At 43.0% G+C, this 144,179-nt stretch overlaps 1 long non-coding RNA gene across 1 annotated transcript; it reads right to left on the reverse strand.

Annotated features, from left to right (window-relative positions):
• Window positions 1-4,748: 4,748 nt before the first annotated feature.
• LOC141575127 (uncharacterized) lies at window positions 4,749-110,954 on the reverse strand. The gene is made up of 5 exons (XR_012502482.1): window positions 110,713-110,954; window positions 101,740-101,827; window positions 56,945-57,136; window positions 5,828-5,952; window positions 4,749-4,863 (listed from the first exon to the last, which is right to left on the reverse strand). It is a non-coding gene; the product is annotated as an uncharacterized LOC141575127 (long non-coding RNA).
• Between the last annotated feature and the right edge of the window lie 33,225 nt (window positions 110,955-144,179).

Below are 144,179 nucleotides of genomic sequence, written 5' to 3' on the forward strand. Positions count from 1 at the left end.
CACAAAAGCAGCTGCCAAAATTTACATTTTTCCATTTGCCCATTCACAGGGTATATAAATCCACATAATGTAGCCATAGATACCCTGTCTGCTGGCCATGCGCTGGGATAGAGGTGGGGGAGGGCACATGACCCTGAGCTGCTAAACATGCCTGACAAATGCAGGCTCTGCTTTAGAACAACCTGACTGCTTCTGGCATCTTTTCTAGATTTCTGGAATCTTCTGAAAAAGTCAGTCCCTTATTAGAAAATAATTTGTACTTAATGCCCAAATTCTACTGAGGATAAAAATATTTAAATCTATAAAGATATATTTTTAATTATAAAAATCAGACATACATATGTATGTTGCAAAATTTTCAAGAGTACTTAAGTGCAGACAAAATAAATTGAAAGCCCTTCCCTCATTGTTTCCTTATTGAGTGAAGGGCTTAATGCTTCCTTTTTCTTATTTCCCCAGCAGAGTTGTGGAAACACAGGGCTGACACCATTCTCTGAGAAGAGGAGAAAGATTTGACTTCAGTCATGTGGGGGATGGATGTGTGGCTCATTCACACACCAACTTTTGTCCATGACCTTTGGCAATCCTTTCTTGTGTTGGAATAGAATTTTCCAGTTGACAAAGCACTTTCAAATGCATTCCACTTGACCAATACCCTGTACAGTAGGAGGTTAGGGTAAGTATCACCAGTGTTGAATTAGCGCTGGTTTCCAGAGTAGTTGGCCAAGGTCACCTAGCATAAGGCAGAGCCAGAGCTGGCACTCTGTGCTGTGACAAGCCTATCCCTCCAGTTCCCTGAGAAGGCCAGGTGGAGGCCTGCCTGCAGTGTAAACAGTGGCTCAGGCTACACAGATAAGGGCTGGGGCCCGGGTCTGACTCAGAGAAGTCCCTCAACAGATAGGTCGCCATTAGTATCAGAGCATCTTTAGGTATCATCCCTTCTACCTTTACCACCTTGACTGTATCACAGTCTGGATTTGCTGAATGATTATGAAGGCCAGGACAAGGAAATTTTGGGGTGGGGAAAATGTGGGTCTTCTCCTATGTCCCTTTCATATACTGCGAGTCAGGAATGCTTTTGCTTGAGAAACACAATTTCATCTCTAACTGCATTGGAAGGAAGAGGATAATGGAAATTTTAATGAAAACGCCGACGCAGTGAGAATAGGAATTCGTTCTTTTGCAATAGGAAGCAGAGATTTTGCTCAACGGGCAACAAAACCTTTAGTTTGTGTTCATGAAAATTATGATCCTCTCTGGCTCCACTGAAATTTAAACCAAGGGGAAAAAAAGAATTTAAAAAGTTCAGATGCAGTTCACTGGGAAGTCTGTCTCCAGACTTCAAGAATATTTCAATTTTTCACAAGGGCACACGAAAAAAGAGGCTGGAGTTTCATACGAAAGAACACAGATTCCCTAGGTCACAAGGATGCTAGCTGTCTGTGCTTTGTAGCTCATGACAATGAAACAGCAGGATTAACAGTGACAGGCGGGACTCACCATAACCAGCCTGGAGGGCTGTGCCATTAGCAGGACTGCACTGCAGTGGTGGCGCTACTGTTCCATCAAGGTCTAATGCATGCGTGTGTTTGGTGGGTCCCAGGTGGGGACGGGGGAAGTAAAAGTGAGAGGTGTGTTGTATGTGTCTATGGGACAGAGAGACCAAGCTTGATCAACTGTGACGCCTGAGCCAGACTGGTGAACCTACTACAGGAGGCTCCAAGTGGGTGCAACTCCAAGTCACAAAGCTGTAGCCGCGGAGTGGTAGGAGGAGACTGCAGTGTCCGTCTGCCACCTAGTCTTCCATGGAAAAGAGAATGAAAATGCAGTTTCACAGAAGCATCTCCTCGTATTTGTAATGGCAGACACTGCTGATATCCAACTGTCTGGAGGAAACCCACCATGTCCTTTACCCACAAAGAAGAATACTCTGCGACCAGATGTGTGGGTTTTCCACACCAAGCAATTCCGACACCAACTGCCTGGAGTTAGTGCAGATCCCACAAGTTAAAGTCCCACAAGACTGTCCCCACTTCAGACACCAATTGTAAGTAGTGGGTCTCCAGGTCACTCACAACTTCTGCCTGACTTGGCTACAAATGGGAGGTTCCCATGACCCCCTCTGGGGTTCAGTCATTTGCTATAACAGTTCACAGAACTCAGAGAAACCCCTGGTTATGTTCACTGGTTTATCTTATAAGAAGGGATCAGATGAACAGCTAGAGGAAGACATGCATAGGGCAAGGTCTGGAAGGGCCCTGAGTGCAGGAGCCTCTGCCGTCGTAGAGTTGGGGGGCACCATCCTCCCAACACACAGATCTGTTCACCTACCCAGAAATTCTCCAAGCCCCATCCTTTGGGGATTTTTATGGAGGCTTCATCATGTCAGCATGATGGATTATTAATTCATTTTCCAGCCCCTCTCCCCTCTCTGGAGGATGGGGGTGTGGGATGGAAAGTTCCAAGCTTCTAATTGTGGCTTGATCTTTCTAGTGACCAGTCCTGATCCAGAAGCCCACCAAAAGTCACCTCATTAGAACAAAAGACATTTCTACCACTCAGGAAATTACAAGGTTTTAGGAACTCTGTGTCAGGGTCAAAGACCAAATATTAACAGGAACCAGAGGCAGAGACCAACATTTATACATTTCTTATTATTTCACAACAAGTGAAATCACATTTCCTTACCTTTTATTACTCAGAGAATGACACACTTTTTTCCAGGAGGAGGAAACTACATTCACAACTTCCCTTGCTGGTAGAGATGATCATATGACAAATCATAGTTCTGACCAATAAGAAATAGAAGTCTACTGGGTATTTCTGGAAAAGCTCTGGTCTCCTGGTTTCATGCCTCCCTCTCTGTCATAGTTTACAAGAATGGCCACAAATCTTCCCATTTCTATACTTTTGGAATGGACTTTGCAACTCCTTCCAACAAGAGACAAAGACAATTTCTGCACCCCTTGGCTCTGGGTTGTGACTTGCTTTGGCCAGTGCACAATAGCAAACAGGACAAAGCAAAACAGAAATGCGATGGCCAAATGGAGTTTTCCCTCTCTGGGAAACCTGAGACCACCATGGGAAGACACCAGGGCTAGCCCGCAGCATGATGAGGAACGTGTGTCCCAGGGACTCCCATTACACCCATTGCTTTGGCCAACAGCACACCAACAACCAGTGTCATGAACGAGCCACGCTAGATCATCCAGCCTCCAGCACACCCACCAGGTGACTGCAGCTGCATGAGTGAGCCCAATAGAGATGGGATAAGCTAGCCTAGACCTGAAGGACTACTCCGCTGACTGACATAATAGTGGTTGTTTCAAGCCATTAGGTTTGGGGCTTTGTTTGTTACCCAGCAAAAGCAAATGGGTCTATACTTCTCCCCAGGTCGCTTTCTTCTTTCTACCTGGAATGTGGACGTGACTCTAAAGATGGAGCAACTACCTTTGCAACCACAGAGATGAACACATTTCAGAAAGAGAGAAGTGACCGGCCAACTGATGAGGCTTTAGAACTAATGGCTGTACCATCCCAGGACTACCTGCCTCCGGACTTTTTGCTTTTTGAGAAAAATACAATCCTATGTGGCTAAGCCACTTACTTTCATCCAGTTCTTAGTTGCAGACATTAGAATCTACATCAGGTAATTTACGTAGGAAGCGGTTTATTAAAAGACATTAGTTAGCTTAGAGAACCTTTAGAAATGTAGAGAAGAACCAACCTAAGATTCTGCTTAACCAGGAAGAGGGCAGCCAGATACACCAGAGCCAGGAAGAAAGACTAACCACCATGCAGGACTGTCCAGTGGAAAAGCAAGTGTCACCACCTCCCACTTCCCTGTACCTATGTTATCATGGAATGGACGCCAAAACTTCCTCCAGGCTCTCCCTGGAAAACGGAGGCCCCTGTCCATACTCTGTCTGTCTGTACCCTCCACATGCAGCCACTCCCACTCTACTCACACGTGCTTCAAAAATCTCATGCAAGAGCATCTGCTTAGTAGAACCATGTGTTTTATCCACCTCATCTTCACCAGTTGGTGAAGAACGGGTTCCTGCTGGAGGATTATGAGGATGGCTGAACTCGTGACACCAACACTGGATAGGAGAGATGGACAGCATTTTCTTCATTACACGTACTCACAGTCTGGGAGAGGGGGCCCTGCACACCATGTGGGAGCACATGTGTTCAGAAACAGGGTTAACAAGTAGGGCTGTGCAAGGCAGGCTTTGAAGTAGCAAGAGGCTGAGGTGACCCCTGGTTCCCATGGAAGGATATGATTGGCTTACTTGAGTAATTCACAGGCTTCGGGAAGCTGAGACCTGATACTGAAGGATAAGCAGGCACTGGGCACGGTGGTCCCCATGATAGGAAGGACTGTTTGGCCAAGGGACCTTGGCTACTGAGGCAAAATGGGCCGAGACTTGAGATTAGGCCTTTAAGGCCCCTGGAATTGTACCAGATGTCAAGACAGCACCTAATAGTTAGTCTAATTTCAGGCTTACACCATATCATGTCTCAAGCAAGCACCCTCACTGGAGGGGATTTCAGAAGTGTGATCTTAGCTTCCTACTCTCAGGAAGGTAAGCTCGAGGGGGTCAAAATAAGTGATAAGTGAGCAATAGTCCACCTCTTTGTCATCCAACATCCATATACACCCTTCTTTCCATAATTAAACTTTCAGATCACAACATCAGCCACAATAGCATGCACTGACCTGCTGTCATGTAACTCTTCCTTATATAAGTGAAAATGCACTTACCTTCTCCCCAAAAGGGAAGTCTCAGTGCTTCTACTTCTGCATGAAATTTATTTCTTCTCTCGTGTAGTCACAATCCTGTCTACTTATCCAGTAGCCTGAGGAAAAAACAGTGGGGGGAAGGGAGGGGAGAACTGTAAATACACACTCATATGTACTTTCTCACACATCCACCAGAGACAGGGAGACAATTTAGGTAGCTACTATACTATCCTCTGCAACTAGTGGGGAGCAGTGACTGGAGGGAACAGCAGTGCCCAGTAGGAGTGCCAGTGGGGCCAGGCAGATGCCCTGGGGCCAAATGGACATGGTCCTATGTGGGGAGGCCTGGAGCAAAGAAAGGAGAAAAGAGGAGCTGAACAGATTGTACAGAAGCACATATGAGACCAGCCAGGGCTTCTGGAAATACCAGAGGGAGAATTTTTGCAGGGGTCTGGGTTCCTGCATTATAAGTAAAACTTAGAAACTTAGAAAGGAAGAAAAGCAAAATGCATGTTAAAGATAAAAAAGACACAGTCATGCCCCCCAAAATGAATGTCCAGTTGGGAAAACAATTGTTCAACGTGCAAAATACCTACACAAAAAATACACGTAATGTAAGATTAAGGATGTCCCAGTTCTATAAGAAGTACAGGGACAAGGAAGGAAGGAATTGGGTGATCTAGGAAACACAACAGATCACCATGGTGTCCAAGAGCCTGCACAGTGCCTCTGCTGTGTTCTCAGAGAGGACAAGAGCTACCAAGGCTCAGAGAAGTTAAGTGACTTGCTCTAGGTCACACAAGAACAAGTAGCAGGGCAAGATTGAATCCCCCAGGATAGCACAACATGGCAAGCCATAATGGACTGACTTGTAGGAAATAAGTCCTATGCTGGTTTCCCCTTGTACTTTGCACTCTCCTCTCAAAGAAAAGAGCTACTGTGTATTTTCAATTAAGTCATCTGATTTCCTCATGTCTTCAGGAGGCAAACTTCCCCAACCAGTCATCTGTTTCTCAGCTGAACTTTTCTGTCTAATAATAGGGGAAAAAGTAGTTTTTGTTATAATAGTATGTTATGTACCGTGTGATGGAAAGGACGCATAACCGGAAGTCAGGAAACCTGAATTCTTCTCCTGGCTTCATCAGCAATGACTCGGGGGGATTTCAAGTAAGTCACTTCATCTCTGTGGGCCTCTGTTGCTGCATCTGCAAAATGAAGGGTTTGGCTTAGGTCAGTGGTTTTCCAGTGGTTCCTTAGAACCCTAAGATCCCATGGTAGCACCCAAAGAACAGATAAGAGGGAGCCCAAATGGGCAAGACTTCAGGTCCCCCATTCTACTTTAATTTTATATATTGCAGCTCCCAGGCTAAAAAAAAAAAATCATCTAGAGGATTGCCCAGGCTCTAATAATCTGTGATTCCAAGGCATTTGGTTGATGGTTCTAAAGATAGCTCCATGCCCACATGCCTCAAATGAGTAAAATTTTGGATGGACTAAAAATAACGGATGCTGGTTTGATTTCTGGATTTTTTCAGAATGGCTCAGAGAGAGTGGACTGAGAAAAATGTTTTGTGAGTAGGGAATAATTTTGCTTTCCTGCCAAGATTTATTGCATAAGCACGTTTTGTCCTTAGCAGCACCAGCCCCCGTGTGACCACTATTCCACTGTATGCACATAAACTGGAAGATTCGTACAGGTTGGGGCCACACAGTGTCCAGCGTGGAAATTAACTGTCAGAACCTTCTAAAAAAAGTCAGTGGGAAAGATGAGAAAGTTCCCTGTTTCTTCCTCTAGAATTATAGCCATATTAGGAATTTATTTAGTTATATTATAAATAACCTATTACTATGACAACGAAGACAATTACACTACAGATACATTTAAAGAGAATTTCTAGGCAAGTGAATATACCCTGCTTCAGTCCAGAACAGCTGTTAAATGGTCTGCTAATAGAAGGGCCATAAGAAAACAGAGATTCTCAATTTATGTTGCTTGCTATTAAAGAAAAGTTGTTCCAGATGCTCAGACTTTCAACTAATGAAATAGAAACAATGATACATGGAACACAAAGTAAAATTTAGGAAAATTCGGGAATCAAGATAATTGGAATTTTTGTTTGTTTGTTTACAGATAAAGGGACCATTAGGACTGCCTTTAAGTGAATGAAGACATTTTGTGAATTAAATCCTTCCTGATCATTTCCTATATTCCTAAAAGAACAAGGAGGAAATGGTCTTATATTTAAGAGAAAAGATCTTGATTTGTTAACCAAAATGATTTGAGATTTTTTTGGTAGTAAAACACTGGGGTGGCCCCAGATCGCTTGCCATCTGGCCATCTGTCTTGGATAGTTGCCCATTTAAAGGCAAATGGTTGGAGAAGAGGATCTTTATGATTTTTTATAACTGTATATGGAGCATATTTAGAAAGTGAGCTGGTAAAATTATTAGTAGTGTATCGCATCTTTTAAACATCCTTTTCTTACACCTGATATCATTTGGGCTGTGGGAAAGGGTTAGAGGCAGCGTTTCCCGTGGTGCAGGGAAAAGAACTGAAACAGGCCCGTAGGAGATGAAAAGCCTTAACCATGGGCCCACAGGAGGGAGAGACAAAGTCAGGATCAGCCCACTTCTCTGGGACATCCGTGTGGCCCCAGGTATTGCCCCGAGAGAGAGACCAGCCAGCAGGAGTAGCTTTAGGGAGAATGCTGGACTTGAAAAAGCACTGAGGGAGGTGGAGGAGGGTCACTAGCTGGTGAAGAATGGCTGGCTGCCAAGATATGTCTGCGATGGGGCTTGTTACCTCAGAGAATTAACAGGCTGTGGGGCCTTGGGGCCTGGTCTTCACCTGTGAGGGCCACAGCCTCCCAAAGGCTCTCTCTCAATAACTCACACCGCCTGGGTGGACAAAGAGGCACACCAGCCACTGATTTATTTATAAGAAGAGTAATTGCTTTCCCCAGGGATTGGAATGCTTCTGTCCATTCAGGGCTGACAACTGTGTGTGACAGGGTAGAAGCTGGGGACAAATTATTGGAGCCACCAGGCTGGGAAGGGGACCTGGGTCTGACCATGTTGCAAATCAGTAGAAAACTTCTGTGAAGGTTTTTAACCATCTGCCCTTGCTGGGGCCCTCAAATCTTTCTTCTTCACTGAGGCTCCAACCAGTTCTCCGCAGTCCTGTGTACATGTTCATACTCTGTTCCTAGAATCTAGGTGTCTGGTCACTGAAGTATTTATAAGAAGGTTATTTGGTGATTGTAGAATCAGATTGAGCTTGGAGAAATCATTGGCAGAAAACTCTATAAATACAGCTACATCCCAGCCCTACATCTCTGGCGATTACCTCTACTAGCATTACTCAGATATCCACCCCCGCCCCCACAGGGCTGAAGGTAGCAGACAATTCTGCCCTTTGAACTTGTATTTTAATGCTTACTTATTACCCTCACTCCCCTACTCAATGGCTCATTCTTTCTTTAAGCACATTAATATTGTCCTGATTCCTCCTCCGTCCAGGATATTGGATGACCTCACTGGAGCCACCCTCAGTTTTAAAAGGACCATAAAAGACAGAAATGAGTCTGAGGGCTGGGGGGGTCCCAAGTACAAGAGAAGGGGACCCACCTGACCAGATCAACAACAGCAACAAATAACTCTCTGTTCCTCAACATCGGATATTCTCCTTCGCATGTTAATTTTCCTTTGAACAAAGCAAAGAGCCATGTTGCCAGAGAGCTGCCCTCCCACCCCACCTCCGATCTTCCTCACCACCGGCAAATTTCTAGCCATGGCTTGAGGGCCCACGAGGGCTGCTACTCTACCACACAGTTATATTTTCTCTTCTTTCCTTTCCCACTCATGGCTTACTTGGTTTGACTTTGCTTTGACCTTGACATGACTACTTTGAGCCTCACCGTCCCATGTGCAGAAGGGGGTTTTAGACATGACTGTCTCAAAAATCTTTGCCAAATCTAGGTTCTCATAAGGACTTCCTCAGGAAAAAAGAATCCAAAAGTAAGTAAATTTGCCTTCGCTTTTGTTTCTGTCCTTTCTCCTTATTCTGTAGCTGCCAAATCATTTTCTAAGTATTTGAAACTGAGTTTGAGTGAAAAGGTTTCCCCATGGGTTTAATTTCAGTTGCTCTCTGTGTGTTTTTTATTATGCACTTACCCAGGGATCAGTCTCTGTAACTGTCCTCCAGGCACAAGTGTCCTTTTAATTCTTAGAAGAAGCTTGGCAACCCACGTAAAGTACTCTAATTAAAAATGTGCATTCTGAGAAAAATTTGTAGTCACACCCTCTTACAGTGGAAGAAAGGATCTCTGTTAAACTCCTCTCAGACATGAGAATGAATCTCATTGTTGGAAAGAGATTTTCTACTCTTCCAATCCTGACTCCAGACTGCAGAATCCATCCCAGGCATTGGAACTTCAGCGGCTTAGTCTCCCGGGCCCCAAGTCTGACCTCCATCTACCATCTGTTGGATCCTTCACACAGCGGCTCAAGTCAGTTTACATACCCAGAGCTTGGGGCCGGCTGTGCAGACCTCAGGATCCACCTGCTGGAGCCCCATCTTACACTCTACCCCACAGTGGGCTCACTCCCACGTGTGCTCTCCAACCCCAAGTCTGAAGGGGTTCTCACCACAAAGGACAGGTACCAGCTGTCATCGACACCCAGACATGAGACAGAAGTGGGTAAGATTTCTGCCACCATAAGTGACGTGGGTGCCCCTGATGGAAATAGTATGGGCCTGGATGGCTCTACCTTTGAATTCTACCTCTGCCACTTATTAGTCTTATAACTTTGAGCAAGTAACTTAATCTCTGAGAAACTCAGTTTCTGTAAGTGTAAAACAAGAGTTTGGACCTCACTTCAGGGACTGTCATGAGGCAATTAAATAAGCACCTAGGATGGTATATGGCACATGGGACTCAATAAATATGCATTCCCTTTATTTGTTCAATAATATTTAAGTACATGGCACTTATGATATAATAGGCAATTTTCTAAGAACTTTACCAATATTAACTCAGTCCCCTTCTACCTCCCTGATGAGGCAGAGTGTGGGAGAGGTCGTGGGAGGGGTTCCCCATGGCAATGGGCTGTATCAGAAGGCCTTTGGAGGAGAGAAGGAAACCCTCCTACACTGTGGTGGGAATGTAATTTGGTGCAGCCACTGCAGAAAACAGTATGGAGATTCCTTACAAAACTAAAAATAGACTTACCATGTGACCCAGCAATCCCACTTCTGGGCAGAGAGAACTCTAATTTGAAAAGATACATGCACCCCAATGTTCACAGCAGCACTATTTACAATAGCCAAGAAGCAAGGTATATGTCCATTGGCAGATGATTGGGTAAAGAAGTTGTGGTATATATAAACACAATGGAACACTACTCAGCCATAAAAAACAATGAAATAATGCTATTTTTGCAACATGGACTGACCTAGAGATTAATACACTAAGTGAAGTAAGACAGAGAAAGACAAATATCATGATATCACTTATATGTGGAATCTTTAAAAAGTGACATAAATGAACTTATTTACAAAACAGAAACAGACTCACAGACATGGAAAACAAACTTACGGTTACCAAAGGGGAAAGGTGCGGAGAGATATATTAGGAGTTTGGGATTAGCAGATACAAACTACTATATACAAAATAGATAAACAAAGTCCTACTGTATAACACCGAGAACTATATTCAATAGCTTGTAATAACCTATAATGAAAAAGAATATATATATAAAAAAAGAATCACTATGCTGTATACCAGAAATTAACACAATACTGTAAATCAACTATACTTCAATTAAAAAAAAAAAAGATCTTTGGAAATAGGAATAGCTTATCTTGGCTGAAAATTGTCCACCTAGTCTCCCATGCAGGAACCTGGGAGGTTTTCTAGACTCCTAGATGGTAGCTGCCGTCCTTATTGTGGGATTAATAATGTTGATAATTTCATGGTGTTCATCAATTGGCTGCTGACTTTCTGGCATCATCTCTTGCTGTACTTTCTTGATCCATTTTCTTTACAGCATGTATACATTTGGCTCATGTCAGTCACACTAAGTTACTTGCAGTTCCCAAAGACCCCACCTGGAAACAGTCTTTTCAACCTCATCTCAGTCCTCACTTACCTCCTTCTGGCCTTCCTTGACCTACTGAGTAGTAACAACAACTCCCTCCTGTGGGTGCCTCTATACCCTGTGTATGGCCAGATCATAGAGTTTTGTAAGGATAGGGGCTGTGCCTTATTCAACTTTGTACGTCCAGCATCTAGTCCAGTGGCCCATACTAAGGAAGGAAGGGTGTGAGGGAAGGAAGAAAGGGAAGGGGGAAGGAAGAAAGGGAAGGAGGAAGGAAAGAAGAAGGGAAGGGAGGAAGGAAGGAAGAGGACATCACCAATTAATTAGCCAACGATACTATGAAAGCACCACTCCTCACCGCTGGTCACTGTGGCCGGCTCTCACTGCCCCCAGCAGGGAGAAATGGGAGCTGTGGGAGGGGCCAATGCTTGACTCAAATTGGTTGCCATGTCTTGACAATAAATGGCCATTTTTCAGGTGTTAGAAGACAGTTGCTCTCCTCTAACACGAAACTTTGTCCTCTCTTATTCTCTTAAAAATAAACAAAACAAAACATTCCCAGAGCTGGAGGCAGGACTGATGAGCTTGGGAGATCAGGACTCCTGACTCATCCTGCCTCTTCCCTTCCCCATCTGGGACCCTTGGAAGTCAAATAACAAATGAAGAGTGGGGACAAGACTAGAGTGAGGCAAGTGAGGCTCGGGCATAAAATTTCAGGAGATACTCATTCTTAGTGCTGACCTTGAACTTGCATGGCCCAGAGAGGGAGTTCCTTCTTAAATTTTGCATACTTAGCACCTCTCTTCCCACAGTCTAGTCCCAATCCTGGTGAGAAAACCTCCAAAACCCAGAATAGACTTAAAGCATTCTCTAGACTAGAGGTTGTTTAATTTTCTGTTTTTAATTTCTGGAAGGGACCACACGATTATATTATAATTCTACTGCCAAGAGGGAAAATTCATGGGGAAGAGGAAAGTACTTTATATCAGGTTCAGCAGGTTTTGTGGCTGGTGATTAATCCCTTTGTGAAAAATGGCAATTTTAACACTGACATGAATAATCACCTTTTCTTTCCGTCGCAGTTTAGCATTTCCTGCTGTAATAATTCAGACCTAATATCTCATTCAAGGAAGCAGAAGTGTCAGCATGCTATTAGTTTTCTCTGCATTGACCCATTTGCTTTTTCATAAACTCGGTCTGAAGCTGCCACGTTGCTGGCATGCATTCGTGATTCATGCTGGACGTCCACTGAGATTCTGAAAGGGCATCGCCAAGAAGGACCTCCACACAAAGGGTGATTCATCAACTTGGTGACAACTCAAGGACCCAGCAACTTGGTGGTGATCTCTTGAGCTGTGAGGTCTCCTGATCTTAGATTTTCAAGCTCACTGTCTATGGAAAGGCAGGAAGAAAGAAGTCCGGGGCCATGGGTCAGGTTTCTTGGATCCTAATCCCAGCTTGGCTGTCTAACTTTGCTAAACTTTTTGACTCCTCTGGGCTTTCATTTCCTCATCTGTGCAAAGAGAAAGCCTGGCTGAGGGCTGGGTCAGTCAGGACAGTTTCAGTTTGAAAATGTTACGGTGCTACTTGGTGTGACTCTTGGGGTTTTAAGGTATTTTTGAGAGTTCCTTGAACTCTTTCCCATCTTTGTTCTCTGAAAGACTTCGGCAGTAGCAGTCGGCACCTCAGTGCATGTCCACAGTACCATTCTGGTTTGCCATGGTGGTTGAGGGATGTGGAGAGAAAAGTTCAGCTGTAATTTCATCTCTTGACCTGTATTCTAGGCCTTTCCTTGGCTCCCTCAGGGAATCTTCAGGTTACCCTCCGCCAGGCTGCTAACTCATGCCTCCCTAAGGGAGGCCTCTCAACCAACTCACTAGCACCAACTCCTTCCCACTAAGGTGTCTGACTCACAGCTGCCGAGTAACGCATGGCACCCTCAGATGAGGATACCTCTTGCAAACCGCACTAGGGGGCTACTTCTCCAGATGCCAGAACCAAGAATGACAACCAGAATTGAATTCTTCACAGGTTAGAGAGCATCTAATTCTCCTTGGAAGAGCTTTTTATCTCAGACTTCATTTTCTTTTAATATGTGTATATTTTTATGTATGTACATGAATATGTATTTCATATATATGTTACATAATAGTCAAATATGACTAATACTTGGAGTATTGTTTCGATTCTGTCAGTATAATTGGTTCACTCATATCTGGGTGTCTAAATGTCATTAAGATTCTGACTTCTACTCTGAAGAATATATTCAGAATAAATTCTGATGCTTTTCTCTGAACATGATTTTTCTAACTACTTTTGGAGAACAACAAAGTAAGATAGGACTGGGTAGCAAATATGTTTTCTCTCATCTACCAACATCAATTAATTTGCAGTGGCTTCCTGTGGCTATGTTGAAAAAAATCGTGAGACAGTGACTTGGCAGGAAGACGTGTCTAATGGATGAGCAACGTCTGCTCTGAGTAAGGAGGAGCCCAGAGGCATGCGTGCCCCTGATGTGCCGTCCTTGGATAACGTCTTTCCAGCCACTGCCCACCTTGTCTTCCTGACTGACACCAGAGGGCAAGGCGAGTTGCTCAATGAACATGAGCATTGCTCAGGATGGAGGAATGTCACACAAAGTAGGCTCATTTCAGGGATAAACATCAAATTAGAAAATAAGTTTTTATGGCCTGAATTCTGGGGCTTTGCTTCCACATCAACATACCCGGTAAATCCAGTTGAAACTGAAGTCATTTTAGTGGAGGGTTAAAAGATCTAACTGGGACATCCTAAAGGTGACAAGAAAGTTAATAGAGAAGAAAACTGAGATCCCATACAATTTACTATGCAGTTATGATGCAAATAACCATATATACAGTAAGTAACAGATGAACCCTAATACTAACCTCCATTTACTCCTTACTAAGAAAGTAGCAAATTCTCAGCCAGACAGGGCTACAGTGAACCTCCCTGGCTACTTTTGTGTGTGTCCTATTTAGATATCTTTATTCTGGTTTTCAAAACCCTCTCCCTCTTTACCCCCCAGTCCTTTCCCCACGTCTCTTTATGCTAGAACGGGCTCATGCATAAGGGCCGGGAGCACACCAGATGCTGGGAACTCTGTTTCTCCATCTGCTCTTGTTTTAGACTTTAAGAAGAGAGTCATCAGTTTGGATTCCTATAGCTCTAGATATCTGCTTTTTCTGACTGATAATTGCTTGAAATTTAAAGAGACATTTCCTTTGCTTGGCATACAGAGAAATGCTCCCCCCCTCCACCTCTGGCTCCCCCACATCCTGAGCATCCATCCACCTTGTACATCGTGGTACTTTGCCTTCTGTTTTTCTCTGCTTTGATCACTGTGTGACCTGACTTATCCTGTGGCTCTAGGAGAGATTCACTGGGTGAGAGAGAACATATCTGAAGTTAAATAGGAAACAGAAAAGACTCTAAAATGTATTGATTTGATGATATTTTCTAGCAGTCAATGTCAAATGCTCAGCTCTTTCTGGTACAGCAGGAATATGTTCAACTGTAGGGAGAATGAAAATCCTCATTGTCCTCAAGGTCTTGCTTTTATGGAAAAAGAGGGCTGGACACCTTAGCCCAGGTGACAGGTTGCCCTGCCCGGGGAGCAGGGGGAGAGGGGAACAATCCCAATTTTAACCTGTCTCTTACTTGGGCTTGTTTCAAGAAGCAAGGAATAGATACAGGCTCATATGGGGAGGTCAAGGAGAATTGGAATGGATTTCACCAAGCTTCATGGAACACGGGATGCTCACTGAATATTCATGCTTTGCTAGCAACCTGGAACTCTGGTGCCCACTCAGACTCGGCTGGTCGTGATGTTACTAAGAAAGCACTGCAGTGACTGCGCCCGTGCGTCTCTGCTGTCATCCGTGGCAGTGGCACTGCCTACTCGTGTAATTCCTCACAGCTCTGCTCCTTTTGTTTTCCTGTCTCCCGGTGTTTTCTCTGGAATGAGTCCTCTTTTGCACTTCACCACCTCACTCAGTGGCATCACACAAAAGCAGCGGCCGAGACTTCCTCTTTGGGAGTGTTCAGGGAATGATGCTGTGCAGACTCCAAAGCCTAGCATTTTCCAGCTTTAGCCTCCCTAGGAATGTTTCCCTTTGCTATCTTCTGTTCTCCTCGTCGATGTATCCTGCTTTGGTTTATTTCATAAAAGTTCCCTTTCAGTTTGGATTAGGTCAGTCCTCTCTGCCATATGCTCAACTGCTTAGCCGTGAAACAAGGGTAACATCACCTATTACCTTTATTGCTGCACACCATTCTCAGTGTTGTGGGGGTTCAACTGCCTAAAACATGGCCCTCACTCCTACCCTCATCCCCACTACAGAATTTGTACCTGTGAAATCATAGGGAACCATGTATTTCAAAATATCTGCAAATGCTCACTCAGCACAGTGCTTGGCACATGTTAGATGCTGTACAACACAGATTTGTTGGACAGATGGATGAATGCCTGATGGTGCCATTAAGCATGGAGGGGTTATGAGAGTTCAGCTAAGGTATGATGCTGTAGGCTGGAGATGTCAGGAAAGGTTCCAGTAAAAGGCAGGACAGGAAGGTGCTGGAGGTATGTTAGGATCCACCTGGGCGATCTGAGCAGGGTAGGTGTAGCAGGCTAAATGGCAACCCTCAGTTCTCTGGATGAAAGGTGCTTCTTTGAGTTGGCTATTATGGAGATGACTGCTGCTGTCATTAGGGCTAAATTTACTCTAAATAGAAATCTATAACTATCTCAATGAGCCCTAGAGAGCAGCTTAGTCATCGTGGCCACTAAATGTTGTCACATACATTAAGTGCACCTATGTGTCCAGAAACATCCCAGCCACCCTGTTAAGTGCACAGCCTCTGATTAGCTTTGTCCTTTGGGCTTTTGGATTTGAAAACAGACATACAAAGGAAACAATCTGACCTTAGAATAAAAGGAAAATGAATCCTCTGCATCTCTCTGAATTGGATTTTTGCTATTACATATTATAGAGATTTTTAGATGTGAAATAGTTCATTCACTTGACAATTATGTAATATTAAGGCAATAGGCATAAAGCAGTGAGAAGAGGGAGGCAAAATTACAATTTTTAACTAATTACAATGACATCTAATTATAACTGTGCTAAGTGCACAAAGGAGCAGGATAGGGTGCTAGGGAGCTCAAAGTGGGGGAACCAGACCTAGTCTGGGGCAGAAATGAGGGTTTCCTTAAGTACTTGACTATTTAGAAGAATAAGGAGGAGCCAGGCGAACAGCTGGGTGAGGGTGATCTAAGATTAAACCAGGAAAAGACTCACTTTCCCCCTGCTTTGAAGTGCATATTTTATTAAGTTACTATTCCCTGCAGGAAACTCCTTTGGCTGTTTGACCCTTGAGAGGTTGGCTAAGCAGCTAATATTGTGACCACAGCGGTCGCTCCTGACGTGAGAGGCAGAACATCAGCTTTTACAGTCATCCCTCGGTAGCTGCAGGGGGTTGGTTCCAGGACCCCCCGCAGACACTCAGATCCCGGGATGCTCTTATCTCTTATGTAAAATGGCTTAGTACTGTCAGCCCTGCATATCCTTGGGTGGTTGAATCTGTGGAAGTGCAACCGCGGACACAGAGTGAAAACTGTTCTATTCTTTCACTCTAAGTATCCAGGGTGGGACTCAGCATCACAGTTTTGATGTTTTTGCTTTGACTCTCAGTTAGGTTGAGTAGAACACAGGCACACACGGACACACACACACAGCATGTGCAGGGGTATTCAAATCTCCAGTACTGTTATTTTCTAAACATTTGCATGCTTAAGGTTCTGAGTGTGACTGACCACTGCCTGCACTAAGGTATCTCACAGAAACTTCACTTCTTGCCTCTTCAGTGCCCCTCCCAAGCCCTGTTCTCTCCTTCCGAGCAGTTTCACACCAAGTTTCCTCCCCTTGCCCCAAAGTTCTGACTTCTCCACACATGGACATTAAGATCACTGGCGCTTGTGATTCATTCTGTAATATGTGATGAAGCTAGAGGAGCCAACATTGACAGTATTTTTATTTTCCTAAAGCTGGCCACCTTACCATGCATGGAGAAGCTCTGAGAGTCACAATCTTGAACACGAACTTGAAATTCAGAACTGAGAGAAACCAAGAGGTCTGAGATATGTTCATAAGTGGCTTTCTGAGAACAAAGGGAAGAGGGTTCTTTCAGTTGTTTCTTAACTGGCTCCAACCAGCCTTCATGGGCTCCACTTGGAGTGCGTTGGGGCTTTGGCTGTAGCAGCCTGGAACTGGGCAGGAAGGAATGGGAGGGGGGGTCACGGAAATTTTGTCCCAGCCTTCCAATATTCATGGCTATAAAAGTAATATGACCACATGATTCTCTCTCATTTAGGGGTAAAGCACCCATAAAAAAGTAAATTGTGGAAGTAAAACTGGTAAACAGAGGCTGGCTGTCTCTGCCCGGGAGCAATCTCAGTGCTACTTTCCTCTGATAAATGAGCCTGTAGAAATGTTTCCTGCTTATATGCCCCTAGCCTGACACAATATCCAGATCAAGTGGAGAAGAATCTCATAGATGTCATGTGTGGAAGACAGAGATAAGAAATGAGACCAGAATTTGCCTTCTGGAATTTTACACAAAATGCTAATATTCTCTAGGCCTCTGTTCTTCTATTTGTGAAATAGGAACATTGATTTCTGACTCCTGAAAAGAGAGATGAAGTACTTTGTGACCCAGAAGACAAAGCCTGCAAGGCTGCGTGCTTACAGCAACACATTTGAGAAGCTGTTGGTTGACAAAGAGAAGGGGGACTGGGTGAGGGCAAAGATGGTTTATTTATCACTTCAGTCTCTCTGGAAGCGGAACAAATTTCTCTGTGGTAGGCAGAATAATGCCCCCCAAACACATCCACGTTGTAATACTAACAATAAAAGGGCAGCATCCTTAAGAAGCAACAAGTCCAGCAAGGAGACTAGGGCTCTAGAGCACGTCTCCAAAGAAAAAGATGAAACTGATAGTGGATCTGTATGGACGTCTTGAAAGGAGATTTATACCCCTGGCAGAGATTGGGGGATAAATTTGTGATAGAGACATAAGAAACTGGGTAAGAGAAGAGTAATATGAACAATGATTAACTCTAGGAACAATGCAGTTGAACAAGAAAACACATGTAATCATAATGCATTCAATGGCTCAGCTGAGAAGGCTCATAGAGTAATAATAATGCAATCCCTGGATACTGATGTCACCATAATTCAAAATCATTTTGGGAAAATGACAGCATGTGTATGTGTGTGTGCACATGTATGTCTGTGCAAGGGCACTAGGCAGGTGTAAAAGGAAGTGAAGTTCTCAGTTTCCACAGTGTCAAGTCAATAGATACTAAGACTGAAACATCAAGAACAGCATTGTGAGCACGAGAGTTAGAAACATGGAGGCAAACACTAGAAGGGGAGAGCTGAAGGGGTGGTCTCCGGAGAATGGATATGGGCAGGGTAGGAGGGCGGAGAAAGCACCTCCTCAAACTATGAACATGTATTCCTTGCATAGAAAGTTAAAATGGCCTAAAACAGAATGAAATAAAACTCACTTAAGGCTATAGGCTACCTCACCTCATTTCACGTGATACCCAACTTCTTGCTCTTCGACACCTTGTAAGAGCTTTTCCCAACAAGATCTTCTTCAAACACACACATGTGCCTCCTGCAATATCCTATTCCCTCTGTCCAGGGTTGTCTCTTAGGCTTGGGTCTCATACCACCTCCTCCAGGAAGCCTTCCCTGGTTCTCTCAGGGCAGAGTCAGTTGCTCCCCTCTGTCCTTACAGCATTTCTGTTATTGTTCTGCATCCTGTAGCTGGTGTACCTGCTCTTACACTCATGAAAGGTCATGTCCAATCCCTTCCCTTCTCTCCACAGCCCAGCACAGGGTCTGGCACACAGTGACTCCTTAATAAACACTAGCTGAATGCACAAGGAACTCCTTACAATGAGCAAAAAATGAAAACAGATGAAAGCCTTTTGGAGTGGTCATCCAATGGTAAAGTGACTTTGGAGCCAATCAATAGAGCCAGCAAAGATGGGCATCCTGGGTGGACCCAGGAGGCAGAGTGTCACCAGGATGAGGCAGCTGTAGCTGGGCCTGGAGGCGAGGGGTCCAGGCAAGTGACAGCCTTCCCAGGACCCAGTGAGCAGGGCCAAGGGCAAGAGAAATTTCCAGAGTCTGTGTCACAGCACCTCAGAGACCTCCCTTGGAGCCTTCTTCCCTTACAGGGACAAGGTCACTCCTTTAGATTTGCCCTGCTCTCCATTTTTTTGTATGGAGAAGGTCAACATCATGGACATTTGTAACTACTGACTTCTCCTATCCCCTACCCTCCAGGCTTTTTCATTTGGCTCACCCCCTGCCAGCTCAGTCTCCCAGGAGCTCTCCCCTCCTCCAGACAGTTGCATTAACTTCTCTCCTTTCCATGCCCACAGCACCCTGGGGAATCCCTAGCTGTGCCCTCTCCACGCGGCCATGTGTGGATTTGGCTCCTCTGCTAGGCTGTGAGCTCCTGGGGACAGGATGCTTGCCTCATCCGGAGTCTTTCTTTGTGCCTTGCCCCTCTGGGCTCCAACCATCCATGGAGGAGGGTCTCACATGCCCAGTAGATGGTTGCTGAAAGAACAGATGGGTGGTTTGTGAATTCCTTCTTCCCCATGTCAGACCCCAGCATGTGGGGTGGGTACCATCCAGCCCAGGCCAGGATGCGGGAGACCTTCACTCCATCACCTTGCCCCTTTGGGCTCCATTCTATATCCATCCACAGAGGAGGGTCATTAGAGCTTGGGAAACCTCTGATGGCCGGGAAGAGAGGCAGGGAGCATCAGAAAGGAGAGAATTTCATATTCCCTTTTCCAACTCCAGGAAACAGGAATAAATATAAACATCCTAGATGTCTTCTCAGGGAAAGAACAGAAAGGGCTACATTTCTATTTAAGATTTCAAGATGTCTCCCTGCCCTAAAATTCTGTGCTGCTAAGACACTTATCTTGTCACACCATCCTTTTCACCCCAAAGCTTCCTTCAGCCTGAGAGTTTTGAGTATTATGTTTTTTTCAGGTACCTCTGGGGACAGAGATGCTAGGGAGAAATCGGTGGGTGCCCCAGCCACTGACCCCTGGTTCTGTGGGCTTATTGATCCCTGACCATCATTTCTGCCGGGCGAGAGGGGGCAGAGGTCCAAGAATAAGTCATGGTGGCAGTGGGCAGGGCCGGGATGGGAGCTGAAAAGGCTGCTCGGAATTCAGCTTCAGCCCAGCCCTCACCGAGAGGAAGCCCTCTCCCTCTGCCCTTGCTTCCCCTAGTCCAGTGGAGATTAACAAGGTTCGAGATGACTCATCCTGTGAGTCAGATGGGGAGAAAAACAAGCACGTCAAAGTCTAAGTTTCAACGTGTAAAAGTTCAGCAGCCTGATCTGTGACCAAAATTGTTGATTTGCAGAGCTGGAGAGAAAACTGCGAAGTTGTCTCTCCTTTCACTGTCGAAGGGCTGTGCCTTCCACGGACTAGCTGGGTAAACGCCCGGCTGGGAGGAAGGAGACGTGGGAGAACCTCCGGCATCCCTGAACAGGCGGTACCGGGGAAGAAGACCACCTGCTCAGGCCTGGAGCCAAAATGTCAAGGCAGTGCTGGTTTTCTGGGATCCACTTCACAAACACCCCCTTTTCAGGTAGTAATGTCCCTACCCATTTCCAAGTGTCACTTGTTTTCTTGATTTCTACCTTCCTCATTTCGTCCTCAAACTCGTCTGTACCATGGAATCATCTGGAGAAATTAAGGCATCCTGATGGCGGGTTCTACCCGCAGGGCCCGGGCATCTAGACTTTTGCAAGCTCCCCAGGAGATTTTAATGTACAACCAAGCTTGTGGGTCACGACCCTCATCCAATGCATAAACTCTCCATAGGAATTTGCATTTTGGCCTTTTATCTATAACAGTCTAATGACATGTTCTGTCCTAAATTAAAGAATTTCATGCTTTGGAGAGAATTTTTTTTAAAAGACTTCTTTTAAGTTCTACTGCATTAGTTATTGGTGCTAAAAATAAACTGGTTATGGTTGATTTAAGATATTTCAGGTCTAAAAGCTAAGTGAAGGGCACAGGGTAGCCTACTCTTCTCTTTCTGGTTTTCTTCTCTTAATTCTCTTTTCTTCCTCCCATTTGTTCTTCCCCAAGACCCCCAGTCACTGGGGAACCGGAGCCCATTCTAGTTGGTCCCTCTCCCTTTCCCAGGACATTCCCTTGACATTCTTCTACCTGCTCTCCCTGTAGCCCAGAAGGAAGTCAGAGTAGCAGTTCTCCTGCTTTTTAGAGGAGTTTCAGGACTCCTTCACTGGCTTCAAAATTACTGTTTACGTAGGGGCTACATCTATTGGTATTGACATTATTAGAAGTGGAAACTGAGACATTTTAAATATACTTATGTAATAATTAAAAAAAAAACTAGCAAATCCAGTCCAAGTAAATAACATACACTATCATTTCAAGTTAATATATTTTATGAAAAATAGTGATCTCTTATAAAAAAAAAAGGGTAAGAAGAGGAGCATTGTTCTACTTTCTGTAAATCTTATAAAAGATTTGGCTTAGTAGATGACAGCTGGGTTCTCATACGATCTCCTGCATTCAGCCTGTTCACACATTATGCAGCAGCCCCTGTCAAACACTGGAAACTGATGAGAGACTAACTGCAAAAGCAAACAATGCCTTCATATTATGAAAATCATTCTGACCTTATGGATCTCCTAAAAGCATCTCAGGGACCCCCATGGGTATTTAGACTACACCTAGCGAACTCCTGCTGTAGACAGTCATCTATGGTCAAGAAAGCTACTGCTGGGGTGATGATTAAGCAGTGCCTAGGGCCAGGAACAGGAAATAACCTGGCACCTGAGGGTAGATCCCAGAGGACTTACAACATGAGAAAAAAATGAAATAAAACTTGAGTTGACAGACTGCAAGTGACAGTTGTCAATGTCATAGATACGTCTTTCATACCAATTTTTAAATCTCTGAGCAGCACACTCATCTAGTTCACATTAACCTGGGTATAAAGCCAGAATTTGTTGCTCCTTCTCCATGTTGAATAGCATGACACTGAGCATGAAGACTGGGCAGCATTCTGGGAATCCTGCTGTCCTAGTCCTGCCACTGGCCACGTGAACAGACATGAACAGTTTCCGTTTCAGTTTCCGTCTCTGCTGCAGGTTAAACAGTTCATTTTCAAAAGCCTCTTCTAGCTTTAATATCCTACGGTTATCTGTTTACAACTTTTAAAAAACCTGGGGGAAGCACATGGCATTCTTGAAAATTTTTCAGCTGATTTAAACAAGTAAATACTTAATTAGATGGTAGAAAAATAAGAAGGAAATGAAACTGATCATTGACCACATTCTGGGTAGAAGGTAACTTCTAAAACATTGTAAAACATTTAGAAAATGCAAAAACTATAAAGAAGAAAGTAAAATTGGTGTATTTCCTTCTGAGCATCCCTTTCCAGATCGTACTACACACGGAATTTAATATTCTGATTCTTTTAGGTAAATAGTTTTGCTAAATATTTAGGTAAAATTTATTATAATGTCCACTTAAATGCATAGAATTCAACTATATGGATATACTATATTTAACTTAGTGATTCCCTTATTTTTTGATATCTGAGAAGTTGTATTAGAGTATGGAATTATGGGTGGTTTTGTTTCTATTTCATTTTCATTTTTATCTGCTCTAGTGTGGTTCAATGTTATTCTTATTATCAAAAATAATTTCAAGGCAAGGATTTTTTTAATGGGAGAAATACTGATTGTATCTATATCACATTCTTTGAAGAATCCCTGTGTAGATTTTTCTCGACTCTCATCAGACCCTCAGACTTCACAGGCCTGCAATCCCAAAGGTGTGGCTAGAATTCCAAATACGACCATCAGCTGTCTTACCTACCTGTGGTGACTCATGCTGCCTTCACCAGCGAGCCCATCCCCACTCAGATAACAGTCTGTCATTTCACCCCAGCCCAGCCCCTGACATGCAGTAACTTCACTGGAATTCACTTTTCCTGTTTTTTTGATGCCCCTCCCAGCACCAGGAAGGTAATGGGAAGTCATCACTCTTTGCCTTTTCCCACAGCACTGTTAAACAGGGCCCTGTAAGACAAGGCCAGGGCCGGAGAAGGACAGAGATCGGGTCCCTCTTTCCCACCTGTCCCCAAAAGCGTGCCCAGTGTCCCAAGAACATCACGTCTGCCTCTCTCAAGACAGGAGGCTAAGCAGAGCTGCTGAAAAGTGAAAACATTATGGAACAAAATGTCCTGTACAATTGAGATTTCTCTGTTAAAATGGACCATGGATGTGCAGAAGAGGCCAGAGAAAGCATTCAGGCCGCGGAACGGTGTCCACTGCTGCATTCAGTCCAAGAGCTCCAACTGCCAACGTGCAGTTGTTTCTCTGGCTCCTTTTCCCTTTCTGGGATTCTTGCAAACCCACAATTGCCTTGGTGGAACTTAGATGTCCTGATGGAAATGAGTCTTTCCAATTACTCTAGTCCCTTTGAATGAGAGAACGTTCTACTATACATGTACTTGTGTCTCTGAGCTGCTGTCATGAAGTACCACGAACTGGGTGGCTTAGAACGATAGAAATCCATTGTCTCAGTCCTGGAGGCCAGAAGTCCAAAATCAAGGTGTCTGCAGTGCCACTTTCCCTCCGAAGGCACGTGGAAGGATCTGTTCTGGACCTTTCCTGGCTCTGGCAACCGCAGTGCTTCTGGTGTCTCTTCACATCTTCTTCCCTCTGCGCATGTCTGTCTGAATCCAAATTTCTCCTTTTTATAAGGACACCAGTCACACTGGATCAGGGCCACCCTAATGACCTCAGCCCTTACGCCTCTGGCAAGTGACTGGCTGGTAACACAGCATCGTGTTTCCGGCACCTACTTCAGTCTAAGTGGGTCTAACTAAGCAACTGAAGGGCACTTAACAGGAGTTAAAACAACATTCCTGTGCGACTGGAAAGCGCTCATTGGAGATTCTGCCGTGACGTGGCCTCCACAGAGCCAGTACTTCCTTCAGACTGGGATTAGCTAAATAAAACACTACTGCTTTATATCCTTGCCCCCTTATGTTATTTCTCACAAACTAAATCTTTATATAACGTGTTTATATATATTTATTTATATAATGTATAAATATGTGTATATATGTTATATGCATATGTACCTATAATGGATGTATATTATATGTGTAAATACAGAAATTTATTGTATGTTAAGTCTTTCTATAATGTGCCTATTAGCATAGGTTTATGTGCATTTTCTTTTAAATCTGTAATTTTTTACTGTATTTTTCTGTTGTTGTTAAAAGTACCTCATGTTCCCTACAGAAAATGTGAGAAGTGCACTATTCTTTATTTCCGTAGCACTTCTATTATTAAATAGTAACCAATGTGGGTGGCATAAAATAAAACAATGAATCTGATATTCATTGATGCCTCCTATAGGCCTGGGCACCCTCCCAGGAAATGGAGAAATATTATCGAATTTCATCCTTTGACAACTCCTGTGAGCACGACATCCATTCTCTGGATGGGAAAATGGAATCTCAGGGGAGTTCAGCTACAGGCCCGCCTCCACACACTCTGTGGTCTTTTAAAACCCACTTCTAACCACAGCTCTTCTCAGAAATCCTCCCTGGTAAACTCTTTCCATCTGTTTACCTTTCCCGGGACTTCTTTGCCCTCATACACACCGTTTCTCCATGTCTGGTGTACAATTTCAATGGGCTTTTTTAAACACTATTTTCATACATTTATTCATGTCCCCACCACATCTGAAAGTTTTCAAGTGCAGGGATATAGCGTTTGCTTCACCATGTTATGAATATAGCAAGATTATTAAATAAATGTTGAAAAACTGACTGGCTGCCTACTCAAGAGATGTTTATCTTGGAACATGTGTGTTAGATTTCCCCACATTGGACTTGAGGGTCCAGAGGCACTAAATGGATGCTCTTCTGGACCCTTCCGATCTTACATCCCTGTTAATAGGCTTGATTTGCCAAACGTTGGGAAAGAAAGCTCTATTTCATAAGGAAGTTCAGGGGCATGTGAATCCTTCTTAAATAAATATGTTACTGCAGCCTACCCTGGAATTTTCACTCTGCTCAAGAGGGACAGGGAAGTAGAGTGGAACTCCTCTTGGCAGAAATCTGGGCATTCTGGAATGCGAGGAGCTGGCTCCCAGCCCTGCAGGGGGCAGTAACACAGCATGTTCCTTAGTTGACAGGGATCTCCTTGAAGGCAGGAGTTGCACCCTATTCACTTCAGCATCCCCATTGCCGGGAAGTGCCTGGCACCCAGCAGGAACTCAACAGATGCTTGGTGAATAAATGAAAAATGGATGAGTGAGTTGGGTTTTAAAAAATTTCATGTGAAGTACGGCGCATCAGTCTTGTAAGATTGCCGGTCTGTTGTGTGAGCCTGCACCTGTCTGCTCCTTTGATTTGATGCTATGGGCCTGTGTTAAGTTGCTTGACTAGTCTAATCCTCAGACATGCCAGCTACGGGGGATGTAGACCTAAGAATAGGCACAGAGTGCTTCTCTACTGGGATTTCATTTTCTCAGTTATTTTGGCATGAAATTCCATTCGAGCCTAATTTAATAGATATTAATATGCATTTGTTGAATGAATTGATGTCTAACAACAGACTTATCCATTAGGGGCCTCTGATTACACTTTTAAATTTCAGAGTGTGCAGCAACTTAGAAAAAGGTCAGAGGGCAACACAAAAGATGAATGCCTCCAACCCACATCCTTCCTTTAGTCCATATCCAAAGAAGAATGTGAAAAATTGCAAACCTTTCCCCAACCATAACCCTATTATTTTCTATATTTCTCTGTCCCACCCACTCCTAGACAGACAAAAATCAAAGAACAGGAATTTGCCAACCCTTCAATGCTTCATTTGTTTCCCATCTGTTTCCTCCATGTGTCTGAGCCCTTAGATTCTCACAAATGTCTGCCTCTCAACCCAGAGGTGAATGACAGCCTCAGATAAAGCAACTGCAACTTGCTTTTTTCATGTGGCATCTGTCCCATGACTGGATACAGTTGATTTACCTGTACTAAAAGGGACAGTAACCAGAAAAGAGGATTACAGTACATTCAGAGGCAATCAAGGGAGGAAAATAAACCTGTGCCAAGAGGGTATGAAACAGCAGAACTATCCGCAGGAGTAGAATGAGCTTAGAGAGAAAAAAAGAAAAAACAAATTTTCTGGAACAATCCCTGTACTTCATAAATCTGGAAGTTTGTTGGAAGCTTGATAATTGATTTTCTATTTTAGATAATTTAACAAGTAGACACAATTTAGTGGGTGTTGTTTATAATCTTTTTCAGGGAGTCCCTGAAAGACTATTTTTTACCGACAAAGTCACTCATCCTTGAAGCAACCTAAGCTATAGAAAATGCATATTCTTAACTCCATACACACACACACACAGACATACAGGGTGTGGGGCGGTGTGTGTGGGAGTTGTATAAAGCCAAAGGAAATGGGGAATTTCTTTGAATATAAGTTGTACTTGAAAATCTGGGGAAGATATTATCTCTTTATATTGAGCAAATGTGCATTTGTCAGGTAACATAATGGCATCTTTTTGCATGATTTTTAAAGATTAACATGAGATGTCAAATAATTGTCACACTGGAAGATCAGCAGATTTCTCCTTTCACCCAAATCCTCGGAGGGGGGCTGTCCCTCTGTTACTGAGGCAAAGAGATTGACAAGAATCCTCTGCTGTATGTATTGCTACATAGTCAAGAATTTACTTTGAAATCCTCATCCTCTGTAGTTATCATTTCTACTGAGGAATTTCAAAGGGATTCTTACTTAAGTCCTGCCTTACTTTTTTCCCCCACTATTTCTCTCTTCTGGCCAACTCTGCAGGCCTATGACTCTGCTGGTCATCAAGGAAAGTTAATCAAACACAGCAATAAAATCAAGTGTGTGGTACATGACTCATTCCTCTTTCCATGCTCCCAATTTTCAAACCACTCCCCAAAGGACCACATTCTCTGTAGTGAGTCACGGGTGGTGGGTCTGAGAAATGACTCTGGCCCACTCCTAGATGAGGCCGGAGAAATCAGAAGAACGGATCATAAGTGGGTGGTGGTGGGAGTTAGAAAAAGATCAAAATTCAATTTGTAGTATCTTTGTGAAAGAATCATAAAAAGAGTGAACTAAAACTACCTAGAAAAATTGAGTATGACTCATACCATATGAATGTGAAGAACTCAGAAATTTTCTTTCCCCTCTTCTGCTTTGGTAAACACTAAGTAAAATAAAAAATTCTGTCTTAAGCGTGGAGGCAGAATGACTTGCTGAAAATTGCTCACCTTTGGAGCTGGACAGATAATGAGTTTAAATCCCACCTGTGCCACGTACTAGCTACAACCAGGACAAGTTACTTAGTCTCTCTAATCATCCACACCTTCATTTCTATAGCAGGGATAACATGTTACATTTAGGAGAAGGGTTAAAGCAAGTATATGTGAACTGTCTGACACCTAATACTCATTAGTTTACTTTGTATTAGTCTCTATTTCTCTGTAACAAAGTATCCAAAACATAATGGCTTCAAACAACAAATATTTATTATTTCATAGTTTCTATGGGTCAGGAATCTTGGGTCCACTTTAGCTGGGTGCCTCTGGCTCAAGGTCTCTTCAAAGTTGCCATGAAGATGTTGGCCAGGGCTGAAGTCTCGTCTGAAGGGTCAGATGAAGGAGGATCTGCTTTTAAGCTTGTTCACATATTGTTAGTGGTCTCAGTTTCCCACTGGCTATTGGCCAGAGACATGAGCTCCTGGCCATGTGGGCCTCTCTATAGGGCCGCTTATTACATAGCAGCTTATACCTTGTCATCCTTTAGAATGACAGGCAGGGGAGAGAGAGAAGGTGTGAAAAACAATGATACCTCTTCTTTCTTTTCCCCTTCCCTTCCATTTCTTCCTCTGCTCTTCTCTTCCTTCCTTGTGTTTTCTCCTATTCCATCTTCCCCTTCCCTTCCCCAGGGGTGGGGGTGGGGGTGAGTGTTGAGTGTCGGGGGTGGTGTCAGGAGAGCATCTATGTGGGAAGGTAGCTGGTACAAAGTAATAGATTCTGAGTGGGACCAGGAGAGCCTCCTAGTGCTGTTGAGGGTAGGGTGGATCAGGGCATCAGAGCCTGAGAAGTGTGAGGAGGGCATCCATGTACAGTGGAGGCAGGAGGTGGTCCCAACTACAGGAAATTAGCTACATAGATGGAGATTGAGAAAATAAATAAATATATTAAAGACAGTAGGAACCAGGTACTCACTGTTGGAGAAGGGAGTTACCAAAATGGAAAGCAAAAAAATTAGAACGGACCCCATGGCATTGGATTAGAGTTGTTTATAGATAGATTAGAAACAACTATAGGTGTGTGTGTGTGTGTGCGCGCGCACACGTTCCCTAGTTCTGTCCTAGTTAAGAGGTCCCAGGATCAGCAATACCTCAATAGCAGTGAGAGCACTTAGCACCCAATCTTGGTTTCCAAATACCATGTTTCCCTAAAGGCTCCTTGAAGAAACTGCTGATACCAAAGCTGGGACAGGGAGAGTGTGAGATGCGTCTTAACATGAGAAATAAGTGAGTGTTCTAATAATGATGGGGATGTTAACACCAGCTTGAAGGAGTTCCCACTGGCCATGTGTAAGACAACTGAACTTCAAATAAGCAATGATAGTAACAAAATATAACCTAATAAATAAAATAGGAAACCATGAGACTAGAAAGATATGAAGAAATGAATAAAGTAAAGGTTTGATGAGACATGGGATATTTACATTGTCTCAAATTACCACTCCACAAAATATTTATGAATTATAAAGAGAAAAAATTAACTTTACAGAGGAGGAGCCTGGAAGACACCGCCTTAATCAAGTGGTAATAACAAGTATCACCAGTAACATTGAAATGACGCACCACCCAATAGTAATACCATGAGAAGACCTCAGCATCACTTCTGGGACGTTCCAGCCAAAGATACATGACCGGAATATAACTGTGAAGGACCAACTCTCTTCACCAACAGTGAGAACCCACCCAAGGACATCCTACAAAATAACTGGCCAAAAATCTCCAAAGCGTCAAGGTCATGAAAGATGAGGAAAACCCATGGAACTGCTCCAGACTGAAGGAGACTCGAGACATGATAACAAAATGCAAGTATGATTCTCAACGTGTATCCTTTTTGCCCTAAATGACATGATGGGAAAATTGGAAAAATCTAAATGAGGTCTGAAGGTTAGATTGTGGTAATGCACCAATGTTAATTTCCTGACTCTGGTGGTTATACTGTGGTTTTGTAGGAAAATATCTGAGTGTAGGAAATACACTAGAGTTCAGGGTTGATGGAACACCATGTTGACAACTTACTCAAGTAGTGTAGGGAGGAAAGTTCTTTGTTCTGCATTGGCAACTTTTCTGTAAGTTTGAGATTGTTTCAAAAAGCAAATGGACAACAACCAAAAGAATCCAAGACAAAACAATAACGCATATCAATGTATGCTGAGAGACACAAGCAGTTTGCAAAAGGCAGGTGGGATGACATCATCCTCTGCTCCTCCATCTGCTGTTTGCTCCATGAAAAGCCATCATCACGTTCTTCCATTTCTACTTGCAGACTGTTTCTGTGCTCTGTCCCCTGCATCACTTTCAATAATACTACTAATAGGTTAGGTGCTCACCGATACGTAGCAGAACCAAAGCAATAGCCTCCAAGCTGTTCTTTCTGCTCCCATGCGCCAACTTCTTTTGTCTCAGCTCCACCCTGCCCACAACTGCCCAACCTCTTCCCATGCTGCTGACTGAGAGGTTTTTCTAAAACCCAGGGCTGCTCGTGTCACTGTCCTGCTTAAAATCCTTAAGTCCTTTCCTCCCCACTGCCAGTACATGAAGTCCCAGCTCCTTACACATCCCTTATTCTGGTTATAGACTATCCATCAGCTTCTTCTACTCTGCTCTCTCCTTTCTTCATGATTTGAACAACACTGAACAATTCACCTTCCTGGGAACCCACTGGTACCTTCCTGCCTCCACGCCTCAGTAATGCCATTCCCTCAGTTTTCTTCTCTCTGAAAGACTCTTCATCATTCCTCAAGATCCAGCTCATTCTTCTATGAAGCCTGCCTTGATCTCTACCACCCTTTGTGCTCCAACAACTCTGTACAATCACTCTCATCATAACTACCATGGTTAGGCAATTGTTTGCTTTGTTATAATGTGTCCCTCGCTAGACTGTGAGCTCCTTGAGGGCAGAGACTGTGTCTTAACGTGGTTGTCACCAGCCTGGCTCCTAGTTGGTATTCAGTAAATGCCTGCTGACCCAGAGAGCTGATGCCCTGGTGGTGGTGGGATGGGGAAGCCCATGCTGTTTGGATGCTCATCAGGCACTTGGTGGCACTGGTGTGGAAGCTCCTCCCTCTTCTGCAATGGAAGAGCCTGCAACAGCTGGAGGAGATCTGACGGATCTCGGCCATGTCTTCTGGAGAAATTTTGCTCCCCAACACTAAGGTTTACTTTCTTTTCTTCTCTGGGCAGTTCTGCAACACCAAGAAACAGCATTCTCTTTTTGTATCTTTCATCACATTAAGAATGACTCTGGTAAAGTCTCTTCCAGTTTTCTAGCCTCCGCAGAGTGGAGGGAGCCTGTCCAGCCAGGGCCCCAGCTAGGTGGCCAGAGTGTGCAGGAGTCGTCCAGAGGGGACCAGCTGCAGGGAGGGGGGCACTACTTATGCTTGTCTGTGGGAGATGCCAGTATATAGAATGAGCAAAGCCAGAAGCTGCATAGGAAGCCAAGATCCAAGATGCTGACTGGAGAGCCAAGTGCTACATCAAACCTGGTAGGAGAGTCAGTGCAGGGGCCCAGGGTGTGGCAGGAGGGATGCGAGGCTGAGCATCAGCAGAGCGGAGGGAGGGGGCTCCAGGAAGGGTTGGCCTCAGATGCAGCCGGCGTAGGCCCAGCATTTGAGGGCTAGCAGGGGTGCAGGGATACAGGAGTCGGGGTGTGGATTTGCATAAAGGATCTGGAGTGAGTCAGATGACAATGAACTGTAACTGATCAGAAAGGCTTCTCTTATTATCACGAATATTTATTTTTCCCTTGTGTCAAAGCCTTGTTGCTTTTCATGGCATTTTGTGGAGAGATGACTCTCTGGGGGAGAAACCTGATGTCCTTCTTGGGCTGGGCTAATCGTGTGTCTTGGGAACTGGATGAGAAAGCCTGGCTAAGCCCTGCAAATCAAGGCTGGAACAGAGCACCCAAGGCATCAAGTCACCCCAGCTGAGGACCACTGAGAGTCACTGTCGAAGTCAAACTGATTTCAAAGTTTTCCTAATACAAATTTATGCAATTCAGGTATATCTGTCTTTAAGCTAGCCCAGAAGAAATTAGGGAATGAGTCATTCCATTTACTGAAAAAAAAAAAAAAATAAAAAAGAGAGAGAGAGATTCACAATAGAAAATTTTTTTATAGAGCAAGCTGCCCACATGTGTTTAAAAAGAGCTGGGAGTTAGGAAAACCATAATAAGCACACAGCTGATGAGGAGCATACCCATAGAAGTTGATTATATCCATTCCACACGTCAGGGAAAGAGAGGGGAGCCACTCACGAAATCAAACAAGTTAGTGATTGAAACTCACAGTTAGAGAAGCATTGATTCCAAGCTTGTGATTCAGGAATACAATTTGACAATTTTTAAAAAAGTCCTCATTGTTTTCATTAATTCATTATTTACTGAGCACCAACTACCTTGCTTGGCACTGAAAATGTAACGGTGAAGGAGGCAGAAATAATCCTTACTCTTATCACATATTATTCTAATAAGATATTCTAATAAGAAAGACTGACAAACTACAAAATAGACAAGTGAATTAAAAGGTTGCCAACTGTGATAAGTGTTGTGCAGAAAACAGCCAAATAGGGGAGATGGTGTGTTGGGGAGTGCTTTGCAGGAAGAGTTTACTTTAGATGGAGTGGTCAAGATGGCGTCTCTGGAGGCAACATTTGAATTGAAACAAGGCTGCTGGAAGGAGCCAGCCATGTGACTCACGAGAGAGTTCTAGGCAGCAGGAACAGCATGTGCAAAGGCCTGAGGTCAAAAAAAGGCCTGGTGAACTTGAAGAACAGAAAGGAAGACAGAAGACGGTATGCCTGGAGCTTAGTGAGGAAGAGGTGTCATGAGATGTGGGTGAATCTATAGACTGGAGACAAATCATGCAGGACCTTGGGGTTCACTCTAAGAATAATAAGGAGCCACCGAAGAATTTTAAGCAGGTGAATGTTATGTTTCAGTTTACTTTTGAGAAGATTCCTCTAGACAGCAGCAGAGTGCTGGGAGATCATTCGCATGCTGTACCAGTTGTCCAGGCAAGCCATATTGATGGCCTGGATCAAGACAGTGGTAGGCAAGATGGAGACACATGGATGAACTCAGGTATGTTTAGGAAATAGAAATGACAAAGTCCTCTTTGGGTTAGATGTGGGCTTCAGGTAAAGGAAAGACCAAAAACAACTTCTAGGCTCCCAGATGAACATCTGGCTGGTGCCATTTCCGGAGATGGGGAAGTTGGGCAGGAACAACAGCTTTGGGATTTATAAGTACAGGGAAAACCAACAACTCATATGAGGTGTCAGATGTCCTTGAGACATGCAGGTTGAGATGTCAAGTAGACAGTTGGATAAACAGAGGCGAAAGCAGCTCTGAAGAAATAAAAAAAATCATGTATATAACAAAGCAGATGGTGACTGGCCTACCTCGGGGCCAATTCACTTACTCTTTAAGTGTTTGCACGTCTTTCTCAAGACAGACTCTTAGAGGAGGCATATCTCTACTGTACTGTGAAGTACCGTGTTCAGTGCTCGCAAGGGGTCTTATCTTAGAAACCGTCAGTTGGTTAGCAATTACTGAGTGTGTTAGAAGTGGCGAGCACTCTACTTAATGTTATCTCATTTATTCCCCACAATTTTATAGAGGGCAGAGTACCCTTAGAGGGTGGATTTGAGAATGGAAGCTGAGAGAGGAAGTAGCCTCCCTGACAGGCACACAGCTGGTACGTGGCAAAGCAGGGGGAGGAGCCCAGGCCTGCTGGCTGCAGGGCCATGCTCCTGCCCACATGGACTGCCCATCTACTCCTCAATGGAGAGCAATTTCTATAGTACTGTAACCATGCTGGGTCCAAGGGCAGGCAGCCCCAAAATATGCCACATGACATATTATTTTGAGTTAAAGTTACAAGAAATGGCAAATGCAGGAAGGATACTCTAACCCCCCTTTCTGTCTCTCTGAAAGCAGGAAATAAATCTCATGTGAAAGGTGCCTTCCCTGCACCTGGAGGTAGAAAAACACCCTTATCACCAGAGATAGGGAATTTGGGCAGAAAAGCCTGCATAAACAAACCTTGTGACTTCTTTAATTGACTACCCCAAGCTCAAACTCTGTTTAGATTCTTCACAATTGAGCACCCCAAACCTAAGTTTCTTTGTCCTGTCAATTCCTCAAAAATTTATTGTTTATTTGTTTAAAAAGTATAAAGGTGCCTGCTTTGGCCACTTCTTAGGTCCCATTTCTATAAGACCTCCATGTGCATGAGTTATACTTTGTTTCTTTTTCTCTTGTTAATCTGTCCTGTGTCAATTTTATTGTTAGTCCAGCAATAAGAACCCAAGAAGTGTAGAAGGGGAAATCGCCCCCTCCCTGACAATAATAGTATAGTGGCTGTGGGAGCTGGAACTTGAGGCAAATCACTAAATCCCCCCACGCTTCCCTTTCTTCAACTATTATGATGGTTAATTTTATGTGTCAAATTGACTGAGCCATGTGGCCCAGATATTTGGTCAAATACTATTCTAGATGCTTCAGTGAGTGTCTTCGGATGAGATTAACATTAAATAGGTGGACTCTGACTGTAGTAGATTGCCCTCCATAATGTGGATGGGCCTCACCTGATCATTTAAAGGCCTGAATAGAACAAAACACAGACCTCTCCCAAGTAAGAAACAATTATTTAGCAGACAACTTAAATTACAACATAAAATAAAAAAAATTTAAATACAAACAAAAAACTTAGATACATCATAGTAAAAGGGCAGAAGGGGAAAGGCAAAAATGGAGATAGATCTATGTCTATCTATGTACCTATGTATCTATCTATCCACAAAAGGCACTCAGAGGAAAAAGCGATTACTCTCAAAGGAGCAACAATTAGACTGACAGCTAACTTCTCAACAATAATCGAAGCCTGTGAACAGTGGACTAATATCTTCAGTGAGCTGAAAGACAATTACTGCTAATCTAGAATTTTACTCAGGATGAAAATATCTTTCACGAATGAGGGCAAATACAAAGGCATTTCCAGAAACAAAATGGAAAGAGTTTGCCACCAGCAGTACCTCTCTAAAGAAAACACTTAAGGAGGAACTTCAGGATGAAAGAAAGTAATCTTAGTGGGAAGGCTCAGGATGCAAGAAGGATTTAGATGTCGAAAAGACACATAAACAGATATTTTTCAGAAGAAACATGGCCAGTAAATCTATGAGAAGACATTCATCATCATTAGAGATCAGGGAAATGAAAATTAAGACAATGACCCACCCAATTATCAAAAATTAGAAAGTGTTAGACACCAAGTGTCAGAGGAGATGCGAGTCCATGGGCTTTCTTTTACACTGCTGGTGGGCTATCAGCTGGAAACTGGCATTATCTCCTAAGTTGATACTGCCAACTGATTTATAATGCAACAATTCATCCTCAGCTTGTATTGAGAAATTCTTGCACACATGCAGGAGACATGTATAAACAATGCTTACAGCAGCATGACTTAGCAAAAACATGAAAACAATCCCAAATGCCAACAATAGGGGAACTGATGAATAAACTATAATACAGTCAGACAAATAGATACTACATAGCAGTCAAAACAAATGAACTGCAGTACTACACAGCTAATTGGAAAGTGGAGTTTCAAAAGACTGCACGCAGAATGACGTTCTTTTATCAATACAATTATGGCTGGTGCGTCACTCTCCTGGCAGATGGATGTCTGATTTATAATGTATGATGACCAATCGGGAAGCTCCACTGAGCTTCAGTCCAGAGTTTTTAGGGAGTTTCATTACATGGGTGTGATAGACTAAATCAATGGGCATATGGTTAAACTAATTCTCCAGCCCCTCTTCCCACCTGGAGCTCTGGCAAGCTCAAAGCCCCAGCCCTCTCTAATCAGGTAGTTGGTCTTTCTGGTACCCAGTGATCATCCGGAAGTTATCTAGGGGCCTATCATGAGTCACCTCATTAGCATAACAAAGACACGCCTATCACTTCGGAAATTCCAAGGGTTTTTGAAGCTCTGTGCCAGGAATCAGGGACAAAGACCAGGCAAATTTATTTAACAACTCCCTAAAAACACTCTTGCACACAAATCTGTTTTAAGAGTCTGTTTCAGATGTTTCCCTTTTTAGCCAAAGTCTTTCTAATAACTGAATTCTTGTAAATTTAGTAAGTGAAACTTACAGTGAATTTCAAGTTGTCTTAAACATTATACCCTATAAACATACAAAGGTTATTTCAATTTTCTTAAACGTAACATGAAGGTAATGCTACTACAGATTTTGCTTACTTTATCCCCTCTAAACTCAACTTTATACTTTCCTGGAGTTAAAAGATTCTTGACTTTATGAACAAGAGTCCCAGGCAAATTGTAGTAACTGTCCCAAGAGAACTGAGGTTACCATCTAGAGCAAGTCAAGGGGGCTTAATGACTAGAGACCCCAAACCTGGGGGCTTCATACATCCAGGAAGATTCTCCTATCCATTGACAGACACGTAGATTAATTTCTATGGTTGCAATAATAAAGGATTCAAAGTCCTTAGCTTTCAAGTAGAGTTAGTTTTACCAAGGTCTTCTAGGGGAAGGTATACCATGATCTAATTATTTCATCTACATTTATCTATACTGTTTGGGTCTAACTTCTTTCAATAATCTCTTAACTGTCTACCTGAATTCTGCTTTCTTATAAATTTTTTTTAAATTTTATTTTAGCCATCTTGTCTGACTGGGCACAAGTCCTTTGATTGGATGCTACATATTTCCTACACTTTTGTCTTATTCTTTAGTCATGAAGCCAAAGTCCTGCTAATAACTGTATAACTGTAGGATTCCATTTATATAACATCCTAAATGGCAAAACTGTAGGGAGAGAAAAAGGTTCAGTGGTTGCCAGAAACTCAGGGTAGAGAGAGGGCATTGCCTGCAAATGTCTGTAAGGGAACTTTTTGAGAGTGTTGGGTATATTCTATATCTTGATTATGGTGGTGGTTGCACAGCTCCATGCATTTATCAAAACTCACCTAGTACACATTTTAAAAGGGTGACTGTTACTGTATGTACATTTTAATAAACTTGCAGGAAATTTTGCTAAAGACAGTGCATTGAATCATTGGATTATCTTTGCTTATTCCTGAAATCCTGTGGAGATGACTGCAGATGAGAGATGGAACACATGTTGGGAGACTGAAAGTGGATGGACCATTGGTAACTGACTTTGCAGACAGAGGAAGTTAATATCTAGTTGCCTGCCCCATTAAGATGACAATATAAAGCAGGATAGTATTCTCACTAGAACTCAAGAGAGTTTAAGAGCTAGAGGAGCTGACTGGTAGGTTCTGAAAGGCAGGGTGAGAAGTGGGGTAGATATGAATATAACTGGCTTAAAGTTAGGTCTCCAGATCCCTTCACTTACCCTGTGTATTCAGTTAGCTTCCCCTCTCCCAACACATCTACTGGTGATAGGTTTATCCTTCATAGTAACTGATCCATAGAGACTCTAAACTTTGAGTCATCAAAGCTGAGGGGACGAGTAAGGAAAGGGGTATAACAGAGAATTGGCCAAAAGTCTCCATACTGAATAGTGAGACACTTCACCCCAGGCCCCTCCACCACCCACTTTCCTTGATCAGTCCCCAGATGCGGGCAGCCAAGTCTAGATCCACACCAGACACCACACCAGAGAGGTTCCTCTCTGGACCAACACACCTGAGAGTAAATATGTAGAAATACGGTCAAGTCCATGTTTTTCTAAGAAAAGGATAGGAACGCCCACGAGTCAGCGAGCCACACCCACACGATGCTTTTATGCCTTATTCTAATTATGAGCAACAGCTAAGAACAAACCAGACATTTGAGGAAATCTCTTCTCTGAAATAAAGGGACCAAAATATTTAAACCAGAAAGATAGATCTTGGAATAAAAAGAGGCAAATTTAAAAGACCAAAAAAGCAGAGTTAAACTTCCAAGGCATAAAAAAAGATCCTAAAATATCCTTAGAGAACTAAAAGAAGATAGCCAAGTAACAAGGAGAAGCTACTGTTAAAAATACAACTTATTTTTATATTAAAAATAACAGCAAAATTAAAAAGAGAGAGAAAGGAAGAGAAAGTTTGGGAAATAAAGTTGATGAAATCTCCTAGGAAATAGATCAGAAAGACCAAGAAAGGAATCAAAAAGAAAAAAGCTGGTCCAATAACCAATAGCAAGTATTAGAGAAGGTAAATCAGAAAAAATTAAGAGGAAAGTATGAAGAAAAGAATAAAAGAAAAATCCAAGACTGAAGTATATGGGTTTCCAGGTTAAAATTGCCCATGAAAAAGGTTCATCAAGGCATTTCATCATGAAACTTCAGACATTTACAGATAGAGAGGATCCTAAAAAAGCTTCAAAAGAGGAAAAAGGAAAAGCAGTTCTTGGCATGGAATGGGGCTTTTCCACAGCAATATTTCTAGCAGTGCTAGAAAGCAAAGGAGAAATTTCTTCATAATGCAGAGGGATAACAATTTCTAAATTAGAATTCTGCAGTCAGCCAAGCTATCAACCAACCACATCTTCAAATATATGAGAACTTAATTTTTTTTTTTACCTCCCACGCTCTGTTTGTCAGGCAGCTACTGTGTCTGTCCAGCACAAAAACAAGAGAATGTACCAAGAAAAAAGAAGACAAAGAATTGAGTCAACAAAAGACTCAGTGTGGGAAGAGATGAACTAAAGTCCCAGGTTGTCAGCTGTGCACTGGGAATAGCACAACCATTCCAGAATAGAACAGTGCAGGGGGTCCCGGAGGAAAGGCTCCAGGAGAAAATGGAATCAACAGGATTCTTGAAGTGTTTGAGCATGTAGAAAATAACAAGATTTAGTAAGTTTTTGCAATTCTGGTAAAGAGACTGTATGAGAATCTGGGCTCTTGTTTTTCATTTAGTGAATTTTCTATATTCCTATTGCTAATCATTAAGCCCAGGAGAAATCATTAAGTCCATTAAAAGGAAAGGATTGTGGTTCAGTAATGAACAATAGCTACATAGTTAAAATGATGTGAGAAAAAAATATTGATTCAACCAAAAAATTCTGATAGACCTATGTAGGAAAGATAGAAGGAGGTGTGTGTGTTAAAAGCAGCGAGGATTGCAAGGGCAGGGAAATAAAAGAACTCGGTTTCCTCCTTCCATAATAAAAATTCAAGTTTTGACTTCTGGTTAGGATGTGGAAAGTTGTAAGAGATCACTGTATCAATCTAGCAATGAAGCAAGTTGGGTAAACCACAAAATCATAGTTTCTGAACACATTATACAGCTGAGAATATGAGGAAACCTGAATGAACTAAAATCCAGAAGGAAATAAAGCCCTTTACAGGAGTGAAGAGACTTATGCCTGCTTTCGTTCCTGACAGAGCATTAGAAGAGGTAGCCTACCAGAAAAGGAGGAGGAAGAAGCCCACTGAACTGCTGACAGTGGTTATGAGTGGGCTGCCAGAGTGGATTAGATTAGGATTCTGCAGATCCCAGTTGAAAGCAAGGTAGGAGAACAGAGAGAAATTGCCTGTGAGACATGCAAACCTTCCCCAAGGATAGGGCAGCAGCTGCTGAAGTCTGGAGATGGGGAATGAGCATCCCATTTAAAATATACTCACGCAGGCTAAAGGCAAAGATACCATGCTAACTGATCAAAAGAGAGCTGGAGTGGTAATATAAATATCACATAAAGTAGATTTCAGAGCAAAGAATTACTACCCAGGGATGAAGCAGTTCACTCTATAATGATTAAGGTGTGAATTCATCAGAAGGGCATATCATTCCTAAATGTTTATGTGCTTAATCACACAGCTTCAGCACACATGATGAAAAAACGGATATAACTGCAAAGAGGAATAAACAAATCGGTAACTATAGTTGGAGATTTCAAGACTCATCTCTCAAAAAGTGATAGAACAAGTACACAGAAAATCAGTAAGGACTGAGAAGACATCAACAACAGTATCAACAAACTTGACCTAACCACCATTTACAAAACACTTCCCCCAACAGTAGAATACACATTATCTTCAAATACACATAGAACTCTTACCAAGATAGACGATATTTGGATTCATGAAACAAAGCTTGGCAAAAGTAAAAGATTCAAGTCAAACAAGTGTGGTCTCTAATCACAATGGAATTAAATTAGAAAGCAATAATGAGAAATACCTGGAAAAATCCACAATTATTTGAGAACAAAGTAACACACTTCTAAATAACCTCTGGGTCAAAGATAGAATTAAAAAGAAAATGAGAAAGTATTTTGTAATATAATAGAAACACAATATAATAAAAATTGGGGGGGGGATGCACCTAAAGAAGTATTTAAAAGAAAATTTATAGCTTTTGATGCTTATATTAGAAAAGTGTAAACTAAGTGTTCTGAGCTTCCATCATAAGAAACTAGAATGAGAAGAACAAATTAAGTCCAAAGTAAAAAGGAGAAATAATAAGCAGAAATCAATGTGATATAAAATAAATAGAGAAAAATCAACAAATAATGGATTTTTAAAGGGAAAACAAATTAACCTATATCAGGAATGAAAAAGATGAAACACTACAGTTCCTACAGATATTTAAAAGCTAATAAGGGGATATTTGGAATAATTTTATACCAACAATTTTAATAATTAGATGAAAAATTAAAATTTCTTGAAAACCACAGCTTACCAAAAGAGACACTAGAAGAAATAAAAACTATAAATAACCCTATACCTAGCAAAGAAATTGGATTTATAATAAAATACCTCCTATGGAAAACCTCTGGACTCAAATTGAAATCTATCAAACATTTTAAAAAGAACTAGCAGCAATCTTACACAGATTTTTTCAGTAATTAGAAAAGACAGAAATAATCCCCCAACATACTTTATGAGGCCAGTATTATCCTAATCCAAAATCTGGTAAAGATATTACATGAAAAGAAAACTAAAAACAGATATTTTGTGAACATAGACACAAAAACTCTTCCAAAATGTTAACAACTCAAACCCAGAATTCTTAAAAAGAATTATACACCATGGCCCAATGGTTAGTTTAACATTTTAAAATTAATCACTGTAACTCAACATATCAGCAGACTAAAATAGAAAAGTCATATGACCATCTCAAGAGATGCAGAAAAAAACTGATAAAATTCAATATCCATTGATTGAAGATTGAGATTAGAGGGGAACTTCCTCAATTTGACAAAGGGAATCTGTAAAACCCTACAATTAACGTACTTCATAATGAAAGAATGAATGTAATTTTACCCCTAAGATCAAGAACAAGACAAAGTCCTTTCAACATCACACAGGAAATCCTAACTAGTGAAATAAGCCAGAAATGAGAGATAAAAGGAATAAAAATTGTAAAGGAAGAAGTAAATCTATCTTTATTTTGAATTCAGTAGATTAATTCCTAAAATTGGGGAAAAAATTTAGACACTGTAAGTATATTACTGAAAAATACAGATATAAATTCAAGAAAAAAAATTAAGACATTAAATAATTTGGGAGTGGGGAGCGTTGAGGTAATGTACTGCTTTTTGCTTTATAAGATTTGTAATGTTTTTGATTTTTTAAAACCTCTATTTTACTTTGATAAAAACATAAATTAAAAAGAAAAAGAAAAAGGCCTCAGCAGGCATTAGGAACATTTATTCAACTCCAACTACTTCTTAAAAGACAATTTCTTTATTTAATAAAGCCTTTTCCCTTGACTGTTCCCTTAGTAAATTAAAGTGTTGACTGAGTTTTGCCCTTTTTGGAAACAAAGCTTGTGAAATCCAGAAGTACTTAAAAATGCAAGCACATTTTCATTTATTAATAGACTGTAATCAAAGCTTGGAATAAAAATAAAAATGTAAATTTTAGGCATAATTAATGAGCTTTAAAATTGTTTTTCCCACAGAAAGAATTAATAGTTTTTGGCTGTTAGCCCCAAGGGCAAGCATCTATGCTAACATAAATGGATATGTATGCGTATGAACGTATATTTTCATGGTTATTTGCATAAATATCTATCTATGTGTATACATTTATGTCCATCAGCTAGATATTCAGCAAAAAGACAATTTTGTGATATTTATAGATTGCAATTTGTTTTAAAAACTTCCATCTAACCAGAAAAATTTTACAATTGCTTTACACTTATGCTACCCAACTCCACTTTTAGTATCAATTTTCTCTCTTTGTTAATGCATGCTAAATGGGCAGAGACAGTTTAAGGAACTTTCTCAGCCCAGGTATTCAGTTCACTCAGCCTCAGGCCAAAGGCAAAATCAAGAATGGGGAAGAAATAACACATTTTCACTAGGGACTGAATACTTCTTGGGTTTACTTCCTCAGTTCCGACTTGCCCTGCCGCTTACATTGTGAAAAAATATATTGCTGCATTCAGTGGACGTAGCCTATGGTCTTTCTGTTTTCCTTTCTATCTGCGTATATTGAAAAGTTGCTCCCAAATGAACTTACAATTAACCTTTTATACAAGATGTCAAGAGGTAGCAGTTACTCAATAACTATCAAGATTCCAAAAGAAGCTTTCCATTAATGAGAAGCAGCACTATCCCTCCAGGAAGTGCATGTAAAACTCAAGGACTGTTTCTCAAGAGCAAAGGGCAGAAATACAAAAAAGCAGAGTAGACATGTTTTGGAAGGCCAGCGCCCTCTGCAGAGTGTTGACTGGTACCCAGTGGACCACTGTGAGAGGAAGATATGTAATGTTAAGTCTAGCAAGTGCCATTGAGGTGGAAATCTAAAAAATTAAACACGATGTCTCCCATGACGCATTTGAAAATGGAGATTTTCAGCTTGAACGTCTCCTCCTCAGAGACCACTCAATCTAAAGACTGTCTCTAGGACTTATTTATCTACTCTTTGTAAGTTACATAACATTCTTGAAATGACAAAATTTTAGGGATGGAGAACAGTGGCTGCCAGGGATTAAGGAAGGGGCAGGAGCAGAAGGGAAGTGAATGTGGCTATAAAAGGGCAAGAGGAAGGACCCTTATAGGGATGGAAATGTCCTGTATATTGATGGTAACAATGTTTATGTCCTGGAGTGAAACTCATATTTTGGCAAGATGTTACCACTAGGGGAACTGGGTAGAGGTACAAAGATCTCTCTGTTATTTCTTATAATAGAATATAAACCTACAATTATCTCAAAATAAAATATTTAATAACAGCAAAGCAAAAAACAGCAAAGCTAAATAAAAATAACATTTTCAGATAATTAGGGAACTTCAGAGTTCCTATAAATATTTTTCAAGGAAATCAGCTCTAAATTCAATTCATCACTTCCCTCAAATTCTAGAGCAGTGCAGATGTGAAAGCTTTGGTTTCAAACTGAAATGAGTTGTGACTTAGAATTAGTGGGTCTGTATGTCCAAGGTAGAGCACTGGGCACCATACCTGCCCCAGGCACCACCCCTGTCCTCAGGTGGGCTACAGTCTAGGTGGACAGGCAGGTTCAAGATCTGCGATTAGAGAAGCAGGAGGAGCCCCCTTTGTCCTCAAGCCCAAACCACTTCTTCCATCCCAGCTTCCTCAGAGAGCCATAGACTTCGGGGGTTAGTTAGCACCCACCCACCCATTAATAAAGCTGACAGCTGATGTCCACGTGGCTCTCCACTTTTTGTGAGTATGAACTATCATTAAGGAGAAGGGTGAAGTCCAGCGCTGCCAGTCTCACCCGTCACCTCCATTAAGACACACTGAAGTTGACACTGGCCTCTTTCTTGGCATGCCAGCGTGTCCTTGTCATTCAGTCAAAAGTTCCAGCTGTTTGAGTACCAACATGGCCTCTGTGGAGAGGAGGCAATCCCTGTCCTTAACCAGTAGCTCTGCTGGTCACTCCCTAAGACCACAGCCTGCCTTGCTTCCTTCCTTAAATCTAATTCTAGTTCTAATTCTAATTCATTCTTCCCAAATTGCACATGATTGGACACACTAGCACTGCTCTCTCTAATCCAGTTGTCTGCAAACTTTTTTAGAACAATATCCTACCAGCAAAGCAATTTTGATCATGTATCCCCAATAAATAAGCTGCTGTACTAACTTGTACATTATAACAGTATTAAAAATGAAAAATTTAAAAGGACAAGACAAGGTAGAGAGCAGAAATCCAAATACGTTTCTCTTTCATGCAAGGGGACACTTGAGAGGCAGTGGCTCTAGCCTGCAAAGCCTGGTGGCCAAGCACATAAGTCTTGTCACAAGAGCAGCAGACAGATATGGATACGTGGATATGGCCCTCATCTCAAAGAAAAACGCTTACAAAAAGGGCCTGCTCCCCACCGTTGGGATGTGTAAGCCTTTCTCTCTTCTATTGTAAAAATCACCACCTGGATTGGATGCTTTTAAGGACATTCTATGTCTAATACTCATTATGTTTCTGCATATTTATGAGTGAAGACAAAAGGGGCGGGGGCAAAGAAAAACAGTCCCGTGGGAGAATTATGGAATTAAAAAATCTGAATATGTGTTTTTAACCAAAGAGGAGCTTAAAAAATAAAGAGCAGGGTGGATTTGCAGTCTTCACAGCCAAGGCTAGGATCATGCCTCCTGAACCATTTCACAGATGGTAATATTGAGGGAGGGTGGGGGAAACCAGAGAACCATGAACAGAGATGGAGAGAGAACCCTCAGGAAGGTTCTGTTCTTAGAGAGTGCAATACAGTGAACTCTCAGCTGATAGTAGCCCCTGATAACACAGGAGCCTATTGTTAGGCTTGTATATATTTAGATTTCATATGTATTTTTCCTGGAACCCATTATCCAAAAGCAAAGACTGCATTTAATTTTTAAAAACTCTGCTAATTCGATGAGTGGCCACCCTATCTCATTGTCATTTTAGTCCAGATTTCTTTCATTTATGCGTGTTGAATATTTTTCATATGATTTTTTTGCCACTTGCATTTCCTGCTTTATGAATCATCTGTTTCTATGCTCAATTGTCTAGTGGAGTCTTGGAACTTTTCTTTCGTGTCAATTTTCGATGATTGAGATTTTATATAATGAGGACATTAAGATGTGTGTGCGTGTGTGTGTGTTGTTAACCACTTGACATGAGTTCCTATGAATTTTCAAGCTAAGTAGCTGTTCTATTTTGGTTTGAGGGGGGAAAAAAGTCAAACCAAGATAAGCTTTGAAACTCTGCTTCAATTCCAGCAGAAAAGGAAAGCAGGAATTGTAAAGCTGCTGAACAAGAGCAATTTTCATTCTCTCTTGGTTTGAATGAGTGTTTTTTCTCTCTCTCTCTTTCTCATGGAATAGGAGCTTCTTTTCTGTTTATTCATACAGTTGTTGTTATCAGCAATAATAAGGAGCGACTGTGGAGAAGCAGCTGCAGACCAGAACGTGGAGCACTTCAGACCAGGAAGGTAAGGCCAATACAGTGATTTTATTTAGGGGGCCCCTCAATTCTGTTTAGAAATGCATTTTCAATCATTTGGATGAAAAGGGTGATGGCATCAGTGGGGATTTTCAGAGACTCAACATGACACTGCCCGTCAGCTCCATAGTCATTACTTGACTCTGAATTCTATCCCCGCACACCTGGTTCCGCCGTGGTGAACACAGGCAGTAAGCAAGTCTTGCTAAATTCCTGAGCAAACCGCAGCCCCAGAAAGAAGATGCTATGGTTTCTCCTCTGCTTGGCCAGCTCCCCTGTGTGAACCAGAGCTCCAGTAGGGTGGAGGCAGCTGGGCGGAGCTTCATCAGTAAGGAAACTGAGGGCCCTGAGGAAGGAACAAGATAATCCAAAACTCAGACCGAAAAAATTCAGGGTGGGCGTCTGAGAAGTGGAGATCTTACAGTAGCAGTCAGAGCGAGGAGGAGGAGGAAATTCGATTTCAGGCCTCACCGCCAGAGAAAGCAGCGTGTGAGGACCAGAGGCTGGAGTTCATCTCAACCCCCTCATTTTTCAGTTGAGGAAATGCCCCCAGGAGAGGTGAAGTGAACTGCTTAAAATCACACCCCGTGTGTGGGAGAGAAGGGCCGGGAACATACGTCCCCCGATAACACCACACAGCCTGTCAAACACTGTATCATTTTTCTTAAACCATTTCCTTTCCACAGTCTCTCTGGGGTTTGAGATGAGAATGTCAGGTTTTAGAACCAGCAAGACCTGCTGAGTGCCTAGAAGATTCTCCATGCATATTTACAGACTGAAGGCCTCATCCTATGCTTAAGAGGAAAGGTTTCAAAACAAACAAACAAAAGATATAGGTCCACTTTCTAGGTCAGATACGTACCACTGTAGGATCTTGAGAAATGACTTGGGCTCTCTGAGTCTCAGTTTCCTTTTCTGTAAAATGGGGATGATAATATCTCACAGGGCTATTTTGAGACATGAGATAATACACACAAAATCTCTGGCTCACTAAATGCTGCTATGCCACTAGCTAGAACTTACAGAAAGGAAATAAAGGCCAGAAGAGGATCAAGCAGTTTTGCCCAAAGTAATTCATTCTTGAAGGTGTTGCTTGGAGGAAAACCTGAATCTCTGGATCCAAGGACAGTCCCTTTCATTCTCCCACATTAGCTCCTATTCATCATGGCTCATTGTTCAAGGGCCCAAGAAAGTCATTGATTCAATATCCTGGACTATTAAAGAAAAATTGGCAATAACCCCAGGTATGTATAAGCTACTGGAATCCAGTGTCTGTGGTAGAATATTACAAAGTGAGTTACATTAAACCCTGTCAGGTCAGAAAAGACTTTTTAAAAATCCCATTGACAAAAGACATCATTGGAAGTTGGAAGAGGGTATGTGTAAGAAAGACATAGGTGTGTGAGACCTGAAAAAACTGGAGACACGTTATCAGGGGCTATTCATGTCACCCCTACTGAGCCCTGTGCAGTTCTATCTCTCTACACCTGTGTCTTTGTCATGTGGGGTTAGTACTAGCTAGTGGCTGAGATCTTATCCCGCTTAAAACAAATTAAAACAAGCTTGAGATTAATCCTATAAAGATAATAGGCTCAGACAGGACTCTGTGAAGTTATTGAGAAGGATCCCTCGGCTCCAGGCTGAATTTAGGGAAAGAACTTTGCCAGCTGACAAGTGGAATAGGAAAGATCTCGTGAAAGCTGCTACATGAGGAATGTCACAGCTTCCACCAACTCCACTGTGGGCTGACGTTACGTCTATGATATTGGGTGAATTTGCTCCTAAAACCAAGTGTTTTCTTTGCAACTGGCTTCATATCTTTAATGTTCTCCTCCCCAAAGCTGTGTTCGATAGCACCTATTTCCAAAAGGAAACCAACATTTCTATTGTTCCTACTGCCATAAAAGTTTTGACATATAAAGGGAACAGTGCCCCCTAGTGGAAGTACAATCCAATCAGGCAGCCAGGCCCACCATTAAAAGCTGTTGGATAGTGTTCACGTTTGGAGAAGAGTCCTTGTAACTCTCTTCCAAAACTCATTTGTGCTGCCAAAAAATGTACATCAGGTTTAAGCCTCTATCAAGGAAATGTTCCTTGTTGTGATTTTTTTTAAAAAGACAGAGACCAGATTCATAATTTTGGATTCAGATAAAGAGAATACAGAACAAGAAAATGATCAAGAGAACATACAAGAGACCCAGCATGAAAAACAAAAAGGGCAGAGGTCAGAACACTGACAAAGAAAGGAGACATGAAAATACATATTACATGAAAATACCTTTTTTCCTTAATTTTACTGAACTTTATTCTTGACATGAAATGCTTTAGATGGAGAGAAATGCCTTATTCTAGAACAATCCCTATCAGAGACCCTATTTTAAAAAGGGCACCTTGCATGACATTAGACAGGCAATGACTTCATTTCTAGTAATGAAACAAACCACCAGCACCCGGCACCTGATCTAACAGAACAGACGTTGTATGTCTTGTTCATGTTGGGCTCGAGGACCGAAGGGGAAAAAATAAGTATGTCTGATGCCAAATGAGAGCTCTGACAAATGTGACCTCTGACAAGTGTGTGAGTTGGGCGGCTGAGCGGGAGGCATTAATGAATGCCAGAAATCCAAAGCCAGGTGCCTCTTGTGGCTTCATTCTCAGCGATGGCTGAGTTCAGGGAGACTGCTATTCCCATTAAGGTGCACATGGTGACCTCCCAATGGCTTCAGGGGTAAATAGAGGAAGAGGTTTTGTTTGTTTGCTTTGCGGGGGGGGGGGCAGGTAATTAGGTTTGTTTATTTATTTATTTAATGGAGGTACTGAGGATTGAACCCAGGGCCTCAAGCGTGCTAAGCACACACCCTACTACTGAGCTATACCCTCCCCACACTCCAGTCATGTGTTTCTAATAGTGTGTATTAGAAAAAAATTAAACTGGCATATCAGAGGCAATTTATTTAAGGATACCATTTTTAACAAGAACCTGAGGGTTTTTTTAAAAGTGAGTTATCTTAAAGACAAATACTAAATAAATCATGAAACAAGTGGAAACGAGAGGAGGTGAAAATCACGAGCAAGTGCTCAGAATCACTGAGGTTGGGAAAACACTGCTGTAAGTGAGCAGATACTATTCAAATACCTTCCTCCCCTTCCTCTGGAGAGACAGTAGACTGATTCCCTCTCGTATTTATTTTCTCTGTCTTGCTTCTTTAGTTTGCCTGGCTCCTGTCTCTACCTGACACATTCCCGCTGCTCAGAATCAGTTACAATGTTTATGGGCAGGGGAGTCCTCCTTCTTCAGGCCAAGATTGAGGTCCAACTAAGGAGGCATCACTAGACTTACCCCAGCAGCTTGTCTCCAAATCAGGTATCCTCCCTGGACCTTCCTGCCCCGTCTACCAGCCTCCCCCAGCTCCCTCCTCACCCCAAGAGATGGGCCCAGTGCCAATGACCTGTTCAATAGCCAGCAGTGGGAAAGATGGATTCCTGCCCTGAGGACATGAAGAAAGCAGCTGCTGCAGTCTGGAAGCCTCCTTTCTGCACATGAGATCCCTGAGAAGACTCTGCCTGGACCCCATGGTTGGGCAGAGGGGAAAGGGCTACCCAGAGGAACTCCTCTAAGCTGCAATGAGAACCTGCCATCTGAGCCCCTTGGGGCATTTCCCCTGCCAGCACTCTGCCAGCGTGCACCCCAGCCTGTCCTCCAGGGCTCCTCTCAATTCAGTTAAAGAATTGTCCATGGGTAGGATGACCTATAAAAGGGTTCTTAGGTCATTTTCCCTTAGAAAAAGTCACTGCAGGAATGTAATTCGCTACCTATATTACAGCATCTCATAACCAATAAAGGTCCTTTTTTGTGTGCAGCTGACCTTTCCTACCATCTATGTTTTGACTGGCGCCCTTCTTCTACTCTAAAGCCAGGGTGAGCCTCTGCCGAGTGAGCCAATCAAAGCGGGTCCCTGGAACCCTGAAGCAGTCAGCAACCCACCAGCCATGAAGAGCTTCCCAGTCCTGCCTCTCCATCAGAATGGACAAGACTCAAAATTGAGGATGGATTAGCCCCCTTGGGGTCATATATAGACTGGCACTTAATATTTTTATTCCTCTTTGCACCCAGAGTTTGGGGGCACATATTCAGTGATGCAATAGGAAATGTCTGATAGTCGGTTCTGGGTTGGAGAGTGGGGGGGGCGTGGCAGGGGTGGAGTCCCGGTTTGTAGCCTTTGCCAATTTCTGTGGTATCAATACTCCTGTCACAGCCCATTTCAAGTTACCGACATGATGTCAACTGACTGGCAAAATTCCTGAAAATTTAACCATCAGCTCTTGCAAGTCTGTTCAAGCCTGCTGTGGCATCAGACTGCGGCTACTTCTGACGTGTGTGTGCACAGAGTTCTTGAACAGCCCGCAGCCCTGTGGGCTTGGGAATGCTTCTACTTCTTTAGGATCTCAAATATATTCCCTCATCTTCCCCTACACCCTTCCTTTCCTTTTTCCACTTTCTCAATTTTTTAAAAAAACTTCTTACATTCTCTTGTCTTCCTCTACGGGTTCTCATCCTGTACAGAACTTCAGGCCATGGGGAGCTGAAATGATATGTTCCTATTACCCATGTCACTCTGTGATAGCTGAAATTTAGGCAGAGCTGAGAACAAGCTAGTTGGGGATTAAAGATTCCACAATTGATACAGGCACAGTTCAACTACAAAAAATTATTCAAGGCTGATAATTAGAGATCCAAAGCTGAATAAGGCAGTCTCTGCCTTCTAAAAACTCATGCACAAATGAGAAGATGGCTAATAATTTCCCCATGGCAGATGTTAAAAATCACAGAGTTCACACGCAGGTGTTTTTTAAATCTATCTCAATAGAGTGGTCCAGGCAGTACCTACTAATCAGTCAGAGCTGGCACTCAAAATGAAATGTATTTGCCATCCTTGACCTAGTAGAATAAATGCAGTAAGTGCAGGAGAGAAAAGACAGGAAAAATATAAAAGAAGCAAAGGTGCAAAAGGCGGGGGGGAGGGGTTGCCATAGACAAGCTTAAATACTATTTATGCCAAAAGCTAGCCCTGTCTATGGACTTAGCTCTAAGTGAATGCATTTGGGGTCACCACAAGACACTGTTCTTTTGTCCCTGGGGACTGTCCATGGCAGGAACCAGTGAGAGGGCACTGTGATTAAAAAAGGTCACAAATATAATGAAAGCCAAGCTGTGCGTTTAGAAACACCTCCAAGCACAGGGTTCCAGCCATGATCCACCTCCTTAAAGGTGGCTGGCTGCCTCCTCTGGGGGCCCCTTAAGAAGGAGACTCACACTCAGCCTATACAGAATCTCGTTACTACCTCCTACATATCTGGGGACCCGAGTGTCGAATGTGGTCTGGGGGTCTACAGTTGGCCAGAGAGATGAGTATTTTTTCAATAGAAGAGAAGGGAATTGAGTTTTAATACACACACAGTCTGAGAACCCATTCTGATTCCAAATACCAACACTCCATGAAGGAAAACACTGCCGTGGGACAAATGAGCAGGATGAGCAAGATTTCAGGCACTTTGGGGACTGCACGACCTGGGAGTGGTGTTTTGCAGTCACACACAGATTTCCTAGATTCTGGATCTTTCTTGTCACAGACTCTAGGACCTAATGGCTCCCTGTGCTTCCTGACCCCCAGATCTCTGACCTGGAGTCACATAGCCTTGCCACACCCTAGTTTGAATCTGTGTGATCCTTCCTAAAACTTTACGTTCTTTGAAAAGAACCTTTAGGGAGGATCTCAGTGATAGATATCCAGTTGAATGGATCTTTTCTGGTGAAATCCAGGCACTGCAGTTCCATGCCCATCCCTTCCACCATAACACAGCCTTAACCACCCCATCTTGTCCACAGGACTGATGTGTAGAAGAAAAGGTCCAAGAGATAGCAAACAAAGCTCAACGTGAAATGACTGAGCTGAAAACACTGGATCAAACAGATTCTCCTGAGCTCTTAACCTCGTGGGAGGAATGCAGCCAAGTTCAGAGATTGAGCAGTAACGTTTACTCTTGCTCCACGTGGAAGTATTGCCTTTTCAAGATTCTGATAAAAGGGAACAGGCTGCCTCTGCTAGATCAGGTGCTGGGTGGTGGTGGTCTGCTTTATTATCAGGAATGGAGTCACTGCCTGTCTAATGTCATGCCAGGTACCCATCTTAAAACAGGGTCTCTGGGGAGGATTATTCTAGAATAAGGCATTTCCCTCCATTTAAAGTATGTTGTGTCAAGAATAAAGTTCAATAAGATTAAGGAAGAAAAATACCCCGAAGTAACGTATTTTTACGTCATCCTTCTTCCTCTGCCTCTTTTTTAATGTCAGCTCTCTTGAGCCGTCACTCAATCACAGCATCCCTAAAGAATAGGAGAGAAGCATGGATCTAACCCTTGCTATTTTTATTTTTGGAGACACGAATGAGGCAGTCGCTTCTGGAGGAAGTCACAGAAGAACTTCTGAATCAGACGGTATTTCACCCCCTGCCACAGGCCAGATGTCTTGAGCTCTCTCGTCTCCCAAGTCAGAGAGCTCTCCAGGCTCACTAAATGGGACACGAAATGGCCTTGTGCAGCTCAGGCACAGAAAATGCGAGGACTATGGCATGAGCCCAGCTGCAGACGGGGGCTCTCCTTGCCCAGGGTCTCAGCTTTCTCTAAGGGAGGGCGGGTGTGCAGGAGGAGGGTTAATACCCCATGGCAAACACTGCACCAGAGAGGCAAGGCCTGAGTGCCAGTGGGAGAGAGGATGGATGTGATGTGTTTTCCTCTCAAGTCCGAATCGAGTCTGGTAGGCAGGGTGGAGGGCATCTCTGTCCATGAACCAGAGCAGTGGATGTCAGCAGGCCCCTGGCCTACCCCCTTGTTCCATGTGAATCTCCATTTCCTGTCTCATCAAGGCCAATTCCAGACTCTTCCCCCTGTCTTCCTCTAACTCTGCCATCTCACAGTTTCTCAATATTACCATCCTAGAAGCAAGAAGGGTGGGCTTGCCCTCTTAATTCCCCGTGTCACCACTAGGCATCAGCTCCTTTCCAGGTGCTAGCTAGACCTTACCACTTAATTTCCCTCAGCACCTGGCCCTACACTTGGAACCTACTATGTGTGCTTGATAAAGATCTTTTGACTTGATCTCCTCACAGATGACTAATTCCAAAGCTAAAACCAACCCTTCCCTCTTTTAAGGAATCTCAGAGATTATTGCCATGAACTAGATGTTTGGGGAAGCTTGACAATTTTATGGTAGATGTTTTTTTTCCAGCTTTAGTGAAGTGTAATTGACAAATAAAAACTGAAATATATTTAAAGTGTATATTGTGTTGATTTGATATACACATACACTGTGAAAGGATTCCCCCGTCTAGTTAATTAACACAGCCATCACCTCACATATTTATCTTTGTGTGTGTGTATCAGAACATGTAAGTTCTACTCTCTTCACAAATTTCAGTTATACAGTAAGTATTATCAACTATAGTCACCATGATTAGATCATCAGACCTTATTAATCTTACAGCTGAAAGTTTGTACCCTTTTACCAGAGTCTCCCAATCCCCCCCAACCCCAGCCCCTGGCAACCATTTTCTACTCTCTTTTTCCTATGAGTTTGACTTTTTTTAGATTCCACACATAAGTGATCCCATGCAGTATTTGTCTTTCACTGATTTATTTCACTTAGCATAATGCTCTCAGGGTCTATCCATGTTGTTTCAAGTGATAAGACTTCCTTCTTTTTCATGACTGAATGATAATATATAAGTAACCACATCTTCTTTATCCATTCATCCATTGACAGACACTTAAGTTGTTTCCATACCTGGGCTACTATGAGTAATGCTTCAATGAACATTAGGACAGATATCTCCTAGATATCCTGTTTTTGTTTCCTTTGGATATACACACAGAAGTGGGATTGCCAGGTCATATGGTAGTTCTATATTCAATTTTTGAGAAAACCCCATACCTTTTTCCATACTTGCTGCATCAATTTACATTCCCATCAACAGTGCACAAGGGTTCTCTTTTCTCTACATCCTCATATGGCAGATATTTTGACTGAAGACACCACAGAGAGAATGCTCACTATTTTGAAAGAAGCCTCTTCCATTATTGCAAAATTCTTTTTTTTAATTCTTAGATGTCCCTTAAAATTGAATCTCCGATATGGGAAGTGGTTACCCGGCATTGGTGAAGCTCCTCTAGGGACTGGGAACTTACTCCCTCAAGAGGCAGCTCACTTTTTCTTTTGACTTTCATGTCACCAGAAATTTCTACTTTATCAAGTGCTGCAATGTTCCTTTAGCTTTTGTCCATCAGTATTACTCCACTCCTTTGGAACATTTCAGACATGCTGATTCTTCTCATACATCATAACCCTTCAAAGGTCATAATATGAGATGTGGGAGGAATCCCTTCTCCTCTTCTCATTTTTTCTCAGAAAAGGAGCTTCTGTCCCTCTCTCATTGATAATCTTATTGGTAGGATCCTTATTGAGTATAACTTACTTGTGGGCTTGATTACTGTCTCAAGGCAGAAATTGGGCTGGCAGGCTCCTCTTTCTCTGTTCAGGAGCCAGGGGACTCTTGCTTGCTCTTGGCACCTTCTGCGAGCTGAGTGCCCTGTGGTACCTGCCTTTGCCACAGGCCTCCTGAGAAACAGCCCTAGTCCAGTTGACTGTGAACTTGGGGACTAAGGGCAAAGGACCACCTGGACACAGGCAAGTGTTGTAAGGACTCCAAGTTTGAGGGGACTTTTCAGGGAAAGCAAATTGGAATCTTCAGATGTGGGCCTTTAGCTAAAAAGACCTGCTGTATTTCAAGGAGTAGGACAGGATCTCTGAACACGAGAAACCCACCGTGCACTGGGTAGTCGCCACAGGCTGACAATGAGATGAGCTAGGTCAGGGAAGGTTCTGGATTCTACCACCCTCAGAGTTATGGATATATAGGCTTACTTCAGAAATATTACAGATTTGGTTCAGGATCACCACAAAAAAGCAAATATCACAATAAAGTGAGTCACATAAATTTTTTGGTTCCCTAGTGCATATAAAAGTTATGTTTACACTATACTGTAGCCTATTAAGTGCACAATAGTGTTATGTCTAAAAAAAAAAGTAAAAGTATATACCCTAACTAAAAGTACTCTATTACTAAAAAGATGCTAGCCATCATCTGAGCCTTCAGCGAGTCCCAGTAGTAACATCAAAGATCACTGATCACAGGTCACCATAACAAAAATAGAATAATGAAAAAGTTTGAGAATTACCAAATATGAGAATTACCAAAATATGACAGAGACACGAAGAGAGCAGCAAATATTGCTGGAAAAATGGCTCGAATAGACTTTGATGCAAGGCTGCTACAAACCTTCAATTAATTAATTAAAAAAAAAAAGGAAATATATGTGAAGGGCAAAAAAACAAGGTCTGCCTGTACAAGGGAACTCAGGATAAGCTGATAATTTTTCACTCCAAATTTTTCATTGATAAAAAGAAATAACAACAACCTCTTACCTGGTGGTCTCTGAAATGTCTAAGGAAATTGATGTCAGGCTCTCAAGTTACTCCGAGAAGGAAGGTTGAATTACAATCAGAATTACCCACCCTCAAAGAGCCAATGTGGAGACGTGAGAGACTGTGAGCTAATCGCCTATAAATAATAAGAACCGATTAACAGTTCAGATTTTAAGTTTTTACAGTGTGCCAGGCACTGCTCTGAGCACGTTACATGAATTAGGGCATTTTGTCCTCAAAGTAACCCTATGGAGCAGGTACTAGGATCGCCCCTATTCTACAGCCAGGAAAGAGAGGCACAGAGAGGCTATGACATCACCACGACACACAGCTAAAGGGTGTCAGAGCCGGACCGTAAGCCCTGCCGTCTGGCTCTACAATTCATGTTCCCCAGTCCTCTACCACCCTGGCAAAGTGGTCATGCGGGATACTCTAGTGGAATCACAGCGAATCAGGTGCACCAACTTGCATATAAATGGGTACGTTTGTATTGACATTGATTGTTTTATCTTTTTAATCTGGTTTATCTTCCACTACGGATCATTCACAAGCTTAAGGATTAAAATAGCAAGGACAGATTGGGGACACTGACTAATGGTGAACTGCTGTCCCTCATGGGAGATGCAGGCTGAAAAGATACTGAAGAGCATCCCTAAAAGCAAGCTTGCTGGGCAGAAAGTGGTACTGGCTTAAAAATAATTCCCCCAAAAAGCAATCTGGTGGAAACCCTAACATCCTCTCCTTATGTCCCCACCTCCTCATGTTCTTGGAAACATAGAGGCAAAATCATCTTCTACAGCCAACTCTCTAACTATATCTGCCAGAGAAAAGTGGCATCTCTTACCCAAGACCTCTGGCTAGAGGCTCACACATCCTCGACCTAGTTCGAGCCCAGGCGAAGGCTCTAATGTTCTCCTATAACAGAACAGGAGGACTCAGAGACCCAGGCACAGAATCCTAGCATGTGTGAAATGTAAGGATCTAGTTAGTTACAGAATGGGGCCCCTTCTTTTTAAAGGGGATAAAACTGAAGCCAGGTTGGTGAAGTCACTTACTTTAGATCACACAGCTAGCTAGTGCCTTATTCCTCTTTGTTTCCCTGGAAGTTGAGCATAGCAGATGCCCAGTAAGTGTGTAATTAATAATCTGTGTGCGTTTAGGAAGGTCTCAGTTTTATCAACTATAAAATATGGAAAATGCTACCTGTTCTACATGCTCCACAGAATGACTATGAGATGAGGAGCAAATAAAGTCGATCTTCCTCCTCTCCTACATACTCCCACACGACCTTTCCTCCAGATAAAGTCGTGAGCAGGAAAGGAAAGAGGCACACTGTCATTCCACTCCCCTCTCCCTCCTCTGTCTTAAAGATTTCCAAACAAAGCAGCATGGTGATTTGGGTAAGACCAGACACCGACTTAAGCTGGGCTAGGAAACCAGAGAGGAAAACCAGTTGACTTGGTGGGGTTTGGGGGTTTTGATTTTTTTTTTAATTAATTGAATTTTGTTCCTACAATAGAGAGAAAATTAAGTGTAAAACAGTCATATTCTATTCAGGTAGCATAGAGGTAACCTAGATCAATTCTTTCACTTTAGAGATGAGGGCCTGAAAGTAAAAACAAAATTTGCCCCATGACATACAACCGGTCAGGAACAAGACTCCTGACTCATTTTTCCTCTCATTAAACAAAACAATCACCTTTACACATGGCTTCAAGGAGGGACAGTATTGTCCTTGGCAAGACGCAGGCCCACTTTAAAGTTGTTGGTACCTATAGCCATTGTATGTTTACTCACATCCATGCAAGTGACAAACTTCTGGACACAGGCCTCCCCCCACCGCCTCGATTTCCATTCTTGCATTTCTTCAGAGGATGTCACAAAGTTCCCAAGGGCCTCCTCATTACATATCCAGCAGTCTCGGCCCCGTCCTCCCCCCTGACTTGCAGCATGAGACTGCTTGGCCAATCCATCATTGCCTACATGCTCCACCGTTTGGCAGCTGTTAATACTCCACCCCTGCCCCCCACCTCATTCCTTGTGCCCCTCCGACCATTCTTTTCCTGGAGCTCCTCCTCCCTCCCACCCTGGGTACAAGCAGAGAATCCCATGGCTTCAGCAGAAATCCTGAGACAGAGAATTCCTCTACTTTCGTTGCTCTGCCCTCTCTCCTGAGCTCTAAAGAAGCATTTCCACATTAATATCCCCCAACCGACCCCACCCTTCAAACCCAATGGTCCAAATGAACGCACAGTTTTCCATTCTCATCTCCTTCCATCCTTGACTTCTCATTTCCACACCAGCATCACCTGCTCACAGCACCTGACCTAGAAACCTGACACTCATCGTCACTCCTTCTATTTCGGCCGTGGCTCCAATTAGCTTCAGAATCCTTCCTGTCGCTCCCACCTTTGTCAAGCTTTTCAAAGTATCCCACTCTCTCTCCTCTTGCTGCCACAATTCTATTTCTGGCATCACAGCCATAATCCTTCTGCACCAGACATCCTCCCACTCAATCTATTCTGTAGACTGTTCTAGAATTGTCTTCCTAAAGCCCAGATATGATCAGGAACCCTACTGCTCAGTAATTGTCAATGGCTTCACAAGTCATTCCAATTTCAATCCAGAGTCAATCCAAATTCCTGAGCATGGTTGTATTAGTCAGAGTTCTCCAGAGAAACAGAACCAATAGGATTTACATAGATTTAGAGAGAATTGACTCACATGATTATGGACAGAGGTGGGCAAGTCCCAAGATCTGCAGGGCGAATTGGCAAGTCGGAGGCCCTGAAGAGCAGGTGGTTTACTTTCAGTCTGAGTCTGAAGGCCTGAGAATCAGGAGAGCCCGATCATGTAGTTACCATCTGAAGGCCACTGGGCTCAAGGTCCAGGAGGAGTCGATGTTTCCATTCAAGTCTACAGGCAGGAAAAAAGCCAATGTCCCAGTTTAAAGGCAGTCAGGAAGGAGAAGATTCCCTCTTACTCAAAGAAGGGGCAGGGCAGCCTTTTTGTTCTATTCAGGCCTTCAATTGACTGGATGAGGCCCACCCACATCAGGGAGGTCAATCTGCTTTATACTGTCTCCCAATTTAAATGTTCATCTCATCCCAAAACACCCTCACAGAAACACTCTGAATGTTGGACCACATATCTGGGCACCCCATGGTCCCATCAAGTTAACACATAAAATTAACCATCACATTGGCATTACAGACATTTTACAACATGTCCTCATTAAACTATAACGGGCTTCTAGAACACTCACTGTGTGCTAGGCACTGTGCTACGTGCTTTCACATTATTAAAAGTGCACTAAGTACCAGAACTTCAAAGTCATAAATAGAAATGGTAATATGTGTGAGTGTGCATGTTCTAATATTTTCGACCTACAGCAAAATGAAACCAGAACTAAGTGGATTTCTTAAGATTCCATATTTTAGTATATGTGCTGTTGAAGCGAGCACATTAAGAGCCATATTTAAAAGAAGCACTCATTGATTAGGAAACAAAACGATTATGGGAATTATTCATAACTAACATTTTGAGCACTTGCTATGTGCCAGTCAGTGGGCTAAGTGTTTATATGCATTGGCTTACTTGAATGTCACAAGAAACCCATGAGTCGTTATTATGGCTCATTTACAAAAGACAAAACTGAAGACTAAAGAGGTTAAGTGACTTGCCTAATATCAGAGACTAGGAAGTTGCAAAGCTGAATAGGAACTCAAGTGCGTCTGATTTTCAAGCCCCAACCCCTAATCTTTACACTCTCCTGCCTTGTTAGTAACAGCTTACAAGAGATGCCAGGGAGTGTATTACTCCATCTGGCCATACAAATTCATCTTCCTGTTTGCACAAACACCACAGGACTAGAAATCATATACTGTAAGTATGAAGCATGGGATTTTTATTTAAAATTCCAAATTTTTTTTGATAGTGTTTATGGAAGACATTGTAAGTCTCATGACAAGATAGCCCCAGGGTGTAGTGTTTGGATGTCCTTGTCCTGGCAGGGATCCAGATCTAGTCTAAAGTAACAGAGGATCACACTTCAGATCACAAAGCACTTTCCCACACTCCCTCCCTGAACTCTCACAGTGACCCAGAAAGGTATTATCAGCCTTATTATTAAAAATAAATAAAGTTCATAGAGTTAGAGACTTGCCCAAGGTCACACACCTTGTAAGTGGTCAAATTTTTGACTGCTCCATGTTGCCTCTTAATAACACCCCTTACTGTTGGATACGAGTCACCCTCTGACAAATCTCATTGTACAGAGCTATTGCTAATGGTTACTGAACCAGAACCGCATAAAGTGGTCACTACACAAGATCATTAATTGCAGAAGATTCGCTAAATCCAGAGGTCTTCCCAGGATATAGAATAGCTTTGCTGAGGCATTTCTGCGTGAAAGGATTTGCTGTAATGTGATTCCACCTGAACATTTAGACATTACCATGAATTCTGCTTCAAAGAGAAGGTCTCTCTTAACAAGCTACTGTTGGAGCTGCTTCTCTGCAGCTGGCATTTCAGAGGAAACCAGACATTAGGGGAGTTTCTCTTTGGATTTAGAGACAGAGAAGGAGGGCTAGGGACCCAGATATCCATCCACCCACCCTTCCCCAGTGGGAGATGCTGTGATGAGACAGGCAGCATCTGAGAATCTGATCAAATGTGTTCACCTGGCTGTCATATCACAGGGCCAAAGCCACAGCCTGGGAGGACCAGCTAGACCTTTCTAGAACCAAAACCACCCTGGGCCGCTGCAGTGGCCTCATTTGATGGGACACCTCCTATCTCCACCAGGAGAGCTGGGGAGAGGATTGAGGAGGGCTCAGAGAGCCTCTAATCACACACTAGATGCCCTTGGGCAAGCTCACAGATGTTCCATCCATCAAAACTGCTCACCCAGAGGACATGATCCATGACAAGCAGCTCACGGTCAGGCCACATGACAACAGAATGATTCCAGTGCAAAAGTGTGACAGCCATGCATACAGGGTCAGCTCTCAGCACCCCAGGATGAGGCACGGGATGGAGGTGCCAAAGGATTCCCCACAATCCCACACACGCATGCACCTACACACACGCTCTTCTTATGACATGGTTACCGAGGCAACCCAACATGAGTCATCAAATCTCCAGGTGGATTAGCAGAGCAGGAGAAAGGCTTTTGTTTGTTTAAAGCTTTTCCTTTCTTTTCTCTTAATAGCTTGGTCTGATGTTGATAATATCCAAGTACCTCTCTCGCTCTCGGAAATCCTAAAATCAGTGTGTTGAGCTTGTTTAATCTTACAAAGCAATCTACATTTTTTTCATAATGGGTCCAGGTGGAGAAGCCAGGGTTTAGCAATAATGCTGCAACTGGCAGATTTGAAATGATTCCTAGAACTATGAGGGTGGTGACTTAGAAACTGTATCCCCTCTGCTCTGAGGGTCAGCACTGGTCCCCCAGGGGCCCACGAGGCATCTGGTCTTCTCACAGAAGACTGCCCTCCTAGCATCTGAGCAAGCAGGCTCTTCTGGGGCACAAAACGGTCCCTCGGGGCACAGCGTGCCTGCAGACTTTCTATTTTGGGCCCTGAAATTCTGCACAGCTCATTGGCTGTGCTTGCTGAACAGGAAGGTTCTTCTCAGGGCCACATACTGGAGGATTTTACCAAGAGCAGAAATACGTCAGTGGAGAAAATGAGATGACAAGTCACGAGGGTGATGCATGCACTATGTAAGAGACTCGGTCTTCTCTCCTGGCCTGAGCTTAGAACATTCTCCTCTCAAGAGAGTCTGCCTGGATCTACTCAGAACACCCCAGAGAGGCATCCGATGACTGATCTGGAGATGGGACCTTTGCCAACTGGGAAGGACAGGCACCAGTACTGAACTTGTCCTGTATAGTAAGTCTTTTCCCCAATACGCACGGCCAAGGTTCACATCACCAGTGGCTAACTCCCAGGCAAAATCAAGTGCTTTGAGCCCACTGAGGGAAGAAACTGGGTGACCTAGAGGTCAGCAAACCCACTACTTTGCCCTCCCTTCTGCCTTAGCCAAAGTTTCCTGGCCCTTCTTTCCACATGGGTCTTAATTTAGGACCTCAGTTAGGTTTTGTTAAAGTAGAGGTTCTTGACCTGGTAAAGTCAAGCTGCAGGTAACTGCTAATTGTCAGCAGGACAAAAACAGAACAAACAATTCCACTTCAGCTCACCTCTCCCCACCTACAGTGTCAACAGCAAGTGTCAAGACTTTCCATCACTGACTGTTACAAAAAGCCTAACAGGGACCACAAGAAGTACTTCTGGAGCAGGGATTCCGGGTGTGGAATCTGCAGTCACTGGAGCAGCAAAGAATTATTTCCATAGGGCTGGGGAGCGGCATGGGCTTTGCTTTACAGAGCGTTTGAGATAGTATTCACTTTCATAACCTTTTATCTCTAGCTTCCCAATGTATCATAGGCCAGCAAATATTCCACTGGGCCCACAGTGAGCAGAGCTGCCCCCCAGGGTATGCGATGAGAGAAGGTGAAAACCCTGCTTACATAACGTCCGTGGTATCTACACCCACACTCCCACCCAATCTGGGCCGGAGTGGTGGGCTCTGTAGCGTTTCTCATTGGCTTCCCCTGCCCCATTCTCACCAGCCCTGCCCTAGATCTCCTTCTGACCCGATAGCAAAGTAACTGCTCAACCCTTGGGCTGTTCTGTGGAGTTGGATCAAAGTTATGCTAACTGGCCTAGCTTTACTCACAGGTAGCATTTGGAAGATATTTAAAAGGGATTTTTAGAGGTCAACCCATCCCTTCAATTCAGAGGAGGAAAACAAGAGAGGTGAGATATGAAGTGACTTGTGTAAGGTCACACAGCATCCTGGTGGCACAGACTAGAAGATGAGCCTCTTGGCTTCAAATCTGGAGTTCACAGTTCTCTAACTCAGTAAGGTTTGAAGGGAGGGAGAAGACTTCCTCAAACCTCCTCCTGTGATCTTCTCTACCTGATTATTATTTTTTCCCTTTTTAAAATTTTTTCCCATTTTTTAATTGAAGTATAGTTAATGTACAATATTATATGGAGGTATACAACATACTGATTCACAATTTTTAAAAGTTATAGTCCATTTATAATTATTATAAAATATTGGCCACATTCCTTGTGTTGTACAGTAGGTCCCTGTAGCTTATTTTATACCTAATAGTTTGTCCCTCTTAATCCCCTACTCCTGTATTCCCCCTCCCCCTTCTGATTTAATAATATTTATTAGTTTAATCATCTACCTGATTATTATTAACAACAACAACAAAGATATATCTGGGGATAGGAAAGCAATATTTTAAACCACCAGAACTTAAGCATAAATTAACAGATTTTATCAGTCAACTCTGTGAATGGAGGCCCCTGTATAGTGGGAGAGCTCAGGGTCCAGAGACAGCAGTGGGTCCCATTAGGAGCCTATAAAAAAAGGGCAAAGAACCCTGAAGACAAATGTCCCTTATATCACAGCTAGCTTCCCAACTGTGAATGAAGGGGGTGGTGGGAAACATCTAGAACTCATAGCTAGATTACGTCCAGGGGATCCAGCTACTCGTCAGCAAGGATCTTTAGTGATCAGTCTTTGTTTTGTCCCCAACTGGCCAGTATGACCTTGGACTGACCCTCAGGAAATGTGAGCTGCAGAGCCTCTGGTCTGCTGAAAAGCTCTGTCACAACCCCACGGCAGGAAATTAGACGACCTTAGCCATTTGCAATTACCTGCTGCCGCTCTTGGCTTAATTCTGTTTCATTCACACTGGTTCCCAGCATCCTGACATTTCCCATCCACTGCTGCTCTCACCAGCCTCATATCCTACCTCTTTGAAAAGGTCTCTATAACCACCTTTGAATCAAAAATAACGCTAACTCATACTTATCCTAACGTGGTGCAAAATCTCGATTAACCTGAGCCCAATATCTGAAGGCTGGAATAGGTGGATTTGGGGGTTATTATCACATTCAGTGTTCAGAAAAGGGATCATTCCCTCTTGTGGAATTACTTGAAACTATTTTGATCTGCAAATACCCCACTGAGTCACAAAACAGCATCAACAATACCTTCTCATTCCTCCAACCCCCTTCCCAGTTTTCAGAATCCTAGCTGAGGTGCTACCAGTCCACTGAAACAGAACGCTAGTTTTCTAAGGCCAAGTTGCTTTGGCTACTAAATTTCTGAATGCACTGACAATGCCCTTGATATTGGTATAACTGGAATAATTCCAACAGGCAGTTTCCTTGGTTGGGAAACTTGCTTCCCATTGCAGTGGCTGTGACTTCCTCTCCCTGCCTTTCTCCCTAGCCTGCTGCTCCAAATCTCTAAGTGTGGCACTCAGAATCAGTACCTGGCACAGATATTCTTAGCTTTGACCCAGGCCCTAAGCCCAACTTGTTCATACCATCTTACGGACTTATTTCACTTCGGTGGATTCCTGTAACTTCCAACTGTTCTTCTCTTCTGTACCTTAAAGTGCCTTTTCTCTTGCTGGAACTGCCTTTGGGTTGTTTCTGGAAGTATTCATTTCTTTTTCAACTCTATCCATCAGCAGGCTGCTAAGTGATTCCTCCTCAAACTGCAGCTTGGCCGGCGTGAATGGGGGGGGGGGTCCTTTTTGAATGCCTGCCTCCCAAAGCCAAGGTAGAAGGATGTTTAAACCTTCCTAGGGTGTTTGGGGAGCAGACAGGATCCTCCAAGGCTTGGCAGAGCCTATGCGGAAAGGTAGAATGAAGCTCAGTTGGTTCTGGAAGGAAGAAAGTTGCGGCACCAGGTTCTGAGTTGAGAAATAACTGTGTCACTCTCTCAGTGTGCACATGCTTGCTAATGACCTGGCAGTCCAGGCTCCACTCTGCTACTCAGCTCCTGCTTCTCTAGAAAGTTGTCTAGCAGCCAGGATTTGTATCCACCTGCAGCCTGCTCTCCAGAAAAGAAAACCTCCATACTGATATCAGACCATGAAGATGTAACTTTATGAGTTAGCTATGATTTTTTTAAAAGATAACATAAATTCAACTTCTGAGCAAATAGAAGGCCGTGGAGCATATAATAAAATGGGCAGGCCTCAGAATCAGGCTAAACTGGATTCAAATTCTGGCACAGACACTGAACAAATACATGGGTGGCTTTGGACCAATTATTTTAATTCTCTGAAATCTTGATTTCCCTACAGTAAATTGTGAATTAAAAAAAAAAAAAACCAAGAGATTTACACAGTTGTGTGGATGACTTAACAGTTAACAACAACAACAAGGAGAAAGTGAACATCTGAAGAGCACTTATTTTGAGCCAGGCTTTACTTTTGGGTACTTTATACATATTAAATCATTTTTCCTTCTACTAACCCTAAGATAAGGTTATTAATTGCTATTAAAATCAGTGCTATTATTATCCTCATTTTATGATGAGGAAATGGAGACACAGAGAAATTAAGTAACTTGCCCAATGTCCAGCAACACCCTTAGGTGCTGGTGAGCTGGAGGGTAGGGGGAGCACAGGAGAAATCTGCTCTACTCCAGGCCTCAGTCCTCCCAAACCTGAGGGGCAGTGGGACCAGCAGGGGTCTTAGTCCTCAATTCTCTCCAACCCTTTATTTAACCCACTCCTTGGAGGGAGACAAGATGCCCAAGGAGCTCATAGACCTGTTGTCCCAGGACCCCTGGACAGGCCCAGATTCAAGAGGATGAGTGTCCCACTAAGCAGATCATGCCTGCTGGCTGGAAGAGTATCTCTTTGACGGGCACTAGAATAATATTGACAGAATGATTCTAGGTGATTCAATTTTTTCTACAGAGATGGGGTGCTATAAAAATTTGGCAGGGGCCACACACCTAGGGTAGCCCTGCAAGTTCCCACTGCTAAGAAGCATGGTTCTGGGACTGGAACCAGGCAGCCTAACTCTAGCACTCAGCTCTCCGTGTGCAGGACTGGCTCACAGCAAACACACAATCTAGTGAAGCTATTATGGATGTTACATGCCTTGGAGAGTTTGACTAAAAAGAATCCCACGGTAAAGCAAATTTATAAAATAAATGTGATTTTTTGCCTCTGCTCTTAAGTCTTAATTCAGGCTCTGTGAAAAGAAGCCCACTAATAAATAATAAGGGGTGAGAGCCAATGACTGAGGCTAGAGAATTGTATTCCAGGCTGTCAGGCTTTTCCATGAGAGAAGAAAGGCAATAAAGAGTTTGTGGATCTTTGCCTGGGTTTCAGAGTTGGGGCGGAAGCTTCTAAATCCTTGGAATTTCCCAAGTGATGGGACTATCTCTGTTATCCATGGTGGGTCCTTGGGACCACACCTGAGTTTATGCTAATGAGATGACACATGGTGAGCTCCTAGATAATTTCAGGATAGGGGCTGGCCAGTGCAAAAAAGACCACCCATGTGATTACAGGGGTGGAGGGGACCTGGAGATGGAGTTCAATTACATGGCCAATGATTTGATCATGCCAACATTATGAAACCCCCATAAAAATTCTGGATATCGAGGCTCAGTTGAGCTCTCTTTGTTGATAATCATACACTGATGTGTTGGGAGGATGATGCATCCTGAAGGCCAGGAAGCTTCATGTTTGGGACTCTTCCAGACTTCAGCCTATGCATCACTTTATTTAATTGGTCTTAATTCTCATCCTTTATAATAAAGCTACAATCCTAAATATAACATTTTCCTGAGTTCTGAGTCATTCTCATGTATTTTCAAACCTGAGAGGGGAGTGGGAAACCCCAGGATTTGTAGCCAGTTGGTCAGAAGAGAGGGTGGCCTGGGAAACCCGGAGCTTGTGACTGGGGTCTGAAATAAGGGGAGTCTGGTGGGGGACTGTGCCCCCAACCTATGAGTTCTGTATTAGCTCTGGTAGTTAAGGGTCAGAATTGCATTGTAGCAGGAAAAAGGAAGGCCCTGCCCCATGAAGCTATGCCAGGCAGGGAAGGGGCGAAAGGGCAACAGGGCATGACCTGTTTTATTTTTTTTAGGATCCTCTCCCCCTATCTTGGCCTTTCCAAGCATTGTCTATCATCCTCTACTTAACAGTCTCTGCTGCCACAGCTGAGAGGCCATGTCTGAAACACAGCAACATCCTCTCAAAAACTTCTAAGCCTTTTCTCATTTATAAACCTCAGTTATCTGCTGACAAAAAGAAAAAAACTGAGCAGATTAAATTGTTCACCATGATACATTCCCCAGCTGCATTTATACTCTCTTCCAAGGATCTCAATATTTGATACAGGTGCATCAAGGCTTTTATAAAACAGGACGAAATCTTTTCTCCTGAGTTTAGATAAGGTGTGGTTCTGTCCAGTGGTCTTTAATGGTCCTTAGATCTTCATGATAAAGCAGAAAGGGCATCAAATTGGAGTCAAGGGCCTTGAGTCTGGGTTATCTCAGGGGCCATGCATCGCTGGAGGGTGGGGCAGGCAGGCAGGGCCAGGGGCTTGCCAGGTCCTATCCTAATCATCTGGGGTTCAAAACAGGGCTTCCAGCCCAATGAGGAATGAATGAAGCATAAAAATGGAATTGGAGGAGAAATCCAATCAAACAAGCTGGAGGAAGACTCAGATCTGATGGGTACACCATTGCGAAGGCTCATTTAAGTGACCAGGAGAGCAAATGTTGACAGATCCTACTGCTCTGGGCCTCTCACAACACCCCAGAGGATCCATCTGGGATGGACTGGGAAGAGGGGAGAAGCAAGCACATCCACCTGGGAAAGCCTGTGGCAGATAAGTTCTGACAGGAGGTCCTCACATTGGAGTCTCTCTTACAAGTCACTTCTGTCAATTACTGCAACTTAGGGGGTGCTAGCATCCTGACACTCCAAAATTATCTGTTGACTTTAAACAACAGAAGGTGTTTGAATGAACCGGCAATGTAGGAGAGCACACAGGAGCGTAGCTAAGGAAGCCCTAACAATGCCTCCTAGTTCTGGGCTGATGAGGGGAGAAGTAATAAAGAGAGGGAAATCGAGTGTCTTTTCACCCTCCTCTCCTTACCTCAACACCCTACTGTCCTGTCTAGTTGCTATTATAGCTCTTTTTTTAAACTGTTCTTTTCTCCACATTGTTTTCTAACAAACCCAACACATTAGAGAGCTGCAGTTTTCCAATGTTCCTTCAAAGCCCTCTATGTATCTATATTTCCCATAATTCATGAAGTCAGTTAAATGTTAACCCATCTGAAGCAAGTTTTGGTGAGTCCTATAAACAAAGACTTATAGTGAGCAAATCTCATTAAGGTGGTACCACGGCACCAAATTTAAGCCAAATGGACACAATCCCTATGCCCCTGTCCTGTAAATCTAAGCCTTCCATGGAAACAAACATCTATTTCAGCAGAAATCATGGAAGAAAGAGAGAGATGGATGGGAGCTGCTGGAAATCATAGCAGAGCCATTTCCAAGCATCCATGATTGCCACTGGCTGTATCGATTGGATAATGACAAGGAGATCTGGTTTGAGTCCAAAAAGAGAAGCCACTCAGAGAAGACAGAAGGAAGGAGTACTTAATTTTTATGAACCTGTTGGCTGGTGCTTGATATTAATATTTTATGTTGTCAATTTTGTCTTCTTTTTTTACTTTAAACTCAAAATGAAGAGCTATAACTGGCTATCATCCCAATTAGAGCATGCAGCACTTCCCTGTACTGTCCTCTCCTCCATACTGGTCTAGCTCCTGACAGCCCAGCATGGGAACAGGCTTCTCATCGCGTCAAGCCATTGCAAGTTCAATTTTGGAAAACATGCACTAATTTCAAGGACTAAAACAAGTCACCCCACTGCTAAATCTCAGCGCTCTCTTTCTTAGGTGACAGTATGTGGGGGTCTATCTTAGGGGTCATGAATAGAAATGGACGATGACCCTGCATAATGCCATCCTGTTCTTTCCCCCTCTCTTTCCTCACCACCCCCGGTTTCTCGGTTGAGTTTAGATTTTGGTTGCTAAGTCAGCAGAAGGTGAATGGTTTCCTGCGTGGGTGAGACAGAGTGATTGCAAAACCCGTATCTTGCCTCAACTCAGCAAATGGTGCCCCAGCTGTCAGGGGTACGCAGCGTCTTGGAGGCTGTGATTCAGGAAGGAGCACAGGTGAACTGCATTGTCAATCACAGGCTGCACAGCAGCTCCCTCACCACCCTGTTTTTCTCTGAAAGTGAATCTATTCCATTGGCAGCCATTAGACTGAGGGTTTCCAAATGGAATCATGGAATCGTAAATAGGAGGGGGTCATCTGGAATAGCCCCTACTCTTCAGAGATGAAGTATCTGATATCCAGAGTATTCAGGGCACTGTGTTTTTATTTGGGGGGGGGTAGTAGGGGAATGGCATAAAAAGGATCTAATCTGGCCAGTGAAATAGTGCTGACATTTCCCAAGAAAATGGCTAATGGAATTGTGAACATTAAATAAGAGTTTTCATGGTACGTGAGGGGAAGAGATTCAAAGCTCACAGTCCTAATATTTAGAGAAATGCACAGTATTGAAATAACTTGGATTAGTTACCTAACAATGCCAATGACCTTACTCCAGTCATAAAGCAATGTATCAGGACTACAGACAATATTGATGGCTCCCAATCTATGTGGAAGCTTATAGTTTAAGGTCAGCTTGAACCATATACAATCATTAATTCATTTGATAAAAACATATTAACTACCTACTGTGTGACAGTCTAGGGGGAAAAGAGTGAGTAAAACATTTTATCTACCTTCAAGACCTTCCAGACATGAAAACAATTTTTTTCAATATGAGAAATCCAAACCAATTTATTAAAATAAGGCAGTTTCATCTACAAGGCATTTGGTGGCTTCCACACATAGCCCAGTTTCTCCTTCCATGTTTGGTAAGAGCCAATAGCCATCAAAGTCATACAAAATGATTATAAATGGTATACATTTATTTCCAGACATTAAATGATGGTAAGGAGTAGTAAGTATCAGTCATGTAGCATTTTATGTGTGCAAAGTGCTTTACTGTCATATTTTATGGCTTGTTCTACATAATAGCCATGTGTGAGATGGGCTGGAATAGCCTCTGTTTTAGTTAGGAAAAGGCAGCAATCATCATATAAATATATCAGTGACCTCTTTGAATGCTATTTGCCTTGGGGTTTGAAAAAAGGTCACTGCATTTTTTAATTTCTTGGAATTTGCATTCCGCATGTTTAGATTTGGTTTACCCAGTCTTCTTATAACAGTTCAGATTCAAAACTCAAATCCTGAACCTCACAGGTCACATTGCACGCAGCTGCCAAGATGAGCCATAGCAGGCTTGACTCAACCCTCTTAAGCCTTCATCCTGATCAATAGCTCTGACCATAGGTCCACTGGAATTCCATTTCATTCTTCCTATCACTTACCCTCCAAGGTCAGGAAAACTATCCCTCTTGTCTCCATCCCTCTTTCCTCCCAAGTATGATCCTTGGGGTGGTCCTTGTTTGCCTCTCAACTCCCAGCCTTTTGGTGCAGCTTCCTTGGGCATTGTAGTCACAATGGAGCCACCACGGACCAGCTCCAGTAAAGAGTGATCAATTCCAAACTTAACCCCTACGACTAGAGTAGAACTTTGGGGAGGTGGGTGCAAAGGTCTTGTAAACTCTCACTAACTCTTTTGTTTCCTCTTTCCAGTCCTTCTGTAAGTATTCCTAAGCTTGTGATGACCTTGGGCAGGGAGGGATCTGGTGATCAAAAGGACTGGCCCCTGCCTATGAGAAGCACACAGTCTAGCAGGAATTTCTGAAAGGTAAATGGGTAAATGCCAATCAAGGCTGTTGGTGTCATGAGAGTGTTGGAAGCTATGGAGCAGAAGGACACTTGTCCCAGGTCTGGGGAGTCAAGGAAGGCTTCCGAGAGGAAGCAGTCCCAGGGCTCTGTGCTTTGGAGTCAGACTGGAAAAAGTGTCTTTTCCTTGAGTGACTTTGAGTCTAGGAAGCTAAGAAAGGCCAAGGGGCAGGAGAGTGGAGATGATCTTTACTCTCTAGGCATTAGGGAAAGAAGAGGGGCTAGGCTTCCCTTGCTTTGCCATAACCCAGGTACAAATCATGTTCAGGGATAAGAGGCACCTTTGGTTCACCCTCGGCAACATATCTCGACAGGCAAAGTTCAGACGCAGCAAAAACACATTTCCCGACAAAGCCTAACATGACAGAAGGGGCTCCTTTTCAAATTACTGCTGGCAAATATCGCAGCAAGTCTCAGTGCTAAAGGGTTAAGAGCTTGGGAAAGGGAATCAGGAAGCAGCTCTCTATTTAATTAGGTGTGTGGCCTCAGCCAGTCACTTGCCCACTCTGGACCTCACAGATTCACTTGACTTATTGGATCAACAGTATCTGCCCTACTCACTCAACAAGTTTGTTGGGAAGATTAAGTCATAACAAATGTGAGAAATTTAAGATAAATAAAAGTAAAGCCCATGACTGTGTCCAGTGTTGCTTCACTGTGTTCATTTGCTTCTGCTTCTAGGTTAGTAACCCCCTCGTCCACCGCTGAGTGTCTCAGGTGCCCCCTCTTCAGCCCTCCCACTGTCGGACACCGCCCTCCACTCGCATCCCGCATCACTCGACCAACAGCTGCTAATCATCTGGCCATGGCTGAGTCATTCCAGGCCCTGAGCCACATCATCACTAACAACATCAAAGTATTCAAATGGCCCCTCTTCACTTTAGGGCCCATAAACCCGCATTCCCCAAGCCTCCTCTGAGCCAAAGGCCAGCAGAGTGCACCCAAAGAGGCAAGCCCTCATCTCTGACACCACAGTCCTGGGTATCCCACTGTGCCCAGCAACTTTCTTTGAGCTGGAGCTGACCTTATTCCAGAAGATGGTCTTCTGGTGCACCTACTGCAGGTGCTTAGGGCTGTTTTGGCAATACTGATGGAAGTACTACCCCATTTCTTCTACACTCTGTCTTTTCTTGGTCAGGGATGTGCATGAAGTCTAAACCAACTGACCCATTAACATGACAACACGACCTTGACTGTGCCCTGGCCAGCTGAGCTAACTGCCTAACACACAGTAAGGGCTCAGTAAATACTTGTCAAATGAATGATTAGATCTTGTTATGGGTTGAATTGTGTCCCCCACCCCTGAACTGTGTATGTTCAAGTTCTAACCCCTAGTAACTTAGAATACAATCACATTTGGAGATAAGGTCTTTAAAGAGCTAATTAAATTAAAATGAGATCTTTAAGGTGGGCCCTAATCCAATGACTAGTGTCCTTACAGGAAGAGAAGATTTGGATACAGGACACGCCTGTGTGCACAGAGGTTAAGACCACTTGAGGACTGGCTGTAAGCCAAGAAGAGAGGCCTCAGAAGACACCAAACCTGCCAAAACTTTGATCTCAGACTTCCAGCCTCCAGAACTGTGAGAAAATTAATATCTGGTTATTCAAACCTCCCAATCTGTGGAATTTTGTTATGACAGCCCTAGCAGACTAATACAGACCTACCTAAGGACATATAAAAAAGAGTCATTATATCACAGACCAGTAGTTGTGGTGTGGAACTTATAGCCTCATCAGTAAGAAGGTGATTTATGTGCAGTGGGGAAAGTGTTTGGGATCCATCCTTGTTTCTTGGACAGCCTCGTGGACCCACCAGAATCCCCAGAAATAAATGACCAACAGGGTAGCAAAGAGAGGCTTTCCTAACTAAGGCCAGGGCTGCTCTCTGGGTATTTATGAGTTCTGTGTTAGATGAGGGGCAGATATTATTTTTCCATTTTACAGAAAGGTGACTCAGATTATGCAATGACTCTGTAGTCAATTTAGAATGAAATCACGGCTGCACATTTTCCATCCACAAAGTGTCCTGGCTGATCTTTGCTGCTTCTCCCTCCTCATCCCTACTTGCTTGTCAGCAAAACTTAAAGCGTATACATAAGTATACAGATATTTGGAAAGTGGGGAGGAATTTGAGGGAAAAACCAATATTTAGCAATAGAAAAAACATTGTGCAACATCTTTGCCCACGTAGCCTTGGCAGCTGGGACCCAAGCTGAGAGCTCAACTGATTAATTATCCCATGCCTGAGCTCTACCAGCTCTGAAGCTGAATTAAAGAGAAGTAAAACTATGATGAGCATCAAACAGACTGTCCCCAGGGGCACAGATGACAGAACGAAGCAAGCGAGTTGGGGAGATGATCAGAAGAGGCACAGGAACCCCTGAGGGGTCAGGGGCTCCCTTCTACTGAGATGCGGGCTCTGTGGGCTGCCCTCCCTCCTGCATTAGGAGCCAGTGCCTGTGTTTGCTGTCCATCCCCCTCCTGCTCTCTCTTGGAGGCTGAGGACACCAAACTGTTCCTTCCTGTGCCTGTCCAACCTGTGGCCTCCATCATCAGAATCCTTTTTGTTCTCTTTTCATTCATCCATACGCCTTACTGAGGCACCCCTTTGTGCATGGCTGTAAACTCAAGCCCCATCCTCCAAGGTTGGCAGTCTGGGGGAGTTTCCACCAGAAAAGACTGGACCCTGTGGCTCCTGCCCTGATCCCTGGAGATTCTGATTCCCCGGTAGCTCTTCTACCACTGCCCGCCCTGACCTCCCTTCTTATGCCTCTGCTTCTATGCTTACATGCACTCCAGTCTTCACACAGCCCCCAAGGTCACCCTAAGTGAGATCCTGGACTCCCCTGTCCAACATCTTTCCAAGCTTTCCCAAATCACTCAGCTCACCAGACCCTGCCCAGTCTGTCTTCTCTGGGTTCTCTTTAGTTTCATCCCTGAAGGTTGCCTTTCTGTTCCTTGAATGCTCCAGGCACACTCCTGTCTCAGTATTAATTTTGCCCACTGTGCTCTTTACCAACAGGCATATCAAATATTTAATTTATTCTTTTCTCCTTACAAGAAGGTAAGTTCAAAGAGGGCAGTAAATTTTTCTGCTGTTACAGTGACACCAGCACCTAAAAAACTATCTTCCATTTGTTGAATGAATGAATGAACTCAAAGTACAGCTCATTTATTGTAAATCTAAATCCATGATGGTAAAGGAATTATCGGCAAGGACTCAAGCGTTCTTTCCTAAGGCTCTCTTTTTGTTTTAAATATTTTAAAGTGACAGTAAGTTTGTTGCCCTCTCCTATGGTAGATGGCTATTCTTGCAGTATCTGTGTTGGACCCCAATCTTCTTTCTCAGGTATCAAAGGAGTGGTTTCCAACCGGCAGCTGTGGCCATGTGAAATACTTGCATGGCTTTCTGCAGGCTTTGCAAGTTGGTGAGTGTGAAAAGTAAAACTACCTTCCTTACAGAGTAATCGCATCCACTTCCCTCTCTCACCTCAGTCACATAGCTATTATTATCTCTGCAAAAAAGGGTTTCTTAAAAATTACATTTTGTTTGTTTTCATTATTTTTGCCAAGGAGAGATAATATCTTAGCATCTTTGAATTTGTACTATTTAAGGTGTTAACAGAGTATACAGTAGGATCCTATTTTTACAGTTTTTATGTGTATGTATATATATAGTTATATATGCTTAATGTTTATATATTTTTATATTTTACGTTTATATATACATATATATATATAAAGAATGGAAAAATATACCAATATGCTAATATTTGAGGGTGGGTGGTGAAAATAATATGATTTTTATTTGACTGTATTCCCCACAATGACTATATATTATGTATATAATGAGAAAAATATCAGTACATTTTCTTATTTTTTAATCACTCATATTACGTGGATACATGCTTACTGATAAAGGTCAGTCTTCCGGTACAAGAAAAGACTACAATGATCCCCTTGAGGTGTGGCCATGCCTTTTACTTTGTGATTTGAGCTTTTACGTCTGACTTAATAAACTAAATAAAGGCAAACTGAAATAGTAATACTGGGTTCTTGTGTTTCCATTTACCCTGAATGTAAGCCAAGCCTCAGGCTAACATGGGCATGGCTGATTAAAGATGACAGTTCGCTCCATCACTTCCTTGAGAAATAGTTCGTGATGTCAAAGCTGGCTGTGGAGTCTTAGAGCTCTCATCGTCCTGAATGCCCTGCCTTAGAGCAGCCACAGTTCCCTTCATGGCTTCCTCCCCTCTTTCCTCTAGAGGGGATGTCTGTGTTTGCCATCTGCCTCTCTTCCTGACTCCTTCCTTTGCCCTGAACACCGGGGCGACATGCTTCATGCTGCTCTGTAAGCAGTGCCCACTTCTTCCCTCAGCAGTGAGCGAATTCTTGAGATCCAGACCACAGAAGTCTCCTTTACTGCCACCCCTCCCCCCCCCAATACTCCCTAAGTGCTTCCTCTTTTGTCTAAAAGGCCTTTGTTTTTCTTGGTCAGGCTCCCTGTGTTTGTATACCGGCTTGGATGTTTATTTAGGGAGTTGATTATGGGCACTATCATGTGCAGGGGCCAGCTGTCTCACAGGTACCCTGACCTGGCTTTCCTTAGAACTGGTAAGACAGCTTCTTCCCTTTGGGGGTTGCTCCCAATCCTTCTGGAACACATTTTTCAACACATGAACCTTCTGGTTGATGTGATTTATGAAACATAAAGCTCTCCTGCTTGGTATTTGGGATGCACAATGTCCACATTGTCTCCTCCATAATCTGTTCCATCAATATGAATCCCATCCATTCTTCAAGTCTTCTCTCAGTTATTTATCCTGTGATTCCCTGTGACCAACCCAGCTCACAGTGACCTTTCCTACTTATTTGGAAATCCTCACATGATTTGATTATATGCATCAATAAAAATAATAATCTCACACTGCCACCTAAGAAGAGATGAACGCAGACATGTGATAGTCTGCTTTATATACTCGAATGGAAATGAAAAAAGGAATATAAAAATAGAAATTTTCATTGGGAGCCTAGGGACAGATGTTATTTTACATGCCAGAAACTACATATGATTACTATGTTTTTGGCACAACCATCACACGTGGTGTAGGTCCAGAGGCAGACTGAAGAAAGACTGCCTCACACCTTCCCCGTCATAAGTCAGAGAGAAGCCTTGGTGAAATAAGTGGAGGAGACATCAACAGAAATCCTTAATAGAAAGAGTAAAAGCTGGTATAATATAGCACTATTCATTAGTAAGAAATGAGAGTCGGGTTCTGAGAGTAACCAGATGAAGAGGATTTCCTCACCTACTTTCTTCATGGGAAAACAACAAAACCAGTATTTAGTCAAGGAAAGGATTCTACAACAAAGAAGTAGAATATAACCCTCAAGAGAGACATCAAGATGATAACCTATGGAAAAGATTCTCCTCGAGAAACAGAAATAAATTTTAGAAAGAATCTGTTAGCAGCCCCATAGATACACAAGTTTCTCCAGGCAACATATGCAATTATACAGGAAAGAACCTTCTCTTTTTCCTGGGCATAAGTGTCTGGCCTTGGGCTCTTTTCCCTGTGGACTTTTGGAAAGAACACAGGAGTCATCTGTTCCACATGCATAACTTCAGCTAATCCCCTATTTTCAGCCCCAGTTCTCACTCCACCCTCTGACACATTTGCCCTCCTCTGGTCCAGGAATTCTCTGGGCCACATCAGCTCCATCCTTGACACACGGTGCAGGCTGCAGCTTTCTTCAGCTTCCCATTCTCCAGGAGTTTGGTGCAATGTCATGTCCTTGGAGTTTCCTTTCCATTATCTGAATTGCTATGGGCTCTAACTTTTCTATTGCTTTACTATCATTTACTGGAGCATCACAAGTGAAAACAGATAGATGTGAGTTCAGTTTGTCAGTTTCACCTGGAAAGGCTCTCAAAGTTTTACTCAGACTTCCCCAAGTTATTTTATAGATTTAATGAAATTTCAATCAAATGACAAGTGGAATATTTTAACAAAATAATTTAAAGTTTACTTGGAAGGCTATCTATTAGACAAAACAAGAAAATTCTAAGAGAAGAATTATGGCAGAACAGGTTCCTAAGGATAGATATTAGAGTATTTGGTAACAAAAAATAAAACAGAATGATTTTAATAGACTGGTAGAGCAGTGGAACAGAAAAGAAAAATAAAACACAAACCTAAGTATATGCATGAATTTCATATGTGATTAAGACACTATTTCAATCTGGCTGAGAGAAAAAATTAAGGATGAGAGGATGGCAAAGGGGGTGAATTATTTGGAATGAAGTAAAAACCAAACTTTACTCTGTAAGATCCATTAAAACACATTCTAAATAAACTAAAGAATTAAATCATTAAGAGAAAATGAAAAAAAGACAGAACAAGATAAAAATATAAATTAAAATTCAGCCAATCTTGGGGTGGCAAAAGCATTAATAATACGAAAGAGGAGAAGGAACCCCAAAGGGAAAGATTTGATAGCACTGATTATATAAAAATGGAAGATTTCTGAAAGCTTAAAAAAAAAACTTCTAAAAGACATAGATAAAGCAGGTGAAATATTTGCAATACATATGAAACACAAAGGGATAATAGTATTTGTCTATACAGGCCTTTTAAAATCAATAAGATAACTATGAACACCCCGCAAGAACAAGGGGTTAAAAACACAAAAGCACAATTTACAAAAAAGAAAAAGAAATGACCAATAAACAAGAAATCATGTTCAACTTTTCTAGTAAGCAAAGAAATAGTAATTAAAACAAGAGATCATTTTAAACCACCAAATTGGCAAACATTTTTAAAATGATAACACTTAAAAATGGTAACATTGGTTATAGATGACACAAATAAGTACCCTTATTCATTGTTGGGATGTGTCTAAATTTCTACAGCTTTTTTTGATGAGAAAAACCATACTGGCCCAAACCCTGCATGGGTTTTTTTTAATCCTTTAATATATTTATATATTTCAGTCCATTACATTTACATTTATGAAATTCTCCTAGGGGACTATTTATAGGTGTACACAAAAATGTATGTATGAGATATACATTGCAATATTACCTGTAACAGCCAATGACTTCAATCCACAGAATGCCCAAAAAGGATTTGTTACATTAATTATGCATCCAAATGATGGAATATCTCATATCCATAGAAGATTTCAAATAATACTCAGTGACTTTGGGAAATGGTATCACTCAAATAGGTGAAAAAGGCACATTTAAATGTGTATAATATGATTTCAACTTTGTAAAAAGAAATTTAAACACACACACATTTTGAAAAACTATACCAAATGTTAATGGTGATTGTCTCTGAGTGGTGGCATATGGGTGATTTAAATTTTCTTCCTTGTATTTTTTAATGTTTTCCAACTTTTTTACAATAAACATATGTCATCTTTATAAACAGAAAACATTTTTTCAATATAATGATTTTCTTAACCAGATTTTAAGTTCCTCAAGGGCATTTTTTTTTTTTAACACATTGTCCACACCGCTATAACTCCTGCAGGGTTCAGACGCAGAATGTTTGCAATGTAGTGGATGATAAAGAAATATTTATCTGATTAATAAACTTCCTTTTTTTGTTTTTTTGTTTTCTTTTTCAAAAGAATACATGGCATATTTTAAAAATAAGGGATCGTCTGAAACGTGTTTTTCATGTGGGCATGTGATAAATAATGCTTCCTGCTCTGTTGGTAGCAGAGAACAAGCTCATTGCCTGAAAGGGTTAATTTCAGGCACTTCTGGCCACCTGTTCAGCATCTGCCACATGGCATTCATTTCAAAGACCTCTGAGGCTCACCAACTCAGGAAAAGGATTTTTGCTTTGCAGTGTATGTATACACAAAGGCAGAGCCAATGCAAATAAGAAACTCCCGGTCCAGAAATAAACATTTCTTAAGCAACCCAGACAATGAAATGGATGATAGCCTTTTCTCCCAGAACTCTTTTGTAATTACGTTTTTATAGACTTTTCAGGAAATGAAAAAGGCTAACATATAATTGACTAAAAGAAATAGAAGTAATAAACCAAGCCAGAAGAAGTCTTGAGGAAACATGTATATAAAGTAAAATAACTCTAATAGGGAAATCTATTACAGGATGTTGAAGTTATATAATTACCTCCACATGCTGCTTTGGCTGTGAAAAGAACTGGGTGTGGTGCTGACATGGGGCACCAGGAGGAGGCTCAGGTCTCTTAACGAATTTGTCTATCCTCTGGGTATTCTAAATTCGATATTTCAAAGACAGTTATCAGTACTGAATTCTGAATTCTAAGTGAAAGAACTACGGAGGAGCGTGGGGTGTGGGTTTGAGTGAGTCCCTGTGGATTAACGAAGCATTTAACAACTTGTCTTATGATAACCTTGTAGCCAAGAAGACCAGTTACTTGGTGACTATATACATACATACATACATATATATTCTCCAATGATGAAAAGATAGAGGCCACTTTGGAGTGAAGTGGGAAGTCATATACCGTTGTATTTTCAACATAATCATCAGCGTAGCTTGAATTAGCAATTCTAAGTGGCTGATTAGAATTATGAGCAAAAGTCAGAGAGGAAGGTGGTAGGGCTTCAACTTACACGAGCCTTGCACCCTAATATTTAGGTAGTCCTGCCCCACACCCCTCTTTATGCCTACACTTTGAGTCATCAGTGTTCTTGATGTGAGAGAATCATACCCCTCAGAAATTGGGGTAGAAAAAAGGTTAAAACCTGCTGACATTGATAAAAATAGAAAAGGCAAGCTCAGCCAATCTGCAAGTCAGTTACAGCTATGATTTTGATGACAGACTCATGCTCTGAACTGATCTTGACAGGATGAAATGAAGAGATGAATGTAACAAGAAAGGTATTTAATTAGGATAGAAGTTAGGCTCTGACCTTGGGGCCAAAGATCAATGGCACAAACACAGGGAGAGGTGATACAGCTAAGAGGTGGTTCTTGTGCAACGTGCAAGGGGGTTCAGGCACCACTGTGGGTGCCAAGCAGAAATTCAGTCCTAAGCTCTATATATGGACTTACAGAACTTAGAATGAAGAGGCTGGCATACTCTCTTTTCCCTTGGTCACAGCTCACCCACAGGGTTGCATCTGGTTCTCTGGGTGCCATCTTTCAAAGACTGGGCTTAGAAGAGAATGAGGGAATGCTGATGAATCTTAAGGAACAGTGTAGGACGAAAGTAATGTTGTGCCTAAAGAAAGAATGACTTGGGAGTAAGTGGAGGGCATGGATTGTCTTCCAAGTTGAGGAGAACACAGAAGGATCCCCATCCAGAATGCCTAGGATCCATCCTCTGCGCTTTTGTAGCTCTGTGTGCTTATTCCTAATATGGTAGAAATTCTTCCTTCTGTTAATTTCCTCCCACAAGACTGTAAGCTCTGTGAGGACACAGATTGTGTCACACTTCCTTTGTCTCCTCAGCATATAGTGGATTCTCAATAATGTTTGTTTGGACCAGAAAGAAGAGGAATTAGACTGATGTCTGGTCCTAGAGGTAGTAGCCTTGTGACCAATAGGTAAAAGCTGTAGCAAGACAGATAACAGCTCAAAATAAAGAACTGTTAAGCAAGAGTTGAATAAGGTGAAATAGTTGACCTCAGGAAGGAGTGCCTTCAACCCCAGATTCAGTGACCACTTAGTAAGCTAAACATTCAACATTCAATTGGACAGTTGGAGCAGATGATTTTTAAGGTGGCATCTTCCAAGCCTGTGATTTGTGATCCCTGCAAGGACGCACACCATTCTTTAAAAAGGCAACGTCATGTTAAGAAGAAGTGCTCCCAGAGACATATGAAGGCCCATTCTGGTTTCCTTTGCCAGAACCCCATGGAGAAGCTATAGATCTAAGTTCTCAGGTTGAAGGTCAGATGAAGGACTACCATATAATTAAGACCCTACAATGACGTGTCTCTTTCTCTGTTGACAGGTTTTCATTCCACCAGGCAGTCCACCTAACTCTCCTTTCGACTTCCTGTGTTCCCAACACAAACTGCCTAACTTACTCAGATCTCCCTTCCTTGGGCCTCAATCACAAAACTACCTAATCGGTAATTTGATCTTGATCTGTGATTCTTTCATGTCTGCCAACTTCACATTTCCATTCTGGATGCTTCACAGGGCCCCACTGACTGGGTCACAGTGGGAAGGACCACCAGGGGGCTACTTCACTTAGCACCATGGCCTCAAGGATGTTAGGGTAGTGGGGGTGGGAAGTGGCCCCAGCAGAGAGGAGGCACGTGCTCGTCTGTAGTTTCAGCTCCCTCAGGCTGGGCAACAGCGCCTCCCTCCACAGGGCCACTGCAGTGCACAATAGCAGCGGTGTTGCTGTGTGCACGACCTGTGTGGCCTTGGGTGGGGCAGCAGCCCTGACTCTGGGCGCCCAAGGGCAGGTAGTAGCCCAAGGGGAAAGGGCCCAAGTATGGACAGGCCCCCAGGTGGCATGAGGAGTTTCCCAGGCAGCTGCTGCGTCACGGTGGGCCCTTCAGGGACATGCCTGTATTTCCTCGGTGGGCTTCTTGTCTGTGAGTCTCCTCGGGTGCACCAAACAGAAAGAGAAGAGTTATCATGGATTGGAGCAATTATAGGAACTCCGTTCCATGGGTACAGGGCTCAAGAAACTCAACAATTGTTAACTATCCCTGTCTATTTCCTTCCCAGTTCTGTTCTGGACTTGGGGTTTAGATGGGAAATGTCAGGAAGGCTATTGTCTGGTCATCAGATGTGGGGGCTACAGGAGCCCCCAGAGCTTAAAGGCAGGCCAGGGTCTCCCTGCATCTGCTCCTGGCTGGGTTTGACTTTGCAAGGGGCACTGAAACCTCATCTGCACAGAAATGGATTAGTGTTGGCTGAAGGGAAATTCATAGATGAGCTGGAAGGAGGGTTTACAGGACAGGTATCCAAGTAGGAGGAAAATTAATTGCTCAATTCTCACCCTGTAAGTCCATCAGTTAACTTCTAAAAGACATCTATTCTCCCCATGCAGACCTATTTCAAAAAATCCCATTACCTGATTTCCTGAATGGCCCAATGATTCCTGCTAGTTCACAGACCGCTAACTCTTTCCCTCTCTGTATCTAGGGAGAAAAGTGCCCCCAAGTGAGCTGCTGCAGGCTCAGGTGAATGGCAGAGATAAACCTTGATTCATTTGAAACAGGCTGTGGGGGCATTCACAAGCAGACAGGGGCAGCGTGTGTGTGTGTGTGTGTGTGTGTGTGTGTGTGTGTGTGTGTGTTTTGGGAGGGGAGGCTAGCAGATAGAAAAGGCAGCAGGGATCAGAAGGGTTTGAAAGTTTCTGAAATAATACTCCAAACCATTTACTGTGATTCTGTGCCGCTCCCCTAACTGCAGCTGCTGGACCAGGGAGCCGTCCATCCTCAGGCCCCCTCACCACCCAGAATCATCTTTTCATTGAGTAACAGGGTGAAGAGAAGACACTGATTTGTGGAGATGTTGCTACACTACAAGGAGTCATCCAATGAAGGCCACCCCCCACCTTTTCCAGCACACATGTGGGTAGCCACATGTGTCTTGCAGGCAGCATGTTGGCCTGAAGGAAATGTCGGCTTAGCAGCCCAGCAGCCCAGCTCTGTGACTTCTGTGAAGTCGGCATTGTAACCCCCATCTCGCAAGGCTGCTGTAAACATGAGATAGTATTAACACTATTAGCACGTAGTGAGCACGCCCCAACAGTTCCTCCCCCTCCAGGACGGAGACAGCAGGTATCTAATACCCTGCAGACTCACACTCTGCTCTCTACTCCTATTTTGGGGATAATTTCTCGTTTGGGACTCTAACACTTGAACCTCGAAATATATGTTTGTCCTTCCTACTCAACTCCTCTCAAATTTAACTGAAGTACCCTCTGTCTTTGGCTGAAAACTGATATCATCTCTACCATATAATACGAAGGCCTGCAGTGTAATGACAGGAAGCAAATGGAACTAATGGTTGCTGTGTGCATTTTTGGTTGCTGGGCTTATTTTATGCACTTCCGTATACGTTTTCTTATTTAGACTCTTGGGCACCAGAAATCCATATGAATTTTCCTCGACTATGCATTTCCCTCTCCTACTTGCAAATCAGACCTCATTTCATATCCATCACCAGGAAAGAATTGTTAATTCATTCATTTGCCTACCTCCTCACTCCTTAACGGCAGAGCCTGTTCCTTCCTTGTCTTTGTTCCTGGACATCTAGCACAGCACCCAGAACAGGCTCTCAATAAACATGTGTTCCAACAATGAGTGACTTTCCCCTTAGTGCAAAACCAGGGTTAAAGGCAACCCCACTTGCTCCTAATCTCTTGCCTACAGATGCCCACTGAGCAGAAACAGCCAAAGCGCACCATATAGTTGTAGAAAATACACAAATATGTACAATGCAGCCACCACATTATAGACACTTATGATGTGTCATGCACATACACTGGACCATTTAGACCCCACAACAAACCTGCAAAATAGTATTAGCCCCCATCTCATTTTGCAGCTGACTTTCCTCTAGTCACTCAGATACTAAGTAGTGGAGCCAGGCTCGTCCACACTCTAGAGTCCAAGCTCCAGAACCTTCCACTGCATCCTTGTTGGAAGCAGGTGCTTGCCATTTGCCTTTGGACTGTCTTTGAAAAGCAGGTTTTTCTGCTTATGTAAGCTGATGCCGGAACAGACAGCTTCAAGCAAAATACCATTGTGGTTCTGCTCAACAATGCCAAGGTGAAATCAACAGCATTCCATTTGCTCAGACAGAAGCAAAAAAGATTAGAACAGGATTTTCGTGGGCAGAGGGAAATGTGCAACTTGAAATAATTAACCCCAAAGAGCAAGTTTTGGATGACAATTAAATTCTCATTCAAAACAACACATTTCTCATGAAAATAGGAAATTATCTCCCCTCAGGTTTCCTACAAAGCAAACTGGCCAGGTAACGAGAATGTTCGGGTTCTCTGGAAACATCAACGACAACTCCAAAGTCAACAAAATCAACTTTAAAACATCCACTGGCTTGGGAAGGCCTGTGGGCCCCTGAAGGTTACTGCCAGATATGATGTTTCCCTGCACTTCTCACGGACATGGGTAGAACAAGTGTGAACATATGTATTCAGTATACAAATACAGGCCATAGAACTGGAAGGAAATCCTGAGGCGTCTAGATGGATGATATAGATGGATATGTTCCATGGACAGGTAAGACCGCAGAAAGTTTACGAGGGGCCCAGAGGTCATACCTTAGGACTTATCAGAAGCATTTGACAAGGTACAGAGGCTAAGGGTCAGGATAGGGCATTACATGTATCAGCTTTCAAGGACCAGTTTTGGAAGGTGGTCCCAACTGACAGTGAATGCCCAACATGCTGTAAAGACCAACAGGCAGAGAAAACTCCAGCCACAGGTCAAGAAACCTCTCGAAGCAGAGGTTTCCAGAGGAAATGACATATTTTAAGCAGAGCTAATAGATGGGAAATCAGAGTTCCGACACTTCATAACTCAGGCTCACCTGGGTTTCTCCATCTCCACTAGAAGCAAAGAAGTTTGTTTTGAACACTATCGTGGGGAACATCAAAACAATCACAAAATTAGGGGGACTTCCTAGGAGGGTCATGTTCTAAGATCACCTCTGCCTAGGGACCCTGTTTCCATGGCAGACTGGACATTCTTTGGCCCTCCAGGTCAGAGCCCTACCTTTCCCCACTCTGTCCCCATGACCTGACATGCATGGGCTCCCCTTGTCTTTTGACTTCCAGTTGGGTTTGGCCACTGGGAGGGACTGGCAGGAGATCAGAGGGTGGAAAAAGGATGAGATCAGGGCAGTTATTCCCCCACCCACTTTGAGAGCCCTCTTCAAGTGGCTGTCAACCTACAGCTGCAGCTACAACCTCTGGCTCTAGGAAGTGCTCCCTCTCCTTACCCCTTCAGGCTTTTGGGTAGAAAAACTACCCGCTGTTGCTGGTTCCAAGGTACTTCACCATCCTGTGTTGGTTTTCCCTTAATTCTGCCCATCTCCTTGAAAATATTCCCTTTGTTAAATTTTCCTCCATTACCTAGTTTGAGTGGGTCATCTGTTTGCTCTCAGAACCTTAAAGATAAATGTACTATTGATTCTGTAAAGCTTTGTTTGATTTCTGTAAGAAAAATGCATTCACACAAAGCAGTAAACTTTATCCATGTAGTAAACTTTGCTGATTTGAGGGTGACTTTATACACTGCACCAAAAAACAAAACAAAACAAAACAAAACATACACACACACACACACACACACACACACACACACACAAAACCACTTTCTTCTGGGACTCTGATCAAGGCACACATGCCCAGACACTTAGCAGTGGCTCCTTTCTTCTCTTCTCTTCTCCCCGCAACCTCAACCAGTCTGTCATAGGGACCAGCTTACCTACAATGTTTTGCCTCCTGGGCTCCTAGTGACATTTTTCTCCCCTCTCTGGACCTTTGATTCCGAGTGATTTATCAAGGAATCTTCCTAAACAAAGACATTTCTCTCCTTAAAAGAAAACCTAGTGCCACCTCTTAAAATAATAAGACCCTTAGACATGTAGAAAAGTAGGCACACAATACTTAACAGATCAGCTCACAGCCCATAGACAGAACTTCAGACTCCAGGGACGGGCACTAAGGGAAGCTGTTAACTTAGGTCTCAGATTGAAGCAAAAGCCTTTTCACTGGCTTAGATTTGAAAACCAAGGCATAGGTGAAGCCCAATTCCTGAAAAGTTTTGCTGGGAAAGAAGGGAAGATGCAACTCTCAAATCACAGAAGAGGTCCGCGGTCAGCATCGAAGTCTTGTTCTGGGCAGATGAATCAAGGGTGACATGGCACTGAGGCCAGCCCCTGCTCAAGTTGAGTAAAGGTTGTTCTGTGGATCTGAGCCTGACAATCAGCTACCCATTGTGGGAGCTGGAGAAACCAAGAAGGAAGAAGTGAAGGTGGGGCTGACCCACAGCACCCTTCTATTAAGAGGTGAAATTGTTTGTGGTTTCAAAGAAACTAAATTATGTCACCCAAGACTAAAGTAAGAATAAACCGTGACCAAAATATATTTGACAGAAATAGTCAGGGAGTGTGGGGGAAGAAAAGCTTTGATATTAATAAATCACCATAAATGTCCTATGTGTCCCATTTTACTATTACAATCAAATGCAAAAGAAACAATATAAGGTAAGTGCATTCATTCCTTTGAAAACTGTAATTGATGAAAAACTTCCTGTGGATGTTAAAAATCTTGAGAACGACAAAAACAATTACTTATAGAGCACTTTACCTTTTCTGAAATACTTTCAGATGTATTACCTCATTTCAAATACATGACAGAGGCAAAATCAAGGATTTGAGAAGAAATAAGTAGTGTTGTGAGGACAAACATCTTAGTCTCTGACACCAGGGCTATGATTTTACAACCATGTCACGAGCCACCTGCCCTGTATGGGGTGAAAGCTCAAAAAACTGCCTAATCTGGCAGTTAAGAGAGAAACAAGATAGGGCTTCCCCCCACTCCCAATCATCTCCTGGGCCCCAAACTTCTTTGGCCTTTCTCAGGAGAACCGCCTACAGTGACGGGGGGAAATCGTCCCTAGTTGCAAAGGACTGGAATTGGGAAGGTAGCACATGATTAACTTACTGGCTGATGACGTTACAATTTACTTATCAAACTTCCCATACGAAAAAAACAGACTCCTATAAACGATCTAATTATTTACTAGAAAATATCAATCTTCCAAATTAACTAAACCAAATGAATTGTTGTATTCATGCATCTAAGTAATGTCCTACCCTGCTCACTCTTTCCAAATTTAAACTAAATCAATGATAGACTCTTGGTGACCAATGGGAATAAATATGTGCTCATTAATCTCTAACTTGATCACAGATAATTAAATACAATCATGTTATACAGTTTAAATATCATCTTCTACATTGGTCAACTCTCCAAGCATCATGGCTAGAAAACAGTCAGATAATGAACATGGTTTAATTGCCATAATTTTTATTCCTCTATAATTAATTCAACTCCATATTAATTAACTGACAAACAAACAAACAAAGATACTTTGGGTGAGTGAGCAGCAAAGTGGCAGAATAATCATGGATATTTTGAGACTCTGCTCAAATAAAGAGGAATAAGAAGCTCAGATTCATCACAGTAATACCTCTTTTGAGCCGTATCCCTTTGCCTGAACCAGACCCGAGTTTCAACATGGCAGACAGTGGATGACTCATAGCTTGTAACCAATAGAGGTGTTGGTATGAAAGAGCATAGAATTTATTGAAGAGTGGTTAGACAGTTGTACTTAGGAAAGAGCAGACTCTGAGATCCCCAAAACTTTCTTTTAGGATTCGAAATTACGGAGACTATCAGACACCCTAGGGGAATATTCACCAAGGTAGAATTAGGCTGTATGAAGTCACTTAGATGGTGTGCTGGTTTGAGTTTTGTTCAGCAAAGATTCACTTGCTACCTCTCACACCATAAGCATAACATACTTCCCTCACCATTGCTGTTAGGCATGGCCATGTAATTCTCTTGGGTCAGTGGAATGCTTAGCAAAGGCTGGAAATATGCTTGCCCTCCTGGGCTTGCTTCTTGCATTTCTGCATGCAAAGATCAAGCCTAGATGGTTTACTGATTCGAAAAGAATGACAGATACGTGGAGCTGGCCTGAAACTACCCTGCAGCTTGAAGCCAAGCCCAGCAGATCCAGCCTACATCAGTCAAACCACATTGATCTGTTGACTTATGAGCAATAAATAAATAAATGCCAGACAGGATGTATGAACAGTGAGGGCCAAGCATTGAGGTGGGATAGTGGTTTTGGGATTTAAGACCTCCAGCACCAGAATCTGTGCCTAGTGGTGAGTCATCAGGGAGACAGGCTTGCATCCCAAGGAACTGGCTGAGTGAGTGAAAGGCAAGAGCTACAACACTAAAGAGGTGTGCCCCTGGGAGCCCACACCCTTGTGAGGCTCGCCTTTGAGCGTTACCCAGGACATCATAGATCTGGAGGTAGTGTTATATATACATCTGGAGGCTGGTCAGGATGGCTACCAGAGGGGAGAGAGCAGAACAAACCACATCTCTTCCAATAACGAGGCACTAGCACCACTGAAAGGCAAAATAGAGTTCTGGCACCAGCCAGAGAGTGAGAATAATTAGAATTCATCTTCGGACATGGTATTCAATCTAAGAATTCTAGAATATGCCATTGGAGGGAGTTCTAAGAATGGAGTGGGGTAAGATGGGTCTCCCACTAATCTAGGAGGTTTATAACTCTTGTTGTTTTGCTTTGAGATGCTACTTTGGAATGACATTGTTTACACTCCAGATTTGTGACGTGAGGCTTAACAGTAATCCTGACCAAAAGGATGGCATCAGGTAAAACTTTTCATATAGGAAATGGGAAGAAATTTCTTACAAATCACTGGAAAGATAACCAAACTGTTTAACATCTTGGATATTCCTGGGACAGAAATGGGTCTGACTTGATTCAATAACCTTTTAAATTTTGGGGGAAATGTAATCACCCTATCAAATGGTGAAAAGTAGTATACTGTCGATTAAGAAGGAGCTATTAGAAACTCTCGTGGATAAAGGACAACTTTTGATGTAAGCACAACCTGAAAAACTCCCTCACTTGGAGTGCCCAAGTTCCTGAGTCCAGCCAGATGTGGGACAGAATCCCAGCCCCACCGCTCACCTGCTCTGTGACCTTGAGCACTGACTACCTGTTTTCTTTGTCTCACTTTCTTCTTTTGCAAAATAGAGATGATAATGCCTACTTCATAGGGTTCTTAATCAATTAAATGAGATTCTATATGAAAAGTGACTAACACAGTCCCAGACTGTCAATAAATGCTAGCTATCATTGGGCTTATTTTGTTCTCATAAGATATTAATCGCTTGGAGATACAGCCAGTCAAGCAGGAGAAGAAAATCATTTTCATTTCACCAATCATACTGGTAAGTGCAAAATCAAATAACACTGATGCTGTTAATTGGAGATGAGTCACGTAGCCTGCATCTGTTGGCAAATGGCAATTTCCTCTCAGGTACTTTGCCTGCAGTTGGGACCTGCCTGCACTACGTAAGCAGTGTCTTGCTGATGTCCATGTAGTGTACGTGGTAGTTTTGACGTAGTTAAGAGAAGAAAATAATCACTTGTGTTTCTATCCAACTGTCCTTTTATAAACAAAATTAAAATATTTAAACATCAGATCATAAGAATAGTGGAATGAACAGATCCACTATAGAATACTGAAACAAGATGAATAAGATTTTTTTAAATAAGCACACAAGAACAATGTTGTACCTGTCTCACCAACACTTACACTTAGTCTCTTTGGACTTACTTTTCCATCTGATTTGATTAGAATGTCCCTTTCTAACTCACCTGAACACTGAGAGTCAAGGAGCCTGAGCTTGGTCCTGGGACACTGGTGCGGGTCTGAGGGAGGGAGCAAAGTTCAGGGTCATTCAAGTCGTCCTTGGGCTATCCACTCCGAGGCTGGCACCAGAAACCTCAGCAGAGGAGGAGAGGAAAGGTGAGGGGGAAGGCCTGAGAGAGCTCTGATGAAAGAGCACTGCCCTCAGAGGCATTCGGTTTTGTGGCCTGGGAGAACTGCCATTAGAACCAGTGAGGCCCCCAAAACCCTGCAGAGCTCCTCCAACCAGAAGGGAACTCCAGAGATTTTGCAGCTGGGATCCAAGTCAGACATCAGTGCTGTGTTTCCGTTCATTCTACTCGTATTGCTGGATGGCTGCCCCAGGCGAGTGGCACTTGAGTGAGCGCCTATAGACAAAGATGACCATGACCAGGAAGAACCCGCCTGACCCTGGGAGGGTTTAGGGGAGGGAGAGTTGGGCAGAGTCAACGATTTATTTCAACTGTCCCTGGCCCTACCATGCCTGCACTGCCCCTAAAACTGTAGTTACTGAACTCTGGGGGCTCTTGGTATCCTGTGCAATATCCACACATCCAAATAACCTGGCTCATTCCTGATATGATGGTGACGAGGAAAACGAACGACCAAGCCATGGAACAGTCGGCACAGTAGACTTTCTGTTTGTCTAAGATTGTCCCTTATCTCGTGCCTTGTCCCATGGCCTTGCACTCCTATTTCCTGGTTCAGCAGATGAGGAAGTCAGTCTCTACAGCAGAATGGAAGAGAGGCAGTTGGCAAGACATTCAGTCTGGTCATTGTTACTGTAGGGTCTTCCTGCCCCCCTCCCCCAATTAAAGTTCACAGAGCAAGTGTCAGCTGGTGGGACACACACAGGAGAAGGCAGCTGGGACAGCTGTCCCTGGCCAGTCGGCAAGCCCCATCCATCTGTTCCTCTGTTTGCCTTGTGAAACAGAACAGAGCCATCTCCGTGGTGGGCAGTCACGGAGCAGGTGGTCAGACATGCAGGGTCAGTGATATGGTCCAGGAAGATGGGGCTCAGGGCAGAGAAAGGGAGTAGGATCAGGGTCTCGTCTCCAGAGGAGAGGGAATCCCAGCTGGACCTGGTCCCACCAGTGTCACAGTAGGCAGAGCTGGAACCCTGAGGGCTTATCATGTCCTATCAAAGACCCACTCCTGTAGGGCTGGGGTTGAGGGACTCTTGCTTCTGAGAGGAAGGCAGCTGAAAAAGCCACAAGCAAATCAAAAGAAGTTTGTACAACATCTGTTGCTTAAATCTGCTCTCTGTGATCTGTGGTCACTTTTTATACCACCTTGTGCCTATTTACACCCAATCCCTAAAGTCCCTCCCCTGACCAGCCACGAATTGTCTAGAAGGTCCCCGTGTGGCAAAATGCCTTCTTGTTCAACTGCTTCCCCATGAAACCTCCTTGGTCTCAGGGCTGGAAAAACTGTCAGACAGCCCTTAAGGCAAGCACATCCCTTTGTTTTAGGTTATATTAACTGCAGTTTCCTCCCCCAGGCCCCTCGGCTGCCTCACCCTGGCATTAAGCCCTCACATTTGCCTGCTCCCAAGCTGTTTATTCTGCCAGCGGGAAGTATCACTTGTCCATTTGCCTGCTAATGAACTGTAGGATCATAACAGTCAACCTACTCCAGCTGTGAGAGAAAGAGGAGGGGAAGGAATGTCTGTGGCCCAGGCTGCCCATCCAGGGCAGTGTTGGGGGTGGGCTGGGCAGGAGAAGGAGCTGTGGTTACAGTGGAGGCAAAGAGACAGAAAACAACAAAAAGATTTCTTCTCCACCAGCAATGCACAAAGCACTGGGGTAGGTGGTCTGCACAGATCATCCCCATTCAACAGATGAAGAAACGGCAGCCCAGAGAGGGTGAATGACTTTCGGGGTTACACAGCTAGAAAGGAGAGTGAGCAGCAGAACAGGATTTGAAGTCAGTTTTTCTTATATTAAAGCCACAGGCTCTGGAAGCTGCTTTGTGGTTTGCAGGCTGCCCTTGGAGTGGGAGACCCACACACAGGTGTCCCAGGCACCGCAGCAGAGACGTTGGCTCTCCTAGCAATGGGACAAAGTTGGTCAGGATCAATACCCCAGGACCCAGGGATCAGTATGGCTCACTAGAGACCTCACAGAAGCCATTCCTAAGATCAGAGCAGAGGGCTGGGGCCCATGCTGCAGGCAGGGAGCCAGCGGGAGGGAGAGACCGGAGGAGAGCTCCTCCCTTTAACCCCACTGGGGAGGAGGGAGTATAAATCCTGTTCTTCCAACAACCAGAACCTCCTGACACCACAAGCGGATGGCTGGCTGGGAAAGGGAAACTTACTTACCAGCATTGTTTTTGAGCCATTTACAATAAAACATAATATGCACAAAAAACAATTCTTAAAATCATTAGGAATATCTATGTATGCATGTATGTATGTATGTATGTATGTATGTATGTATGTGTTTGTGTATGCATGTATGTATGTATGTATGTATTTATTTATCAGCAGTAAGCTCTGCTCATCAATGCGCTCATCTTAAGTTTGTGGACCAAATGAAATGATCAGCAACTTAGCGTCTTAAAAATTAAGAGCACCAAACTGGAATAGAGCAGACAAGAGAGCAGGGTCCAGAGGAAAGGAGGCGGCCAGGAGGGCTCAATAGCCCAGGCAGAGACACTCCAGATGGGAAAGTCAAGGGGGAAAGGAAAATGAGAGGCCAGAGGAACAGGCCTACATAAAGGTTCATGGAGGAGGGGGAAGCGGAGGGGGAGAAGGAGAGAACACTCTCATGGCAAGAAATATGCCTCTTTGATGTTCAAGAGCCTCTTTAGAAATGGAGGGACAGGGGTTCTTGGGCACAGAGATGTGAGGTGATCACTATATGCTGTCTGGGGACAGTTAGGGGTCAGCGATGGAACAGAGACTCTCCCATTAACATGGAGAATACTTTCAGAAGCTGAAAGAAGAACTCAGAGGCCCTGGGTATGTCCCACAACTGTGTGTCATCTAATCCGAGCACAGGCCCTTGAGGAAGCTAGGAGTCCTGTGGCCAGGGGATGAGACTGCGTCAGCCCCCCTCCCGGGCAGCTAGAGTGTGTTCCCACTGTGTTGGGGAGATTCTGGGAGGGATGCTCTGGGATCAAGCCTAAGCCTTGCCCGACTCCCTTTCTCTGCTCCCAGGTCAGTGCCTGTCCTCTAGTTCCTGGGCACACGACGTCCGTTTCCCCTATAAACCTCTGGAACCAACATTTAGTGCCTCCTTGAATGAGCGCGGGAGAGTGGGTGGGTCTACTGCTCCTACTGCAAAATTCATCTCCTAAGGGCAAATTAGTCTTCAAGGTCAAAGAGAAGGAACCCCTTAAACAGCACTTCAGAAAAGTGAGCTGCAAAAGAGAAGACTGTGGATCTCCCTGGACCCATTCCCATCCTGAGTTCTTGAGGTAGAAGTTTGAGAAGAAAGAAGGCACAATTATATTCTTGTTTTGTTTTCATATTCTTTTTAATTTCATTTCATTTCACAGTTTACTACAAGATATTGAATATAGTTCCCTTTGCTGTACAGAAGAAACTTGTTGTGTATCCATTTTATATATAGCAGTTAGCATCTGCAAATCCCGAACTTCCAATTTATCCCTTCCCACTTTCATTCCCCCCGGTAACCATAAGTTTATTTTCTATGTCTGTGAGTGTTTCTGTTTTGCAGATAAGTTCATTTGTATCTTTAAAATTTTTTCCAGATTCCACATATGAGTGATATCATATGGTATTTTTCTTTCTCTTTCTGGATTACTTCACTTACGATGACGATCTCCAGGTCCACTAATGTTGCTGCCAACAGCATTATTTTATTATTTTTTACAGCTGAGTAGTATCACATTGTGTGTATATTCCACATCTTCTTTATCCAGTCATCTGTTGACGGACATTTAGGCTGTTTCTATATCTTGGCTATTGTAAATAGTGCTGCTATGAACATTGGAGTGCATGTATCTTTATGAATTAGTTTCTTCTGAAAATGGGATTTTTGGTCATTTTTGGTGAGTCCCACTTTTAAAAAGTGGCACATAAAAATCTAAGCAAAATGCAGACATTAGGGCAATGCTTATTCACCTTATGAAAGGATCTTTTTTTTTTTAAAGATCTTTTATGTTGCACAAGCATTTACAGCAGAATATTCTTGACCCCAAACATCGGTTGAGAGAGTGCTTCTGTACCCCAGCTATTAAGCCAGCTTTGGAATGCAAAGTAGTGCATCCTGCTGTCAAAAAGCAGCAGAGAAGAACCAGATATCAGCTGAAGTCACCCTGTCCATGGAGATCTACATAAAATTAGCTGCAGCTCCCTAGGCCAAGTCTAGTAGGCAGCCCTATGCCCACATCAAGGTTCCTGTGTATTTCCAAGATTTCTAAGGCTCTTTGTCTGAAAGGCTCCTCTGGCTTGACTAGAACCCTTAGCCTCACATGCATTCCACTCCCCTACCCTCAAGCTTTTCTTTGCCAGCAGTGGCACTCACCTATCCAAACTTGTTATGGTTAGGGTAATGCTAGCTGCTATGGAAAAAAAAATCTACAGACTACGATTTCTTTTTCTCTCAAGTGATAGTCAAGTGTGAATATCTCTAGCTAACACGCTGCTTTCTTCCCTGTGATAATCAAGGACTCCTCCCGTCTCCTAGGTTCAAGGAGACATCTACATCCAGTTGGCAGATGGGGTAATGGAATAGAGAAGGTACTCCTGCCTTTTAGCTGCCTTCTGGGAATTGACAGGCATCATTTTTGCTCACATTCCCTTGGTGAAAACTACCCAACCATATGGCCCCACCTAGATGCCAGAGGAGCTGAGAAAAGTACTCTTGGTTGGGCCACTGATTCCCAGCAATAGCTCTGTGTTGTGGAAGGGTGAGCAGGAGTTTCCATTGGACAGTCTGCCGTCTTTGCCACAAAAACATGTTTTTTCTTCTCACACAAGGATGTCGAGTGGCAGAAGCTTTACAGAAGGTTGGTGGATGGTAAAGGGATTTTACCACCACCTAAGGTGGTGGTGGGTTATGCAGACAAGACCTATTTTGAATGTGTCCCATTAAAAATGGCAAAACGGCTTCAAGTTAAATTTTAGTTATATTCTTAACAGCCTTTGTCTGCCCAAGAATATTTTGCTAGGCGACTTTCACTCCAGTTTTTCCTAATCTCTTCAGCCCCCAAATTCTTATTAACTTCTTGTGTCCAGTGGTTGGAGGTCAAATGTATTCGTGTGCAGCTAAGGGCTGAGCCAGGAGTTCATATACAACTTTATAAGATCGCTACCTTGATCTCCCTGGGACTTTCCAGCTCCCAGGCACCACCCTTTCTGGTCCACTGTCTAGAAATCCAGGGCTTTCATTTCCTTGTTTGATCATGTTCTTCCTGTGACTGTATCTGCTGCCAGTTCTGTAGGACTTGGCCTTCTTGGGTTTTGTTTGGTTTTTTTTCTCCCTATCTGCTTGCTATCATCTTATATTTCTGTGTCCTCCAGTAGCTACTCCATGTATTTTTTTCCAGGGATTTTAGCTGCCGTCAGTGGGAGACACGGAGTGGTATGTACTTAATCCATCTTTACAAGAACTGGAACCCACTGAAGGTTTATAAGCAGTCAAATGGCATGTAGCTTTCTATTACAGAAAGCTCTGTTTGGCTGGAGCTAGAAGAGGTAAGGGCAGTGGTGCTCGAGCCGGGAATGCAGAGTGGAGGTGAGAGCTGCTATAGCAAGCTAAAAAGCAGATGCCACAGGCCAGGTCTAAGGCAGATGAGGTAGGAAGGAGGCGGCAAAGTCCAGGTCTACTTAGAAGTGGGTTCCACAGGATATGATGGCCAATGACATATAGAGATGGAGACATGTGGAAGTCTCCAGAATGGCTCCCTAGGTAGGATACAGGAAGTGGAACAATTTGCTCCAGGATGTCAGTCTTTGATCAAACGCACAAGCAGATGCTCCTCTCATAGAGCAGAACAGACAGATTTGACATCTTTCTCCACTTTCCTTCTCTTATCTTCCAGGATCATTGGCTTTTGTGTGATCAGCTGTGCTGAGATATCCTCCATTCTGACAAAATATATTTGAGCCAGCTTGTAGATTTGCAAAGTTAACTATTGGCCTGTTTGCCATTTTCAGTAGAACAAACTCAAAATCAACTTTAACTGTATAACAAGCTACCACCTTCACTTGGGAAGGAACCGTAGGTAGAGCTTTTATTCTGTATGTGTTTCATCATGGAACTTACTTTTCTGGAGCTGTGTTTAAGAATTTCACCATTTGTGTCTATGATTTGTTAGCAAAGTACTGCTGGATAACATTTCAAGTACAGGAAACATTTTAAAAGAAACCAAGAAAACCTGAGTTTGTTGGATTGTTTGTTAAAGAAACTAATAACAGAGATGTTGATGTAGCTGCAGAAAGGAAAATGTTTTCCTGATGGATTTTTGCAGAGGCAGCTGTGTCTTCAGATGTTGCACATGTACAGCACACACAGACACACCATGGATATGTACTCATGTTTCACAGGCTCCTGCCTCACCTGCTAACATATAACTCAATCTTTCAGCTCCCTACAAATTCTGCAACCTATCCCATTATTATTCACAACTGAGAGGTGATTAATCACTCCAGCTATGGATAATTTACCCTTAACCTAGAATAAATACCTTTTTCTCTGTTGAGTTTGCTTACAAAGAGCTGGGCCCAGAGCCCATTTGGCTTGGTCACAGTACCAAGATGGCAGTCTACTTCACCTTGCGGGTGCAATCTTCCTCTCATTGCAAGCCATGCACTTAACTTTGGGTAGGAAAAAAAAAAACCTAAAAATGGAAAGAAATTACCAAGATAAACAGTACAAAGGACTGAGAATGAAAGCCCTTACACTTGAGACAGAATTGGATTATTTCTTGGAAAGGCTTTTGAGACAGAAATCTGTGGGCAGAAGGAGAAAGAGGTTCCTTTTGTGTAGCTTGCTTCAAGTCCACAGAAGAAATAAAAGGAAGAAAAGCTTTGGCAATCTGTTGCTAACAAAGTATTTAATTTGGGCTGAGTCTTCTATGGCTTGGGAGCATCAGATAGCATTCCTGTAACAAAGAGAGCATCACTGCAAGACACTGCCCACCTGTCCTGGTCCCTGGGTGGGCGATTGTTTCTCCTTTCCTGGACCTAGGATAATGCTGAGTCAGAAGGCTTTATTTAATCAATTGGAAAAGAAGAGTGAGTGGGGTTTGAGCCTCAGATTTTTCTGTTCATGTTCAGGCATAAGTCTATCAGACCCACTGCCACTGTGCTACTTGACAAGAGACATCCTTTAATCAGCACAGAAAGGCCAGGCTTTGGGTAAAAAAAATTCTACACTGCTCAGAAACTCTAGGCAATGCTTTTAATCATGTCCCTTTCTGCTGTATCTCTCTAATTAAAACTTTTCTGAAAGCCTACTTTCTGGCATCCGTATTTTATTTGTGTGGCTCACCAGCTAATAAGGGCTTGGTGCTGTCTGTGGGATCTGGTGATCCTGAACAGGGTTTGCTCTTTGGTCAAAGATTTCCAAAAAGGTGTGGTGAGCACAGCCTGGGCTGGAGATTATACTGGAAATGGGAACTGAGATGGAGAGTTAGCTGGATTTAAGTGCTTTGGAAAGTACATGCAAGGATTTGTTAATACACTACAGTTAGTCAAGTGAAAACATTTTCAAATACCCCTGGGTGCTGGTGTAAGAGCTAAGAATAGGAATAAATTCCACATGTGACAGAACTCAAAATAGCATCAAACAACAGACCTAGAAATATCTGGAGTAGACCCTGTCTGCAAATCTCACCAAAAGACAAGGAAAAAGAAAACCCCCAGCAGACCCTGGATTAGTTTCAAGACTCAGACACCTTGGTCAATTGCACCAGTGAGTATATTCCTTGTGAGATATTTTAGATTCGGTTCATGTATTCACAAATACTCAATGGCTGGTTCATGGGTGGATTCACCATTCAAAATGCTGCTAAAACATTCTTCCATGAAAACATTCTAGGCAGCTATAAAGAAGGTTGGTTATGAGTTTTCTGAAAAGGAATTCAGATTTCCTGTCTCAAATCACTAAGGACAAGCTGAGATGGCAAGGAGATTAAAGTCAGAAGATGCATTTCAGAGCCTGGAATGTGTAAATGCAGCCTTAGGGAGAACCAGAGCCACACAGGTGGGGTCAGCGCCTGCATAAGACAAGATTACTATAGTAGTAAGAGCAATAATGATGAATTAACTATATTTTATTTGTCCAAAACCCCACTGCTGAGAAGTGGCAGAGTTTCAATTCAAACCCAGAGTCTCTGCTCCAGATCGTTTGGCTCTTAACCATTACTTCACTGGCCAGGCCAGTGGGGATCCTGGGTTTCCTTGGCTACACTGAGAACTCTTGGCAAAATTTTGCATCTAGTATTATGGTACCAAGTGGACCCCTGCCAGGGCCATTATGTATGGGTGTGCAGGTGTGTGTCACACAACTCTAGAGCATGCTGTTCATATCATAGTGTAGTTGCTGCCACTCCCACTCAAAAAAACTGCACAGTAGACAGACTGCCAACCATACACTGTGGCCCTGCCTTTTTCTATTCTTCTACTTTTGCAAGTGAGACCCCTAAACTGTGGAGAGACTAAGGACTCGGCCCCAAGGCCACTGGTTGTAGAGAGAAGTCAGGACTCATCTACAAAGGACATCTCTGCCCTCTGGCCATCCCTTTGCAATGACTCCTGCCCAGTGTCCTACATCACAGGATCTGCTCACAGCTGGTAAATAAGTCAAACATGTACACAGGATTCTGGGAAGGGATAAGGACAGATAGGAAGTCTTCCTTAAAAAAAAAAAAAAAAAGAGCATCTAATATCTGGTCTACTCCAGAGAAGCCAAAGAAGAGGGTTGCCATCAACTTGGATGAGACCCCTGAATTGCCAGTACTCCCAGAAACAAAGGAGAGGGAAAGTATTTTGAAGCCAGTGATCCTCTAGAGGCAATTTATTAGCGCTATGGGAAGACTAGCAATGCTATCACTAGGAAAATGAAATCAGTGTGTGTGTGGATTTGTGTCTGACAAGGGAGCCATAAATCTTGCTCCTCTGCTGACAGAGCCTGACCCTGAGCAGCAAGGATGGCTACGTGCTCCCGTGCCAAGGACACATATGAGGGCTGGAGGAAGATTTCTTGGCTGCTCCTACTGGGGGTGGGTGTGCTGAGCCAGGGACAAACGCCTTGGAGACCTAGCTTCTGCAGGTGGCCCTGCGAGCTGGGTGAACTTATTTGCCTCTGAGGAAAGCCGTGACTCCTTTAGAAGCACGCAAAGGCCTAGCCACTTGCTGGCACTTCAAGTGGATTCTCACTTCCCAGATGTACTCACACCCAAGGAAAGAATTGCTGTGAGCAGTCTTTAAAGGCCCCAGCAGACCAGGAATAGTCTCCATTAGCCCCAGGTTGCCACCAGCCTTTAAAATAGCTTGGACTAGTCCTTTCACCTCTTGTGGTGTGTGTCGGGGGGTCTCAGTTTCCCCATCTGCAAAATGGGGAGGAGAAGGTTAGACAAATATGTATTTTTCATTGTTCCAGCTCTAAATCCTATGAAACTATAAAACAGATTGCTTTGAGAGGATCACTGAGTTGCCATCCAAAGCAAAATCCTTTTCATTTCTTTCACAAAGCCAAGTTTCTAGAACAATGCCAAGCTAACCATTGGAAAATCAGGTGAGTGAATGAGAAAAGGAAATCTCAGTTTCTAAAGGTTTTAAGATCCTGGTTTCTGGCTCTTCTGAAGCCCTTTGCACTTGCTGCCCCGAGGACTTGGCCTTCCTTTAACCCTAACCTTGTCCAAGTGGGTTTCTCTTGTATACAACCAAATAATCCTTGATAGTCGTTATCTCTTGGTGACATTGTGTGACTCTTGAGGCATCTCTTTAATGCCTCTGTTTCCTCATCTGTCAAATGTCACAGCCAGCACGGGTATTTCAAAGTTTCTTTCCCAGCCCTCTGATTATATGACAGGCTTCCGCAAAGCAAAGCAGAATTAAGACACAGAGACCCACTCCACCCGTCTCCTCTCCAACTAACCAAATCCAGCCCATAACCAAGGTTTGTCAGCCTGTAAACAGTTCTTATCTCCCTTGTCATAGCAAAGGCTACCATCTCTTCCAGAAACCAGGGATGCAGAATGGAAATAGGGACCTCAGACTCCCCTGGTACACAGTCACTACTCCAACACTCAGTTCTGGAGCCAGGAGCTCCAGGCAGGGGGCTGGTCCAGGCAGAGCTAGCTGGCACCCACACAGCTCCCATCGACCTGTGCTGTCACCGTGGCCACGTGTGTATTTATAGCTCCATATGCCTGTCAGAAAATGATGCTCAGGCCTTTTCTTACCCCTGCTTCCAGCCCCTTGAAATAGGTAGAATGTTAGTGATTATGTGCGATTTCCACTGGCGTTTCCACTGCACAGGCTTCCTCAGACAAGCCATGCTTGCTTCTAATGCATGTGGCATTTCACAAGTGCCATCGTCTGCCACAAAGGAATGCTGTATGGGTGGTTGGGTAGTGTCTCTTTATAGCTGCTGAACTACAAGGAAAAACAGAATAAACTGCAGCTGTAAGGAATTAGATTAGACAAAAGAGAGGGGGTAAAAAACCCTTCCCTAGGGTTGGAGTAAGACAGTGGTGTATATTAAAAGGGACAACGTGTTAATGAAATCTCAAGGTATTTTTAGAAAGAGCAGATAGCTTCCTTCTGGGGATGGTTGTATGGTTGGCAGCGCAATCCTGCTTAGAGGCCTCAGAATAGATTGGATGAAATCTTGGTGGCCCTAGACTGATGAGAACATTCATCAGAGGGTCCCTCTGCCCCGACTGCACCAAATTCCTCTTGATTTCATCCATTTATTATCCTCCTCCTTATCATTGCCTGAAGAGGTCCATATTTTAATCCAACTGTAACTTGATTCTTTCCCATCCCGTCCTCACCACCAACCCACTTCACCACCGACCCTACCCTCACTAAGGTGAGGCAGCAAGAATCTGGATGCTGTGAACAAATGTAGGTGAATTGCTTCCAGAATTATCTGACTGCTGTCTGATAACTGAGGCTATCTGGCCCCGGTTCCTCATCCAAGGTGTACCACCTACTCTCCCTAACTGTGTTAAGTCTCCCTAAAGGTGCCCTCAGATGAGCAGCAAACAAAAACTTCCAGAGAAGCAGTCTCTCCCATCATAGGGAGCAGGAAACCTCTGACCAGCAGACCCAGTTGACCAATGGATAAGTCAGCCTCAGGTCTCAGAATCCTGAGGAAACTTGACCTGTATGCTCAACACCCATGTTGGTTCTGGCTTCACTCATGAAGCAGCAGGTCATTCCATGGGCCTCTTGTGGATGTCTGCACTTTAAAGAGCTTTTGGTGAAACGAGAGGACATGGGACAAAGTTATTTGGTAATGCTTAGTCCCTCCAGGCAGCATTTAACCATAAGACATTCAGCGTTCCCCAAGGATACTCCATCATTTATTCAGTATCTGTTCATCAATTAAGTATATCATCAAAGCGTCTCTTCTATATGCTCACCTTCTTCACATCCCCACAGTCATTTCTAACATCCAGGGAAGGGGAACCAAACTGCACTAACATTTTTTAGTCCCAGGCACTGTGTTTTTGTGTGCTTTATGTACATTACCTTGTATGAGTCTTCCCTAGATTTCTGAAGGAACCTTCTAAAATGGTCCTCCACATGCTACCCTTTTCATCCAAACTCTGCATAGATGCCAGAAAATCTTTCTAAAGCATACTCCCCACTTAAAAATGTTGACAGCTCCTCACTGCCCTCTGGAAGGATAGAAAAGGTGTAGCCTCCAGAGCTTGCTCTGGCCTCCCCAGTATCTTCTCCACTCACCCACTACAGAGATCCTATAGAAGAGCTTTGCCACATTCTCTGACCAACTAAGCTAACTGGCCCACGGTTTTTGCCACATACTCTGAACACAGAATGTATTGCAATGCTCCAAAGACTTTACCCACATTGGACCACTTATTCAAACTCCTCCCCAGCCACCCAATCCTTCTCACTTGGCAAACTCCTCTTGTTGACCAAGACTCCACTTAAATATCATCTCCTCTTTCTATCCTTCCCTCATCTTCTGAGGCAGAATTAATTGGGCCTTTGTCTCCTCTTATAACACCTTATATAAATTTCACTCTTGGCACAGCTCACATTGTATCATAGATTCTCCATGTGTTATTCAGGGCAGGCTAAATTCTTTCACAAAGAATTCAAGAATTTCCTGACTTGACACAATACAGGTCTATTTTTTGCTTGTGCAACAGTCCAGTGTGAGTGTTCCTGCTGGAGGCTCCCTGCCAAGTGGTGACTCAGGGATCCAGGCTGTTTCCATCTTGTACCTCTGTCATGCCCTAAGACCTTAGGGTTATTTACTCACTACCACATAGACAGTGAAATAAAGGAGAATGTAGGATACAGTGGGAGGTTTTTAAAGACCAGGCCTAGCCCAAACTCCAGTCATCACTCCAGGATAACAGATCTTCAATCATATCCACTAACTACTTCTCACAGGACTCTCAGTCTCCTGTACCACTGATTTGGGGTCTAGAAATATCTTCAAAAGGAAAAGCTAGATATCCATTGTCGAGTCTATGGTAACTCTACAGATACTGCACTTTTTGGTGGAACCATTCCTCCAAGGGAGACCATTGTAAGGTTTTGGGGACCAGCAAGAATTTTTATATTATGGGCCAACTGGTATGAGACAACTGGCATATGTCTACAGCTTCCATTTTTATCTCAATACTCAGTTACTCACCAATGTGGCAGTCTGGGAAATTAAATTAATGGAGAAATAAAAAGGTAAATTTAATCTCACCATATTTACCATCAAACATATACAATAGGTCATACTGTCTGAATTTCTAAAATTCTAAGAGATGTTTGGTCACCTCCTTCAACTGTGTAGCATACTTATTGAAAGATAAACCTCTACTGTGCATAAGTGATCATTAAAAAAGAAAGAAAGACTAGGCTTTTCTCCTCTTTCATGTCAGCTCAGGATTACTCAAAGAATACAGTTCTTAAGAGTAAATAAATAAGTTCCCAGCCAATACACAGGACATTTGACATTGCCTCCTAGACTAAGGTCAAAAGAGGACATAGGGAGGAACTTTCTATTTTTGATCAAATTTGAAAAGTGGACAAATCCCTCTCCAATACAAAACAAAAATAAACCAAAATCATCTGAGGGCACAGGATGAACATATTTTTAACAAAGGAAATTGTTTTCAAAGAATTGGCATTTAGAGTTTAGTGATTCAAAAGAATCACTCAAGGTTTCATTTTCAAGGCTCTTCCACCTCTCCTTAGCCCCATGATAGCCCATAGAACTGATGAAGGAAACTGACCTGAGGAAGGGTTACATGATTTGGCCATGGTCACAAAGCAAATCAAAGGTTTTCCTGGGATTTGTTCCTGCCTCCTGTCTTAGGGCACAGTTCATAAATGATGCACAACTCAAGACTATTGGCACCACTTTCCTACCCCTTCACCCCACTTTTATTGAGATATAATTGACATATATCATTGTGTTAATCCGAGGTGTACAATAAAATGATTTGATTTATGTATATATTGCAAAACGTTTGCCACAATAAGTTTAGTTAATATGAATCACCTCACATAGTTACAAAATTTTTATCCTGTGATGAGACCTTTCAAGATCTCTACCACTACCATCGCACCACTGTAGCACTTTTTGATTACCTCCCCCCTCATTCCTCATCTTGCTCTCAAGTGACTTCTCCTCCCAGCTCTCCACTGATACATACTTTTAGCCAAATATGTTTGATCATCTGCATGTCCTTAAATCCAATGGATCTTTTTCAGTCCTCCCCTGATGTAATCTCTAAGCAAGGGTTTGACTCAGAAGACAGTGGCTTTCTTTTGAAACAGTGTCCAACCTCACAGTTCCTGCTTCCTCTCTGCCTGTTCCTTTTCTGCCTCCTTCACCTGCTCATCTTTTCTACCCAGGCCACCAAAGATTTATATTACTCAGGACTCCATCCTAGGTCCTCCTCTCTTTTCTCTCTGTATCTTGTCCATGCTCATGGCTTCAAAAACCACTTACTCATAAATAAACTCTAAATTTTCTATTTCCAGCTAATATTCTCCTTGGAGTTCCAGAATTATACCATATACCAGAACTATACCACCTCTGCTTACAAATTTGCTTTATAAATGTAAATGCCACAGACTTACCTTGAGATCCAACACCAAATATCTTCCAACATCAGACCCAGTCCTCTTCCAATGTCTACGCCAGTGAATGACACTGCCATCAACCCTGCTGTGTGATTCAAGAGAACCAGAGTTATTCCTGATGTTTCTCTTTCCCTCACCATCCACATTTCATTCATTACCAAAGTCAGTTTATTTTACCTCCCAAACACCTCTCAAATATGCCTGCATCTCTCCTTCTATACCCCCACATCCCTAATGCAAACCACCATCAGGTCCTGACTGGACTATTCCAACAAGGGTTTAACTGGTCTCCCTGCAACCACTCTCGCCATCTTCCATTCTATACTCCACAATGCAGCCAAAAAGATATTTTCAAAGTGATAATCTCATGATGGTTCCCACCATCTCTTCTCCCCACCCCATGCAAATCCTTCAATGGCTTCCCAATGCTCTTAAGAAAAAGACCAAATCCACAGTAGTAGTAGTAGTAGTAGTAGTAGTAGTAGTAGTAGTAGTAGTAGTAGTAGTAGTAATAATAATAATAATAATAATAATAATAATAATAATAATAATAATAATAATAATAATGAAGAAGAAGAAGGAGGAGGAGGAGGAGGGGGAGGAGGGGGAGGAGGAGAAGGAGAAGAAGAAGGAGAAAGAAGAAGAAGGAAGAAGGAAGAAGAAGAAGAAGAAGAAGGAGGAGGAGAAGGAGGAGAAGGAGGAGAAGGAGGAGAAGGAGGAGAAGGAGAAGGAGAAGAAGAAGAGGAAGAAGAGGAAGAAGAGGAAGAGGAAGAGGAAGAAGAGGAAGAAGAGGAAGAAGAAAAGAAGAAGAGGAAGAAGAAGAGGAAGAAGAAGAAGAAGAAGAAGAAGAAGAAGAAGAAGAAGAAGAAGAAGAAGAAGAAGAAGAAGAAGAAGAAGAAGAAGAAGAAGAAGAAGAAGAAGAAGAAGAAGAAGAAGAAGAAAGAAGAAGAAGAAGAAGAAGAGAAGAAGAAGAAGAAGAAGAAGAAGAAGAAGAAGAAGAAGAAGAAGAAGAAGAAGAAGAAGAAGAAGAAGAAGAAGAGGAAGAGGAAGAGGAAGAGGAAGAGGAAGAGGAAGAGGAAGAGGAAGAAGAAGAGGAAGAGGAAGAGGAAGAAGAAGAAGAAAGAAGGAGGAGGAGGAGGAGGAGGAGAAATACCCTTGTGCACCCTAGCTCCCAGCCACCATACAGCCTCATTTCACAACATGATCTTCACTGCACTCTGAGTTCCAATGGCACCAGTCTTTCAATTCCTTGACCCAACTCTACAGGAAAGACTTTTTCTCTACAAATTCAGTGAGCCCTCTTCTGTTAAATACCCTCACAGCAGCACATACTTCTCCTTCAAAGAACTTGCCAGAGCAGTAATTTGACATTTAATTATGTGTTCATCTGGTTGATGTCTGTCTTTCCCATCAGACTATAAGCTTCATGAAGATGAAGTCGTGTTTACTTTTGCTCATCACAGTATATCTGAAGCACCTATCACTGTGCTTGGACATACTAACATGCAAACATTTATCCCAAGAATAGTAAAAATAAATACCAATTAGGTGATGAATCAACAACTTATGTTTACTTGGGTTCCTTCTGGTTTTGATATTACAGTACATGTATTGGCCATTTACTGTACTGTACAGTACAGTAAATGGCCTGTCATATGAGGCAGTTTTTTTCTTCTATTTGCACTAAACTTACTCTGTCCAAGATTTAAAGTAGTTCCTTTTATGAAAAAAATTTCAGGCCAATTTGGTGAACAACTCCAAGTTCATCTTTTTTTTATTCAGGATGACTGGGGATTCATATTGGTCTCTAAAAATAATGAGAGCACAACTGCAGAAATGCGGAGCCAGCGAAGGTAGCTGTGACACCAGAATGTACCCGAGGGAGGGCCCTGGATGAGGACCAGGAGGTGGGCACGAGTGCCAGCTCTGCCTTCATCCAGCAGCCTGACCATGAGGAAATCACTTCCTTCCCTAGACCCTGGTTTATTTACCTGCAAAATGAGAGAGTTGTTCTCAAGGGGAACCTTCTGCCTTTAGCATGTGACATGATGCACGAGAATGATCATCCCACCTCCTGCCGCCTCCCTATAAAACCAGAATTCTCCTCGTGGGCAGGTCAGAGCCAGAGGTCTTTCCTTCTCCACGGCTAAAGTTTTCTTCAGCTAGCTCTTGACCTGCCACTTATCATGGGATTGTACTGAGAAATAGTGCATTTAGTCATTTAGGATACATCTTTACCATTCTGCCTGACACTCATCTTTCCATAATCATGGGGGAGAAGACTGTGTCTAATCCACCAATATTTTATTTCTAGAAATGACTTAATTTAGAAGAGCAGGTGTCATTTTCGGGCTGTGTGTTGTAAAAGAAAAACCTGAGGGTCAGAAGTCAGAACTCATGTTCCAAGTCCTCCACTGACTGGCTGTGAGCTTTAAGCATGATTTAATAGAGAGATAGGTAGGTAGGTAGGTAGGTAGGTAGGTAGGTAGATAGATAGATAGAGCAAGAAAGCAAGAGAGAGAGAGAGAGAGATCTAACTGGCTTACTTCATAGGGTGATCATGAAAACCATACGAGACAGCATTTGTGTACATAATTTGAAGAATTTAAAGTATAATAAACATGGGTTTTCAGATGCCCAAAAGATGCCCCCAAGGAATAAAGGTATATACAATCATCATGATACCAATATCATAGAAATTACAATTCCAGCAGCGCCATTTCGTGCCAGCTCCCAATAGACAAAGATGTTATCTACTTAAGGCCTCCTTCTCCTCTACAGTCCGAGGTCACAGGCTTCCAAAAATCCTAGACCCTTCCAAGCGCTCATCTGAAAATTTCAGGATTATTTAGTGAAGAAGTCATAGGTCACCTTGCAGGGTGTTAAAGGATTTAAACGGAAAATGATAGTACCATTGATAAATAAATATCAAAAACGAATGGATAAAAGTATGTTAGGGATATCCTTATTCAGAGTAAATAGACTGAAAAAAAAAATCTACCCAAGAAAATCTACTTTCTGCTCTAAGTAATCATTTTTTCAGCACTATCAGACACTAATTCTTCCAAGCCAACTCATGCTCAAAACTAAAATAGAAACCCTTGTATATGTGGTCAGCTGATTCTCCAAAAAGGTGTTAAGACCATTCAATGGGGAAAGAAGAGCCTTACCTTATACTATATACAAAAATTAACTCAAAATAGAACAAAGAACTAAAACAATAAAACTCTCAGAAGTAAAGAGTAAAAGCTTCATGACATTGCATTTGGAAATCATTTATTGGATATGATACCAAAAGCATAGGCAGAAAAAAAAATAGACAACTTGGACTTTATCAAAATTATAAACTTTTGTGTATCAAAGGACACTATCAAGAGAGTGAAAAGGCAACACACAGAATCGGAGAAAATATTTGCAAATCATATACCTGATAAGGAATTAATATCCAGAATATATAAAGAACTACTGCAGCTCAAAAACAAACAAAAAATTTAAAAACAAACATAAGACTTAACTAGACGTTTTTTCAAAGAAAATATACAAATGGACAATATGCACACAAAAAGATGCTCAACATCACTAGCCATTAGGAAAATGCAAATCAAAACCACAATGAGATACCACTTCACATCCATTAGGATGGCCATTATAAAAACAAAACAAAACAAAATGAAAACTAAGAAGGGTTGGTGAGGATGTGGAGAAATTGGAACACTTATACATTGCTGGTAGGAATGTAAAATGGTGCAGTCACTATGAAAAAATACTTTGTGGTTCCCCAAAAATTTAAGCACAGAATTAGAACATGATCCAGCCATTCCCCTTGTAGGTACATATCCAAAAGAATTGAAAGAAGGAACTCAAACAGACAATCAATGTTCATAGCAGCATTATTCCCAATAGTCGAAAGGTAGAAACAACCCAAATGTCCATCAACAGATGAATGCATAAACAAAATGTGATACATACAAATGGAATGTTACTCAGCCTCAAAAGGGAATGAAATTGTGTCACATGCTACAACATGGATGAATGTTGAAGATATTAAGTTAAATGTCAGAAACAAAAAGGACAAATATTAGGTAAATCCACTTATATGAGGACCTAGAATGGGCAAATTCAAAGAGACAGAAAGTAGAATAGAGATTACCAGTGTCTGGTGGGAGGAGGGACTAGGAAGTTACTGTTTGCAGAGTTTGGGATGATGAAAAGTTCTGGAAATGGGTATCAGTGATGGTAGCAGAACAGAATTTACTTAATGCCACCAATCTGTACACTTACAAAATGTTTAAAATGGTAAATTTTATGTTATGTATATTTTACAACTAAAACAATGGAATGGAAGTCCTGACATAATGGAAAAGTGTTCTCCTGTCATTTGTTATAGGTAGTGAGTATGTTCTATTTACTTAAGGGTCTTAAAATCCAGGAGAAGGCAAAATTGATGGAAAAGAGGCAGAGCCTGAATTTCTAGGTGCCTCCTGCAGCCCTTGTTCACTCATCAATCTAAGGTTGTCAGCAATCAGTCAATCTTCTTCTTTCCCCCTTTCAAATACTTCTCACGATGGCAAATAAGATGTCAAGCCTTAGCATCTTCAGATGAATGAGATGTCACCTCAGTCTGCAGCCCCTGTCCAGATCACATCAAACAGCACATCCTGCACATCAAACAGCAAAGTGGAAAACTGATGCACTGCGTTGAATAAGGCTGGAATGCTACAGCCTGTTCAAGCTAAAGTACATTCTTTTGGAGTTTGGGAGTGAGTGAGCAGACAGCTCAGGGAGAGCAGCAAGAATGTGAATACTAAGACTCCAGTAATGGCCATCTCCCTCTGCCTCCCCCCAAGGGAGACCTACGAAACACACAGGTTCAAGTGGGATAGTTGCAAAATCCTTACAAAAGAAAGGCAGGACTAGGGGTCAGGAGTTAAGGGTGAGGACTCTGGGGTCAAAGAGCCTGGTTGCAAATCGTCTCTCTGCCACTCATACATACGCCATGGAACCACAACAAGTTGACTCACCTCACCGTGCATTTCTTTCTCGATAGGGACAGAGATAATCCTACTATGAAACCTAACTTACTGGATCATTGTGAGGATTTTGAAGTATTAATTGATGTCAGCTATTATTATCAGTTGATGTCAGTTATTATCAGAGAACACAGTAAAAAAGCTATAACTATGAGTCACCATATTGAGCAAACAAAAGAAAAGAGGGCTTTGGGGTATATTGTGTACCTATAAGCATATATTTGTCTATGTATATGATTTGTTTATAATTTTCTAGGCAGGGTCATGGGAATATTAGCCTGAAATTCTCTACCAAGCTGCTTCCTAACTTATTCCTGTAGTGCTAAAGCTTCTTGGCAGGCAGAAAGGGTCAATGATTTCAAAATCAAAGTTGTTGGAGTGTGCTTTTTCCTCATCAGTTTTCCCAAGTGTGGAAACAAAGCTGCATCTAAGCTAGCCGGACCCAAGGCACAGGAGTTGGAACTGAGCAGCTCTCCCGAGCTATTCTCTGTCCTCCTCCCATGGTGTGGCAGGTACCACATGCCATCTTGATTCAAGCTATACTGGACTCTTCTTTCCTGTTTCTATGTCTCATGACTGACACTGAGATAACGTCATGTAACTTATCTCCTTTTCTAGGTGGGCAGAATCAAGTTTATGCCCCTGTTCAAGAAGTCTCTTTCTTGTTAGGGTACCACTCTACATCTTCTCAGGAGTGTATCTCCCTCTGTCTGTTTCCTGGATCAAGGCAACTGAAACTTCGTACAATAACCAAAGTCCCATCAAATGCTATGCAAAAAGGCTAGAGGTTCCTTAATAACACTGGACAATCTAGGGTAACTTAAAGGCCAGGAAGTCTATGATCAGAAGAAAATGTGAACAAGGAACCATTAATATTTATTGGAATAATACAGAGAAAAGATAAGGAAAAACAGACAGGAAGCAGAGAAGAAGGCCACATGTTTCATGATAATGCAGTAACCTACAACGCTATATTATCTCAAGGTTCCACCATTTGTTACCATCCAGCTCAAAGAAAGAAGAAGTCTAAGCCTGGATGCCAACAGCTGTACCAGCAATGATTCTCATCCTCCAATTCAGGAGTACAGTTTCCATTTTCCATGGCAGAACAACAGCCCTAGCAGATACAAGGCAGGGCTACGTCCCAATAATAGGTGATTCTCAGCAACTGTGATCATGACCATGACAAGCCCAAGAGACCCACCAGTTTCATGACAAGCTTCTGCTTTCAGTGAAAAGCATCAGTCTGGGGGACATAATGCTGCAAACCGTGAAGAACTAAGTGTTCAAGCCTTCACCTGCCTCACTGAACTCAGTGATCGTTTTGTAATTAACAAGAGCTATCTTTATTTGGGCCCCCCTTATTTCCCCCATTGTGTGTGGTGGGGCCCTGGCAGGGAGGGGAGAGAGGATGGCTGTGGGGAAAGCATTAAGAAGAGGAGGACACAGTCTCTGAGAATTCAGTGCTATACAAGAAAAACACAGTAGAGAGAAAACTGTTTCTTCTACACTTTTTCATTTGCTTACACTTCCTTGTCATACAGACTTCCAAGAATTAGAACCTGAGCTTTGAAATCCTCCCAGCAGATTGCTCATCTTCAATTGATGAACATGGCCCAGTGGTTTGTAAAAAGGAAAACTGAATTTTTTACAACACCAATCCTTCCCCAGTTATAATTAAAATATCAAGGGGCATTCTTTTGGAATGTAACAAGGCAGTTCTAAAGGTCATTTGCAAAAATAAATGTGTACAAACATTGAAGAAAATTTTGACAAAATAAAAGCAGTGAGGGGGACACTAGCCCTATCAGGCATTAAAATATATTTTAAAGTTATAATATGTAAAGCAGCATGATACTGGCTCTAGAACAGACAAGTCACTTGAAGAGAATAGATGCATTAGATGTAAACCTTAATGTGTAAAATTTAATTAGTTTAGAAGATGGTATCCAAAATCAGTAGGGAAAGGTAGGATTGCTCAACAAATGGTTTTGATGGAATTGGTTAAGTTTTCATAAAAACTTGCCCTAAGTCTCCTTTTCTCAAGTCTCCCTAGTTTTTTCTGAGTTTCACAGGATTATGTCACCAGGGCTTGGGAACTGTTGCCTTGCTTTCTTCCACTCTGGTCATCTCATCCTGGTCTTTCCCCATTGTCCCTGTTGCCTATGATCTTCCTGAGGTCAGAGTTCCAATGGACATCATTATTCTCCATTCCTGGGAGGGAGGAAAGCTCCCTGCTCCCATTCACTTCTTAGGCCAAAGTATGATCACAAGCCTTCCTAACTCCCACAGCATATTCAGGACCAGGACATCTCTAAAGACATGGAATTCATAAAAAAGAAATATTCAGTGGTTGCCAGGGGACAGAGGGGTGAACAGTCAGAGCACAGAGGATTCTTAAAGGCAGTGAAACTATTCTGTATGATGCTATCAGGGTAGCATATGTCATACATTTGTCAAAACCCATTGAATGTGCTATTAAAGAAAAAATTATCCTAGCACTTGCTTAAATGGTAAGGAAGATTTTATTCAGGATTATTATAATAAATGTCAAGACTACCACAATAGGAGAGAGAAGTCAACTCCAAATACAAAAAGGACAGCTGGGGATTTATGGCCAATGAGCAGAGTGAGGTCAGTGAACAGAAAAAATTACTAAGAGGAGACATCAAGGGTAGAGATTCTTGTTAAACTGGCTTAATAAGATTCTTGATGAAGGCGAGCCAGGGTGATCAGAGAGCTTTCAAGGGTGGGAATATGAGGAATTTGATTAGATATCAAGGGTATTCAGATATCAAGGGTGAGGGATTCTTGCTAAACTGACTTAGCAGGATTCTTGCTGAGCCTGAGTGACACAGGGTTGGCAAGGACGGGACAGGGGCCAAGGTCAAATCCTGGTCAAAAAGTGGGCTCCTCTGCGCTAAACTAAAGTTTAGTCAAAGAGAGAGTCTTTGTACTACACCAAGAGTGAACCCTGACATAAACTATGGACTTTGGAATGGTAATGATACCAGTTGTAGCAAATGTCCCATCGTGGTGTGGGATGTTAATAGTGGGGGATGTTGTGCGTATGTGAGAACAGAGAGAACTTGGGAACTATCATCCTTTCTGTTCAGTTCTGCTGTGAATCTGAAACTGTTCCCCAAATAAAGCCTATTTACATTTTTTCAATTAAAAAGGAAATATGAAATTGAATAACTCCTGACTACATAACTGGTAGCAGGACCAGTCGTGGGCTCTCTATTAGGCAAGAAGTTTCCAGCCAGATTTCCAGTTATGGTACCTAGTTGATGCCTGGAAGATTCAGTCACCTTTGCCATGCCAAAAAGTGGGAGTGCCCGCTGTTCCAGGCAGGTGCCCTCTCTCATCTGCAGGTGGAAATATGCACATATTCATCTTTTGGGGAAAGCAACCAAGTATCTTTAAAGTTCACATTTCTGGTTCAGTCATGTCCCTTCCAGGAACCTTTCCCAAAGAAGACATTAGTGCTTGAGGAAAGGAATTTTATACCAAAAAGTCCCTTATAGCATTATTTGTAATGATACAAATTTAGAAACAGCCTAAGCAATCCACATGGGAGAAGAGTTCAATGAATCATAGTATACCCATAGTTTAGTATATGACGTTTGCAAATATTATTTAATGATATGAGAAATTGCTCACACATCATATTAAGTGAAAAAGGCAGAACACAATATTGCATACATAGTATAATCCCAATTATGTAAAAACAAGAAAATATGAGAGTGAAAGCCTAGAAGGAAAACAGCATATGAAAATGTTAACAGTGGTTATCTCTATGACAGGGAATTATGAATGATTTTTTACTTTTTTATACACTTCCCTGCATTTTCAAGACTTTCTATGACGATCACATATTGCTATTACAAATATATTTCTTTTAACATAAAAGGAAGTAAGATGCAAATTTGAGACCAACCTCTCTGGTAACAGAAAGTCCACCCACGGTATCAGGAAATGATGCTGCAGAATGCCAGCGCCTTTCTTGCCCACATTTAGAAAGGGAAACGTCTTGACTCCTAAGATGGTGCAAAGGAATAAGATGAGAGAAAAGAAGAAATAAAGTCTCTATTGGCTTCAGTTTTCGTGTTTTATACAGCACTATTCTTTCCTCCACTAGTTCGTAGTTCCTTCAAGACAGAGACCACACTTTCTCTTTCAGCGTCCTGCAGATCCAACCTAGGCTTGGCACACCGTGTGGGGAACACTGGAGAACGTAGGAGGATTGGAATGCAGGGGAGGAAACAGAGACACTGCACTGAGGGTTGGCAGAAAGGAGGCATGGACATTCTGGAAAGACAGGAGATTAAGCCAAGGAGAAATAGAAATAGAAGATACAAAGGAAGAAGGGGCACAGGAGAAAGGAGGGGGAGAAGAGCAGGTGAAGACAAGTGTCAACATGATACTACTCTGTGATGACTGGATTCTAGCCCTTCCTCTAGGAAGGGATTGGGCTAAATCCAATCTAGAGTTCACCTGAAAGGGGAAGTTCTCACTGGTTTTGCATCAGCCCCAGATGATTCCCAAGAAGATCACAACCAGCCACCGCAGGAGTCCTTGACCTTGCAGCCAAGTCCGCTCAGCGGCTGGATCACAACCAGCATCGAGTGACTCACCAGCCACTGCATAATTTGGAAAAACACAGAGACGCCAAAGGCTTTCTTGGGGTCATTTGCAGCATCCAAGGCCCATTATGATCCCACTCTGGTGGAGGGGAGGGAGAGAATTGGATAAATGGGTGGTAAGAGACCATAAATGATAAAGCTGGGCATAAAAAGTTGGAAAAGTAGGTCACCCCAAGTGGCAATCTCAATTTCTCTGTTCCCCAGGTGCAAAGAAGGCACATTTTCACCTAGAAAGAAGGGACGGCATGGAGAAAGGAAATGTGGCTGTCAGTCAAACAGGCGAGACACATCATTCCCTCCCACCACACCTCCACATGCCCACAGCCCCAGCCCCTCCTCTGACCACTGGTAACCAAGCCTGTCCTGTGGGTGCTTCCCAGTTCTCTTCCCCAGCTCTCCCCACACATGTAGACATTCACTGAACTGGTAACCCTGAGCTGAGCTCAACACTCCTCTTTCTCCCTTCCAGCAGCTTTTCAGGGAGTTAGGACCATGGGATGTTGGACTGGGATGTTAAGCATCTTCTCTCTTTCCCAAGGTAGAGGGTAAAGAAGTCATCCCAGAGAGTAAAGAGACCTCCAGGGAGAGGCCTCAATTTCCAAGCATAAGCTGCTGAAAAAGTTTCATAATCCACCAAGGAACTGGAGCAAGACGACCAGTGATGTGAGCAGAGCTCAAAGATCCTGAGATTAGGTCAGCAGGTCCCAACTCCAGGGTGATGGGGACTGCTTGGCAAGCCACCACACCAAGATGGGAGACCTGGTAAAATCATCACAGGTCATGGCGATTACTAAGGATCGGAACTTACACTTGACCAGAGGTTCAGAACATTTGCCAATATTCTCCACTGGAAAATGTGGCCCACATTCTCAAAATGATGGTCAGTGGTAGCAGAAGATATCTGCTCATGACAAGTGCAGGTGTGCCCATCCCCTTGCATAGCACAATACAATACGAGCTTCCTGGCTGTGGATTTGAGGAAGTCACTTAACCTGTCTGAGATTCGCTTCCTAATGTCGCCTGGTGAATCTGAGAATTAGAGTTTATTTAAGGCATCAAGCACAAAGCAGAAACTCAGAAATGGTTGTTGTAGTTATCAGGGTAATGTTTTAAGTGCTAAAGGATACAAAGATGGGTAAGGTATTTCCTTCTCTTAAAATCTGTAATGCAAAGGATAAAATAAATAAGCTATGAGGATATACTGTACAACACGGGGAACAGAGCCAACATTTTATAATAACTATCAATGGAATATAACCTTTAAAAATTACAGAATCACTATGTTGCACACATGAAGCTTATATAATATTGTACATCAACTATACTGCAATTTAAAAATTAAATAAATAAAATGTCTAATGCAAAGGGAAAGAATAAGATGCATGCACAATAACTATTCTACAAGATGGGATTATGTGGAAATTTCTGTGCAAATCCAGAAGGGAAAACATCCCAACCCATGGTGACTAGGGTGGCGAGGAAGCCATCAGGAAAGGCTTCCTGGAAGAAGGAGGATTCAGAAGGGGCAGGTGTATGACGGACGTGGCCAATTGTTCAGGCAGAAGGAGCAGCGGCAGCAAAAGGCCCAAGGCAGGAAGATAAAAGCCTGTTGAGAAACATCAAGTCATAAAGTTCAAGTCCGGGAAGGGTAGAGATGAGATTTGAGGGTGTTCTAGGGCCGGGCCATGGAAAGCCCAAATGCCAGGCCAAGGAGTTTGTGCTTAATTCCATGGTCAGCAGGGAGTCATTGGAGGCTGCTGAGCAGGAGAGTTGCTCTCTTTACAGCTGTGCCAGGCTAAATTAAGCAGCAACAGGACTTTGTAATTGGAAAGGGAAGGCCCAGAAATAGCTCTTGACTCAGAAACAGGCCTAGGGAAAGGTAATGAGAAGCACAGCTCTGAGCAAAGCAGAGAGGTTAATTAAATTTCTAATTATTGTGAAAGGCCATTAAAAAACCCTAGTTCACTAGGGATAACTGCTGTGGAGGGGCTTGGAAGAATAATACTCCTCTTAACCTTTGAAGAGCTGCAACAAAGGTGGGCGGTTGCTTTTCCATGGAGGAGAAATGTTTGAGGTACTGAGTAAATGGTAGGTAACCATGTACACTTGTTCTCTGTAAATCCATCACCCTCCCCCGAAATAGCCACACATCTCTGTACAGGGCTCTACAGTGTCAGGTCAGTAACTTGCCAAAATGAATCTACACAGTCCAGGATGGGTCTCTAACCTGACCCCTTATCTGTACAGCAGGTGCTGAGATAACTCAACATGTTCCATACTGCCAAGGTTTCCCATGAATTGTTAAAAATGTATTCCTGTTATGAAGTATTCCATCGTTATTTCAATAATTAGTAATTTATCAAGAGGTCATTTTTACTACTGACCATTGGGGATTAGCAGACAGCTGTCCATGGACATTCCTGGTGGAACTGACCCTGAACCCCATCTTCACCCTGAGTCTCCACTGCATACACAGCATGTTAATCAATGCCAAATCAGAACAGTACCGCCATCTTGGTATTGTACATTACTCTGTGGTTTAAAAAATATTTTCACATCTCCTGTCTCATGAGAGACACAATTTTCATTTCCCCTTAAGCAGTTGAGAACACTGAGGCTCAGAAAGATTAAATGCACCCAAATATACATTGTTAATCATGACAGGCTAGAACCTAGGTCTTCTAACTTCTAGCTCAGTGTTCTTTTACCTGTGCCAGTGTCCAGGTCTAATTCATGGTCTCTGTTCTCAAGTAGCCTGGCCAGTAAGAGCAAATGAATAAGGAAATAAAGTTAAAACCAATATGCACCAGACTTTGTGGTTATGGTGAGAGTTTAAAGAAGGGGAGAACCAGGAAGGCTTCTTGGAGGAGGTGTGCAGTTCTGCTGCTATAACAGAAACTCAAATTTTAAAAAAGTTTAAACAAGTCAGAAGTTTTTCTTCCTTGTGGGTCTAAGTGTAAGTATCCAGAGCTGATCAGTTATAGAGTTTGTATGACATCTTCATACTGTTGGGGACCGAGACTCCTTCCCTCCTTGGGGTTCTGCCATCTGACTGTACACCTATCCAGTCCACACAGCTCACACCCTGTCCAATCCCAGCCCCAGCAAGGGCTAGGAAAGAGCATGCCCTTCTCTTGAAGAATATGCTCCCCAACTTGCACAAACTTGCTCGTGGCTGATCATGCTCATTTGACCAAGAGTTGCTAGAAGAGAGAATGGGGCATGTGGTCTTTGTCCTGGGAAGCCATGTTCCTGGCTAAACATTTATTACTGTGGAGGAGGAGAGAATAAAGGTTGGAGAATAGCTAGCAGTCGCCACCATAAGCAGGAAGCTCCCCTGGGGCTTGAGAGATGGGTATCGTATGGGGATGGTGGCTTGGGGCCAGCAATGCAGGTAGGTAGAGGGGGGGAAACGAGGGCATCCGGAGCAGGCTGGACCACTCAACCAAGATCTGGGAGGTACATTCTAGACACAATGAGGAAATGAACCTATTGGGAATGGCAACTAAATAGGAGGAGAAAATCAGATGTGTTCACTGGAGTCAGGTGGACAATGACTTTGAAAGTCAAGCTGAGAGGTTTGGATTGAAGCTCCTGTAGGTTCTTGGGGAAATCACGTTTAAAGACAATTTGTTGGTCAGGACCACACAGGATGATTTAGGTGGGTTAGGGTTGGGAGCCAGAAAGATCCAGTAGGAGGCTTTTTCAACAATCTGTCCAGCCATTTGCAGCAACATGGATGGGCCTGGAGATGATCATCCTAAGTGAAGTAAGTCAGAAAGAGAAAGAAACGAACTTATTTACAAAACAGAAACAGACTCACAAACACAGAAAACAAACATTGTTATCAGGAGGGAAAGAGGGTAGGAAGGGATAAATTGGAAGTTTGAGATATGCAGATATTAACATCTATAGATAAAATAAACAACAAATTTCTACTGAATAGCACAGGGAACTATATTCAATATCTTGTAATAGCCTATAATAAAAAAATATGAAAAGGAATATATGTATGTATATATTATATACATATATAACTGAATCACTATGCTATAAACCAGAAATTAACACAATATTGTAAACCAACTATACTTCAATAAAAAATGATATTGTTAAATACTAGCTGGCAATGTGAGAAAATATTCATGATACATTAAGTGAATAAAGCAAATTATAAAATAGGAAAAATAAATCTGTCCAATATGACCCAGGAATCCCACTCCTGGGCTTGTATCCACAAGGAAATCTACTTCAGGATGACACCTGCACCCCAATGTTCATAGCAGCACTATTTACAATAGCCAAAACATGGAAACAGCCTAAATGTCCATCAACAGGTGACTGGATAAAGAAGAGGTGGTATATTTATACAATGGAATACTACTCAGCCATAAAAACCGACAACATAATGCCATTTGCAGCAACATGGATGCTCCTGGAGAATGTCATTCTAAGTGAAGTAAGCCAGAAAGAGAAAGAAAAATACCATATGAGATCACTCATATGTGGAATCTAAAAAACAAAAACAAAAATAAACAAACAAAAACAAAGCATAAATAAAGGACAGAAATAGACTCACAGACAGAGAATACAGACTTGTGGTTACCAGGGGGGTGGAGGGTGGGAAGGGACAGACTGGGATTTCAAAATTGTAGAATAGACTACACTGTATAGCACAGGGAAATATACACAAAACGTTATGATAACTCACAGAGAAAAAAATGTGACAATGAGTGTGTATATGTCCATGAATAACTGAAAAATTGTGCTGAACACTGGAATTTGACACAACATTGTAAAATGATTATAAATCAATAAAAAATGTTAAAAAAAAAATCTGTCCAGAAGTTGATAAAAGACCTGCCCCAGGTAGAAGCCGTGGCTCCAGAGAAAGCGGAGTTAGAGAGGTGTTTCTTGGGAGAACAACAGTGCTTGGTTCCTGGTGGGCTGTCTGGGGAAGAGCCACAGGTGCCTTAGAATCTTCTCTCTTGGGAGGCTGCCTCCCTCACATGGGGTCTTTTGGGCTCCCCAGGTACCCATTCATCCTTCCTGCCTGTGCTTGGAGCACACAATGCCAGAACTGCCTTCAACAACAAATCATTAGACAAAAGCTTCATGTGGGCACAGAACCTAGCGCACAGGAAATACTCAATACATATCTGTTGAATAAATGGCTAAATAAATAAATGAATAAGTAATCAAAATATAGGCACAGATAGCAAGAACTTTCAATGGGGACAGATGGTAACTAGACTTCACCATCTATATGTCACTATGTTGTACACCTGAAACTACTATAACATTATGTGTCAATTATACTTGAGATTTTTTTAAAATGTAGATACAGACCACATTGGGTACTGCACCCAGCAGAGGCCATTAAAATCTTCTGGGAAAAGTCAGCTATCACATGTTCACGATTTTACATAGAAGAGATTTAGATGGAGTGTTCTCTGCAAACTGTCATAGCAACAGTGCCAATTTGTGACATTGCAGAGTGAAATAGGAATATTAAAATATTCTCCTAGCCAAACTATTTCTTCAGATCAAACCCAGGAAAGAAACTGCAGACACCAGCTATACCTGATTGTATATGTTCTCATCCCTGTTTCCTTTAAGTGCCCAGATTTCCTGAACTAGCTAGATGTGGCTAGTTCCAGTTCAACCATTATTTCTGGCTCTTTCTTATATTCTCCAACTTCCATTCTGTGAATGAATCAAAAGGAGGTTGTCTTGACAACACTCACCTCTCTCTAATTAAACACCTTGAATGGCCTCCAATGCTTCATTGGGATCAAAGCTCACAGAGCACCCAGATGTGTGACCTCAGACAACGTACAGCAGCTGAGACGCTAACCTAAGCTGTACTGTTCCAGATAAAAGTCTGTGAAATGCTTCCTTCCCATCACCCTGCGTTTCAGCTCCTGCAGCTACTCAAGCCAGTAAGCAAGAGATGCAATCCCGCAGAGACACCATGTTAAGAGGCTCTTTTGCACTGGGCCCATGGACTGTTTTTTTTCCAGATAATAAAGATACTATGTGATTAGGTGACAGACACATAAATTCTTTCTGTGCCATTTAACTTGGACAGTATCTTGTTGCAAGAGGCAGAAGGCTGTCATATCACAAGCTTTGGATGTTCTGTTCTGGCCCAAGACAGAAACTAGGACTCCTATCAGAGCCACTTGTACACCCTAAGCTTTGAATCCAAGATTCCAACTAAAGCACTAGGATAAAAAGCCCGAACTGAACCCCAATCTTATATTCCTTATAAACCCGAAAGATGAACCCAAATAAAACCTGTATAGTTACTAACATAATTAAGTCATAATAAAACTGGATAAAAATATTCTCTAAACCAAACTAATAGTTTATTCCATTCAAATATTCCAAAGACCTGAAAGATGGAGCCATAGTATAAATATTGCCAAAACTTCCTAGAATGCAGGAACCTCTTTTAAGCAGCATTGAATTGGGGGGTTGAAACTGTCAAGACATTATTATTATTATGAAGTTATTTATTCTGCAATTAGTATACCCCAAGCCCTACTCTGAGCTTTTCTCATGCACAATTCGTTTATCCCTCATAACCACTAGGTAGTCTCAGTATCTTCATAATATAGATGAAGAAATGGTTTAAGAGTCTATGCCGATTTCTCCAGATCCTACAGGCAAGCAGGGATGTGAACCCAGGATTATAATTTTATCCCCATACCCACTCTCTCTTAGGTGAAAGGAAGAAAGAAACAGAGACAGAGAGTGACAGAGAGACAATGAGGAGGAGAAGGGAGAGGGGGAGGGGAGAAGGGGAGGGGAAGGAGAGAAAGGAAGAGGGGTAGAAGGAAGGAGGGAAGGACAGATAGAAAAATAAGGGTAGGATATAAATGGGGCCAGACACCAGTCTTGAAACCTAAGTTGTTTATCTTAGACAGTGAGCTGACTAATTCAGAAGCAAGAAGGCTGCACCTGGCTCCTCATTGGCCTGGGTGGTTTGGAAATGAAGATAACAACCTGAGTCTCAAAGACAGACATATGGACCCAGCTCTCCAGTTCTAGCCTTTAGGATCCCGTTCGGTTAGGCTTCCTAGGGGTGCCACTTTGCCTCCTGAGATTCTAAGCTGAAATCCATTTAATCCTCATCTTGGAGAGGACTGTGGGAAGGGTACTGAATACTGTGGTTCCCAGAGTGATCCCACACATTCTAGACAGAAATAGCACTAAGGTAGAGGCATAAGGCCTTTTGCCTCCTAATCAAACCAGAATGTCATTCCTCAACAGCAGTAGCAGGTACCTCAAATCTGACGCATACATCAGAGGATTTTAATTCTCAATTTAGCTCTGACTTATTTAGAATAAAAAGATGAGGTATATGTGGGCTGATAGGAGGCTGGAGCAGGCAGGATACACCTGCTTTTACGTGTACAGCTTGTAAACCTGTAAGACTTATTTTTCTGTTTTTGCAGTAAGTCTTACACTGGGAAGTTCTAGCAGCTGTTAGAGGATGGTGAACCAAAAAAGGTATTTCAACAATGAAAGAAGACTATCTGAACTTGGACCAATTCTTATCTAGAAATATAGGTCTGGGAGCCTTTACAAACTGGTTTGGCCTCATGGAACACTCAGGAAAAAAGCTAAAGTAATTCTTATCCCTCACCTTGCAAAATAAGACCAAGGAAAGAGATTTAAATGTCTTAAACATGAAATTAAAGGAATATCTAATGCGTTTGAAAGTCTTGAGAGATTCGCACCTGGGGGAGGGAGAGTCTGAGGTTGACAAAGTGATAAGTCACAGAATGTTAAGTGTACACCCATGCACACACACAAAAACCCAAGCTAATTATGAACTCCAGGAAAGTAGAAGAGCTGTGCAGCAAAGGAAAGTAATCATAGTTTACTTCATGGCTGAGTAGTGCACAGCATTTATACATTCATAAAACAAAGACAACTATTACATCAATCAAAATGATAGTATAACCATATTGAAAGTATAGGAGGTCCAGAAAAGTGTGTGTCTGTGTCTGTGTCTTGAGGGCAAATTACTTCGCAGAGGAAGTCCTGATACCTTATGTGGCAATATAAGCACATTATGTAAAGCTATGGAGGCTGACACCCAAAAACATTCATTAAAAGAGTGAATAACTATCTCTGGGGAATGGAATATTTGGGAAGAGTGGGGCCTGATGTTTTCCCTAACAAACTTTGGAAGATAATTTGACTTTTTAAACTATGCACATGTATAACTTTGATGGAAGAAAAAACTAACTTTAAAAAATCATTCACACATGATAGCACTACACACAATTTAGAGTTCAGTAAGCGTGAACTCTTAGCCATGGGCATGTTAAATAGCTTTAAAATGGGACCAATAATAAGAGCCTCCATGACTTCAAGCATGACAACGTCATGAGAAAGCTCTCGAAAGAGGTGCAAATCCTCCAAGAGAAACTTCTCTCTGCCACGCCCCACACGAGGCCCTGAAAACATAGCAGCCAATAAGCCAGACCCAGCTCTTTAAGTCACGAGGTTCAGGCAGGCAGAGAAGATGGAGTCAAGAGTTACCTACACTTGGTGCTATGCTGGGGAAGTGACAAGGCGTCTCAGAGAGAGGATCCCACTCAGACTTGTGGTTGGTCAAAGAATGCTTCCTGGGGAAAGGGGGTCACTTTGGAAATCAACCCCAGCAATTATATCCAGCCTTCATTGAGGCTACACGCCTACGTCTTAAGCAGGTACTGTGACAAGATATAAACTAGGAGGTAATATTTACCCTCAAAGAACATCCCCCCAAGCTAAGGAATATACCAAGCCCCAAGATCCAGTGCCCTTACCAGGGACAGACTGGAGATAAGAAGAAAGTCCAAGAAGATCACAGCCAGAAGAAACGTTCAAATAAGGGGACTCTGGACAGGAAGGATTCCCTGACATTCAGAAGCACCACTCAAACAAATCAGCCCACTTAGCACTGAACTGACGTCACTTATTTCTCCAGGGATTTGCTTACTTACAGCAGAATGGCCCACGTGTCATCACTTAGGAAACGGTCCATGTGTCAAATCCATGTCATTGGTAAAATGCCCCAACTGCATCGGATGTGCACTCCAGATCACAAGCACTACAGCCACCGGCAAGTCCCCCTACTGCCCTGCAAGTCGCAGGGACCAGCTTCCCAAGCAAAGGTCATCCATCTGAGCTTTGGACAAACCAAGTTCCTCAGAAAATCCTCGTTATTCCCAATCAGTGTCTTTATTAGGGAGCTGGTGGTTCCCTAAATCCTCCAAAAATAATAATCTGAGCAGAGAAGGAAGAGCTATAGAAGCAACTGGATATTGTGGTCTGGTAACAGAGAGGTGATCCGTGGTGGACCCATGGTAATTTGGGAGAGTGGAGGTCGCCAATATTTTCCCAATTAGTTATAGAAGGTTGGCTCGATGAAAATACACTAAAAACTCCTTTTTCTTTTTTTCCAAGCACAATCTCATCCTAAATGTCAGAGAGCTTTTTTCAATCTGTACTCTTGCTTGCTCGCTTGTCTGTTTTTAACCAAAGACCAAAACTGATGGAAATATCTTTTTGAATCACTCCAGAGGATATTTTGGTGTTCAAATTAAATACTTTTCAAAAATATAAAGAACCAGTCTGGTTCTAACTAGTAGTTCAAAAAGTGGCTTGCTTTATTTTTAAAAAATACACATTTGGTTCTTGGTTTCTAAGTTCAGTTTTTTAAAAGTGTAAGTTGGGAGCTGAGCCCTGGGTTTAGTTTATTCTGGGTTTTGGCACCAAATTTGAGTCCTGGCTGGCGCTGACAAGACAGCTTGCTTAGCTTGGTTCCGCAAATTCTTGGCAATGGAAAGTGGGACAGGTGCTGTGCTTTTAAACTGGCCATGCTTAGCCAAAGAGAAGCCTGACTGAGGTCCACAAAATGCTGGAGCTAGAAGGGCCCTCTGTGGCCAGGTAGTCTGGTGCCTGCATTTAGAGGAGGTGACCAGTGAGAGAAGGCTCACCTAAAGTGGCAGCATGAATAAGGTAGAGTGTGTGGCTGTCATTGTGACTTCTGATTCCCTGATACCTCCCTGAGCTATGTAGGAAACGCCTTCAGATGGCCATGCTTTAGGAGCAAGAAAGGAATTTAAATAGCAACATTTCAAAGCGTTACTTTTCCATCCAGACCCTTGACATTCTAGGGACCAAACCGAAACACTGAAAAAGCAGTTCCTCAGCCCCTACACCCTACTCTGCATTCTCTGAGTCTCTGCCAAGGCTCAGACCAGGGGGGAGCATCCCCCAGAGCCCTGTGCAGTGACTCAGGGAAGTGGCAGGTAGGTGGAGGAGCCAGCAGGTATTTAAAAAGACCTACAGGACTCAAATAAAATTGAACCTATAAATTCTATCCCCATCACCGTTGCCAAGGCAATGCAGGTGGGCCTGGAGCTGGCTCTTAGGCACAAAAATCCCCACCTCCTCTCTCCACACATACTTTCCTGGCTCCACGTGCCTTTTTATGACAGCTCCAATTCAGCTACTTCTTTTCCTGTATCAGGCAGCTCATTTTAGCCAGATTCTGGAGAGGTAAAAATATGCTGAGGAATGTGGAAGAGCCCACAGTTCAACTTGCCCTGAGCCCTGACCTCCCCTTGGAGATACACCTGCCCCAAGGCAAGGTCCTCAGGAACTCTGAGATGCTAACACTTTAGGATGTGGACCGCGGCCTATGCTCTGCTTCTGTGCCTTCATTCAGGGTCCCATCTTAAGACTTTTGTGGCTCTTCTACCACATCTAGGCCTGACAACCCACCCTCCGATGGATGCCACCCACCAGAGCATGGGGGCTGGGGTCCACATCTTTTCTCAGGAAAGCAGAGGCCACCATCACAAAGGAAAGAGAAAGCCAGCCATGTTATAACCACAAGGAGTCCACTTCCACTCTCGGCTGGGCCTCGCGTGAGGGAGAAAGGGTTAAGCGCCCACTCTGACTCCATTTCTGTTGCTCTTTTCCCCATGGGTCCCATGACGTAGTTCGGATTCCCTGCCCCCATATCGCTGCACAAGATACCATTTTACACCCAGCCCAGCTGCTGTTATTAATGATGACAGCCCTGCCATATGGCCCCGCTCAATCGGCAATGTCGGGTAGCATCAAGCTCTAGTATTTACCCCACATTTTGACAGTCAAACTCTGCACAGAACGCCATCCTCACACTGGCCTGCGCCTCCCAGAGTACTCCTGAGATGACATCTATGGATGCAGGATGGATAGAGACGTGTTTGTTACAGTTTACAGTCCAGGGTTGGCCCCTCTAAAGATTAACCCAGACAGATAATTACGGATGAAAATAGCACAGGAGAAAGGTCTGTTCTAAACCCAAGACCCTAATGTTATCATTAACCAGACTGTTGATGCCTAATTACTTGCTGATTGCATCAATGGATAGGGGCTGAGTTGGTGATGTAATCTGATGGAAATATAATACCCTTAGGTGCAGCTTGGGTGAGGTGAGCCATGGTGAATGGATACCCAGACCAGACAGAGAGGCGAGACAGAGCCAAGTCTGGGGAAGGAACTCCAAGATGAACACAGGTGGTACCTACTTGTTTCCCACTGTAACACCTTAGCTTCGTCCCCGAAAGAGCCTGGAGATCTCACTCTCATCCCACCTACCTGCACCCTGAATGCCACCACTAGGTAGATCCAGGGAATGTTTTGTTCTTAAGCCTATTCTTCTGAGGAAGCAGGTGCAGGTTGTGTGGCCTGAAATCAGTAGGGCCTGTGGTGTCCCTATTATCTGCCCAATTGTAGAAGCTCCATGTTACATTAATAAATGGAATGAGCTAGAAGTCCCAGAGAGTTCTTAGAAGCTAAGGACTATGAATAAACTGTCCAAGTTTGAGTATTTGGATTTTTTTCAGTATTTGTGGGATGCAGTTTAGAGATGATCCCAATAAAGTGTCATTATCTAAAGTACAGCAATATACAAGTTGATATATACAAATGAACTAAATCACTGAATTAAATGCCTTATCTTTTCAGGCAATGTGGGGTTCTATACAGTGTGAGGGGTTTGTGTTCCAGGAGACCCAGCTCTGTCTCTAATGGGGACCATTGCCGGAACTGTCTGAACTGTGGTGTCTTCGGTTCTAAAGTGCAGATGGTATCACCTCAAGTATGCGCAGATTAAATAAGATGACGTGTGTGAAGCCTAACACATCACAGGTGTTCACTACACATTAATTATCTCCTCTTTACCTCCTTTCCCCCTGAACTTGATATATTGGTACCCACGCTCTTAAAGCCTTAGGAACAGAGAAGAGGCACAAAGAATAGCAAAAACCTATTAAGTGCTATACGCCTTGTCTGGAGTGGTGGGGGCTGATCACGGAAACTGGCACATTACAATCTTTGAGCAATAGTACGCGTGCACACTAAATGACCCCTATTTGGATCCAGAGTAGCCCACTTACAAATTTCCCAACAAAGGAGTAACTGTAGTAAATATACCACTCTCCATTCTACCCACTCCTCCCCCAGGAGCATTTTTTAAGGCATAACATTTCTAGATGGAGGCTATCAGAAGCTGACTTTATAACCTATCTCAATGATTTCATGCATATTCCTCTAAGTCTGGCAGATACTATTTTTTTACAGATGTGACCATCCGGCTCCAACTGTCAAAACAAGACTGCCACTCGGGGGTTAAAACTGCAAGTTCCGGGCTCTTTGCATAAGTACATTTTGAAATTAAGATAGTTCCATCTGGAGGGCCAACCACCAAGGGGTATCTCTGCCTGTGTGGTCTGTGAGCAGGATGGGAAGGGGAGGGGTTGCCGTCCAGTCTCTACCCATGGCCCCTGTAGAGGGCAAACACGAAGAAATCACATGGGAGACTGCCAGACACGGGGATCCTCCAGTCTGCCCCTTCACACTGCCTGACAACGCAGCTCCGCCATCAGGTAAATGAATCCCATTCAGGAAACCGTAAGTGTTCCCTTGATTCACTGAGAGACAGAGAGCTGTGATTGCCACAGCACAATGGTGGATAAGCCCCAGCTCACCCAAATCATTGTTCCCTGAGCACAAAGGAACTTGGAATTCTGTGCTGGGGTTGTATGTCAGAATGGCTTGGTTGCCAGGCAGAAATGGATCCAGCCTCCAGCGAGGGAGAATTTACATGAATGCTTGGGAGGGTGTGCTTCTCCTGGGGCCTCTCCCTTCCTTGCCTGCCATCTCTGAACACCACCATCAGCGACACAGGAGGCTTCTATGACAGCCCCCCTTCACCCCCAGGGCATCCAGAGGCTTGAACCACCAAAGCTGTTCTGTAAACAGCCCAATCTCACAAGGGTCAACGTTATTTTCTTACATGCTCCCTCTCAGAAATCCACAACTGTACAGTATTTGCTGACAATTCCTGAGACTTCCAGCAAGGAGACAGCAGGTATGGGGCAGTGGCCATATCTGAGTCATCAATTTAGAAAGCATATGAGGTTAAAATGTTCCTTAATGAGGAACAGCTCTGCAGGGACCAGTTCCCTGTCATAGCGAGATTAATATGCATATTAGAATGTGTGAATAATCTTTGCATACTGTAATAACAATCCATAAGGCTCTAGGCATAAGGAAATGTGTATTTTAGTACTAGATCAATGGGAGAAATCTGTAGTAAAGATTCAATTCACACATGGAGAAAATACTTAACTCATTGAGAAATAGGTGAAACATCAAGGCTTTGATAGGTAAAACTAAATGGTCCATTATAGTCTTAGAAAAAGCATCTACAATAATAAAGACTTAAATACAAGAACTCATCATAACCCTACAACAAGAAAGACTATTCTTATAGACCAAGAAGAAAAGAATTACATCAGCAATGTATTTTGCCCCCAGATTACAAAATTCTGGGTTTATAGAGAAGAATTCAGCCTGCAGTAATGGTTAGTAAAAATGAGCAGATTTATACCACAGAAACTTGTCAAGATAAAGGGGAACAAAGCAGCAGGGGGGTGGGGAGGGAAGTCTCTTAAATAAACTTGTCTAGAAATAGAAATCCAGAGTTTCCTTCTCTTTAATAGCATAAGTTCTCCTAAGATAAAGAAAATTTATGGATGAAGCAAAATAATTATTCAAGCAAGCTAAGAAATTTGTTATAGTCATTCAGGAAAGAGCAAAACCCACTACAAACAATCATCTACCATTGACAGAGGCTGTCCGGGCCAGTAAAGTAATTGAATCTGTCACTCGGGGCTCGCCAACAGCAGGTACATACAGTAATGCAACTGAGACTACAATTCAGGGCTTAAGCTTCAAATGGGTAATAATAAATGGGCTAAGACAATAAAGTTTTATAAGCACAAACCTAAGAATGTATCTTTTAATGGCTTCTGTGAAATATGCTGGCATAGGGCCATAATAGTGAAAAAAATTCTGGCTAACACATCAGACATCTGGTTGGTTGAGAAAACTCATAGAGGCAGGGAGCCCACCTGCACAGCCATACTAGCTCACTTCACTCTCACAGTTATGAATGAAGCATCACTGTGAACCCAGCACAGTGCCAAATACTTGAGATACAAAGGTGAGAAGTTTCTTAAGTTGCTCATAGTTAACTGCAAACCACACCCCCCAAAAAAATTCAATGCAGAATGGATGTATAGCAGGAGGCTGCAAGGGAAAGTGGGGTTGGGGATGGCTTCCATAGAGGTCAGAAAGCCTCCTTGCAGCTAGGGTAGTCATGTGATCAAACTATGCCCCTCAAGACAGAAACAGGAGTCTAGTTTTATTTGGGAAGGAGGTGGGCTTGGGGGCTTATTGGAAAGTATTTTGTGATATAAAGAGAAAGATTCAACTGCTACAACCCTTCCTACATTCGCCTTTTTGTTATATATGGAGACATGAGCAGGAGCTACATCAGCTATTTTGCAACCATGAGGGAAAGGCCAAGAAAACTGCAGAAATAATCCTGCCATCACCTAAATGCTAAACCAACACCAGCACCTGTTACCTTCTGAAATCCACTCACTGTGTTTAGACCACTATGGCTAGTGCAGCTAAATTCCTAACTGATATCTCTTCAAAGGAGTCTATCTCATGCTACAATTCCACTAATCAATGTTTACACTGGTCCCTTATTGCCATTGAAGTCCAAACTCCCACGCATTTGAGATCCTTGTTAGTCTGACTTCTTCCCTCCTTTCAGTATGAAACCTTCTGTGCCCAGTATGAAACCTTCTGCTCTCATCAGGATGGCCTCTGCCCTCTGCTCCAGCCCACAAACCAGCCTCCACCACTATAAATTTCTGTCTCCCTTGGATACAGAAACAGTGTGCCACATAACGATGTACTCCTCTGTTTTCACCTGGCCTCCTCAACTCTGAGTGCTTTCTCAGAGCCAAGACTAGAGCACATGATTACATTTCCAGATCTCCCACGATAATCAGCATCCTTCTGGGCCCATCATGGGAGAGCATAACAGAATATCCAACAGGAGCAGGCCTTAGACAGGTCTACCCCAACCTCCTTGTTTGACTGGACAGCTGAGACCCTAAGAGGTAAACGGTTACACACTAAAGTATTAATAGACCCAGAACTAGAACACCAGGCTGCTAGCTCCTCAATGAGAATATTTTCTGCGATACCTCATTGTCTAAAAGAAGAGTGCCAATTAGAAGCACAAAAAGTAACAAAGCTGGTGATGACTATAATGGATGATTATGTCTTTTCAGAGGGCATGAAAAAGAGAGCTGAGTAGGGGTTGATGTGAAGGAGCTTCTTTAGTATGTAATTAACTGCTGGTTTCTTTGTATTGTTCTAGTAATGAACTCGGCCATGATCTGCAGAACAACTTTGCCGGCAGGGACAAGAAAAGTGGTGCCAGTCTCCTGGGAACATGGCTCATGGCTGGGGGTCTCTGGCAGGTTCTGAGTCACAGGGGAAGTTTCTCATTCACATGCATTTACAGTGATGCAACCTAACAGATGAGTCCTTGCCGCAGGCGGTTGTCAGTTGAGGCAGATATGCTGAGTGTGCAGCCCTTGGGTTCCCACATGCCCGGACCTTACAGCTGAGGAAAGACGCACAGGGCCTGAAGTGTGCCTCAATACCAATCTTCTTTCTAACCAGCTGATAAATGAGTTCTGAGCTGTTTTGAGAAAAGCAGCTCAGGGTACTATGGAAGCCTGTGATCTCCAGAATGACTTAAATGGAGGCCATGGAGGAGATGGAAGTGGAAGATTCACAGTCATAAAACCTTAAATTTTCAAGCCAGTAGCAGCCCTGGAGATGACCTACTCCAATCTCCTTATTTTAAAGATGAGAAAACTGGGGCCCAGAAAGGGAAAGTGACTGGCCTGTGGTCACACAGCCAGGGGGCGGCAGGTCCATTGGATACTCTGTTTTCTGCTGCTTCTTGAACACACACACGTGCCCCACCCTCATCTACCCCCTCTCCCCAACCCCTTGCCTGGTGTTGAATATCTGCCCACGGTGTTGAAAATCTCTCACAGCCCCTTGAAGTGTCCCGCTGCTCACCAGAAAGATACGCTAATTCCTAACAAGAGGTAGGTCGAGGTCACTTTTTTCCTCCCCTATTAATCAATAATTGGACACAGGGGCCTCACTTTACTAAAACATCATCTAAAAAGCTTTTATCTAGAGAAAACTCTGATTCAAAAAGTCATGCACCCCAATGTTCATAGCAGCACTATTTGTAAGAGCCAAGACATGGAAGTAACCTAAATGTCCATTGACAGGTGAATGGATAAAGAAGTTGTGGTATATTTATACAATGGAATACTACTCAGCCACAAAAAGAATGAATAATGCCATTTGCAGCAACGTGGTTGGACCCAGAGACGATCACTAAGTGAAATAAGTCAGATAGAGGAAGACAAATATCATATTATGATATCACTTATATGTGGAATCTAAAAAAATGATACAAATGTACTTATTTACAAAACAGAAACAGGCTCACAGACATAGAAAACAAACTTATGGTTTCCAAAGGGGAAAGGCGGGAGGAGGGGAGGGATAAATTAGGAGTTTGGGATTAGCAGATATAAACCACTATATATAAAATAGATAAACAACAAGGTCCTACTGTATAGCACAGGGAATAATATTTAATATCTTGTAATAACCTATAATGAAGAAGAATATATGTATGTATGTATAACTGAATCAGTATGCTATATATCAGACACTAACACAACATTATAAATCAACTATACTTCAATAAGAAGTAAATTTTTTTAAAAACCGAACATAATAAAGACACTGTGTGACCTTGGGCTAACTTACTTTATTACTAACTTACTTTCTTTGAATGTCCACCTGAAAAGTGGGAATAATTATACATACCTCACCATTCTGCTTATTGTAAAACCATTCAGCACTCAGTACTCAATATTGTTTCATATTTCAGTTGTAAACATCCTGGCATAAGGCAAAAGTATGGATTTTGGAATCTGGCAGTTCCGCATCAGAATTCCAGACCTGCCACTCAGTGTTACTTTCAGAGAAAGAATATTTTCCGTGAGAGCCTCAGTTTTGTCGTGCCAACATGGGACGATGCTATGCTAAAACCCAGAGCTGTTCTGAGTATTAAGGGAGAGGGAGAGGCTTTATAGAGTGCATGGACTGTAGTCAGCACCCAACAAATGTTAACTTCCTTCCTTCCTTCCAACACACACACACACACACACACACACACACACGGGCGTGCGAGCGACTTTAATCAGAAATAGAAAGTGAATCCTTTTTTTTCCCCAATTGCTAGGCATGTGAAAGGCAAACATATTTGTGGAAACAAGGTTATTTTTATTTACTTATAGACAAAAGGAGCTTTAAGGAAACGAAATAGTGAACAGAAAAGACAAAGTTTCGCTTTAGCAATGGATATGAAAACATCTCCTTCAATGATAATCTTGGTCATTGTGCTCCTTGCCTTCAAGACAGTGGCTGCTTCAATAGGGCTTCAGTCTGGACCAGATCCTCCAAATTCTGCTGCCCTTGCAAATGGCAAGGCCGACAGCTCACCCAAATCCGCAACACAAACATGGCCCCTGGGTTCTAGCCACCAGATCCCTCCTTTCACCGGGTTTGCATTTTTCTCTCCTTCCTCTCAGATGAAATGTTGACTCACTATATATATATGTATTTTTAAATAAAGGAAAATTTAAGCTTTAATTTGTATTCTAAAATAAGTTCTCCTAGGACATGGACCCACTAGGGAATGAGTTAAATGGCTCTTAGTGATACACATTTAATGAACATTTAACAAAAGAAAGAAAATTGCTGCTTTGCATGATTTTTTTCCCTCTTTTCTTTAACTGCTGGGTACTATAAATCCAATCTGTCATTTCTTTTTAACTACATTTGCCATAAAAGCACTTATTTTATGGCTGCCATAACACAAGCACTGCTGTTTCACCTGATGATTAATAAAGTAATTAGCACGGGTTCTAATATCCTCAGCAAAAAGGCCAGGCTTTAGGTATTTCTGTTGCACTGAGAGGTTTTTCAGTTTTCTAAAGCAAGCTGGCACTCATGAAAGGCTGCACACTGGGGCCTGTGGAACACATTTTCTAATGTACATTGTGGAGATCAAGTGATAAATTACGTCAGGCGGGGTTAGTCATCATACAGAAAATACCATTAGAGATAAAAAAGAAATGGGAGGATGCGGGCAAGGGGTAATTTGTTTTTCATGGTTGATTTATGTTATAGAACTATCCTTCTAAGTCAATTACCAAAAGAGGAAATATAAAAATTCTAGAAAAGAAGAGGCTGTTTCAAAGAGACAATGTGGTCAACAGACAAGAACAACTCTTTTGAAACCAGCATCCCATAGAGCCAACTGGAAATCATATTTCTGACTATGTAGAGTGTCTTTGGGACCATTCCAAGTGCAGAACTGGACCCTGGGCTTCCCTACATCCTTCCTTCCAAAATGTGTTTTCCTTAGAGTGTATCTGAGGACACCTCAGTGGGGCAAGACACAGTGAAGATGGGCTGGGAAGAGGACCACAGTGGTCCAAGGAGTCTCAGGGTTAGCTCCTCTTGGAAACTCCAGGATGCAGAGTTCAGTTACTAGGGAACCTTGTGTCAACCAGAGCCCTTTGTGATTACAAAAATGAAAATTAAAAATTGCACTGATTCATGGGCATTGCTGAAAAACAGACCCTCTCTGTTTTGAGGGCTTGCCTTGGAAATCTATTAGGGAAATTGTATTCTTAGGACAGGATATAAATTTTCTTGCCATCCCTATAATCACTGACTTCGCCCTTCCACCATTCATTCATTCATTCATTCAATAAAAACTTGGGCTGTGTCAAGCTTGGGCTTGGCCCTGGGGAGACAAAGATTCTTGTTTAGGGAGCCTACAGAGTATTGTAGATACTAGCGTGGGCTCTGGGGTCAGACAAACCTGGATCCACGTGTCACTGCTTATTAGTGAAATGACTTCAGATAAGTTACCTCGCCTGAGCCAGGTCTAAAATGGGGGTAATAACTGTACCTATGTTATAGGGTTGTTGTGAAGATGAAATGAGGTAATGCCTGTGAAAGGGATGGAGACAGGGTTTTGCTCATTATGAGAGTTCAATAAAGAGAAGCTCTCACTCCTGCTGAGACAGTGCCACTGATTCAGGACTGTGCAGGGATGTACCACTTGGAGCTGCTTCTCCTGTGCTGGAATGAATTTGTAGAGAGCCAATAGAGTGCTCTCCTTGGGGTCTCCCTGGGATCCACAGTGCGTATCTGCAAATGTGTTCTCAAATCAGAGGAAATCAGCAACTGATAGAGACGGAATAAAGCACATCATACTGATCAGCCCAGCGCTCCATCCGTCAAACTGCCCAACCCAGACAAGCCCCACCAGGGACCTTGGATGCTCTTTCTTCCTCTCTCTTTCCTCCTCCCTCTCCCTTCTGTTCCCCTCTCATCTGGCATACCCTTAGACCCGCTTCCATTTCCCATGAGAGAAGGATAATACCTTCATGGTTCGGAATACTCCCTACTAACCCTTAGGAGCCAAACCAGAGTGGATGTAAAAGTGCATGTAATGCACGGACCCAAACTCCCCAGGTCTGGGAGGAGCTCCCAAGATGCTCTCCAGCCCAATGTCTTCCTATGGGGAAGACTCATTTCTACTCTCCCATGGAGCGACCCGCCCTGGCCACCAGGTGTTGGGAGTGGAAAGGGATGACAGGCTGGCCTCTAGATTCCCAGGCACAGCGATGAGCAGGAGAAATCACCTCACGTCACTGCTGCATCAGTCATCCCTTCACTCTGCTCTTCCTGGCCCTCAGGACACTGTTGAAATGTTTTGGGTTGATTTGTTCATCTGACAGGGGAATGTGTCAAGGACCAGCACCACGGAGGCACTTTTGGATGCAGGGAGGCTTGTCTTTGCTTTCCTTTTATTCAAAGGGGCTAGAGCCAACCCAACCCAACCCCTGCCTCCCCACCCCTACCCCCCACCCCCGCCAGCAGTGTCTCAGCCACCTCCTGCTCGCTAGTTTCTAAGCGATGTCTGTTCACAAGAGGAGCCTGGTCAGAAGGAGAGTTGGTGGCAGAGCCAGGAAAGGAGAGATCCAGGGAGGAGGCCCTGAGGGATTGCCAGGGGCCTGTGGTGGGGTGGACACCCTGACCCCAAATGCCTGTGCTAGCCTGCTGCCTTGGCTTGAACTGGAATTGTGACATAGGAGCCTAGACAAGTCTCAGGCCAGCCACAGCTCAGTGTCCAAATGGCCTAATGTCCACACAGCTCAGTGTCCTCAAAGCCCAGCGTCCTCACAACTCAGCTACCTCACAGCCCAGTGTTCTCATAGCCTGGTCTCCTCACAGCCCAGTTACCTCACAGCCAGGTGTCCTCACAGGCCAGTTACCTCACAGCCCAGTGTCCACACAGCCTAGTTACCTCACAGCCCAGTTATCTCACAGCCCAGTGTCCTCACAGCCCAGTGTCCTCACAGCCCAGTGTCCTCACAGTCCAGTTACCTCACAGCCCGGTGTCCTCACAGCCCAGTGTCCTCACAGTCCAGTTACCTCACAGCCCGGTGTCCTCACAGCCCAGTTACCTCACAGCCCAGTGTCCTCACAGCCCAGTTACCTCACAGCCCAGTGTCCTCACAGCCCAGTTACCTCACAGCCAGGTGTCCTCACAACTTGGTATCCTCACAGCCCAGTGTCCTCACAGTCCAGTTACCTCACAGCCCAGTGTCCTCACAGCCCAGTGTCCTCACAGCCCAGTGTCCTCACAGTCCAGTTACCTCACAGCCCGGTGTCCTCACAGCCCAGTGTCCTCACAGTCCAGTTACCTCACAGCCCAGTTACCTCACAGCCCAGTGTCCTCACAGCCCAGTGTCCTCACAGCCCAGTGTCCTCACAGTCCAGTTACCTCACAGCCCAGTGTCCTCACAGCCCAGTGTCCACACAGCCCAGTTACCTCACAGCCCCGTGTCCACACAGCCCAGTTACCTCACAGCCCCGTGTCCACACAGCCCAGTTACCTCACAGCCCCGTGTCCACACAACCCAGTTACCTCACAGCCTGGTGTCCTCACAGCCCAGTTACCTCACAGCCCAGTGTCCTCACAGCCTCTTGAACTGCTCAAATAGGTTTTTTTTTAAGTTGAAGTACAGTCAATTACAATGTGTCCATTTCTGGTGTACAGCACAACGTCCTAGGCATGTATATATATACATATATTCGTTTTCATAAAAGGTTATTACAAGATATTGAATAAAGTTCCCTATGCTATACAGAAGAAATTTGTTTTTTATCCATTTTTATACACAGTGGCTATCATTTGCAAATCTCAAATAGGTTCTTAGCTGCTGTTTACCTGAGTCGATTTCATCCTAGCCCAAAAACTCCCAGTCAGAGGCTTTTGTTCATCACTGGTTTTGGCAGGAGAGGCCAAGAGGACTTCCCGCAGCCACCAAGGAGCAGAGGGAGGTTTCCTGAGTGAGGGACATGACTAAATGCTTTGGAAGCTTCTCCTGCGGTTCCCCTGTTTCTACCTCCAACCCTGTCTCAAGACACAGAGGACATAATCCGGTCACCCATAGGAATTTCACATTACGCTTGAAACAAACACACATTTCTAATCCTCGAGTCACTCTCGTCCAGCCAGGAGTACTTACAGCCCAGCCGAACCCTCCACACTGCCTGCCCACAGCTCCTGTCTGAGGTGTGACCCCCAAGAAATGGGGAGTTTTATCCCCACACTCTCTGCCCCACCACCCACCCACACCACACACACATACACACACACACACACACAAACACACACACACACACACACTTAAGAAGGGAAGAAGGAAGAGACAGAGACAGAGAAACCAGAGCTTAGAGATGTCAGGGTGTTAGGTAAGAGGCCCTGAGCACATGTCCCAGAAGAAGCAGGAGCAGAGACCCAACTCGGATCTGGTCCAGATCTGGTGCTTCTTACCATGGGCCAGATTGCTCTTAAAAAGGGAAAAATCAGATTTAGATGGTCTGAATCCGAAGAGGATTCATTCAGAATCCTTTTCCTCCCTGCATGCAGAAGGAAGAGGGTTCAGATGAACTCATAGTGGACTGAAAGCAGAGAGAAGCCAAGGGAAACTTAAGAACAGGGTCACGCAACATGGTGACCTGGCTCAGATGGCTCATCCCTTGGGCTAAAAGGCTCATCCTGGAGCTGGATCCCAGGATACCCAGTTCTATCTACCTCTTAGAACCATCTTCAAGACTGGGAAGAATCAAAGGAAACACACCAAGAAATTCTAAACTTGATGGTTATGGAGGTTCTCTGGGAAGGTGTTAAATTCCAATGGAAACTTTACAACATCCCAGCTTTGGGGGATGATAGAATCTGCTGGGCAGGAGATGAGACAAGCTATCCTCTTAAAGTCTCTTTCATCCTGTGATAATATGAGCCCAGGGCCATACTGTTGCTAGGAGGAATGACCTGACCCAAATCTCCTAGGCCAGAGGATAGCAATTTCTACCCACAAAGAGAAGTAGTTCACAGGCCACTGTGTCTTTAATCCATGAGAAAAAGCAGGGTGATGGGTCTGTGGGCAGAAATCCAATTTTATAAGGATTTCAACGGATGTAAATTGCTTCCTGGATAAGAGCTAATGACAGCTAACAGGCCAGTGCTGGGTCCCAAGCAGATGACCCAGCAACAGTTTCCTATTTCTGTTGGCCACAATCACAACTTCCATCTGCTATTTTCATCCTTCTCCCATATGCTGGCAGCACAGCCCTGATTCACACTCCTACTTCTCCTAAGTGACATCAGTGTGCCTATTTCACAGAGGTACACAAAAGCACAGGCATCCCCTCACCGGACTAATGGGAAACAAACCAACCCAAGGATAAGCTTAATATCCCTCTCTATGGCTCTAATAGATATGCACCATCCAGTTTTGTTCGTTCAAAAGCAAAGGAAATGGAGTTGCTTTAAATTTATGAGCTGACAAATTTCTGAGGAAGGGTGAATCACTGCTCGAGATTTCACTTAAAGCTCGGATGGTGAGCTGGCGCTTGCTGAAGCTCTTTCGGGGCGTAGGAATTCACTGGAGGATTGCTCATGGCCCCAAGCCCCAAGTGAAAGATGGAAGGCTGGACCAGCCCAGGTCAATGTGCCCAGGGAGAGAGGCTGCCACACATCAGAAAAAAGACTTCAGAGGGCAGAGATGTCAACCCAAGTACTGGTAAAGCAATGGAAGAGTCGGGTTGGGACCTGAGAATATGGAAAAGAAAACACGCTTGCCTGACCAGGCAGGTCTTGGATGCTAAAGTAGAGCCCCACAGCATGAGCCCAGGGCAAAGATCACCTTGGGATTGGTCTAGAGTCTTATTTCTTCCCCTCTCCCTGGGACACTCCAGTCCTGGTGTGCCTGGAAAACTGCAGCTCATCTCAGGAATCTCCAGGATATGACCTCCCTTGAAATTCCTGCCTCAGTTTCCCCACACTGGGTCAGAGTGAGTCAGGACTTTTGCCGCATGCATTATGAAGGTGTGTTTTTATTTCCATCTCTCCCACTGGATCGGATCTCACTCATCTCTATAGCTGCAGTGACTGGCATAGTGCTTCCTAAATCATTCTCGATATGGAAACATGAGGAATAAATAGAGGAGGAAAGGGGGGAAAAGGAAGGAAGAAAGGGAGGGAGGAGGGAGGGAAGAGGAAGGTTTAGTTTCCAACTCACAAGATCTTTCCTTAAATCAGACAAGATGATACAGACTGGGCTGTACTAGGAGAAAGCAAAGAGCAATTACGTTTTAAATCTGCTGTGAATACTACTGATGAGACTATGTTTTACATGCTTGACTGACAAGGAAAATAAAAGGAAATGGTGAGAGACAAAAGAATTTTTTTAACGGGGTGATCTTATTGTAGACAATATGTGCAGGGCTGCAAAGTAGCTGCCGGCTGGCTGTGAGATGCTCGCTCTTCACCTCATCAGTTTCAGGGAATCAGGAGAGAGAGGAACCACCATTTCGCATCCCACTTTGATCCCCCGGGGGCTCTGGAAGACTACCCGCCACCCCCAGCAAAGAGTTCTGAGGGATGCTGTGAGATTTCTAAACCGTCTACCTCACCATTGTCACGATCAGCTCAGGCCTCTCCTACAGAGATGAGATGACGCTTGGGTTCAAAGGTGAGTAAACGTGAGAGACACATATGTAGTATCACCGCCCCTTCATTTTGGAAGACTTATCCTTTCCTATCCCTGAGTGAGTTTGCCTCTTCTCCTCACATCCAGTTGGAACGAGGGCCCTAGGGATGGCATTTCTGTTCATGAGTCTTGCCACAAAAACAGAGGTGGCTCCGGATGAGTATCTAGAGATGCCAAGGAAAGTCTTGAGACTTTATATCACTTTGTTGGATAAACGTGAAGCAAGGGTGCAGCCTGAGAGAAAGTAAGTGTCACTGACTCACCTTAGGGTTCACTCATTTCTAGAAGACTTGAGGGGGAGGGGTTGTGATGGTTAGCTCTGTATCAACTTAGCTGGGCCATGAGGTGCCCAGATATTTGGTCAAACATTATTCTGGATGTTTCTGTGAGAGTACTTTGGGTGAGATTAAAATTTAAATCACACACTTAGAGTAAAGCAGACTGTCCTCCATAATGTGGGTGGGGCTCATTTAATCAGTTGAAGGTCTGACTAGAACAAAAAGATGGGCTTCCCCCAAGTCCAGCAGACTGCTTTCAGAATTCATCTGCAACATGGGTTCTTCCTGGTTCTAGAGCAGGTGGCTTCAGACTCAAAATGAAACACCTCCCCTGGGTCACCAGTCTGCTCGCCCACCCTGCAGATTTGGACTTGCCACCTTTCATAATCGTGTGGGCTAATTCTTTATAATAAATCTCTTTCTATATGCAACACATTCTGTTGATTCTGCTTCTCTGGAAAACCTTGACTAATACAGTCAGAGGGTGAAAAGACTCATTAGGCATCAACTTACTAAGAGACTGAATATACAAATGAACAATGGCCAGACACTATATAAAAATACAACCCTGACCCACAATCTGCATGACTAGCCCAGGAAAGCAACCTATTATTCACAGAAACCAGCCCAGGAAGCCAGTCTGCTTTCTATAAGTGGGACGTGCCCAAGTGGGCTGAGGAAGACATCTGGTACAGGGTGTCCAAGCCCAAGCAAGGCCGAAGGGCAGCCCAGCGCAAGGAGTCAGAGCCTAGACAGAGTGAGGACAGCCACACATCAGGGCTGTTGGAGCCCAAGCAATGGGAAGAGGCATTCTACTGGAAGAGCAACCCAACCTGAGGTGTCAGAACATAATCCGGGTGAAGAGGGCATCCATACAGGGGCAGGTGGCAATAGCACCACATGAGATTGCTCACAATGGGAATTTGATAAAACAGGAACATATACTAAGGAAAATGAGAGCGAGGTTTCTCATGGTCAGAAAAGGGGCTTACAAATGTGGAAAGGGAGAAAACTAGACTGAATTCTGTGGTGTTGGGTTGAATTTGAGATAACAGTACCAATTCATGCTTTTGTTAAAATACTGTATATACATAAATATAGAAATAGAAATAAATATAGTGTAAATGTGTGTATATAGACACATACAGATACATACATACATTCATTATATATATGTGTTGCATATGCATACTTTTATTCCTTAGCTTTGGCCTCTAGAGGGCGGTAGCAGAGACTCACCAAGAGAATTGAGCACACATGGCATCAGATTTTGATATCTAAATGCCATCCTTCACTGAAAACAAGCAAAAGCTCTTTGGAAAAATGGCTGATTCTAAGGCTGAGGCAGGTAAAGTAATATGGGAGCGTCTTTCTCTGTAAAGAAGAAAGGAAGGGCTCAAAGAATGATGGAGACACATCAAAAAGGATCCAGGAACCAGCTTGAAGGAGCACCCTCTGGCCAAATATTGGGCCATTTGAGCATCAAATAAGTGAGGATAGCAATGAATTTTATTCCATTGAATAAAATAAGAATCCTTGAGTCTATACTGATATAAATAAGCAAATGAAGAAAGAAATAAAGAAATTGAAAATTTGATGAATAGGATATTTGAATGGCCCCAAAGTATCTATAAAGTCATTTTAAAAGATATTAATTTTTAATGAACAATTATCATTTTATATTAACTGATTAATTAACATAATTAATTAAAACCAATTAATTACAAAGGGGCAAAGACTACATATAAATTTGAAAAGCCTGACAAACACCAACTTAATCAAATAATCAAAGTGAATGTCACTAGTAATGGGATAAATTGAAACGATGCCCCACGAGAAGAATCTTGCATCACTTCTGAGGTATTTCTTCAAAAGTCACTAACCCGTACCTCACTGGGAGGGAACATCAGATAATCCCATTGAGGGACATCCTACAAAATAAGCTGTCTAAAGTCTCCAAAAGTGGCAAGGTCATGAAAGGCTATGTGATAAGGAACTGTCACAAACTGAAGGAATGGAAGAGACATGAAAATGAAATGCAAGAGCAACTCTGGACTAGATCCCTTTGCTATAAAGTACATAACAGGGACAACTAGAGAACTTTGAATAGGATCAAAGTATTAGATGGTACCAATGTATCACTGTTAATTTCCTGATATTAGTGACTGAATTCTGGTTCCATAGAAAATATTGGGAGAATACGCACTAAAATATTTAGGGGTGATGGGGCATCATGTTGATAGCTTATTCTCAAATGACTCAGAAGAAAGATCTTTATACTTTATACACACACACACACACAAACACACACACATATACACCTACATACACAGTATTGTGATATACAGGAGAATATGACCCTGTTCTTAGGAGATACACAGTGAAGTATTTAGAGATGAAAATTCAGAATGTCTAAAACTTCCTTTTAAATGTGAAAAATGAAATGTAGCAAAATGTTAACATTTGGTGAATCTAGGTGAAGAGTGCCTTGGGTTCATCCTTTTCACTCTTCTGAAGGCTTAAAAAGTGAAGGAGGCAACAAGTGACAAAAAGTAGTGGGAACAATAAAGTTTCTAGGGATTCTGAATGGGAAAAAAAAAAGTGATGAAAACCCAAAACCAAGAATCATGCTTTTAGGGATGTTCTTGACTTGCTTTATGACATGGAGAAGCATGTTGGACTTTTGTTCTTTCAAAACAAAAGACAATAACCCAAAAGAAGTTTGTCCTGGTGTTATAAAGAGCTTAACTGTATCCTAGCTTCTGTTAAATTGCCTTCTTCTACCACCAGATGTACCAGGGTGCAGCCGAGGCCACACCTCTCCCCAGCACACAGAGAACAGGGCTAATTCTTCCCGCCTCAGTCTCCCACCTGTTCTCCCTGCAGTGCCCCAAATCCTCCCTGCTCATGGAAAGGGTCACAGGAGGGGTGTGTAATGAAGCCCTCATAGGAAGGCACTTACTAAGATCTTGTGATGGAGACAAAGACCCTGTAAGTACCACCACACAGGGCCTGGTGCATACAGCCTAGAAACTTTTCAGGGGCCCAAAAAATGCTTGAGATCTGAAAAAATATTCAGCTTGAAAAAGAGAAAAGCAGCCCCTCATATTCAGGGGCTGGGCTGGTGCTATCACCTAGGCCTTGGTGCTGCCCTACTGAACATGAACAATTGCTCAGAACACCAACAAGGCCACTGTGTAAGCAGAATGGATCAAGAAAAAACAATGGCACCTCATAATCATGTCAAAACACAGACAAAACATGAACACTGTCTAAGCCAAACACATCAAACATCCCCCCATCCCAGCTAAAATGAGTGAGCTTGGCTGCTCTACCAATTACTACTTTAGTCTCCATTAGTATGCCCCAATTCTGCATAAGGTTTATGAAGATACCCAACCAGAACTACCCCACTTCCCCACAACATCCAATCCAGGGCAAAGCCCCATCTCCCTGAACTCTCTCCCAAATCACCTAATACCAGCACCAATCCTATAAAGATGTCTTTTTTTTTTAATTGAAGTATAGTTAATTTAAAATGTTGTGTTAGTTTCTGGTGAACAGTAAAGTGATTCAGGTATGTGTGTATATATATAACTTTTCAGGTTCTTTTCCATTATAGGTTATTATAAGATGTTGAATATAGTTCCCTGTGCTTACAGTAGGACTTTGCTGCTTATCTTTTTCATACACAGTAGCTTATATCTGTTAATCCCAGACACCTAATTTATCTCTTCCCGCTCCCCACCTTTCCTCTCTGGTAATCATAAATTTGTTTTCTATATCTGTGAGTCTGTTTCTGTTTTGTAAATAAGTTTACTTGTATCATTCTTTTAGATTCCACATATAAGTGATATCATATGTTATTTGTCTTTCTCTGTCTGACTTACTACACTTAGCATGATAATCTCTAAGTCCATCCATGTTGCTGAAAATGGCAGTTTCATTTTTTACAGCTGAGTAATATTCCTGTGTGTGTGTGTGTGTGTGTGTGTGTGTGTGTGTGTGTGTGTGTATACACCACACCTTCTTTATCCATTCATTTGTCGATGGACATTTAGGTGGCTTCCATGTTTTTACTATTATAAAGAGTATTGCTATGAACATTGGTGTGCATGTATCTTTTTGAATTAGAGTTTTCTCTGGATATATGCCCAGGAGTGGGATTGTTGGATCATATGGTAAGTCTACTTTTAGTTTTTTAAGGAATCTTCATACCGTGTTCCATAGTGGCTGCACCAAATTACATTCCCTCCAACAGAGTACAAGGGATACCTTTTCTCCACACCCTCTCCAGCATTTATTACTTGTAGACTTTTTGCTGATGGCCATTCTGACCAGTATGAATGATAAAGAGGTCCTTTCTATTACCCTCTCTGGAGATGCCCCATGGTTCCCTATGGCATATACTCTCCCTCACTGTAATGAGTAAAAAACCTAACTTGTTCAAATGCAGGTGTGTCCCTGGTGACCACTGATTGAAACGCATTGACAAGCTCCATGTGCTAAAGAAAATTTCGTCCTAGAACATCATAAAAAAAAAAAAACAACAAGTTGGTAAATACTCAATAAAACAACACTATGTCAACATCCTTCATTGTTAAATTTATAATCCACAAAATTTTATGACTTCTGAACACAATTTGCATGTTACATTAGATTTTCTCATTGCACAAGAATTCCCAAGTCTTCCAGCTGATGACTGAGAAATCACAGCCAAATATAAATTAAATGGGTAGCCAACTTTGTAAGTGAATTATGAATTATTATAATCTGTTTGACAGAACCCAAAAGTTGGAGTGCTTAGGGTCTATAATGATTTGAAATACCCTGACAGAGAGAAGGCAATGTGCAAGGTTTGTGTGGAAACAGAGATGCCTGAGGGACAGAGAGTGGCAATTACCACCAGGTCATGGATCAATATACTAGGAAACTTGGGACCAACCCCAAGACATCAAAGAGAATGTTCTGCCTTGAGTAGAAATCGGTAAGCTGGGAGAATGGAACCTCTTCCCCTGCTACTCCAGAGTCAGCTCGTCTAGTAATAATCTCCTGCCATCCCACAGGGCAGGCCTCCTGCTGGTTGGCTGTTGGGTAGGTCACACAGCTAGGGGGTGATGAAGGCAGTCCAGAACATTACCTTCCTTATCGGGGTCACTCCCAGGCTGTTGGCACCTTGGCCTCCCTCACAGGATCTCCTGGTTTCTGTCACTACCCATCTTCTTTTGAGGTGCTTTCTCATTGTTTGATCTCCTGATGCCTGTGCCTTGGCCTCAGTCCTCACTGACGTGTGGGCTCTTCTCTCTCTTCATCTTCCTGCCTCCCACCTGCTCCCAGGGGATCCTCTGCTAAGCCCAAAGCTTCTTTAAAAGCCATTATTCCTTCCTATCTTCATCCCCATCTTTCCTGCTGGAACACACAGAGGAAGTGGATGGTCAGCTGGACCCAATGGAAGAGCCATCTGCAGCCGAGGAGTCTCATGAAACAAAAAGCCTCCGGAGGAACGTTCCTATTTCATTCAGCAATCACACATTTGGGAAAAAAATAAAACCCAGAACCAGAGACTCTGAGACATCTGGAAGTGCAAACTGAACTTGGAAATGACTGTCATTTTTCATTTGAGAAAACTAGGGTCTGCAGGGTTCAGGTTTTTTCTGCAAGGCCAGGAAGCCTGATTTTGCCTTTTCCCCTGAAGTCTCTTGGTTTTACAATTTAGTGGAAAAGAGAAATGTATTTTCTCTTCCCTTGGTCAAACTTTAAAAAAAAATAATAACTGTGAATGGTACGTGGTTGGGTTTTTTTTTAAGCCCCCCACAGAAGGCAACGCAGTATGAATTATATGTTTGTCGGTACAGGTTATGAAATTACTCTAGAGAGTCATTTCTGTAGAGACTGGCAGTGGAAGGGCTGTAACTCCATGGAAGGCAATTCCACTCAGAGCTCACAGAATGTAATTGATGGAAGGAAGCAACGTAAATTACCTTAGCGTTCTTCATGGATAATGTCTCTATTTCCCACACAATCTCATTTCGCACACAAAACAAACAGAACCAAATTCAATCTCCCAAATTGTGTCTCCACTTGTTTGCTTTCTTTTAAAAAAACTCCTTCTGCACACGTCACCCACCGCCGAGGCTCTCCTGCTGGGCAAATTAAGTCCAGTGTTGGCAAAGTGTTTGACATCCACTAGCCATTTCCCTCCTGTGTCCTGAACTTCCAGCCGACCTTTATTTTGGATGGATCATTCATTTGGAGCAATGACAAAAGCATAAGAATCAAACTTTACAAAGAAAAAACCAGCCAACTTGGCTTTGATTTCATTTTCCAGGCAATTTTACAGCAGAACAGTTGATTCTTTAGTCCCTCTTTGCAACAACTAGCAAACTGGTTAACAAAAAAATTTTTTTGTTTAAGTTCTCCACAGTGACAAGAAAAATTGGAGGTGGTAGTGGGGGAGAAGGGAAAGGAATATTTCACTCAAATAGGTACATTATCAAAATATTCACTTAATCATTGCTTTCTCCCAATTCAAACAGAGAGATACTCAACTCAAGAAGAGAGCTTCCATTGTGATGTGCACTGACAAGACTGCAAGGCCTAATGGAATGAGATAGCCTAAGAGCCTGATCCAACTTTGTGGCTGACTCCCAGAGAAGGGTGACTCCCCACAACCCAATTACAACATTCAAGGCAATGCAACAATGTGGATATCATGCAGGCAACTATTAATTCTCCCTGTTGGTTGGAGACTCTGGGCAGTGGCAGGACTCACAACCAAATGGACAACAAACTCTGGGGACCTAGAGAGGACATCTTCTTTGAAGCAGGTCTCCAGGCAGTGGAGAGAGGGACAGGGTCAGGTCTATGTATCCAGGACGAGAGGAATGTCAAGGTCTTGGCAAATATATTAGGACTGGGCTGCCAATGTGTTGAGGTTGGCTCCACAATCAAGGCAAGACTGAAATGGATGAATGGATAAAGAAGATGTGATATCTGTCTGTCTGTCTGTCTGTCTGTCTGTCTATCTATCTATCTATCTACAATGAAATATCATTCAGCTACAAGAAAGAAGGAAATCTGGCCATGTGTAACAACATGAATGGACCTTGAGGGCATTATGCTAAGTGAAATAAGTCAGACAGAAAAGGACAAATACTGTATGATATAATTTATATGTGAAATCTAGAAATGATGGTTACCAGGAGGTGGAAGCGGGGCAGTTGGGGAGATGTTGTTAAAGGACACAAACTTGCAAGTAGAAGATGACTAAGTTCTGGAGAGACGACAATCCTATATCACATTCTCAAAACTGCTAGGAAACTAGATCTTAAAGATTCTCACCACAAAAAAGAAATGATAATTATGTGACATGATAAAGGTATTAGCCAATGCTGTGATGGTAATCATATTGCAATATTTAAATACATCAAATCAACACCTTTTACACCTTAAACATACACAACACATGTCCATTATATCTCAAAAAAACAAACAAAAAGACTGCGATACCAGGAAACAGAGCAGAAATCTAACAGGAGGTTAAGGCATGTCCCCAGAGCTTACCCCAGACTTCAGGCTTAGGGACTGCATACTACTTCTGTTTCTAACCACCTGAAGAAATTAGATCTGCTAATATCCCTCTCAGAAACTGAACATGTAATTTCAGGTCTCCATAACCTCTCATGAAGGATTTGGGCAGGCAGGGTTTGACAACAAACAAAATAAATGTATAGGTGCATCTGTGTCTCCTGTCCCTCCTCTATGAACCTAAAAGAAGCAAATCATGAAACAAGGATTATTTCCAAACTCTTTATC

The sequence above is a fragment of the Camelus bactrianus genome, chromosome 26 (assembly GCF_048773025.1).
Source record: "Camelus bactrianus isolate YW-2024 breed Bactrian camel chromosome 26, ASM4877302v1, whole genome shotgun sequence".
Classification (NCBI taxonomy): domain Eukaryota; kingdom Metazoa; phylum Chordata; class Mammalia; order Artiodactyla; family Camelidae; genus Camelus; species Camelus bactrianus.